At 41.3% G+C, this 124,402-nt stretch overlaps 4 protein-coding genes and 1 non-coding gene across 5 annotated transcripts; 2 read left to right on the forward strand and 3 right to left on the reverse strand.

The window, feature by feature from the left end:
- Nucleotides 1–1,006: 1,006 nt before the first annotated feature.
- Nucleotides 1,007–27,639, reverse strand: cog6 (component of oligomeric golgi complex 6). Its single transcript, XM_074640377.1, has 19 exons — nucleotides 27,416–27,639; nucleotides 26,096–26,239; nucleotides 25,488–25,559; nucleotides 25,211–25,269; nucleotides 18,034–18,145; nucleotides 17,137–17,219; nucleotides 16,845–16,915; nucleotides 15,698–15,791; nucleotides 13,115–13,243; nucleotides 11,214–11,305; nucleotides 9,218–9,282; nucleotides 9,001–9,092; nucleotides 8,583–8,700; nucleotides 7,582–7,713; nucleotides 7,230–7,397; nucleotides 5,972–6,079; nucleotides 3,851–3,904; nucleotides 3,655–3,734; nucleotides 1,007–1,545 (listed from the first exon to the last, which is right to left on the reverse strand). The coding sequence occupies exons 1-19, from the start codon at nucleotides 27,548–27,550 to the stop codon at nucleotides 1,398–1,400; spliced, it is 1,956 nt and encodes a 651-aa protein (XP_074496478.1). The 5' UTR covers nucleotides 27,551–27,639; the 3' UTR covers nucleotides 1,007–1,397.
- Nucleotides 27,640–30,590: 2,951 nt separating this feature from the next.
- Nucleotides 30,591–79,482, forward strand: LOC141770642 (LHFPL tetraspan subfamily member 6 protein). The gene is made up of 4 exons (XM_074640378.1): nucleotides 30,591–30,899; nucleotides 31,823–32,340; nucleotides 73,111–73,209; nucleotides 78,680–79,482. The coding sequence occupies exons 2-4, from the start codon at nucleotides 31,956–31,958 to the stop codon at nucleotides 78,796–78,798; spliced, it is 603 nt and encodes a 200-aa protein (XP_074496479.1). The 5' UTR covers nucleotides 30,591–30,899; nucleotides 31,823–31,955; the 3' UTR covers nucleotides 78,799–79,482.
- A 12,115-nt stretch (nucleotides 79,483–91,597) lies between these two features.
- trnak-uuu (transfer RNA lysine (anticodon UUU)) lies at nucleotides 91,598–91,670 on the reverse strand. Its single transcript has one exon. It is a non-coding gene; the product is annotated as a tRNA-Lys (tRNA).
- A 410-nt stretch (nucleotides 91,671–92,080) lies between these two features.
- Nucleotides 92,081–101,034, forward strand: nek3 (NIMA related kinase 3). The gene is made up of 13 exons (XM_074640379.1): nucleotides 92,081–92,449; nucleotides 92,807–92,900; nucleotides 92,989–93,086; nucleotides 93,185–93,268; nucleotides 93,634–93,701; nucleotides 93,827–93,913; nucleotides 97,233–97,287; nucleotides 97,516–97,716; nucleotides 98,010–98,124; nucleotides 99,272–99,439; nucleotides 99,546–99,677; nucleotides 99,766–99,883; nucleotides 100,773–101,034. Exons 1-13 carry the CDS (start codon nucleotides 92,333–92,335, stop codon nucleotides 100,837–100,839), a joined length of 1,404 nt encoding a protein of 467 aa, XP_074496480.1. The 5' UTR covers nucleotides 92,081–92,332; the 3' UTR covers nucleotides 100,840–101,034.
- A 12,542-nt stretch (nucleotides 101,035–113,576) lies between these two features.
- On the reverse strand, nucleotides 113,577–116,176 carry lpar6a (lysophosphatidic acid receptor 6a). Its single transcript, XM_074640380.1, has 2 exons — nucleotides 115,553–116,176; nucleotides 113,577–115,277 (listed from the first exon to the last, which is right to left on the reverse strand). Exons 1-2 carry the CDS (start codon nucleotides 115,555–115,557, stop codon nucleotides 114,179–114,181), a joined length of 1,104 nt encoding a protein of 367 aa, XP_074496481.1. The 5' UTR covers nucleotides 115,558–116,176; the 3' UTR covers nucleotides 113,577–114,178.
- Nucleotides 116,177–124,402: the final 8,226 nt, after the last annotated feature.

A 124,402-nucleotide genomic window follows, 5' to 3' on the forward strand; every position in this document is an offset into this window, starting at 1 on the left:
CAATGACAAATATTGTCCAGAAACCCTCACAGGTACTGCATTTAGCATAAAAAATATGCTCAAATCATAAACTGCAGCCCAACAGGCAACAACAGCTGTCAGTGTGTCAGTGTGCTGACTTGACTATGACTTGCCCCAAACTGCATGTGATTATCATAAAGTGGGCATGTCTGTAAACCCATTTACATTCACATATCTTGGGGTCAGAGGTCAAGGCGACCCCTTTGAAAATGGTCATGCCAGTTTTTCCTCGCCAAAGTTTATCGCACAATTTCTAGTTTCATATGATGCCAGTATCTTCACTCTAGCTTTAAAACTGAGCCCGCTACAACCTCCAGAAGATCGATTGCGTTAATGCGTTAAAGAAATTAGTGGCGTTAAAATGAATTTGCGTTAAAGATAATATAGCAAGTCAATCCTTTTGGATCTTAATTCACGACAGCTGGAGATGATTGTGATTGTGTCATTGACTTTTATGCATACCTTTGATTTAAAGGAGCAATAGACAATGTGATATTGGTTATTCCAATCACCACTGCATTATATAGAGAAAACTTGTCATATACTAAAATATCAATTTAATTATCAAAAAATAAAAGACTAGAATGTGTATTGGGTCCAAAAGACAGACAATTGTAAGAAAGTTAGTTCCTATGTCCATACATTCAATAATGAATGAATGAATAAAACTTTCTCCACCTGATACACCATAATGTGTTTTAAATGATTCATTTAAAAAGGTAGAATTTATGGTAAATGATAAAATAAATCCAGTGTCATTATAGTCTTCTTTATACATCTTAGTCAGCATGGTAGACATCTTTTGAAAAGTCAAACGAGATGGTATAAGACAGATTTTCCATTTCATCCCCACAACTCAAAACAGTTGAGATGAAAATAAACACGACGTTGGTGCTGAAGCTTCTGAGGTTCCTCTTAACATTGTGGCGGAATTTTTCCCGACCGCATCTTAAGTGTGGAAAAATAAGACGAGTCTCATAAATTAAGTTTATCCTTTTGTTTTATATAATCTTCAATGTTTTCAATTAAAAATACATTGTTTTGTACAATTCTTGGACATGTTAGAGTGGAGTACATGGTGTGAAAAACAGACAGAAAGAAGGAGACACGTGTTGCTTCACAGAGAGAAAAATAAGCCGACAGAGTAAATGGATCATATACATATAATGTTCTTTCCTCCTGGTACACAGGAGTGTCTCTCTCTGAGGTCAGCGACCCACGTCCCACATCTACCACAAAGAACCCCACCTTAACGACTACTCTTATATACATTTGTGTTATTATGCTGTACAAATTACACAGCTCTTTAAATATCCAACGGGCTTGTCCTTCACTGGGGCTCACCTTGTGTTTTTTTAGATCAACCTGGTGTCTTCTCAGGAAAGCAAGGTCTGAACCTGCTGAGGTGATCTGGGTACCAGGTTCTCTGGGTCTTTGTAGCTGTTAGTTGGGCTGCTCAGTGCTGTGTAAACCTCCCCGTAGGCTCTGCACACCAGCTCCGTGGACTGACGGAAAATCTGCTCCCTGCACAAACAGATAAAACTCTTATATATAATAACTCTTATTATACTCGCAAAACAAAGTAGTCTACCAGCAGTGAGTGGGCCTTTTTAAATTCAAACATCTCAAGTCTAAATCAGAGCAGCAGAGCTGTGCCGTAAGAGCTGAATACGTTAGCCATGAGTAAGAATTTGTCCTAATTACTTTTTTTTTTTTTTGTTCAGTGACCATTGTGTGCCCCCGCTGTTTCAAAACAATGCGTTGCAGTACTGCATGTGGTGCACACTGCCATCTATGGATACATATTACAGCACAAATGCACAAGCATCAGGTGTCAGCCACAATAACATATACTGATTTAGGAATGAAAAGACACTTCAAATGAGATCATTTTATTCCCTTTATTACTTCCCTTCATTTTATGCAGCCATCTTTTAATCTAAAAATGTAAAGTACAGTGTTGCGTTTCATTTCATGGATTTCTGGATCCATCACTACAGATGTTTCAAATCAAATTTGGCTATGTCACACAGATTTTTGTTTTTCTTTTAGACCTGTAACAAATAGTCAATCGAAAGAAAGTTATTCAGCAATTTTTGATTATCGATCAATCGTTTTAGAAATTTTTGTCACATTTAATTGTTCCATGTCAGACAGACGATCTGAGATCTAGTTGTGCGAAGCGTTTAGAGACTAACTTGTGAGTCTAGTTCCAAGTTCTCAACAGTGAGAATTTGCTGCTTTGCTTGGTCTTACATTATAGTAAATTTGGTCAATTGGTTGGACAAAACACAGCCTTTGAGGATGTCACTTAGTGACATTTTATAGACTAAACTATTAATCGATTAAAACAAGAAAATAATCATATTTTATTTTAGTTAAAGCGCTATTTTCTTTGTTGTTTACTTTAAGGCAAGACTGATTTATGAGTCACTTGGAGCATTTTCATAAAGACCTAATTAGAAATAATATTTTGTCCTGTGTTTTTTTTATTTTGTTTATCATTTTAGTGTGATTATTTTAAAGATAATTGGTCAATCTATTATTATTTTATTTATCATTTATCTATCTATTTTTTTTTCATTTAAATTTGTGATTATATAATTTATGACACTCATTTCTTGTTATCTACTCCTTGTATTGTTTATATTCCTATTGAACTGCTTGTATTGAAAATGACAATGAGAACCCAACGTATACCGGCAAGTGAAGGACATAATGTGACTACGTCTTGCAGTGGAGTACAAATGGAGGATGCAAGTCGGACTGAAGAGCCCAGTGAGAGGACTGAAGGACTCGGTGGGAGCTGCTCATCGGCTGTATCCAACTCAGGCTCTTGAGATCCATATTTTTTAATTGGCCCACAGAGAACACAGAACCATAGTGCTGCTGTGTATAACACCTTACTCCATACCAAGTGCACTAACACGAAATGTGAAACGATGGGAGTCTAAAAGTACACTCCCATTATGTGTGCACTCCAGGAGTGTTTTCAGAGTGCTGGCTGGGTGTTTTTGTGTATTTAGGTGAGCAGAGAAGCAGACTTGAGAGATAGCGGGAAAGAGAGAGAGAGAGAAAGACAAAGAGGAGGAATGATTTCAGGGAACGAGTGTGAGTGAGAAATGGACCAGAAGCTAATTAATGGCGTCCTGCCCATCAGTCCTCCCATGTCCATTAATAGAGAACATTAACCTGAGGTACAGAGTGCTCCTCAAGCCTGCTGCACTTCCCAGTAAACGTGACTCATAGAGAGAGCCCTCCAATGTAGCAGGTGGATTGAGCTAAAAGCATGTGCATTTTCTGATCAGTAAGACAAATACAGGCAGTCCTGCCTACCACTCTCTCAACGTGTTGGTGGCCTTAGCAATTTAGCATCCAAACTCGCTGTGCATTTAGTCGAGTGTTTTGTTTGGAATGCAGTAATGACCGTATTACATCTGGCAGACTAATGAATGTTGAACATTATTAGGCCAACGCTCCTGTTCTATTTTTATCCCTCTGAATATGCTCTTTACCCCGTCGAAACACCACGCCATGTTGTAAACATTTAACATGCAGCCTGAATATTGCATGTTTGCGATTCTTTCCCCTGAACAGAGAGAGCTGTTGTCAACAATAGGGACAGGAACTCACTTGATGGCTGCACTGAGCAGGAAGTTGAGCTGCGGCATCACAAGAGTGTCAGGCGACGACAGGTACCGATCGAACTGGACCTGTTGTTCGTGCGAGAGGGTCAAGAGCAGGTGAGGAGTCAAAGAATCAGAATCATTAAGTGAGAATGTATCGATTTGTATTAACGTGCTTCATTAATAGACACGGTGGAACTCACCATCGCTGCTTTCACAGAAGAGCTGTCCATGCTGGGGAGGAGGGATAGAGGACCCTGAGACGGAGAAGTAAACACCAGCTCAGAATCCAACTCAAGGTCACAGTGTTTGAACAGCAACAATGAACTGAACAAGGTCAGGTGAGTGAGCTCCTTCATTCATTCATTCATTCATTCATTCATTCATTCATGTTTACAGGCAGTGTTGAGATGTTTTCTTCCGTTCACGGGCACTGAGTCCCCTATACCATCCCATTTAGTCTGTGCCTCTCTACCTAGATGTCTTGTTATCCTCATAATTAGTAGTGGGTCTGTATGTCATTGTATTGCATTGCTATTCGTAATATGGTGAGTTTTGTGCATATGGCCACGCTCATAGCTCACTTTCTCACTACCTCTGCCAACAAATGGGGCTTCTAACACATGGGATTCTCTCTCCTGTTGTTACAGGTTGTGGGGCAGGGTTGGCTGGGGTTATTGTTGTTCGTAATGCCATGTAACTGCTGCAAAATTTGAATAAAAATATATCTAAAAAAAACAACAACGTTTTCTTCCTTTTTCTCATTTGCCTACACTGCCATCAGCTGCTGCTAAAAATGGATGGAGTCAATGCTGACTGAATGAATGATTTTACCTCCGACCACATGAGTGTATAATAAGGATAATTTCATTTTCTCTGGTTTAAGAGAAAGCGCACATCATCATTGTGTCTTACTCCTTCCTAACCTTGATGATTTACACTACGGCTGAACAATATGATCAGTGTCGTAATTAACTTTCACCTTTATCTCAAAGGCTATAAATAGTGCATGTGCATCAGTACAGCACAGACTGGCTTACTTTTTGAAATGGCTGATTGGTTGGTCAGACCTCTGTTTGATGTCATGGGTTGTTATAATTTAATTATATGGGATTCAGACTATTCATATATTGAAAACTTCAAACAGAGTCTATTGAAGTCGGTAAGAGATTCAGAATTTTGGTGATTTAATAACTTCAATTTATCATTTAGCCCCAATTTGAGGGGAAAATTATTTTTGAATACGATGAACTTGGATGTGGTGAATCTTGGTTTATAAACAGAGAAAACAAGAGAAATTCCCTCCCTAAATCTTGATAGGCAGAGACATGATGACTGACTTTGTGTGAAAACAACAGCCGGCACCGTTGAGGCAATTAGCTGACACTGATTATCCACAATGGCAACATTAAGTCGAGCTTAAACGCCTAAATTGACAACATTAACAGCAGCAAATAGAAGGCAGTGCAAGGGTCAAAGCTACAGTGCAGTACCTGTGAGTGATTTTATGGGATATGGGCCCATTAACAAACACACTGTCAGCCTGCAAACTCATCTGCTAAAGCTACAAGCCAGTGTTGTTTTAATAACAGTTCTCTTGGTGTATCTCAGAAAATGACAGGGATAAAACATTTAGCAGATAGTCAAAGTAAACCTGAAAAGTCTAAAATAAACTCGGGGGATTCTTTTCAGTCCTTGACATCTGGTATGCCGTCGAGTGTGGACAGCTCGACTTAATCTTTTCAAACAGAAGACTATTTAAAGTAAACCCCAAGACAGGCCACCCGAGGAGAGAGGTAGCCTGCAGAAGAATGACAGTTCTTGATTGAGCTTTTGCGTTGAGCTGCAGCAGCAACAGCAGGGTGTGGTGTGTCCTGACATGACCCAGGGTTTCAAGACTCGCATGCTAAACCACAACTATGGGTCTCAGTCAGCCCAGTGGCAAAGTGTGTTTCAAAGAGGGAGGGAGGCTCCGGGGCATCAGCTCTCTCATTTGCACAGGCCAATTCAGGAGAAGCTCTAATATTTGTAATAGAACATAATATGATCTGCCTCCCTCTGTCCCCTTTCTCATCTGAACATGTGATAGAAATGCTATTATGCCCTAATAAAGACATCAGTCATGTGGTAACCATAGCAATAGCTAGTGTAAAGCCCAAAGCGGTAGTGTAAACAATACTGTTAGGGCCTGTATAATATAAAAAAAGAGGACCATTAGGCACTCTAAGAGATGTGAAAAAAAAACTCCACAGTTCTATAACTTCATGTGTGTGTGTGTGTGTGTGTGTGTGTGTGTGTGTGTAGTGAAGTGCTCCATGCGAGACCTGTTCAGCACTGTGCTGCTGGACAACGCTGTAGATGTAACTCAGCCCGGCTCTGGTCAGCACGTAGGACGCCTGCTCGTTGATCAGGGTGTCAAGGTGAGCCTCGATCTGGAAAATGTGGGAGAGAGTTGCTTAACATCCAGTCCGAGCCCGCATTGTGAGCTGATGGTACTTATGGTTAATAGAGAACCACTGTGCTATTGATAATGAAACTTCCACAGGAGCTCTTGTGGTGCTCAATTACAAAAGCCGTGCTAAAAATAGAGGATAGATTGCGCATTTGAGCACGAACAACAATACATGACGCACACCCTTCTATCAGACAGCAAATTAAACCTTTTTAATAAAAGATCTGGGCTCTATGGGTTTTAATGAAAGAAACGAGAGTCATTTTCACACAGACAATGTTAGGACTGTACGTTGAGTCTTAATGTTGGATAACATTAGTGTTTCATGATTCAGTTTGTCTTGTCAAACTAAGGTAGGGTCCGTCATTATCAGTTTCATGCCTTTGTTTAATTGTTATGAAATATAAATAGTAGGGCTGTCAATCGGTTAAAATATTTAATCACGATTAATCGCATGACTGTCCATAGTTAATTGTGATTAATCGCATATTAATCACACATTTTTCTATCTTTTCAAAATGTACCTTAAAGGGAGATCTGTCAAGTATTTAATACTCTTATCAACATGGGAGCGGGCAAATGTATGTATATATTTATTATTGGAAATCTATTAACAACACTAACAATGACAAATATTGTCCGGAAACCCTCACAGGTACTGCATTTAGCATAAAAAATATTCTCAAATCATAACATGGCAAACTGCAGCCCAACAGACAACAACAGCTGTCAGTGTGTCAGTGTGCTGACTTCGCTACGACTTGTCAAAAAGTGCATGTGATTATCATAAAGTGGGCATGTCTGTAAAGGGGAGACTCGTGGGTACCCATAGAACCCATTTTCATTCACATATCTTGAGGTCAGAGGTCAAGGGACCCCTTTGAAAATGGCCATGACAGTTTTTCCTCACTAAAATTTATCGTATATTCTTTTCATACGATACCAATATCTTCACTCTAGATTTAAATCAAATAAGAAATTGGTGGTGTTAAAAAGACATTTGCGTTAACGTGTTATTGTCGCGTTAACTTCGACAGCCCTAGTAAATAGATACCTAAAATGTGAAATAAATAATTTCATTGTCTGAATCACTATTCATTTTTTGATAATTGTTTACGATTAGGACAGACCTGGAACTCGAGCATCTCAAGCCTCTTGTCAGTGAACTCAAACAGAGCCAGGGTTGTCTTCATGACATACAGCGAGTTGACCATGTAGGTAGCCATGTCAGCAGTGCCGAGGTTACTGGCGGACACGGTACATAACTGTAGGAGGGGATCCAAGATGCAAGAGAGCACCTGGGAAAGACAAAGTAAGACAGAGATGAGTGAAATAGCACCGGCTTTGATAAACGGTTGACAAAAACCAATATTGACACACCTACATCCGGTAAATTTATAGTTATTAGTTTAATGTGACAACGAAGGGAGACGGGTTTGACTGTTCTACCGTCCTGATCATACTGTTTAAATATGAGTTTACCTGAGCAAAGTCAGCCTGGCGGGCATCCAGAGGAACTACTGATGAGTCGTGGGAGGCCAGTACCTCCCTGAGGAGGGAGAGGGTCTGAGTGAGGGAGGATGTAGGTCCCAGGTCAGCAGGTGGAAGCTCCACCTGACCAGGTAGACAAGGTCAGAAGAAGACAAAGTATTAGTAGATAGAGCAAAAGAGTTATTCTTGCAGAGGTTAGTTGTGCGTGGGCTGTAGCCTTCACCAAGACAAGCGGTCCTCATAACATTATCGAAGCATTAAACATCCCTGATGAGCAGCATGATCGGCCGAATATACAACTGCTTCCTGCTGCTACTCGGAGCCTCAGCTTGTTCAGAGTCAGCAGAGCTTTTTTTTTTTTTAATGAAGAGGGTTTTGATTTCATTGGCTTCTGGATACACAAGACAGAACTGAGCCCAGCCACCGTTGTCCACCTAATAGAGCAAATTATGAGAAGGCTGTGTTCCTGGCATTAGCTGGAATTGACACCAAAACCCTGAGGGCCTCCAATTTGATTAACACCGAGCTACACGGATAATTCTTGTAACTGCTATTGATCAGGACACAGCCAGCATGTTATGTGGAAGAGCTCCCGCTCGTGCTGAGGTATATTTGGATGGCAATTTAACTAAAACGTTAAAAAGTTTGGTGTTTTTTGGCAGCTAGCACCATTTCGATGCTGTGGCCAGCAGGCTCAAACTGTTTACAAGCAGAAGTGCTTCAGAAATAGCCTTGTTGTCTTTGAGGGTTTTCGGCGCAGAGCTGAAATACACAATGTGTGTCCACAGGGTGCATACTGAACTTCTGCACTGTCATTTAAGTGATTTTATGAAAGAACATTGTGAACCGTCTCTATGTTTAAAAACAAGGCCTCTTCTTCTTTTTCTTCTCAGGTGAAGGCATTGTTTTCCTAGCAGTCACTTTCTCACAACTACAGAAAAAACAATATATCGTGGATTATTCAAATAGAAATCGTCCTACTCATACTGCACCTTGTCCATGAGTCTGCTTGCATGAAGGCTCAGGCTGTTGAAGAACATCTTCTTGCTGAGGATGTGCATTTCTTCTATGGTGATGAGCAAGGAGGCCACACTGGTCCCAATGATGGAGCTGGACAAGGATAAAATACATGAAGTCTATTAGGACTGTTGATTATTTACATTATATATTATTTTTGTATTTCGATTCATCAAAAAATTTCAGAATACAGCAACAAATGCTCATCGCAATCTTCAAATTGCTTATGAAAACAAAACGTTATTCAATTCACAATGATACAAAACAGAGAAAAGCAGCAAATTCCCAAATTAGCAAAACATTTACCAAAATATGTTTTGCTCCACAAATGCCTTAAATGATTAATAGATTATTAAAATTGTTGCCTTCTGTTTGCCGAGCGAGTTAACATACCTGATGGTGTGGTGGTAGAACTTGAGCAGGTTGGACAGCTTGTAGAGAAGGACAGCACCTGGCTCAGCCACAATGACCTGCTCTATCCGAACCTGAGGGACAGATCCGTAACACACCGAGTGAGGACATGAGCAGAACACGACGGAACACGGTGTGCATCCAACAGAGCTGGTCAGTGTTTCTTTTAATAGCGTCTTAAACGTATTTGGTTGCTCACTTTCAGCGGCCTGCAGACTCCCTCAGTGATGTGTCCAACCACCTCCTGCATGTTCTCCTCCACACCTGATGTGAGAGGAACACACACACAAAAAGTATAGTCAGGATTAAATGCATCAACGGTTTTGAGCAGACCTTGAATATAAACACAGTATTAATGAATACAGCATACATAACATAGGGACACAAAATTCCTAATTCATTCCTGTATTAGTCTCAGGATGCGTCCACACAATCATGTTCACTCCAACTTGTACAGTTAGTTTTTGAGTTCACAGTGTTTAAGCAGGTGACAGCAATGCCATTATTCAAACTCAGGTGGCAGCAAGATTTCAAGTCTTTATTTGTCATATGTACAACAATTACAGTGGAGCAGTCGTTGGCAACAAGATTCTTGTACTCAGTCTCCCTCCAACAATGCGCTACAAAATTAATAATAAAAAAAACCATGTGGTTGTAGTAAAAATGAATGATGATTTTATATATATAAAGTCAACGCGATAATGACACATCAACGCAAATTCCTTTTAACGCCGCTAATTTCTTTAATGCATTAACGCAATAGTTTTAAAGCTAGGGTGAAGATACTGGTATCATATGAAACTAGAAAAAACCTAAAAAATCCGTGTCATACTAGCTTGTCGCGAAGGAGGCTAAATTTTGGCGAGGAAAAACTGGCATGGCCATTTTCAAAAAGTCCCTTGACCTCTGACCTCCAGATATGTGAATGAAAATGGGTTCTATGGGTACCCACGAGTCTCCCCTTTACAGACATGCCCACTTTATGATAATAACATGCAGTTTAGGGCAAGTCATAGTCAAGTCAGCACACTGACACACTGACAGCTGTTGTTGCCTGTTGGGCTGCAGTTTGTCATGTTATGATTTGAGCATATTTTTTAATGCTAAATGCAGTACCTGTGAGGGTTTCTGGACAATATCTGTCATTATTTTGTGTTGTTAATTGATTTCCAATAATAAATATATACAAATATTTGCATAAAACAAGCATTTTTGTCCACGCCCATGTTGATAAGAGTATTAAATACTTGACAAATCTCCCTTTAAGGTACATTTTGAACAGATAAAAAATGTGCAATTAATTTGTGATTAATCACGATTAACTATTTTAATCAATTGACAGCCCTAGAAAAAACACATGTGGTAATAGTAAAAATGAAATAAACCCCCGACAGGGTGATGCGGCATTGGTTTATTTCAATGAACAACAACATCAACAAGGATCTGCTGGCTCTACATTATCCCGCTTATTACACGGCTACTTGATTAAGAAATCAATAATTTGACACAAAAATGGTCCGCTAGAGTCCAACATCAGAACTGGGCCCATAGCAACGGTCTGTTATAAAGAAATAACAGACTGTAGAATGCAGTAATTGACCAATCTGAATCGAGTATTCAACAAAGCCATGTAATAAATATATGTAAACTGCGCTGTGTGCAGGTATAAACAGGTAGTAGAAGTAATAGAAAGGTAAAAGTAAGGTGACACCATATAACCACACTGACACCTGCCTGCAGAAAACTACCCCAAAAGAGTGTAAGGAGACAAATGCTGACATGTGATAACCTGGATGTAATAGCTCAGCATAACAAAATGGGCCGAGGGCAAACCCCGGTCTCGACTGATCCCCCTTCTGAGCTGTGTTCATTCTTAACGGCTATGAGAACCCAAGAAGTTAAATTAGGGAAACAAGTACAGGATTAGTCCATCAGCTGAACAAAATGTACTGGAATTAGATTTGTTCACACTCTTGCTGTTGCCAACATCTCTAACCTTACTGAACGACTGGGTACCAAAACTCTGTCCAATAAACTTGTGAGTCTGCGTGACATTTGTTTACATACACAAATAATTAAAAGATGCAACAAAGCGAACATTTCCAATAACGGCAAGATTAAACGAAAGGGGAAAAATGAATTGGAGGTGATGGAGAACTGCAGAATTTGTAATTAGCATGCAGAAAAAATCATACCTTGCAGAGTGACTTGTTTCAGCAGAGCTTCTAGGTGCTCTTTCTCTGAGGCGGTTGCTTGGTGCAGCCAGGCCAGCATGTCCCCAACATACCTGAGAGAGCGACAAAAACAGTCTGTATTAAACAGAACGTCACTGAGGGGCCAACCAGAGGGCTAATCTTACCACGCCGAGAGAGACCACAGCTACACCGAGGCAATGGGTCATCGTGTTTCACACACAAACACACACACACACACACACACACACACACGGCTTCTGGTGTTACATAACGGTGGAAAACAGCAAGGTTAAACTTGAATTATTGTGTGTAAGCCTGTGTGTGTGTAAGCCTGTGTGTGTGTGTGTGTGTGTGTGTGTGTGTGTGTGTGTGTGTGTGTGTGTGTGTGTGTGAGAGAGAGGACATTGGGAGGTGAGAAAGAACTTGATGTTCTGAGAACTGCTGATGCCTCCTATAAAGTGGAGGTGATTTTGTGTTCCACGCATGGCTGGTATTCTGAGAAAATCTCCCATTTGGCTCCTGGGCACAGGAGGAAGAGGGAAAAGGATGTGGTACAACAGGAAACACAGACACACTCAGACACTGATAAAATAGACATTTAACATCTTGAATTGGATTGTAAATGTTTGGAACCAAATCGAATAGATTTATAGTTGAGGAATCATGCCATTTACAATCATACTATAGTTACACTATAGAATACGTATATCTTAAATATCTATTAAAAGAGATAGTTGTGCTTTTGAAGAAATGTACTATATTACTGTAATATCTTTAGTCAAACCCATTGATTCCATTTGAATGTAGTTTGACGTTCTGCTGAATTTAATATTTTGTGAGCATGAGAAAAGTTCATGCAAAATCCTAATGCAAAACAGTCTGGCACTAATAATAGGGCTGTCAAAGCTAACGCGATAATAACACGTTAATGCAAATTAGTTTTAACACCACTAATTTCTTTAACGCATTAACGCAATTTGCGATTTTTTGGTTGTCGCAGGCTCAGTTTTAAAGCTAGGGTGGCATCATATGAAACTAGAAAAACCTAAGGAATCCATTGGTACCAACCATGTCATACTAGCTTGTCGTGAAAGAGGATAAATAACACTTCAAACTTGAAAACTGGCATGGCCATTATCAAAGGGGTCCCTTGACCTCTGACCTCCAGATATGTGAATGAAAATGGGTTCTATGGGTACCCACGAGTCTCCCAGAGACAGCTGTTGTTGCCTGTTGGGCTTGAGTTTACCATGTTATGATTTGAGCACATTTGTTATGCTAAATGCAGTACTTGTGAGGGTTTCTGGACAATATTTGTCATTGTTTTGTGTTGTTAATTGATTTCTAGTAACAAATATAGACATATGTTTGCATAACGCAAGCATATTTGCCCACTCCCATGTTGATAAGAGCATTTAATACTTGACAAATCTCCCCTTAAGGTACATTTTGAACAGATAAAAAATGTGTGATTAATTTGCGATTTAATATTTTAATCGAGTGACAGCCCTGATTAATACATTAATTTTATAAAAGCTATATACAGTATTTGTATTCATCAGCTCTGGTTGTGGCTATATGTGAACGGGAACCAGTTTGATATAACCAAAAGTGAAGTTAGCAACTGTATAAATACATAAATAACAAATTGTGGTTAGGTTCCTGTAGCCATTCATCTTTGGAGTTGATAACCGTTGATGTTCCTATTTTTTAAAGGGGAGATTCTCTTTGATTTTATAGACATCCTTTAATTAAACTACACAGAACTCAACATTCAGCATACCTTCAAACTCAATGCAGAGGCATGAAAGAAAGTAGTTACGTTTCCATCAGAGCTGAAGTTTGCTTTTAGGTTTATTACAGTAAGAAATGGCAATGTTCAGGTCATACGTGAGATGTACCTCATAGGGTCATGTGAATGCATCTCTATGGGGCGGGGAGTCCCTCCAAGCCCGCCGCGGGTGAGGGCGTCAATGAAGCCTCGTACCACCGCACACCTGCGCGCAGTCCCAAACTCATCCAGAGTGTATCTGACCAAACAGAAGAGAAAGAAGGAAACATTCAACACACCAAGCCTCATGTGAAAAAAGCGGTGGTCGGTCGCAGTGTTTTGCAGGCAGCTTTTCCAAAAGGAAATACTTTGAGGTTGTTTTGATTATTCGGCGGTGGCAGGCTCTGTGACAGACTAAACAGAAGATAGTGCTGAATTAAGATTCCAGGAACGCTGGTCTCCGCTCTCTCAGCCTCAACATCGCATGACCTTGAACACTTTGTGGGCGCTGAGGCAGGTGCATTTCAGAGAATGCAGAAAGACAGACAGAAGGAGGGTTTTCCATGAAAACATATCTTGGAGTAACGTGTGAAACTTTCCTTTGTGTTGTTTTGTTCGAGGGACAAAGTTAAACTCCCAGTAAGCTTCAGGAAATGTGTGCGTCCTGTGCAATTCTTTGTTGTATATGAGCACAAATTGTTTTCCTGCACTGGAGGGAATAAATCATTTGCATGGTTGACAGGCAATGCTTTTAAAAGACTTTTTTCTTCATTATGTATTTGTGCTTGCCTTCAAATAACTGAGTAATGGGCATTAGTAATACTTACTCATATATCTTAAACATTATCAAGACCCAACGGCGCATAATGGTATATATTATGTCAGGATTCTCTGAGTGACTAAACCCTTTTTATAAAGCGGATAGTTCTGGTCCTTGATTATGATTGGCTGAGCCGCTTTCAAAGCCATTGTAAAATACTCTATAAATACACAGCTGTGGCTGCATTACTTCAGTATAAGATAAGCATAAGTGGTTGAAAGAGATGGACAGGATAGAGGAGAAAAATACAAAAGAAAGGAGACATGCTGAAATTACTGAGAGAGACATTGAAGAGCTGGAAAAGTAAAGAAACAAAGCCGGTACCATTAAACTGATTATGTGGTCCATTCACAGTTTTCACCGGCTATTTATCTTCTTCAACAGCGGACAAACTACACCAATGATCTATGGTAAGTTAATGAGCCTATTTTGCTCACTTTTCTCTAGCTATGTTGTCAATTGCTGGCAAGTGACAACAGGGGAAAGTGAGAATAATAGTTTCCGATTGTAGATCCGTGGTTATGTTGGAGCAATGTCCTTGCTTCTGGCACCGCGCAAATAAAACGCAACTGTCCAGTAAAGAAGAGGGCGAACATGATTGAACACTTCTTCTTCAAAATAAAAAAAAAAATCGCACAATTAATGGTGATATCCAGATAAATGTTAATAATCACCCCCATCACATCTTTAAGCATGCTTTCCACTGCGTCTATGTGTTGCTTGGCAACCGTTCTGCTGAATGTCGCTGAAGAACTACGTTGCTTGGCTGATTGATGATTATTTGTTATCAATAAATGATTGCATTTTTTGTTGCTGTGCGTTTATCTTATGTAACCTTGCCAGGTATATGTCGTAACTGTTTTATAAAAGCAATAAAGCCACTTGAAGCCATGATTTACAGTGATTTTACCGGCCGTTGTTAGGCACAATGCGGAAAATCACTGTAAATCACAGCCTCCCGTGGCTTATTGCTTAAGTTAATTCACTAAAAAAACTAGACTAAAAACTAGAATAAATAGACAAGGTAAACCAAGAACGAAGCTACTGTTAACAAAACTGTTTGTTTACAATAAAAATGAATCTTGTACAATGTTATGACGAAGATATAATCAGAATAATTTCTGTCTTTTTGAGCACTGTTTTATTAAACTATGAGGGAATATATTTAGATTATTCATGCAAAATATATTGTTGATATGTGTACTCCTCACACAGTATTTGAGAGAAACCTGCAGACTCAGTTTGTTACAATGCAGATTTTTTCTTTTTTGGTGGATCTGCACTTTCTTCTTCTGCTGGCTGAATGGTGGCCACATTTTCTGTTGCTTCAGGCTGTTTGTCCTGTTGTTTTCCAATCAAAATCCTCCTTGTTTCACTCACCAAGAACACAGTGACAAGAATCGCCTTGGCAATATACCTTCTCACAATTCACCTGTGAGTGTCCACATAAGACAGTAGCAGATTGAAATACAGAGCCTTATAATCAGTAGGGGAGCTGCCACTTCATTTTCAATCTAACTAGCATGTATGATGACATATGATGAGTGTCAGTGAAGTGTAGTGAAGTGTAGGGGTCTGTAGCTATCTGGCAAAGATATAGGAAACAGAAGTGGTTCAAAAACATTTGTAGGGCTACAGTTACAGCTAATTTAAATAAATGGCTGAATAAATGCATATTTCTCCTTTGATTATTTACATTTTAAAACATCCATCACTACTCAGGTCTACTTCTACTAGCTGTTAATGCTCTTAGAAGATAACACACACAGAGGAAGATAAATGAAGGAACAGGCCATATAAGATATTATATGTGTGTGTGTGTGTGTGTGTGTGTGTGTGTGTGTGTGTGTGTGTGTGTGTGTGTGTGTGCGTGTGCGTGTGTTTGTATGTTACTTGTAAAGGACAGGTCGGTCCTGTAAGGCTTCCATGGCTTGAGCCAACGCAGGGCAGATGTCACACGACTCTTGGGTCAGTCCTCTGCATTCATCTTAGTAGAAAGAAGGAACATAGGACAATAAATGCATCTATTATGAACAGCACACCATCATCCAACTAACTAAATAGTCTTTCTGGTAACTATGCTTGTGTTATGCTCCATGCATTGTTGCAAAATGTTTTAGGCCTTGGTAACCCTGTTGACAAGAAGCAAATCAAAGCACCAAGAACATTTTTTCAATCATATTTTCCCATGAGCTTGTAGGGAGAAGTCAGTCAGTTTACTTATGCTTCAGACAATACAAACAATGAACAGGCAGTGGCCAATCCTCCAGACTGTGGAGAAAATGGGTCAACACACTCCACTCTTGTCGGGTCTTACCTAATGCTGGAAATACAAGTAAATGCCCTCTTCAAGCAATGTGCAGCCATGTCTTTGTGAACATGTAGTTCTCCCTCATAAACAACAGACAGATGCATATATATAAAAGAGACCCTTCATGAAATAAACTAACTTCTACTACATGCAGAGAAATTACACACAATAACATACAGCTCTTTCATCTGACCATTACCAAACTTTCCCTAGCCGAATTTCTAGATTTGGGTCTTTTGGCAGATCTAAAGCACAGCTAAATAAGTGTCTGTAGGGCAAAACTCATAATTTAGTAGATGCTGGGTTCTGTGGTTTCTGTGATCTAAATGGTTTATTTCCATTTTAATTTCAATGACAAAACACATGGCTAAGCTGAGGAAAATTTGGGTTTCTGGCATTCTTTTGGCAAAACTCAGTCAGAGATTATGAGTCACATGTGTCCTCAAATGTGTCCTTTACACGCCATTACTCTCACTTGAAAGAACACAATTTTGTATTTAGCTCTATCCAATTATAAAAGAAAAACAACTAACAAATCAAACTTGAGACGAAAGACAAAACTTGAAACAAAAAGACGGACTCACACCCCTGATTACAGTAGTAAAAACGTTTCATTAATTTTTACAAAATGCACAAGGTCAGTATGGAGGCTTTGTACAATGAGGGTCACAGAGAGCCAGTTTTATCCGTCAGTGTGCTCCTGATATTAACTCTGTGTACTGTACTCACTCTGAGCCCAGCGGTAAAGCTGCTCATATGATGTCTCCTGTAACACGGCCATCTGCTCCATGATCTCTAAACTGGAACAAGCACACAAACCAAGACCACATATTACATACCCATAACCTGTCAGATCCCTGACACTGACATAAATACCAGACTTGGATGTTACTCATCTGTTGCACCATTCAGGTTGAAAAATGAATTTAACAACAAGAACAGAATCACTGTAAAAAACATTTCATTCTGTCAGAGGAAGTAGATCACAGAGTAACACTATGGAGTGGGACGTGGACCTTACCCTGCAGTTTGTTGGTTAGTTCGCAAGAGGATTTTCACGTCCTCGTGGATGTGCTTCACTCGGCTGAGAGCTTTGAAGAAATCCTGGGAAATTCAACAACCCGCGAATATATTAGGATTTGCAAGAAGTCAATGCACATTTTTTTGGCAAAACACAAATAATTAAAGCTTCAGTAAAAATGTTTTCTGGTGTGACCAAGGACAACGTTTATAACTGATCCTACAATGTTGATAGATGTTACCTTGATTTGAAGCTGACAGATGTGTGGTGTTATTTCACATGCTAAATTATTTATGTGCATATCATACTCATATCAAAAGTAAAAGGTTTTTAGTAGGGCTTTCAATCCATTAAAATCGCATGATTGTCCATAGTTATCTGTTCAAAATGTACTTTAAAAGGGATATTTGTGAAGTATTTAATACTCTTATCAACATGGGAGTGGGCAAATATGCTGCTTTATGTAAATGTATTTATTATTGGAAATCAATTAACACAAAACCATGACAAATAAAACAAATTTGCGTTGACAGCCCTAGTTTTTTGATAATTTTGTTTTGTTTTTAGCATGTATGTGGTATATAGTATAACGTGATGGGGAGGATGGAAGGAAAAGGTCAAAATTAATTAGTTAATGGACAATGGGATACCTTGATCACATCTCACAATTTATTAGATATTGTGGCAGCATGTTGGCAGAGTGAGACGATCACACCCTTCAACCAGAGCACACAGATAATGGGGAATCAAGAGGAAAAAAAACTGAAAGATAAAGACGGCTACAAATCAGCAAGACACTAATCTGTACCTGATATTGCATCCTCCCATCCTGTGGCTGCAGATGGGAGGAATCTTTACATGATTTAATTAATTAGTCTACATTAAAATGGAGATTACCTCAGTAATGGGTGCATCCCGAGCCCCTCGCAGTGTGGCCATCTCCTCATTAGAGAGCTGGAACTTGGCGAGGAAAGCCTGAGCGACCTGAGCTCTCACCTCCAGGCGGTGGCTGAGGGGAAACAAGATCAATGTTGTAATTTCATTCACTTGCCATTGTTGCACTTTAATATCTTTACAGGGTATTATCCTCTCCTCATAATGGTTTGTCATTTAGTTCCTGTTCCAGTTCAGTTGGGCCTTTGCTTGTCATCTTGATTTGTTTTGTCTGTCTTCAAGGCCCTTGTGGATTTTTTTCCTCGCAAAAGCGATTAGAAAGATTATTCTTTCCGTCTTTCATCATTTACTTTTATCACTGTATTTTGTCATCCCCCTTTAGTTTTCTTATTGTGCAAATAAAAAGACCTGTCAGTGTGGAAAACTGGAACAAAGTTGTGTGCTTTTATTTAACAAAAACAATGTTGTCAACAAGCTGTAATGATTGAAGGCCGACAGCAGATGGCAGTCATACTCCTCTCTCACACACACACACACACACACACACACACACACCTTTGCTCACAGTGAGCTCAGAGTGAGACAACAGGGTGGGACACACACAGATTCAAGATATCATGTGTAGAAAATAAATAACAGAGGGAGACAAGAGACACAAAAAGAACACAGAGCCAGATACAGGCCAGGTTTTGTCACTATCAATAACAGCAGAGCGATCACTATCGGTGTCACTATAAGTGTCTCAACACAATAGTGACCATGGCAACCGCCCCAGTCAAACAGGGAACTCTGTCACGGGATAGCAGAACAACAGCGAGTACTCCCTCCGTCCCCATCTTTCCATCCAAACCACCTCGTCTATATTCTCTCCACCCGTCTGCGAAAACAAGGCTGGATCAGTAAATCACCAGGTTGTTTTTGGTGGAGGAGAAGAACCCAGCATTATCTGACCATTGTCTCTCACACGGCTATTACCAGTGCTCAGCCAGCTGAAACTAAAGGGCTGTAAATCTGTTACAGGATTCTATGATTTAGTATTTCTCACACGCAGGACCGCGAGGCATCTTTGCCCTTTATGGGTTTCGTGCGTTGAGATTTTGTCGCAAAACACAAAGCAGACAGCTTGGCTGGACCACCACCTTTAATTCCATGCTCACTTAGGCTTGGGTAACATACTTTGAAAATGTACTTCATTACAGCAACCTGGCTACATCATCAGAATTATAAGTAGTGACAATAATAATAGTTTAATTTTATACAGACACAGCAGCACTCCCGGTGCTCTCACTGTGAGATTGTCAAAAGCAATCATTTAGTCTTTCATAAGTATGAATAATTACAGTCCATTGTTTAGGTAATATAACAGAAGACAGTTATATTATTTGTATTAAAGGACCAATATGTAATATATTTACTGTAATAAATCATAGAATGACCATGATATGTCATCAGAGATTAAGGAAACATGCTGAATTGAAATATTGGCTTCTCCGACAACAATGCTACAGCCAGTATGTTCTCCTTTGAAATTTCCATTGCGGACACATATGAAACAAATTGGCGTGCAAACCCAACGTTCTGCAGCCATGGAAGCAAGCTAACGAACTGGATCAACAGAGATAACGTTAACATTAGATTCTACCCGACCTGAATGATTCTACCACGATGAAGTGATTCCGACTACTGCTGGCCAGAGGCTAATGCGGTTGTGTCTAGAAGGTAACCCTCAAATTGCAAAAATGTGCGCTGCTGTTACCCATTTTAAATGCTAACTGTCATCAGTACTACATATTGTTCCTTTAAAAAGGTACCTGCCACTGCCCAACCTCGCACACGTTTAGTACAACACAATGAAGTTCAAGGCAGAGAGGAGAAAAATTGAATGTATTAACTGATACTGAGAGATAACCAATAAGCCAATCCAATCACAATTACAGTGACATATAACAAATAACAAGCTATGCTAATGAGGCCATTAATTAAACTGAGTCACGCATAAATTAGAGAAACTATTTCCATGTGAACATGCTTGTCTACACACGACACATGAGCAATATTAATATGAAATCTGTAAATTCTTGTACAGTGAGAAGCTACAGTTGTCTCATGAGAGGAGATTGTATCATAAATATGCAAATTGATGCAGCGAGCTTTTACAAAAATCTAATTGGATCATCTGTTCTATAGTAAGACACTGTGGTTGCAAACAGGGAAATTCTATCATTAAAGATTGTTGAGTTATTATCTTCACAAGATCGAGAGAATAAAAGACATTGAATCTGGAATAAAAGTTTCCACATACCAGTTTTATGGGACATAAAATGGATTGGTCATCCCATCCTAATAGTCATAAACTAAGCCTTATGTCTAAGGTCACATTTAACATGCTGTAACTTGGACTTTCATTCATAAAGCTTTGAAGCTACAAACTGCATTTCTACCAACGGTTGGTGCCTTCAGATTAGGTTGTGTTCACTGTGTTTATGAGAGGAGTTGACTTGAAAGACCCACTGATGTTGTATTCATGACATTATAATTTAACATTAAGTCCAAAAGTTACTGTATAATATCTTTTATCAATTACTTGATACTGAAAAGTCAAAAACACAAAATGACTAGCATTTTGTGATATAGGACCAAGAGAGCGTCTGTTTTTATTGTCAGTCACCTTGAAACAGTGTTCTCAGGGTTAAATTATATAACTTATTCAAGTCCTCATATCAAAAATATGACCTTATGCGTTTCATTTTAAGGTGGCAATTGTTCCCAGCCCCTTATTTATTAAGGTTTCTGTCTATGGACGTGTTGTACTTCATAGACATGGGAGCACCAGAAGAGAAAAACATTCTCACACGTCAAACTGTGCAACAGATTCACCTCAAGAAGACAATAAAAGGCCTCCAATTTCTCATGTTCATGTGCCAAGAGTGACAGACCTGTTCCTCCAGGATGTAAACACAACAAAGACACAGGCTGCACACGCCTGTACAAGGTGAGGAGGGGGATTGTGGGAAGCTGTAGCAGCAGAGCAAAGGGGAGCAAGGGAACGGCGGAGCAGCAGGATCATTTTCTACAGCGCTGTCAGGACATGACACATTCTTCTCCAGACTGCAATTACCGAATACCAGAGAGAGGAAACATACTTGAGTGAATCTGCAACGTCACAACTGGCAAATATGTAGAGACTCTGGGCTGCTGGTTCAAAGAATGAACTCAAATGAACTCAATGTGTAAGCTTTGAGAAGAGCAAAGTGAAATTACGTCCAGGTTACATAATGTTACATGATGGGATGAAAAGAAGCCGATGTTTGTCTCTTTGTGTCCGTTTTTGTGTGTGTGTGTGTGTGTGTGTGTGTGTGTGTGCTCAGAGTTCTCAACTGGGCCAATTGATTTTGTCTGTTCAAGCACAGAAATCGTTTAAGCAATATAACACGGCGCAATCTCATAAACAGCTTCATCAAACTGAAACAGTGAAATTAGCAATGCCTACTTAATAACCTCACAGAGCTGAGCCGATGGTGCAGCACCAAGTTTAGAAAAACTGAGAGCTTGATCAGTGAATAACATTTCATTTTAATTCATTTGATTTAATTCAAATTATTTGATTAAAACATTTGATTTCTATGAAAAGATTTACAAGACGATTTTTTTCATTCCGGACTGATAATCCATTCAGAATGAATGATAAGGAGATCAACTGTTCTCTCCGTAACAAGCGAATGTCCAACCCTCTCATAAACCATGTGGGTCGATTATCCATTAAAATCTATTAGGGGCCATTTGAAAGGCTTGCATGGAAATTTGGCATTCACAAAGCTGTTAGTTAGCCACGCGCCAATGATCACAGCCACATCAGACAACACAAAGGCATACCCACAGCCATACCCTCATTAACAACCAGCTGGGCCTTAATAAGGCTCAAGTGTCATTTTACACAGGTTGTCATTTTACACTTTGATGTCCCTGATGGTTCTCTCGAGGGTTTCTGAGCTCTTGATTCAGTAATGACCTACACAGAAATCATACGGAGAACATTCGCTTCATTTTCAGGAAAAATGGTCTCACTGAATCACAGGACTCCATGTCTGATAATTCATCATACGCTGTAGGAATTACTGTGGGAAATGAGTGGTTGCTTCAAGCCAAATGCAGGTACATCTTAGTTGTGGTTACTATATTTATCTACATTACTCTGTGGCATGCAGCCAAGTAGGCCTTTTGTAGCTGCCTGAGCGGCTCAGTTATAGCCAGAGAACTAAACCAACAGACCAACCCCTTCATGAGGTCACACAGTGCATAGAAACATCCGTTTGTGAGACGTCCCAACATGTTCAGCAGATAACATGTCACGCTAATGCAAAGGTCACACAGTGCAGGACAGGTGGGCAGCGTTACGTTTCATTATGGAACAACACACAACACCTATTGAGAGCTCTTGCTGACAGCGTCTTTGAACGGGACCAGCCCCAAAACAAAAGAGCAGCACGTCTGAACGCTGCCAGGCAAACACAGGTCGTCTACTCTCATTGGCCCGCCTCTACCACCTTTGCCTCTGCACACTGTAAGCAATGCGCTGCTCCTTTCCGTTTCATTAGAGCTGACAAATGACACAGTGACGGTGGCAGATAAGATAGCAAACAGTTCAGGACAGGCCTGCTCTGCCGGGTAAATACACATCAGGAGCATCTGCAGAGCTTTTGAAAACGACTGTGCTCTCTCAGCAGAGCTGCCCTATAAGCACAAAATATGAGATTAGGCTGCTAATGTAGCACCGCTATAATAAGCGTCAACAAGAGGAACATAAAAAAAAGACAGCGGCCTGGGACTGCAGAGGATTGTGTGACCTGAAATAGATCTGACCGAGAAAACTGGAGTGGTGCGGTGCAGAGGGCTGACTGGTGGGTGGCTGAAGGAGGACAGCTTGACTGCACACTTCCCCTGGCAGCTCTTCTGAGACTAAATTGCTAAAGACAAGGTCAAAGCCCAGCGTGCAGACACTATCCCATCTGGCTGTGGGGTCATTGTGGTTCTGCGAATGAAAATGTCACGCAGACGGACAGCAGGTCCCAATGGGGCCACTATAAAAGAAGGGCAGTCAGAAGGGCGTTCATGTAAAACCTCTGACCACCCACCTTCAACAACCCTCCCCCCCTTCACAAAACAATACGACATGTATTAATTCATCACCTGCACGTATTCGCTGGTGGCGTATCCCCACTGCTGTCAGATTCAGAGCCCTCCCCTCCTATGTCACCTTTCCGTCAAGGAGGTCCTGAAGCTGTGCCAGCAGAGCATGGAATTGCCTCGGTACATCAAAGCTGCAAGCGGTGTTTCTTTTGCCAGAAATCTACATTATCATTGCCCGTGCCCCCGCCTCTGTGTCGACTCACAAGGTCACTGAGCACTGAGGTCACAGCCGCCACAAAATGCTAATGAACCTCATTCCAACCCTCAACTATCAGCGAACAGGAGCGGGTGTCTTATTTTCACATCCCCATCAACACTCTGCTCGGACAAATTCATACCTAGATTCATTTTATTGGCAGGCTTTCAAAAAAAAAAATCCATCAGTATTCTAAGAGTTGCAGCTGGGTGAGAACCCAAGATGCACTGTCTGACTCCACTCATGACTCCGTGTCATGCTGAGCTCTATATATTGGATCTGCATATCTGATGGCTCTTAATATGTGTTGTCAGCAAATCTCAATGCACACGCTCAAACACAGAAACACTCTGATGGGCTGCTCTGCGGTTGTAATAGTCTGGCTTCAATGAGATAAGGGAGCGATGCGGTGTAAACAAGCACTACTTTGATGTGTATCTGAAGGCCGAACATCACAGGACACGAACGAATAAAACAAATAAAGCTTCATTAATGATGATCGCTGCCCCCCTTATGCAAATAGACAAACTGCCGGAGAAATATTCATCAAACTCATAAATCATTCATCCCTCCTCATCAAAAATAAAGATGTGCTTGCAGCTCCTCCTGCCCTACACCATATCTCTCAGAAGCTGCATTTCACAGACTCGAAATTTACTCTTTAACTTATTAGTGTTCCAACTTGGTGGGTCAAATCTTTATTTGCGCACATTTTTGAAATGATCAGTATATATTTTGAATGTAATGCTTTGGCTCCAATTAAATGGGAAAATCCCGTTCGGTTGACATCTGTCAGAAGCAACTCCTGGAGAACAAGGAAGTGCTAGCACATTATTGGTGTGTGCAGTAATAAAAGCTTATCACTTGCAAAGTGCACCGTGTTGTTCCTGCAGTGTGCTTTGATTGAAGTGCTATTTGTCTGGAAACTTGCCTGAATAGAAAAAGAGGTCATTTCTCTGCAAGGGAAATGAGACTACAGAGAGAGTGAACTGATTGGGTCTAGCTTTGGACTGATGGAGATGCCTATCTGTGACGCATGTGATAGGTTTCCAAAATGACTTGTAGCCTCAGAACAGATAAGGGGAAAAACGGCGGTATTAGATTTCTTTGAAATTTCTGCAGATATATTTTAGAATAAAGTTGCCATCTTATCTCTCTTATCTCTCACTGACATTCTGAAATGTAGTTTAAAAGTTCAGCCTTGTCGTGTGGTCTCATTTTACATTTTGGTAATTCAGCTACAATCAGATTGAGAAACAACTTGCTATGATAGAATAAGGTTGAGTCTCTCGATTAATTCCCATATAAATCGTTGTAGGAGAGAGAACAATGCCGAGTACAAAACTTGTTCAGTGTAATCCATTATAACAACTTAACTTTCTGACACACTGTCTACACACACTGTCTACCACAATCAAACAATTAAAATCCCAAAGGTAGTAATAATTACTGCATATTGGATGACATTATATGGCACAGAAATTTCTACTTTTCTCGTGTAGCCACAAGAGGCAAAAGTAAACCGGTAAACCACTAATGTAAGATATACATTTATTTTAGAGATGTCTATGAAGATTCTCAGTCAGCCAGTTAGTAGGATTTCTAGACGAGCAAAGTCAAAGGCAACTGGATTTGCTGTTTTCTCCACTGATTCCTCATGTCTATCTTAGTTCAAACATACATGTATATGTCAAGTTACAAGGTTAACTCTGGGAAGTAAGTAACACGTGCACACATGCATACCCACACATCCAAACACACACACACAATATGTTTACCCCTTTAGAATCAACTCACTTTTCTGACTGCAGCTTGTTGGTTTTTACTATGAGGTCTTGAGTTTGATCCTTCGCAGCCTGTTGAAGAAAAGTTGTGTTTTTAAAAGATGGCTTGCAAACATTATGCTCTCAAAAGAAAAGTAATAAATCCTTTATATGAAGTGATTCACTTCATGCATTTGATACACAACATACACAAATATACTACCTTCTATTGTTGTTATGAAGAGTTTAAATTTAGTCAATCATATGTACAGGAGAATCTTCAAACAACATTTGGAGATGATATACCGTACCTTTAACCTACTGGTCATTTCTTCACAACATGTGCTCATGGCCTGGACATCCTCATGAACACTTTCAAGCCCCTATGGAGAACATGAAGTCATAATTACAGCAGCACAGAGGCAGATGCAGTTCCATTCACATATGCAAAGTCAAATGGGCGGCACTACTGATGAAAAATAGATATTGTGAAGTAGCCTGCTCCAGTCACAGGTTTTCAGATTCTCCACTACAGTCTTTGGTCTCGTGGCAGTCACTGCTAATACATTCTCCAAAAACCTCACACACACCCTTGAACTTAAAACTCCATGTCACTCTCTGAACTTTAAGATGCAGTACTAAATAGGATCTGTTGTTCTCCATCACTATCACAGCTGTGTCTCTGGGATCTGAAAACGTTTCTATTAATGTAATCACAAAACCCCAGGACCAGTCGGTTTGTAAAATATATTTAACAATTTAGAGGTGAACCTACTCAACAACCTCTCCATGTGAATATTTCTCATCCCACCTCAGGTAAAAAAGAATCACTGCACAGGTGCTTTGGCTGGTTAAATGGAGTTAGACTTGAATGCTGTTTAGGGGTAATAAACTATATTGTCTTGCAACTCTATATTACCTCTTTTACGTCCTTAAATATTCGTGCAAAGTCCTCGTTGATCGAAAGGCTTCGTCTCTCTATGTCACCACGAAGATTTCTCCTGGTGCGCAGACTGTTTTCAGTGAAGAACACAGAGAGCGCCTTCAGAGCCTCCAGCATCTCCTGAAAGCACAAGAAGGACATCATAATGTTAGTCAGCCTGGGTGTTGTGACAAATGTTGAATCACTAACAATCTGTTCCCCCTTGCACACAAACCATCTTAGCCAAAACTGCACGGAACAAGCTGTATTTCTCACTTTCATAATAAGTTTGTGATGGGGATGCAAACTAGGACCCGACACCCAAGTTTATACAGTCCACACTGAATTTATTTATTTAAAAAGGATCCCCATTAGCTGATACCAATGGCACCAGCTAGTCTTCCTGGGGTCCGAAATCATGTACATTAATTTATCACATACATACTATATACAACATCACATTTGTGTTACACCAATAACACTCAAATTTCCAAACATATATAAATTTCACATTCATACACAATCTTCCACAATTTTTTTTTTTGTCTAGCCTTAAGGCCCATCATCAGGGAAAAGGAACAAAGAAAAACCATACATGACCAACACTGGACTATCGATCAGCTGCTTACGTAATGTAGTCGAAGATGGTATTTGAATGAGGATTTGTTAGAGGATTGACGGATGTAAAGTGACTGATGGCACGGTAAATGACCGTCTCTTTTAAGGCATTAGATTTTGGGTGAGGTAACATGATTTGGCCATCACCTGCTGTTCTAGTGAAATGACTGTGAACGTCTCTGCATGTGGTAATTTGACTGTATAAAAACTCGGGTTTAGTAGAATAGATGCTGTTACTAAAGAATGTGGCTGTGCTTAAGGCGAGTCTTTTCTCTACTGGTAGCCTGACAGTTTATGATGCATGCTGTCTGTGATCGTTCTCATGGGGCAGTGTAACACAAGTCTTGCAGCTCTGTTTTGGGCAATTTGTAGTTTCCGCAGTAAACTTTTCGGTGCAAAAGACCATACAGGTGAGCAATAGTCCAGGTGGTTTAAACTTAAAGACTTAACTACTTGTGCCTGAATGTGTGCACTGAATGACTGCAGCAACACGCTAACTGCTGAATGCATTCACTTATTGACGTTGTTACTGTAGTTAACCACAACCAGTGTGGAAAAACATCGTTTCTTCCAGACAACTCTCCCTGGCTGGCTGACAATATCACCTAAGAGCAGAAGTATGTCGTGTTATGACGCGACCATCCTGCAGACTGAGCTAACGTTAGCCAGCTAGCAGGAAGCTAACCTCTCTCCTCTCACCTTGTCGTTGTCCAGCCTCGTCTCCAGGATCTTGTTGAGCTTCCTCGACAGCGGGTTGTTGCTTTGAGAAGGAGCATTTGAGTTCTGTATGACAGTGGAGCTGTCAGTGGACATTTCTAGTTTAGTATCAGACATCGTGCACAAACACAAACACAAACACAGCTCCACGTCAACTCTCCCAAAGATGTTTTGGTCCGTCTGAAATTACCGTCCGGCCGGCGTGTGGCACCGCGGAGGAGAACGATACAACGTTCCGCTACGGGCTTATTTATTTTTTGCAGAAATAGTCCTACTATACGTACTTATTTGTGGAAGGGAAGAGGATAATAACGGTAATGATATCACACCATAATTAATGTTTCATAATCGGAAGAAGCTGAGTTATGTTATTAACTTGTTATTGTGTTATTATGCAAGAAGTACCGAATAATAACGTTGATTCCGTGTAACAAGATATTCTAAGTCATATGTTACATACACTGTTACATGCTGTACAGGGTAGAGAGCGGTGAGTTTGAGACTCGTATAGTCAATTTATTCGGTCGGTATCTGATTCAGGTGAACTTTTAAAAGATAAGAGGGCAGAGTTATGCTGCGTTCACGTACTTTTGGAAATATTCCATTTATTATAGATCTTTGGTTCTATGGTTCTACAGAATTAAGATAGTGGGAAGAAGTGAGGTTTTCCCAACTGCACATATCTGGGCTTAGTAACCTGTAAATAAATTTTTTAAAATACTTAAACTTCTAAAGATAGACAGATTGTTCTGTAACTCATCCCCCCTCAGCACAACACAAAGCGCCTTGGTCAGTCCTTCATGCTGGTAGCTATCAGGCTCCACAACCAAGGCTGACCCCCATATGACAACTATGAGGACTTTAAGAACTTTAAACACGCACTATCTGCAACCATCTTGGACTCTAACCACTGGTGCACTTTATATACCACTTTATATACTGCACATATGTACATATTACATTTATTTATTGTACATACTACATTTATTTATTGACGGACTGTATACACTATATTCACCCATTCTCTCTGTATCTTTTATATCTCTATTATTGTTTTTATCATTTTTGTATACCTTTACCTCTCCTGTGTTTCACTCTGTTTGCTGATGTTTGCTGATGTTGCTGCTTTGACACCTGAATTTCCCTCCGGGGATAAATAAAGGTTCATCTTATCTTATCTTATCTTGTCTTTTCTTACCTTATTTTTGACCCAACCGTCAAGTTTGACCCAACTTGAGAGTGTGATGAGTAGACCACAGGCATATAGCCTATTAGAAACATCAGTTTATAAAGGGCAAAACGAGACTTAGGCTACATCAGTTGCACTGTAACACATTAATAATAAACAGCTGATAAAATGTCCAGGTCACCTGCTACAACCCTGGTGTAAAGTAAATGAATACATATGTATTGTTTACATAGCATGTAATAATAGCATGCATACATAGCATGCTTATGTAGTGTTTAGTTATGGTTTTCAACAGGCTAAATCCTTATCTAATTATTTATCATTTTGTGAGATCTCTAATTACATGGTGTCTGCAGATATCAGAGTTATATTTTGTTCTTTTTGGTGCTCTTTCACAACAACATTGCTCTAGTAACTTCATCTCCAGAGACACTAATAGGGTCTCTAAATGAATATGTAGTGTACACAGGTATGTACAGTATATATGTTAATATATCAGACTTTTTAGACTATTAAAATATCTGATTGTGCTGCTTAGAAATCAACTAATTCTTCCAAAAATATTAATTTTGCTTTATTTATTCATCTACAGAACACATCGACTCCAAAAGGTAAAATGTTAATTAGCGAACATGTAGGCTATTTCCAACTCTGTCTCAAGATGTTACATATCAAGGCTGACTAAACATGCAAAAAATAAATAAACTAGGGCTGTTAAAGTTAACGCAATAATAACGCGTTAACGCAAATTCATTTTAATGCCACTAATTTCTTTAACACATTAACATAACTTTACGATTGTTGCGGGCTTAATTTTAAAGCTAGAGTGAAGATTCTAGCATCATATGGAACTAGAAAACCTATGGAATCCATTGGTACCAAGTATGTCATGCTAGCATGGTTACGGTTAAAATTACACAAAATTCTTAGCGAGGAAAAACTGGCATTGCCATTTTCAAAGGGGTCCCTTGACCTCTGACCTCAAGATATGTGAATGAAAATGGGTTCTATGGGTACCCACGAGTCTCCCCTTTACAGGCATGCCCACTTTATGATGATCACATGCAGTTTGGGGCAAGTCATAGTCAAGTCAGCACACTGACACACTGACAGCTGTTGTTGCCTGTTGGGCTGCAGTTTGCCATGTTATGATTGGAGCATATTGTTTTATGCTAAATGCAGTACCTGTGAGGGTTTCTGGACAATATTTGTCATTGTTTTGTGTTGTTAATTGATTTCCAATAATAAATCTCTACATACATTTGCAAAAGCAAACATATTTGCCCACTCCCATGTTGATAAGAGTATTAAATACTTGACAAATCTCCCTTTAAGGTACATTTTGAACAGATAAAAATTTTTGCAATTAATCGCGATTAATTATATGAACATTATGCGATTAATTGCGATTAAATATTTTAATTAATTAACAACCCTAAAATAAAAGAAATAGTAAATTAGCGTTATTATAACGTCATAATTATATATAAAAATGTATGCAATGTATAAGCTCTGATTTGATCTCTTAAAGTCCCTGCTTTGTTTCAAAATGACATGAAAGTACCCCCATCAATGTGAATTTGAGTCAATTTAATAACTTGTACTAAAGTATTTACTATACCAATATTTGCCATATGCTAAAACTATACTACACTAATACGTTTATAGCTTAGTGCCCCTCAGTTCCCCAACTATCATCGCTACAGAAACTCAATTGAGGTTTACTAGATTCAAGATCGTTATTTCCGAATCGAAGCAGTTAACGAGGCGTCCCTGAATGCATCAGGAGCATGTAGAGGATGATAGTAGCGGTGAGTCCAGCCCTCATGGTCCAGCCTCTGGGTGGGGATCTGTGTGATTGATGGTCACCTCCCGAGAGGGTGTTTCACGGACCCGCCTCCTTCTCTCTCTCTCTCTCTCTCTCTCTCTCTCTCTCTCTCCCTCCCTCTCCCTCTCCCTCTCCCTCTCAGAGCAGGAATGTGTTGAACGGAGTCCAGCAGTCATTCAGTCAGCGCCGCCGCACGTTTCTGCACCGCACAGGAGTGAATAATTGATCTTTGCCTCAGTTAAATATATTGATGAGGAGGAAGTGATTCGTGAACGGATTCTGCTCTCACTTTTTGGGATTTACATTCTCAGCTCGATCGCATTTCTTTTCTCTTTTTCCTCGACTGAAGAAAAGTTTGCTCGGAGAGCCAGCACACAGCTGGAGTCAGCAGATGGAAAGAAGCTCTCCGTGTCCACCGAGCGCACCTTATTCCGGAGCTCTCACAACATGTAAGCTTTCTTCTTCTTCTTCTTTTGCCTCTTCTTTGCCTTGTTTTCTTGATTCACATTCCGACAGTGTGAGCACTGCGATAATACAGCGTGTTCAGCGAGGTCACCCCTAAAGACAAATCACTATTCCTGTAGTAGCTGCTCCTGACTTCTAGTGCGTTTCATCAACTAAATGTCCAGTTCTCCACTGTTTTTTGTGGTATTTCTATGGTATTAAAGTCCCATAACATGCTGCATTGTTTGTGGCTCTGCTGTGATGTGTGTATAATACCATTATGAAGTTTATTATAGGGATCATATTGTTGTTTTATAGAAGAGTTAACATTGTTTTCAAAATAAAACTGAATTCTCAGTAGCCATACATACTAAATAATACCATTAATAATAACCTGTTGGGATATACTAGTTGTTATAATGCATATACACTGCTGTGAACAAAAAACTAGTATTTTTTTCTTTTTAACATATATGATGATAAAGGAAAAAGCTTTAAATAAATAAGTATGATGGTAATAACAGTTGCCCTCAGCTTATCACATTTGAGTTGATTATTTATTGGCCTGAGTTTGATAATTGGTGAATTGTGTTTGCTATTATATATGAATCAAATCAGAATTGTATTGAATAACTGAGCCTCTTATTAAACTATGTCAAGTTTTGTACTTATATGCATACTTCATCATTTAATAAAAGTCTCAAAGTACTTTTCAGAAGAAAAAAATGAATAAGATGTAACAATCTAATGAGTAATAATACTCTCTTACTGGATTCCTTCATATCTGTGTTCCTATCTCCACTTATAATAACTGGGTGGGACTGATTCTCAACTTATGGAGCTGTGGCTTTTCAGGTTATTCTAAATGCCAACAACTTGTTCCCACAGATAACTCTCCTGTCCTGTCTGTTCCTCTTCCTCCTGACAGGGACCGGGAGTCTCTGAGAAGGTGAAGGCTGCTAGTGTTAAATGCTCACTGCAAGGCTTCCCACGACACAGCGACTGCTCATATAACTGCTGTTAGTTCAGTGACTGTGTGAACCATTCGCAGACTGTTTACCATGGCGTCTAGTCTGACATGTACGGGTGTTATCTGGGCCCTGCTGTCCCTGCTGTGTGCCGCTGCCTCCTGCGTTGGCTTCTTCATGCCCTACTGGCTGCTGGGGACACAGATGGACAAGCCAGTGTCCTTTGGCACGTTCCGCCGCTGCTCCTACCCGGTGAGGGACGAGGAGAAGCAGGCCACGGTGATGCTGGAGCAGTGTGGGCGCTATGCCTCCTTCAACGGCATCCCGAGCCTGGAGTGGAGGATCTGCACGATTGTGACGGGCGTGGGATGCGGCCTCCTCCTGCTGGTGGCACTCACAGCTCTCATGGGCTGCTGCATCTCTGACCTCATCTCGCGTACCATCGGTCGCGTGGCCGGCGGCCTCCAGTTTGTTGGAGGTGAGTTTACATTTCTGTGTTTGTGTTTGTCCCCGCAATGGGTAGCTGTGTTCTACCTGAGGCTCTGACTGCTGTTATGAAGAGATCTGGGGCTATCAAGTTGGTTTGAACTCTCTGACAGAAGTGTTGTTCATGAAACTAGATGACGTTGGTAAGGGAACAAGGAGGCACAGAAATCTTGATAACCATGAACATTTCACCCCAGGCTCAAGTTTTCTTGGCCAACAAACCGGCTGTTGGTTCAGAAAAGCTGTTGTTTCCTCAGATACTCGGCTCCACAGGAAATGAGAAGTGTCCCAGTGAGATGCTGGTCATGTTATCCGCCGTCGGGTCGGTTTCCATTTCTTAACTCATGACTGCAGTTTAAAAACAGCACACACAATATTTCTGCACATTGCTGTATTGGATTGAGTGCATATTTGAAAGAATGTTTAACCACATTTACAAACTGGATTGTTGATTTCACATGTAGTGGGGTTGGTGCCAAAGATGTGGCTTTGGTCCCATTTAAGAAAAACTTTGGTTTTAGGCTCACATATTGTAAATAAGGTGGAACATATAATTTGATGAAGAAAGAAAACTTTTCATTTTCATAATACTTTCCTATATTTTACTATTGGCATCAATTCATATCTTTTTTTTTTAGTTTGACTGATGAAACGATGGAAAACTGAGCCCAAAATATGTCAGTGTGATTTTCGGCTCTGGTTTCGATCCCAAAAAAATTGAAAAAGAAACTCACGCCCTTTCTCTTTCTCTTTGCAAAAATAGAGCCCTGTCCACCACGCTGCTGCTCTGGCCATGGAAATGACTTTTGTTTGTTTGTTTGATTACAATAAGTGGACACGGCTCCTCCGCACGGCACCGGCTTTGTTTATGTGCGCTGTTGGTTTTGCACGTGTCCTCCCGGGACGCGAGGTTTGAGGGAAGGCTACCACTGAAGCTGCAAGTTTCTCTGGCCTAGTTTGAGAAGCTGCGGCGCTCCGACCCTCTCATTAACTCCAAAACGTTTGCTCGCAGTCTGTGGCTCACCACTCTGCTATTTTACAATCCCCATCACTTCAGTTTGGCTTTAAAAAGTGATGTGACAGGGAAGCAGGTTGCAGGCAGATTTGACGGAGCTGCCAGGTTTTTCAGAAGGATAAATCTGCCTGTGGACCACCACGACGTGCCATGTCCTACTTCTTAGCTACTTAGGAACATCAGTATTAATGATGTATAATATGGAGGATGATTAAGGTGAAGGCTGGCTGGCTTATTCAGAAATGTGCACTTTTATGTAAGGAGAGCTCCTTTTAAGCTCACAGCGACCCCATACATAGAGTATTACAGCAAGCTGCTATTTTTGGTGATAGGATTAAAAAATCCCTGTCTGTCTTTCTTGCGATTTCTCTCTTTCGTAGACTCACAAATCCAGACACGCATGAATTTCGATGGAGGGGGAGCGAAGGAAGGCGGGGTACAATACAAGGGCCGCCGCTCAGTTCTTCTTTTTAACTTGAATGCTGGGGAGCCAAAGGGCAGAGATGTCTCAGAGGGGCTAATTGGAAGTGACACAATTTGGAAGCTCAGTGGGCCGCTCCGTGTATTGTCTTCTGTCACTTACAGAGAGTGTGGAAATGTGGGGGAAGAAGAAAAAACACCTGACGATTGAAACGTTCAATGTTCACTTCTTATTAACCAAGAACCCCTATGAAATGAAGACCCGCGGGGGGGGAGCCAAAATGTGTGCCGAGAGATATGATCAAATCTCAGCGATTAGCGGAAAAAGAGAGAGGGAGTAAATGAGGCGAACAGTTGGTGAGACATTTGAATTCACCAGATGCAAAGGAGCCTCATGGTTCACTGTCTGATGCTGGTGTCTTCCTCCTTTTGTGTTTCCTCTGCTCCTATTGTAGGCCACTAATGAAGAGTGTCTTACCAGAGAGGCCGGGGCCTCTGGGCTGCCACAATAAAACACCCACTTTATACATCGCCATGTAATTTATCTCAATCCCATGAAACAGATTAGAGCTGAAAGGATTTATCAGTGCTTTATCTCATTAGCTGCAACCCCCGACTGAAAGAATACCTTTTAACAATAACTATTATTGTTGCTCGTGTTGTTGTTCGCCTCTTATAACACTGTGTTCTCCCAGTTCACAAGTTGTTCCAGAGCTGCTTAATTGCTAATGGCAAAGGCCCAGATTCCCTCTACAGGCCAGAGAGTTGGGAGTCTGAGTATGAGACTATGAGACTGTTCTGGCTCATAAATCAAAGGCCTGAGCGCTCTGCGCTGCTTACATTAAACAACTGCCTGTGCGGTAGTTTCTCGTCTTAGTTATGCAGCGGTGCGGACTCCAAACGACTGTGGCACAGACGGGAGGTGCACACATTAAAAGATTCTTGACTTGGATTTGGTTGTTAGGGATTTTGATCCCCCCCCGCGGAGCCGCGCCTTGTCGTTCGGGTTCCTCATGCAGAGCCGTGCACAGCGGGAAGAAAGCTATTTAACATTTGTTTTCCACAGGCATGATATAAGACCTCTGTGTACCTTTTTAAATACTCTGTATTTCCCCTCGGAACAATAACCCGCCTTTAATTTGGGCTTTGGTGTCCTCGTTTATTTCATCTCTTTCCTCTCTGCACCTGACGGGGTAGTTTGGTTTTGACATTTTGCTATTTGATTGCCTCATGATGACTGACACTTTGACAGTGACCATGATTGGAGAACTGCTATGCTCCATCCCCAATGAAATATTAGGGATAATGACGGCAGCGTGGGGCTTTTTGTAATACTGAGATGCTACTTTCACTTTATAATATTTCTGATTGGTTGGGGGAGTATCAAAGTGAAATGCCTGGTCTGCTTGTGGGATGGTTTGGGGTTGTTTCGATATCTTGAAGAAACAAACTTAAAATGTGACTTTCTCAAATGACTGAGTTGCAGTTGGAGTTAAGAGAAAGAATACCAGTACACACAGCAGTCGGAGTTTGTGTGAACAATAAGGGCTGGGTGCTAAATTTGTAAAAGTGATTGGGAAAAGTAGGTTGAAATGGTTGTCTGCTAGAAGTTGAAATAGATTATGCAAAATCTGATGTTATTATATATATATTTTATTATGGAGGTCAATTTATCTTTTTTATTTATTTGTTTGGCTTCTCTGATGTCCATTTAGAATTGCAAATGTAGACCCAGTTTATGTCAGCGACAACTACTCCCTGTTGTCCTTTCAAGACAGTCGATCACATAAAACTGCTGTGATCCAAAAAACAAAGGTTTATTGGCAGCATTTGAAGCCTAAATAACATCACAAGTGATAAAGCAGCATTGTTCCAAACATCCCTGAAATCTCTGAAAAAATATTGCCTTGACCTGCGGAGAATGTCAGATGGATAGAGCTCACTTTAACTCTTGATATAAATGTCAGGAGATAGAGCTGCTCAAGGCTGCAGGATAAAGGCTATATTTTTTTATGGCGAAGGTGTTGAACTGCTGCGTCTTTGAAATTTAAGGCGAAATAACAAGACAACAACATGATGCATGACAGGCTGTACTTGGCCATTTTCAAGGAGTTTGTTGGGGACAGTATGTATTGTGCAAGCAGAGGACTCCATGTGATATGCTGCTGTTTCAGAGGAGGTGCAGACCTAGGAGGTGTACTGTCCCAAAGGGATGTAAAAAAAAAAAAGTTTAAAACAGCTCAACGCAGCATATTTCACTGCCATACGGGAAGGCTGTGGTCAGCAGGGAATCTATACGGTCTAATTTCGTCTGTCATTGTTGGGAGGAGTACCGAGAGCTCTTTACTTTTCTTTTTCGGAGGAATTTCCAGTGCCATCACTCTGAGATGGGCTAAAAGCATTTATTATTGATTAGAGACATTTAATGTCTATTACATTAAATATTACCCCTGGGTTCTGACAGTCCTTTGATGAAATGAGATGAGAAAAATGTGTTTTTTTCACATGCATTCCTGCTTTGTAATGCTCCCCTGTGAGGTCTTTCAGAGCGAGATGATAAACTTGTAATTTATTTGACATGCATTTATGTTTTGACCAGCTGCAAAACTTTTGGATTGGATTTTAGTTTTTTAGTTTTTTTATTAGTTCTTCAAAGCAGAATTGCAGAAATGTCTAAAACTTCAATGAGAGTGAAAGTAGAAACAGTAGATGAAAGCGTATTAGGCGGGTTTGTCTGAACAAAAGGGCATGTTTGTGTTGGGGAAACAATGCGATGCACTGGGTCTAGCCTCCACATTGTGCACGGGCTTGTTGGCCGCGCTGGTTGAATACTTCCCCCCACCTGCCTCCAACGAAGCTGCAGTTGATCTGAACTATCAAATAATTGGCAGCGTTGCCTTCTGGGAAAGCTTCTCCATTTCGTTTTCTGGTTGATTGGCTGTGTTTACACCTCTGTGCCAGCATCTCGTTTGCCCACACTGGTGTGCAGAGTCAGGACATGAACAATATGAAGCCGCAGAGAGGATTCACACATGAAATACGTTCAACTCTGGCTCTATATCACTTAAGTTTTGAGTGTATCATTTTCCCGAGTAAGTCTATTATTCCCCCGGAGGTGACCTGTAACATGTAATACAGTATCCTGGTCATGTACTGTTAAAATTGAATTTATCACATCTGTCTGCACCACCTCTGGGGCTCAAAGTGTATGTCAAGGGCATGAGCGCGAGCGATAAATTTAAAGACATGTAAATAAATTACAGATGGGCTGCCATTTTGGCTCCCGTAATGTTGCCAAGGGCTATTTGGCACAGGAGTGTGTTGTCCTGTTTGAGAGCCATACCAACACAGCCAGGAGCTTTGTCCTTGTGTCGGCTTTGTGAGCTCCTGCCAGCTGGATCCCGCCCAGTCCCAGAATGTGTGCTTCCACTCCCCTCTCACCATCAGCACTCATTTTCAAGAGGTACAACAAAGCGAAAATCGCATCCATATGAGGAAGGCTTTGGGATGAAGAGCTCACGTTTCCGGAGGAATGTGCTGTCTCTTGACAGTCATTGTTTAATGGTGTCGGATCACCAGACATTTCCAGGGCGATGGGTAAATATTCCCTGACGCGCCGTGTGTTATCCTTTTACTTCCAAAAACCTATCAGTATTCCTTCCTCCTCAAAGGCCTGCCAGTTTGATGTGATGATGATGGACTACACTGTCTCATCTGCCATGTAGGCATTGCATAAAACTAATGAGATAGCACCGGCCCATATGTTTGAGAGGAGAAAGCCAGGTCTTCTCTCGACAGACAAGAGTCTTGTGTAATGGTTTTTAGAGCGCTATCTTGCTCTTCATTGCTTACGTTTCCGGCCACTGATGGTTATAAAGTGGACGTCTCTTCCTCTGGGTTGATTGATCACCTAAAGTGCAAAGCCCTCTTGTAACACTGTAATGCGCTCATTGAGCCCGGCAGCTTTTTTTTGCTCAACAAACCCCACCAACATCACCACAAGGGTGTTTGGAGTCAGAGCAGTGAAACGTAGCCTTTGCACCATAGGCAATATATTCTCTCCAACACTATCTTTCTCCTTCACCCTTCACTCTTTCTCAGGATCAACTCACACCTCCTTCTCTGCCCCCCCTTTTCTGACCTTTCGGGTAACAGTATTATTTCCAGTGATCTCAGGCTTGTTTCACCCTTCCCCTAATTCTGCTTTCTGTCCACCCCTCTGTGTCCTTCCTCTCTCCTTCTCCATCTCCTTCCCTCACTCTCCTCCTCCTCCTCCTCCTCCTCCTCCTCCTCCTCCTCCTCCTCCTCCTCCTTGCAGTCCACATTGCTGCAAGCAGGAGAAAAAAAAATAGATTGAGCGAATACCCAGTGACCCAAAGAGTGGACCTGGGCTCAGCCAGAAAGACAGAAAGAGAGAACGGATGAAAAAAAAATAGAGTGAGACAGAAACAGAGAGAAACAGGGCGGAAAGCCCAGCATCAACAGGGATTTAGTTTTGTCAAACAGGAAGTCTGGGCAACCAAAGGACAGACAGAAGGGTTATTTCAGCCTGCTCCTCTGTTAAGTCATTGTTTTCACTGCCATAGTAGCAGGCGTGCTGCATATCGGGTTGTTTTTGTCACTCGGAACAGAACTGTTCCAGAAAACGTGTCTGGTGTGTCTGCATTCGTGTCTGGCATTAATGCGGCTATAAAAAAGCAGAGAGCAAGGGAGCCTGAAAGTTGTGGGGAATGAATGACTTTGGGATATAAATTTGATAGTGCTAATTGTTAATTTGTAAGTAATTACCAAGCAACAATGTCAAACATTTGCCGGTTCCAGGCCAGCTACTGAAATGTGAGGATTCTCAGTTGTTTTATATCGTTGTGAGTAAAAGATCTTTTGGTTTTGGGGATGTTGGTTTGACAGAATAAGCGCTTTGACTGAGGCCTCTGGGAAATCGGAATGATTATTACAATTAGTTTTATGATCCATCAACGAGACTAAGAGTCAGCCATGCTATAGAGAGCCCCATGGGACCTTTATATATAATTTTTTTTTTTATCTTGTTTGAATTGCGCCATGAATCACACGTATGATGTATTTGTCAACTTAAAACATAATTTTGCAAGTCAAGAAAGTCTCAGTTTGTCGCAGGTTTGTTGTAGTATCATTTAGTTTTGTGTGAAACCGCTCAGTGAACTACATCTCTCGTCTCGCACAATATACGTCAGAAGCGTGTAGCTTCAGAGAGAGAGACGTCATTTACACGACTTTTGGGTGTGTAGTCTTTCTAATTACATATTTTCAGTCTTTCAGTTTTACCTACTCTGCCTCTGATTGGCTAGTACTCACTGCCTTCGTTGGTTGGGTTGGTTAGGTTTAGGCATGAGGAGATTGGTTAGGGCTCGGGTAAGAATATGGTAAGACAATCAGAGGCATAGTAGGGCGGGTCATGCCTTTGGTATAGTAGGATTTGTAATATCGCGCCCTGGAACTCAACTTAATTCATTTCCTTGTGAAGAGTTTTGTTCCTGAGATGATTACCCGGCCGGGATGTTCTTCTCTGCTTTAACAGAAAGGGCGAAGCAGACAGAGAGGTGATTGTTAACACACATCACGTCTTTGCCGCTGACACCTAAAGCAGTGAATATATGTGAATAGATGAATCACTGCTCAGACAGATGCTTGCCAGATGGTGGAGGCTCTGCTTCTCTGTATCACTGGTGACACACATAGTGGAGGGCATGTTTGGTGTCAGGGCCCTAGTCGGTACTTACAGTGAGCAATACTTTAGTCACAGGTAGGGATACAAGAATAAACCCTGTTTCAGGCAGTTTGAGCCATCTTAGTCCCTGTTTCTGTGGCAGATAAGCCCTACAGTGTGAACAGAAACACAAAGAGAGAACAAGGGAAAGGAAAATAACTGTTTTCTTGAACTTCGCCACATGTTATGTCTAATTAGAGATGAAGAAGATGGAAAGCCCACATTTGACCCGTTAGACATCTCAGAGGGAGTCTGAGGCCATGAGTCGGCTGAATAAATGAATAAGTATGGATTGGATGGATTGGGTCTGACTCCTTTGGGATAAAGTAGTTTGCTCAGTATTCATACCCTGTTTTACAGTCTCGGAGGCACCGTGCCTTTAACACTACAGTTAATTATACCCTGTTCTTCCTAGTGAGGGGGAATGTGAGGTCAATACTTCTTTTGTGCTTCGCCTTAGCAGGTCAGCGAGGAAACAGGATATGGGCTGGATGTATGGAGACAGATCTGCGAATAAAATGGCAGCATATAATAGCCGAGAGAAGAGTCTATTTTTGGTAAAAAGAATCCAACAGTAATTGCCCGTCTTTAGTTCCTTTACCCTCAAACCATAGATACATTATATTGTAAACTCCCATGTCCCAAAGAGGCACTGAGCAAGAATGAGCAATTTTTCTCCTTTTCGCCACTTTGACTCGTGGATGTCTTATTTAATTTGACTCAGCGTGTCTCTGAGTGTCTCCTGCATCTTATCCCTGAAAGGCCAAGGATAGCATTAAGAGCTGCACGGAGAGCTCTCATGGTTGGTAATGTGTGGAAAAGAGTCGCCTCTGTCTTCGGGGGAATTAGATCAGGGTCAGTGTGCAGCCCTGGGGGACAAACTCTGTCCCCTCAGTGAGTCACTTAAACACATGTGGCTGCTCCGCTCAGACGGCGAGGACAGGTGAAGGTGGCGTAAAACGGCAGCTGAAGATCAGATCAGAGGAGGATGGGGGTCACCTGTGCACATGCGTTTGTCTGTCACAAGTGGCCTGCGGTAATGGTATTTGCATGTGTGAACAACACATTCGTTTGGTCAGTGCAGACCGACACATGGGGTAGCCCTCTTGCATTTTTGGACGGATCACGGACCAATATACGCTCATTACATGCATACTGTCCTTTCAAAATAAAGGGCTAGAAAAAGGGAATAAAGGGACGGATTTAGGCACCATTACCCAAGAACGGACTCTCACACTATTAATACTACATCACTTGCTCTGACTGTTGAATAACGCCATGGGTGGGTTTACATTGGAGTAAGTTGAAAGTAGAGTTCGTCACAAACTGTCACTAAAGGGTGTCTCCGTGTGTCAGCTTCCAATGCCGAGAGGCACTGACCAACCGGCGGTACATTTGACGAGTTGGGAGTGAGAACGGGTCGGTGCTAAAGGGACACGTGCTCCTGTAAAGTGTGAATTTGTCGCTTCTTGTATCTCTGTGTGTTTGTGTGAGAGTGCCTGCAGTTTAGCCTGCATGTGGCTGAGTTTATTAATGTCCCGTGTGCTGAGACCAGGACTTGCCTTTGCTGTCTGCCTCAAGTAATGCTGGGAATTTAGGGTAAATATATTCCATTGCCCCCTCCCTCCCCCACCGCTCCTAACTTCCACATCCTCAGAACCACTACCAGTTTAATTTCAGCCTTCTAATGAGTGCGCTCGCATGTGTTGCACAAGAGAAAGTGTTAGAAATGAATAAATTCCACAGCTTTTCCTTTTGTTGTCATTTATAGCAGCGGAGTAAAATCTATATTTAGCTTGTGATTGTGCTAACAGAGTCAAGGATTTTGCCATTATGAATTCATCTTATATATACCATAAATTAGAGGCGGCGAGACCCTTGAGAGAACGAGCGTCCGTGTGTTTAGTGATCAATACAAATAAGGATTCGTTTGAAGGGATGGAATGTGCATTGTGGGCTTTTTTTTAAGCTTCGCACAAACACACCATCAAAGGCACCTTGGCGTAGTAATAAGCAAAATGTCACTCCTGTCATTATCATGAAATGACAAACCTGTAATTGTGCCGCATGGAATTATGTCTCGGGAGAAGAAAAGTGTGCATGCCTCAGTTTTTAGAGGGCTGACACAAGCTGAAGAATAATCTCCATTTTGTGGCCCACGGCCGTACTTGTGGAGGCTGGGGAGGATTTAGTGTTTGGGTGGAAGGCGACGCAGTGTGATTCCAGTTCTGCTTCGCTTCCCAGACTCTCATTCCAGCTGGTCGGCAGCAGTTGGGTGGGCTCTCCCCTTAAAGGATCTGGTTTCCACCGCAGCAGGGGGTGCAGACCCAAAGCAGACCCAAAGCAGAGAGAGAGAGGGAGGGTCAACATTTGGAGAAATCCCCTGAGTGTTGTAGCAGCCAGTCTTCTGTTGCTCAAGATAAACAAGTTAAGCTACAAGTTGCCTTTAGATTCAAGAAACAACACATCACCACCATCCTGCTGATAGTCAGTTCAGCTGCTAAAGTCTATTTTTACCCTCCGCGAGCAGATCGAGCATCAACAGTTAAACAGCACCTTGTTGACTGGCCTTCCTGTGAACCCAAACCAGAGGAAAATTCAGCAAAGACATAAACAAAACCTTGAAAGAAAGAAGACCTTGAAGTCAGCCATTATTTAGCTAGCAGACAAAGGTGGTGAAAGTGCTCTGGAATAAGAGACCCCCGAGATGGGACGCCTGAAAGACAGAGTGACTGGATGTATTTTGAGCCACTCTGTCCAAAATGCAGCCCTGAGAAAGCATAACACAAGGTCTCCGGAATGCTCAAAGAGAGCTCCATCTCTTAGAGACGAGGCTATAAACAGGACAGAAGACCCAAGGCTCTACCCATATTTGTATATGTTTATGAAGATCAGCAAGAGCTGATGACCATATATAGGATTGTTGTGAAAAACTGCTCCATGGAAGAGCTGTCTGAGGTCTGGAAACTATTATTGAATGCCATGCAGCGACAAATGTTATAATAAATATTTGAAATAAAATAATGTAAAGTCAACACAATAGTAACGCAAATTTGTTTAACACCATTAATTTCTTTAACAAATTAATTCAACTTGCGATTTTTAGGTTGTAGCGGGCTCAGTTTTAAAGCTAGAGTGAAGATATTGGTACCAACCATGTCATATAGCTTGTCGGGAAGGAGGCTAAATAACGCTCCAAATTTACGCAAAATTTTGGAAAAACTGACATGGCCATTTTCAAAGGGGTCCCTTGACCTCTGACCTCAAGATATGTGAATGAAAATGGGTTCTATGGGTACCCACGAGTCTCCCCTTTACAGACATGCCTTCTTTATGATAATCACATGCAGTTTGGGGGCAAGTCATAGTCAAGTCAGCACACTGGCATACGATAAGCATATTTGCCCACTCCCATGTTGATAAGAGTATTAAAGACGTATACAAATCTCCCTTTAAGATACATTTTGAACAGATAAAGAAATGTGTGATTAATCCCGATTAACTATGGACAATCATGCGATTAATCGCGATTAAATATTTGAATCGATCGACAGCCCTAAAAACAATCTTGGAGTTTAAATCTGAGGAACTTGCTTTGACAAGTTGTGTCAGTTTACAAATAGCTGTAAGATAGGCGGGGATAATGCTATCAGCAGTGATACCTTATCTCTTTCCTCACCTGCTATAAGAGCCGAGAACATTGGAAAGACAATCTGCCCTCCGTGCCTCTCCACCTCTTCCTCTGCCGCTTTCATGCACTTTATTACCGTTAGTCACATATTCTCTTTTTCTGGTTTCACTTATGTCTTGACTCATGTATATGAATGTTCTCTTTGCCTGAACAGAAACAAAATGTCACAGAAAACTGAAATGAAAAGTGAAAGCTGAGAGTTCTGCTGCCTTCCCAAAGGGAGCACGGGAACAAAGGTACTCTTTGATCCAGCGGAGTGACTTTGCTCTCTGCACTAATTCTGGGTCTGGACCAGTCTGAGCCCCCCGGTGTTGTGCTCCCAGGCCTGACAAGCTAACTACACCCAGTTCCTGGCCCATGGGCTCACCAGGGGTCCCCATGGCAACGGGGACCCGGCTCTGGTTGCAGTTACATCAGAATATACCAGAAAGATTTCATGGGAGTGATTTAGAGTCGTACTGTGACTGAACCCAGGGATTTTTAATCACGTATTCCAGCTATTGCTTGAGCTGGCTCACGAGTCGCTGTCTCTAGCGGGAGATGGTGCGGATGAATCGAAATGATTAAATATGACTTATTCTCTGGCTTTATAGACTCAACAAAAACATAATGAAAACACCAATCTTCAGTGTACAGCTCCAAGATAATACACTGACCACCGTCATTTGTATGCCTCGTGTTGTTTCTCTCATTTTAAATAAATTGTAGCAAGACAAAGTAATCTAAATCCATTCAAAAGCGAAAATGGGATCACATTATTTCCTGGCAGTGATTGTGCTGTTCTAGTATCCAACATCTGAAAAAAGTATTGATTTTTTTTTTTTTATGAAACCTCATTATAGTCTCCACACCCAAGTGTTATAGTATATAAGCATCATTACATGGGGAAATTGGAAGGAAACCTGAAGGCTTTTAACAGACACAACTGAAGACAGGGGTGTCACCTGTTAAGGTGAAGCAGAGAGGAGGATTTGTAATTACAGAGTGATTATATGTGGAGCCAAGCCCCTGGGAGGTGAAGCACACTGCTGCGCTGCCAATGATATCACTCACATCTACTTATCTGCCGCACCGCCAGCTAAGACTTGATCATTAGTGAATGTGTCGCTATCATGACCGTCCTGATAGTGCTACTCTAATGCTGGTCCTTTGTTGGCATTCCCCTCAGGCCGACTCCCTTTCCCTCCTTCTCCTGCCTCCTGTCTGTCTCTCTGCTAGAGCACATAAATACACGAAAACTGAAGATATGGCTTTCATTAGAAAATTGTCTTTTCAAATTGAATTTGGCTCTTTCACGAGACACGCACTTCATGTGATTACTTCAGGGCGAAATTACACAAATAAAAGGAGATTCAGCAGATTGCTTGTCATAACACAGTTTCAGTGGCCGACTGAGCCCTTCTGACATTGTGATGGCGGGTTAGAGGTCGATGTTATTTTTCCCCAACATCGCTGAATCTCTGTGAGAGCTGCTGGATCAGGAAGTGAAGTCCTTCAAAGCTGTTCTGCTCAACACGTTTCAGCCTGACCGTGATGTGCTCCACCATCTGACGTTTGAAGATAACCACAGAGTAAGTGGCTGGCCGGAGTGGGCTTCTTTTTTTTTTTTTTTTTTTAAACAGAGAGCACTCAGCCTCGCTCATGACGGATGCCGTACGGCTCGTCATGTGCAAAGAGAGAGATAATAGAAGCCGAGAAGTCAGGCACTCGGGCCTGCTGATAACAGTGTGGACAAAGCGTAGGTTGTACTGTTTTGATTGCCTGCTTGATATCTGGTTTTTGATTTGATGTTTTATATCAACGTCTTTCTCTCACACTTGACTGGCCCAGAAATGAAATGTTGCCCAATATTGTTTTTTCCGCCTCCGTGACTGCATCAGCTCTCTGGTGTGAGGTGGCTATTATAGAGGGAGGCGACATTGACATCCGTCACTCAGTAGTTACGCTGCCCATCACCCATGAACAGCAGTGACATCAAGGTTAGTCTGTAAGCCATCCGGTAAACTGACCCAGGCTGCACGCACAAAACGTCAATAAAAGCAGAGACAACTGCGTGGTGTGCTAAGACCCTGCAATACCCTTCTGGGTTTTGGCAACTAAATGTCCATTATTATCTCAGCATCTTCCCTTCCAGCCTCCACTGTGTCTGCAGCTCTGAGATCATTTAGCTCTCACTTCCTCAGGCAGTGCAGTTGAAGATGAGTTATCCATTATTTTGCCTGTCAAAAAAGATGAGAAACAGCTGAGAAGCATGTGGCCTCGCTGGCTGTTGATCCGCGGTTGGAAATGTCCTCTAGGACACGAGCAGGATTTTATTATGTATCTTGGCGGACTCATCCCATGTGATCAACTTTTGGATCAGACTGCAAAGCAAGAGCTGCGGCTCTTAATGGAAATCAAGTGGCTGCTCTGCAGTCTGCTCTGCTGGAGGAACTGGCATATCTGTCTATTCTGCAGTGGATTTCAGTCGGAATGATTGTTGCATGTTGGTGCATAATGTCCAGAAAGAAGCTCTTGATCTTACATGTTTTGGCCTGGAGACAAAACCTGATGTTTACTGTGGATGTTTACATTACTGAAGACTGTTCTACTATTAGCATAACTATAATATATATATACTGAATATACCAGGACATCAAGGGTGAAAGTAGATTCGTTAGTTCTTGCCGGTACTGCTAGGCTACCCCAACCTTCATCGCTTGACATTGTTCTCCTCCCTCCTCCCCCATCTTCATGCATCCCTGAACACATGATTCAATGTCTGTATGATGTAGGAAGGAATTAGAAACACTTGATATCATGTATAGCAAATTATTTACTTAAATGGTGAAAGTGCTGCAGAATAATTTGTAAATGTTGGCAAAACTTTTCAAGTTCTGAGTTGTTGTTCGGGCTTAAGGGGGCATTCACGTGAGTTTTACCAGACGGGAACTTGTATTTCCGGAAACAGAACCTCCTTGGCGAAGGTAACTAACTGTATGTTGAGCTGATGTTAGCAGATGTGTTTTCTTGTTGGAAATGCGATCGTGATTGATGGGTTGTATGTGGGCTTTGGCAGGCAGCTGCTGTCACTGAATCTTTTAGAGGTACCAGACCGTACCAGCCTACTTTCACTCCTGCTTGACATGTTGTTAACCTCTTATTATTACACGGCTGTGTTGAGTACTCGATTCTGATTGGTCAATCACGGCGTTCTGCGGTCTGTAATTTCTATATAACAGACCGTTGCTATGGGCGCAGCTCTGATGTCAGACTCTGGCGGGCCGTTTTTGTGTCAAAATATTGATTTCTTAGGTATGTAGCCGTGTAATAAGCAGGATAATGTACAGCTAGCGGGTCATTGTTGTGAAAGAATCCCCTTCAGGGCGATGAGAGACAAAAAGCATCGCCCTGTCGAGGATTCTTTCACAACAATGACCGGCTCGCTGTACATTATCCCTTACTTATGACACCACATAAACCAAACTGAAAATAGCCAATTTTTAGCAGACATTGTATGTGGGTGGAGTTTCCCTCTAAAGCTGCCAGCAGTCACATAACTGTAAACCATCAATATGACCATATTCACAGCCCATTTAGGATTGGAAGTATGTAGTTTAACGAGACAGGAAAAACAGCAGAGACAAACAGTCCAAAATGAAATGTCAACGGTTTCAAAGGAAATCTGACAGCTTATTATTTCAAAGGACTGCATTCCCAGTGGTTTGGAGCTTTTATGTGCTGGTGTGAATCCTTCTCACACTCTCTGCCTCTTCTTCAGGCTCTCAACCCAAAAGGAAAGCGCACGCTGAAGAAAAATGGCAAATATATGGTTGCTGGTCAATCCACAGCTTTGTTCTCTGTCCTCCAGAGACTCTTACAGTGAAAGACTTGAGAGGAGCCGAGCACTTTTTCCTGAGCAGTTGTCGACCGGCTACTGGCAACTGGCGCGTGGAGATTTCCCCGGCGACATGCATTCAGTTTGAAAAGACACATTTCTACCACACATACGCCACTCCAAACGTCAAACAAAAAAGGCACTGGTGTTTTACAATTACTTTCAGCGTAGTCACTGTGAAATAGTTTTCACTGTTGTAACGTGTGATAGAGGGATAGCAGCCCAAAGTGAAAGCCTACATGGTATGATAAGAAAACCAGATACATAAATGGAATGAAGGTGGTTCTTATAGACTTTGGGAAAGAGTTTGTGATTTCCTTTATAGAAAAAAAAAAAAGATTTTCCCTACTGAAATCTAGTCAGGAGCTCCCTTGGGTTTTCACAAACATCCTCCTTCTTGGAAAGGCACCTGAACAAAACAACATTTCAAAGCAGACAGCTTGTACAGTGGTATCACAGGGATTTAAAGGTGTGTTGTCGTCGGGCCAAAGTATTCAAACAGTCATCCTTCCCGCTGCTTATTGATGGGCCCTCAGCAGGGTGTCGCTGAGTCAGGAAGACACCTGCCCTGAGCCACAGCCATCTGTAATAATCATGATCAAAGCTCAGATCCGTCAGCTGGGAGCCCGGTAATGTCCTTGCTCGAGGAGGAGGCTTTGTTGTTTTGAGCGTGCTCTTACCCTTGGCAAGCCCTGCGGGCAGTTACACTGGAGGATGGCGGTAGTCGTGGGGGACAGTGAAGGGGTGGAGGCACCGGGCCTCGGGCTTGTGACAGGGGCATCTGCACGACTTATTGATCTGTGAAAAGAGATATACATCCTCTCCGGAGCTACCTACACACCACTGTTTGGCACTTGATGATGAATGACTTTCTGCTGTGTACTCTAGAAGTGTTTCTTCTAACACTTTTTGAAAAGATCGTGATCTACATTCTTCACATGCAGCGCTTTGTTCTTCTCTCTCTGACATAAAGCCTTCTGATTTTGTCTTCTGTCTTAAAAACCCACCAAATGATTGATCCTACGCTGTGCGTCTAGCAATTAAGTAACTCCCCCCTCACACTCCGGCTAAACATATCATCCTCTAACATCCTCCTCTATCTCGCCGCTTTGTGGTAATTACCCCCTTGTTAGACCTTGAGCTTGAGAAGTAACACCTAACCAAGGGCAACGTGTCGCGTGCAGAGCAGCATTGTGATTCATTGGCATGTATATGGCCGGCTATATATCTTCAAGAAGCAGTAATAGGTGGGGGCGGTGAGGTGGACATGGGGGAAAATGGGCTGCTGCCGCTTGAGTGGCTGCTAATGTGGTCTTTCCAGTGATAATATGAAACCACTGGAATGGCGATCTGTTATTATTATGTTCTAATGGACTAAACAATACACATGAAATGCTGTACATGGGTTCCCCATGAACAATATTAATATGTATAGGGGTGCAACTCATTTCCTTGAGCCCAAGGGGACGCTTCCAAATTGCTTATTTTGTCCAATCAGCAGTCCAGTACCAAAGGACCTTCAATTTACTATGATACGAAACAGAGAAAGGTGGCAAATTCTCACATCTAAACATCTGGAACCAGTCAATGTTTGGCATTTTTGGCTGGACCGCTGAGGGCCAGCCCTACAAATGCAAAAGTCTGTCACTGAGCGATGAAGTCACACAATTGGTCGGCCGAGTGTTGGAGTTTCCTCATTGGCCGTTGCTCTTTCAAAATGAAAAGGCGAGGAACAGTCCTTTTTATGCAAATGAGCCCGTCCAGCGCGACGCGTCCGGCTCACGACACTTGGACCGAGCCGTCAAACTAGACGATCTAGTTCTAAAATGAAACTAGATTCAGCAGTGACGTAGCCTATTTCTCACTTTAAATGTTTTCAGAAGGAGATTTTGGTGGACTGTTTTGACGGAATAACAGAAAGTTTACGAGCAGGCCGCCTTGTTGTTTCCTGTTTGAAACGGCGAGCAGAAAACCAGGGACCAATCAGGTCCGTTCCACGTCACCACTCGAACCATAGACACATAGACAGCGAATCGACCTCTAGATCGTACGTCAGTGTCGACATATGTATATATGTCTATGGCTTGAACGACCAGTTGAGTGGAGCGACGTGTCCCCTAGTGTCCTCGCCAGACCTGGTGGACATGTACCGCTGGATTTAACATATTTGTGTAACAATTTAGCCACAAATTCAAAGACTGACCATACCATATTAACCATAACGAGTCTTGTTGCTTGATGAATTACTTTTACTACTAATTTTCTGTTGATTGAATAATTGATTATTTGACTGACTGTTTCAGAAACAGATATCCTTTATATTGCTTTATAGAAAGCTTTTAAACATCTCAAACACCGCATCACATGTTGGTTGCTCTACTTTTGAAGCAGAGAGAAACACTCCACCATCTCTCTCTCTCCACCATCCCATTGCTTTCTGCTGTGGCATGTCAACTGTGATCCAGACCTAATCTACCAGCCCAATAGTGAGGTCCCTGCAGGGAGCCAGGGGGCCCCAGGCCCGGCACCATTGCCTCATCCGTCTTCAAGACAGGCTCCAGGCAGGGGCCGGTATAGTGCCCGTCTTTGCCATGCTTGCATATGCAGAGCTACAAGGGGAGGCTGAACCCTGAAGCCTTCATCTGGTCACCAGGTGGGCACCGGAGCAGTGGCCCGTCTCTTCCCCCCGCGCTCTGTCGGTGAGCGTGGAAATTAAAATCAGTGAAGACGGCCCTTTTTTCCCGGCGGGGAGCCTCCAGCCTGCTCGGAGGCAACAAGCAGGCGTGACCGAGCTCACACTCAGAGGTGACGATGAGCAAATAGCCTGGGATGTTATTTCACTGGCTGTATAGTGTGCCGTTTCCTGTTTTCACTTCGGGTTCCATTTTTGTTTCGAAAGCTGCTCACATAAATATTTGCCGAAACAACATTTAATATTTTTGTTTTCTTCCTGCTGTAAATTTCAGTCGAAGCTTTGTCACGCAGCCAGATTAGAGCAAACAATCAGTCTCGCAGTTATGCAAACACACGCGCATGATGCAGAGGCAGCCAAAGACGCTCCCCATCACTGTGTTTGTTCTCTGTTGCGCACAGATTTTAGGAAGACAAACAACTGTTTGCAAGTCATTTGTTTGCCGTTTTTTGCTTGTGTTTTGTCACACAATGCATCCATCTGACTGTAGTTCGAGGGCTCCGCGGTCTGTTTTAGCAGCATTGTGAGAATCTTTAGAAGTCAGTATTTGCTTGGCTCATTGTGCTGGCTTGTATATAGTTCAGCATTCGACATTAAAGCTCCGTCAGACAGACGGCCGGCCTTATGGTGAGTTATTTACTCTGGCACGTACGCTCAGAAAGTCTTGCGATTGTGGCAAAGTGAATGACACGTTGCCCCCGACAAAGCTGCTGCTGGCCCCAGCTCCTTGTTTGTTCCTTTTGGAGAGGAAGTCAAACACAGCTTCAGCAAACTTCAACTTAACACTGCAGTGAAAGAGACAAACAGCCTGTTTCAGCTGGAGCCAGATGCTGATTAATCATCAGATTAGAAATTACCCAATTTTAAAGTTTTTTAAGGGTTTTTTTCAGCAGAAAAATAACCCATGAAATGAGGCATTAGAGATAGCAGCTCGTCTTTAAACCGTCCCTTCCCTCATTTCACCCACTTCTCTCTGCACCAGCACACTGAGTAAAGAACACATTAGAGGGTAATGAAATAAGGGCATTTAAAGAAAGATTTGAATGGAGTGTCAGTCATGGGTAGACGATCACATTACCAGTTGTCCGTTGCAATGACTTTCCTTCCCATTAAGAGGTATTATGATCTCCTCTAAAATGTAATTATAGAGGAAATGGGCTCATGTCTGTGCTGCTGAAATGTTCAGGAATATACAGAGAATTTTATTTTGCCATTCTCCTTCCTGTTGTCAGCGCCTGGTTGCCATTTTTTTTTCGATTTCATTAGATCATAAAATCATCTTTTGGCAGCTCGGCTATCCTGCCCTACATTCCCTGTGCATTTCCATCACATGAAAGGAATTGCCACCTACACTTGCTCCATTTGTTGGTACAAATCCTCGAAAAAAAACCTACATCTTTATGTGGAGGTAAAAGGAGATTCAGACAGGGAAGTCAGAGGGTAAAGATGTTTTTTAATCAGCCTCTTCCTCCTCTGTGCCCCAAACCCCCAGCTCTGTTACCTCCACTCTCTCCCCCTCCCTTTCCGGGGCTGCTGAAGGTTGATGGCAGCCGAGGCTGGGGGAGGGTTGTGGAAAGGAAAGGGGCTCTGGAGGCCGCCCGTGGAATCTTTGCATACCACTAGAGAAAGTGGGAGGGGTTTTTCTACACCTCCGCAGGCTCCAGACCCCCCCCACACCCCCTTTCCTCCCAGTGCCTCCCAGCCAGCATCATAAACTGTGCAGCAGCAGCTGGTGTCAGAGAAGAAGACGGAGAGAGGAGAGACGCCCTGCTATCTTACTTACCATCTTCTTTAAATAAAGGCCAGTAAGCAGAGTGGTGGTGGTGGTGGTGGGGAGGGGGGATTACACAGCCAAGATGTGGCACCCATCCCTACAACGAATCACCAGATGGAGCCGATCTAAATCAAGTTCCCTCTGCTATAAATACAATGGAAAACAGGCAGACACAGGGAATAATAAGCGGCAGCATATGCTGTGGTCAACCTCTGTGGTTAGAAAGGAGTGCTATTCCTCCATGCTTCGCATTTCTCCTCTGAATTCATCCATGAAGGCGCTCAGTTTAGCACGCACCACAGCAGAGGAAGCCCGGGCAGCAGGACATACCAATCACACCAGTGGCCCTATTTTCATGTTTTCTCTGCTGAGGAAGTTGCATCCAATGAAAATTAAGTTATGTGATAAAACGCTGCATTCACCTTTATGGTCCAGCAACTGCTCGATATTACAAGACTTACAATTCTGTAATTGAATGTTGAACAAGGGGCCAGTTGGGTTAAAAGCTGCTGTGGTGGGTTTTTTTTCCCCCTCCTATCGGGTATCATAATCTCTGGATGGCTGGAGGAGGGTTTACTTTGTTGGCCCACAAGGATCAATTAAGGCATCAGGAGGGAGAGACAGTAATAAGACGTGTAATGGAAGGCTTCGCTTCCTCAGGGAACAGTGTTAGATTCATCACCGCCTCGTGTTCACACATTTATCACTGGCACATTACAACTTGTAATCAGTCACAGATGTCAGGGGTGGCGCTGACTCTCTGTCACTCCTCATGTGTTGACACCGGTATCAGTTACTGCATAATGCATTTAATGTATGTCCCTGCAGAGTTCTGTGTCAGGATCTCGTGATGGAATTAATTTGATAATCAATTATAATATTTTAACCATGGCTGTTATTCGTTTAAATATTTAATCGCGATTAATCGCAGGATTGTCCATAGTTAATCACACATTTTTTATATTTAAATGGAGATTTGTCAAGTATTTAATGCTCTTATCAACATGGGAGTGGGCAAATATTATTGCTTTATGCAAATGTATGTATATATTTATCACTAGAAATCAATTAACAACACAAAACAATGAGAAATATTGTCCAGAAACCCTCACAGGTACTGCATTTAGCATAAAACAATATGCTCAAATCATAACATGTCAAACTGCAGCCCAACAGGCAACAACAGCTGTCAGTGTGTCAGTGTGCTGACTTGACTATGACTTGCCCCAAACTGCATGTGATTATCATAAAGTGGGCATGTCTGTAAAGAGACTCGTTGGTACCCATAGAACCCATTTTCATTCACATATCTTGAGGTCAGAGGTCAAGGGACCCCTTTGAAAATGGCAATAACTAAGAATTTAGCATATGATATGTATGATACCAATGGATTCCTTACAGTTCCTTGTTTCATGTGTATCTTCACTCTAGCTTTAAACCTGAGCCCGCTACAACCCTGAAAATCGCAAGTTGCGTTAAAGAAATTTGAACGCATTATTATCACGTTAACTTCGACAGCCCTAATTTTAACACAACATTTTACAGTACATGTATGTGATTCATAGACGGAAGATTGTCTTCACAAAATGGGTCAAAGTTTAGTTTCCTTACAGCATGATGACTGTGCAGAGGAAATACAGTGGTAACACCATTCCATTTGAAAATGAGCCCACTCAACACCTGAAGTGTGATCCCGTGGTACGAATGCTTCATCTTCACATTATAACACATACTCCACACACAGTTTGATGTATCAATTTGCAGCTTTCTCTACAGATTTGGTTTCACACTTCCTTCCACACATTGGTTTCATTCTAACACTGCTGGTGCCAAAACACTATTTGTCAGAATAAACAAAATGGCTAAAAAAAGGTGCTTGATATTTGTAATCCTCCCAACCAATCGCAATACAGCCCAGCTCCCTCGCCGAGGAGCTAATGGGCGAGTTTGTGTTGCTAAGGTGAAGTGCAACAGTTTCAGTCCAGCAGTTCAGTGTGTACCAACCAAAATACTGCCGCACTGCACCTTGTAATTTCTGCGTTTTGGAATAAAATGGTTTGCTCACACAGCCAACCCACAATTGTGGTCTGGCAAGACTTTCAACCACACTGTGACTGACAGTGCTCTCCATCACTGGTGCATTATTATAAAGCCTTCCTGCACCTGACTGGATGAACACACCACACACTTGGCTGTCACCGGCTTTCCATCTGATTGCCAAATTAACTTGGGGAAAAAAATAGTTAGAAACTGTGATTGCCAAGCATTGTTAACTTAATCATGAATTATCCAGCAAAACTGGTCAGAAATGAGCCGCGCAGCTACAGAATCACACTTCATTTTACACCCACGACACCTAGTGAAAGTAGTATTTGCCAGGTTTTGGAGTGCAGAGAGTTTTGACTCATGTCATCATCAGAACTGCTCCCCATAGTTCAGTGATTGGTTTGCCAGCTGTCAGGCTCGGTCCATTCTCACTGGATGTTTTCTGAGTTTACAAGCTGTGTGGTGGAGGGAGTGACGAGGATTTCGGGGGCTATTAGTCTTCCAGGCAAACTTTTACCTCCTGAAGATTTTTAATGATGACCTCATGATGCACAAGTTGGTGCAAGTAAGAACTTTTCTTCCTCTGGCCCTCTTATCAAGTAAAGTAAAGCTGTCTCTCCTTAACTGATATTCTGTTAGTTAGATACAGTTCAGAACTAATGTTGATATGTTATCTCACACTCCAATGTCTTGTTTCAGTAGAAAACAGATATTAAGGACGTTAAGGCTACAGGAATGTATTTTTGTAGGCCAACCAGGAAGTTAGCATCTCACTGGTTCCCTCGACAAAAAGCCGACGGGATTTTTCCATCGGGTTTTGGATTATTGCAGAAAATAAGCTCTGTGGCAAACAAATGTTTATGATACTTACACGTTTTGTTCAGCAAGATCATCTTCACAAATTAACACCACTTTATGGTTTTCGAAGTGTAAAAGCAATGTATACACAACGAGGCTGTAAAGGCGGACGAGTCGGCGTGATGATGTTTAGTAGTCCTATTTAGCCACTTGTACGCAGTCACCTTTTTATAGACATGGAAAAAGCCTCAAAATTCCCAAGTGGGATATTTACAGACATATTTTATGTTGTAGAAACAAAACGTTAAAATCTCTTAAACTTGTGTTAACCACGGACCTTATTTCAAGCATCTATCGAAACGGAAGTGCTGAAATGCTAACTCATTTACGGGTTTTAGGACTCGTTCCTGCAGCACTCTATTTCATGAGTCTTACACAAGATACTTGTTTTTATTTTTGATGGCGGTATGTCTATTTTCTATAGCTTACTCCTATCATTTTAGGAGAACGAGGAGTCTAAGTAGACAGACTTATCTCAAAGCAGACGTGTGTTTACTGTACCACCTGTTATCCAGGGAGTCGGTATACATCGAGGTCTGTTCTACTAATTGCTCCGCTGCCTTGGTGTGCTCCGATTGTATACGAGTTGGTTTGTATGTGTATTTTATACAGTAATAATAACCCTCTGTGCGTGGTTTATCAGATCCCTCAAATAAAACACGGATAACGGAGGTGCTATGAGAGTGTTGCGGGGCGCTGCCTGCCTAGTTGGCCTTGCCATATGGTGTTGGTGGAGGAGCCAGCGCCTGGGGAGGATGGAGCCGTATGGTGGCAGGAAATACACAGACACAGCAGTATGGCAAAACAAGACAGAAGAGGAATGCAAGTCTCCTTTGCTGCAATGCAAAAAAAAACACAACAATAGAGCTAACATGAGTACATGCAGTAGGACAGAGATTAATGAATGAGAGGAGAGAAATGGAAAGGGTCAACAATGACCTTTAGACTAAATTACAAGGTGCAAAGCGATTCATTTGTTCCCTGCACGGCCATAAAGTCTAATGTCTTTTAATACATCACTCTGCATCTCTTCCCTCTCGCTTCCTGTCCCCATTAAACATCGTAACAAAAGAGCTGTGATAAAAATCTGTTTTGCTCTAAATCGCCACAAGCTTCTTATTGAATTCAGCCATCTTGTCAATGACAGTGTGAGTCGGGCCTGCTGCCAGCTGACATTTTAAAGGCATTTCTGCCCCGCTCTCTGTTACACACTTGAAAAGAAGGATTGTGGCGCATTCAGAGGATTGATGAGGGACTAAAAGCCCGGCCCGAAACCAGCCCGAGGAATCTGTTAGCAGCAGTCAATGGGTGGCCCTCCTGTATTTTGTGTGACCTTTTCAGAACGACTCTGAGGATTTCGGTGCCATCTGTGCCCTCCGGGTACCACTAATCCCATTGCTGCTACACTCAGCAGTAATGGGTACCTTAAACCTTTTGCAACATGCCCCCGATCTTAGTCACACACACACGCTCCCGTACACAGGAACTCTTTGTTGCTGTTTTACACTGGAGTACATCTCATATATCTCCCTTTGCATTTTTTACTTCTTCTTGCATTAGTGTCATTGTGTTTTAGTGTGATTTATAGTTAATGCTTACCCTCTGCTTTTCTGTGGACATTTTGTCAAAACAAAACAGTTTTTTTTTATGAGGGGATTTGCTACAAATAATAAACTGTATATCACTTTGCTATTCTGTAATGTTTCCTCTTCAAATACCCAAACTAACACTAACTTACACATAGATGCAAGATTTAGATCATTCAAAAACATCAAATAGGTTTTCCCTTCTTTTCACTTGAACTTGAATGCACTACAGATGTATTTATTGTTGCTGCCGTATCAGTTTCTGTCCATCTCAAAAATGCATTTTCAGCCAGCGCAGATTCCTCTCTATTCGTTTGTATTTTCTCTTAACCCCCGTCGACTGCATTTTGAAGCACTCCCACCTTCCTAAATGAAAGTGCGCTGCCTGGCTGTGTTTATCGACTCACTCGTGCTGTCACGTTCATGCTTATGTGCCTGCCTTGCCTGGGCTCCAAAAGAAAATCTTTTTGAGACAGAATACTTTGGTTCCTGCTGAGAGGAAGCCTATTTTAGCTTTGGCTCCATGACAAAAACTAAACTGGTGCAAAGGATTTCCAATCCTTGTGTTGGGCAAAGGAACCACAACTAACCGAGGATTTATGAATTAATTCTCAGATGTGAATTGATACCTCGTGAGCGCACTCATACACACACACCTCACCACCACCACCACCACCACCACCAAAGTCAGCATTCTTCATGATGTTGGTGATCTATCCTTGGCGGTCTCCATCTCAACTTAATATCCACTCTTGTTGTGACAATCCGGAGGCCGCGCTGTGTGTCAGAAAAGGTTTAGCAATTTGTTTTGTTTGACACTTGCTTCAGCGGCTTGGTTTGCTGTCAAGTGTGTTGCAGATGCTGGAGGTTTTCTGCTTTTTCTTTTCATGACAGTTCACCTCATTTTCCTCTGCTCTGCATTCCCCCTCTGTGGAAAACCCAACTCTATTTGCCCCGACTCTGTTTTCCTCTTCTCCTGTTGAGTGAGATCCAGTTTAGTGGATGATCAAAGTCTTTCTTCCTCATTGTGGTGGAGGAAAAACAGAAATAAGCTTCAGGATATGGCACAGATTTCTCTCTGGGATGTAAGCTGTGGACTGCCAGAGCTGCTTTTCGTATTATTCTCCTTTTGTTTTGTTTTTTTAATGGTAATTAGTTTTATTGCGAACACCTTAAAACCTGTGCGGGCAAAAGATCTTTCCTCAGCCATCAAGAGACCATTTGAAACGAAACAGGGAAGCCTAAATGGTGATATTAAACCCTGAGGAAGTGTTTTTGCCTCTGTTTGATTCTCTCATAATTTGAAATAATTTTCAGAGGTAAGAAGTGATGACAAAAAGATTTGTATTTGGAGCTGCGGGTCAAGTAACACGCAAGCATGACAGTCCAGTAGCGAGAGGAGAGTTAAGCCAAACTCTATTGGATTTGTGCACTGTGGCCGTATGCAATATTTTCTCCTCGCCAGTGATTTATTATTGTGACGCTTTCATGCAGGACAGGTTTTTTGGTGTTTTTCATTAAACTGGCTGAAGTGTGTAAGTGCTTCCCTGAGGAATGATTCATCACCGGTTTGCCGGGACGCAACCAAAGCTCGCCTCCCTAACGCATGAACCACTGGAGCAGCCGGAAGAGTTTTCTACCTGGTGTCCCCCCCCTGTTCATTCATCTCAACATTGATTTTAATAGTTGGGGAGGTGGAGGTGGGGGTGGGGTGGCAACCTTTGAGGGATGGATGGTCTGCAGGCTACAAAGTCTGATCTCATTTATAGTTTTTATAGCTTACAAGGAGAAACACTATATTATAACGCAACGCAACAACACTCCCTCCTGGGTGATGAATTGTGGGGGATTGCCTTTGGGGACAATCGAGCCAAAAGTCAGATTCACATTTACCTTTTTTTCTCAGGCACAGTGCAGATCTTTGCAACAACACAGCGTGTGCAAATAAAGATCTTAACACCGAGCCACACAAGCGCTGTTTGCCTGTGATCATCAGATCAGTAGCTGAGTAAGGACATGGTGACCTTCAGGTTTGGGGGGATGGGGCGGGTTTTTTTTCTGTAGGGACTTACCCAGTGGGCTGAACTCAACCTCTCCTCCATCAAGAGTTCCCATGTTCCCAGACACCAGCGATTGTGTCTTAATGAATTCACTGAATACTAATCAGGCAGCCTAAGTCCAGGGGGTGGGGCAGGGTTTAACACAGACGAGGTCCTGTATAAATATGCAGAGGAATTTCTTTTTTTTCTCCCGCCGTCATCACATTCCTTTTGATTTAGGGAACAGCAACAATGAAATCGGGGTTCTTGCCTTTAAGATACGTCTGTCTTGTGTTGCTGTCCTGCTTCATCTGTCAGTTTAATACGCTTGTTTGCCTCATTATGGAGTTGTGACAATTCTGTTTTGGTTCAGCTCGTGCCCAAGGGGAGACCCTGTGATTGTTTCGTCCTCGCTGACTTCAAATCGCTCCAGTTCAGCATGCGTCTATTTCGCCGCCGAGACCCTGTTTATATAAATCTTTCAGCACCACTGGCCAGAGGTTATATCCTATAACATTAATCAAGACTCAAGCGACTCCTAATCTTTTATCCGAGTCCTGTTAGCCCCACGGACAAACTCTTTATGGCTCAATCAATCAGGCTGACTAGCTCTGAAATGTCCAGTGGTACACTCTCACCAGCGCTGGTCAGGCTGTTCAGTCACTGTGAGGCTATAGTAACGCTGCGACAGTAGTCAACAAGAAAAAAAGAGATGCATCCCTGAAAAAAAAAGTGTTTGCACATGCAGTGACCTATGATCTTGGACAATTCAGTTGTAGCAGGAACAAGTCGCTCTCACAGCCCCGCATGCACTCAAACTGATTCAATCAGGAGACGTATTGTGGTGGACGAGCTCTTTTGACATTGAATGGGAGCCTTTGTGGAAACATGACATTACGCGGGTGAACTTTTCTGCCTCATCACTGAGAACTCCGCCACAAAGTTAATTTCGCTGTGAAGTTTCACAGTTTCAAAGTTGATCTCTAATCACCGTCAGTGCAGCAGACCCAAGTTTTATCTCTCCTTTTAAGCTTCTGAAGAGAGTCGCTCATGTTCATGAATACTGATGGCACTTTATAAAGCTCTATTTGCACGAAACTAATATAACCTGAGGATGGGAAGTGATTTGTATAATTGAGGGAGATCGTTGATGATTTTAATCCTGACGCGAGTCTGCCATGTTGTAATTTAAGCGAAAAATCACCTGCCACATCTCGGTGAAGCCAGAGGTCCCCCTGTAATACTTACTAATCCCATGCAAATTGAATTTGTTTTTGGCATCCAGTGGTTTTCTTTTAGATGCAACATTTTGCACTAATAAAACTGGAGGCAATAGTGGAAACTGTAGAGGAAGCTATAAATTGTTTCACTTTACAGTATCCAACGTACTGGATTTAATTTTCTGGTCCTAATGCTTTGATGTAAGGAGCTAATTGATGAATTACATGAACATACTGTGCTATTAGTCCCGTGTGAATTGAGCGTAAGGCTATAAGAGTGAAAATGCACTCTAACCACCCGAGCTGCAGGATGAAAACACTGGTGCTTAAATAGCGTTGTTCCTTTTCTGCAGATTTTTTTTTCCCCCTTTGAAACGTCTCAGTGAGAGGCACTTTTGCAAGGACTCAGAGAACTATTGATTTTCATTCGTCCTTGCTCCCATGCTATAATCTCTGGACTCATGCCATCCACTGACTCTTATGACATGAATGGCTGCAGCCTGATTGAAGCCATGTGTTCGTGGGAGGCAGTAGTGTAATAGAGGTGTTAAGTCTGGAGCCGAGTAAAAAGAAACCAGGGCACCGTCCTGTTCTAAAAGTTCTCCTTTTATTAGAAACACATCATGCTGGATAACGACCGCATTGTTCACTCTGCATTACGTCATGGTTTTTCCACATTTTCCTAAGTGGTCACAGGAGTACACAAAGAAAAGACGTGGATTTATTTCAAATAATTATGGGTCTGTATTCTCTGTAATTACACATATAAACTGCTTAATTTTCAGCCCACCTGCTATTGCTCTACCCTTTGGGTTTACATTTGTCTGTGTTCATAATATACCGATCCAGCTGTTTTTATTTCTTTGCCTTGAATGTATTTGATTTAGTTCGCCTCTGGGCTTAACTGACAAAAATACAAACTGCTAATCAAGATGAAGATTTAATGAATGTGCCTGTCAAAAACACGTAGCAAGTCATCACATTTAACCAGGGCTCTGACCAAGAAGGAAAAATAATCTCTGGTTTGGGAAAAACCCTCAGGCGTTCTGCATATTTCATAATGTTTTAACACACCAGCAGACATTTATAACACCAAGGCAAAATAAACAAGTGTCACTGTCATGTATCCTTTCCACACAATCAGCGTTGAGGAACTGCACTTTTATTCTATTTTATTACCCATGGGTTCAAAGGACTCCATAGCAGCATTGTTAAGAGGACAAGGCTTCCCCATCACTAACATTTATCTCAACATAACAGCATCCAGCTTCAATTTACCTCAGTACTGTTCACTACCCTGTCAGAGACGGCATGGCAAGATAATGGTAAATCTTCATATGAAATGGAATTGGTAGCCTTTTCTTGTTTATTTTCAATCTGTTGAATCGACGGGGCAGAAATAGCTTTTCATCCTTGAGCGGACAGGATAAACCAGATATTATATGATTATGTAGGATCACAATACCAATCCAATATCATACAAAATGTCAAGAGCACACACAGCCCCGCGCAACCTGATCTCTGCCTCTCCATTGTATTGCTCACAGATTACTTGACATGTCACATAATGTGTTCTCATTTGGACCATTCCCCTCTTCCTCACAGGCTCTCAAATGTCACAATAAAAGCTTGTGATGAAAGAGGCGCCACTTGTCTTCTTGAGCTCCACCAAATAATCATTATCTATCTATACAAAAGTAAGAAACACTTTAAAAAGGTAACTTTCCATCGGCTTTGACATTTTTAGAAGCGTCAACGTTGCAGTTAATGAACTCAGAAGTGTCAGAGAATTTCCACTTAAAAGAATAGTTTGACATTTTAGGAAATACTCTTATTCTCTTTCTTGCAGAGAGTTGGATGAAAAGATTTACACCGTCAGGTCTAAATGCTACCGTACAGACATCCAGTTAGCTTAGCTTAGAATAAAGACTGGACACAGGTAGCCTGACTGTGTCCAGAGGTAACAAAATCCATGAGTCGTTACACTTTGGTTTTTGTATGGATTAAAGGTGCAGTGTGTATGATGAGGTGGCATCTAGCGTTGAGGTTGCAGATTGCAACCAACTGAAACTTTACATGTGCCAAAGCTGTTGGAGAACTACGGTGGCCGACTTAAATGTGAAAACGTGAATGGCCCTATATAGAGCCAGTGTTTGGTTTATCCCATCTGGGCTACTGGGCCCGCTCCATATGGAGATATAAACGGCTCATTCTAACGATTCTTATTTTCATGTGATTAAACACTAAAGAAAACATACTACTTAATATTATATTCCATTTCTGCCAATATATCCCCCTAAATGCTACACACTGGACCTTTAAACAAACAAGGTATAACATGTTAATTTGTGAGTTTCAGAGGTGTTGGAAGGTAGGTTTTGTTACCTTTGGACCGAGCCAGGCTACCTGTTTAATCCTGTTTTCCAGTCTTTGTGCTACACTAAGCTAACTGGCTGCTGGTGCTAACTTCATATTTACAGTACAGACATGAGACTGGTATTGATTTTCTCATCTAACTCTCAGCATGAAAGCAAAAAAAAAGCACATTTCCCAAAATGACAGTTCAATCATGAAACTAGAATGAAATAGTATTTTCTCAATGGAGAAAGTTATTTACTTCTAAAATTGGTAAAATCATCAGTTTTGTGTTTTTTTTCCGTATATAAGTGCGTATCACGTTATATTCTGGTGTTTTTACAACCTTTCCAGGGCTTTAGAATGAAGCCTCTTAGCCTACTGAGATTTCCACTCTTACTGAATGGTTTTCACATCACGCCCACACAACGAAATGCTGGGAGCAAAACAAGAGTGACCTGTTAGTTATAGGGAATGATTGATTCTGGGGAGTTTGGGAAGGCTGCTTAAACTCAATCCCCAAGGGTAATAAGCTCGCCTGGTGTGTGTCCCAGAAGACGGCGTGAATGCATTGGGCCGGCACTTTAAACACATGCTATGGAGTACTTTGTACACTTGGCAGTGGGAGTCAGTTTTTCCTCGATCCCTGAAGCGTTGCATTGTCTTTTGAAAGGAGGCTCTTTGTGTTTGCAGTATGGAGCCGCTCACATGATGAGCCCCAGTACTGTCAGAGAGGCATTTTGATGTCTGCCAGTGTCTGTGTGGAAGATACTGAAACATTCATTGCATATTTGGATGCTATTAAGATGAATATTAGAATGTAGATTGCGGTACCTTTGATATCTCCTCTCGTCCCAGAAGGCCTTGCGTTAGCATGTTTACTGCTCATTGTAAAGGCTAATTAAGGCAGGGGTGCATTGCTGTAGGTACATGCTGACTTTTGGACGCGTGGCCTACCGTCACGCTTTTCTGTCAGCGGGAGGAGGAGGAGGGTGCTGCTCGACACATCAGACGTGACCCAGTTAGAAGAGCTACACTTGTAGGACCATATAAAGTGGATCCTACCCCCTGAGGAGGATTTCCATACCCTTTGGTTTTGTTCTCCTCATACAGTTTCTTCACTCGACTCGCCTCTCCGTTGGATTGAGCAGCCATCACTTTTTAAATTGAAATCCCAGACTAGCATGCTGATTTGTATAACATATGCTCCTATTTCCTTTTTCGCATGTTTTCCCTACTTACTTTGATTTTTTTAAATTACTGAAATTTCCATTAAATGAGGCTTAAAAAACTGTTGGCCAGAATCTACTGTAAGTTGGCTTTGACTCTATCTTTGTCATGTGCAAGTAAAGTAGCTTATTGCCACCACCCTGCCACCCAGCCTCACAATGATAATAAGTCATTAAAATATTGCAAGATATTGCAAAAGCTAATCTTCCCTTTGACTTGCAGCAAATTAAGACCAGTGCAGCATGGTAGCAGTCAGGTGATCTCGACATGTCAGGTTTTCTCGGACAGCCTACCAACACTCTACTGTTCTTTATGCATGCCAACACTAGTTTAGCACAGGAGTGACTCAATTTACAAGAGAAAGGTCAAATTGTGCAACATTTTGGAAAAGCTAGAGGAGGAATTTCTCTCAGTTGCTGCTGAATTCTTTCCCTTGTTTCTTTTTTTTTTTTTTGCCTGCCTCTTATTTGACTTCCCCTCTTAACTGAGAGGAGGGGGAAGAATGTCCAATTTGCAAGATCAGAGGAGACATGGTTGAGGTCGCAGAGAGGCGTGGGTTTGTAGCTGGAAAGAGTGAGACATACAGAAAATATCTGCGCCCTCGTGTGAGAAGCTCATTCTCCCCACACATCCAGAAGACGTCGTCCTCTGAAAGTTATTTGCTACGCATTTAGTTTCAGCTTTATGCACTGTGTTGTGCTCCCGAGCTGCAGCCCTAATGCCAGCCCACTGCTTAATGAACCAGAAGTTCATTTTGCTCTGGTAATTGGTGTGTTTATTAATTACCGGTTGTAGCCAGGAAACTATGTGACAAATGAACGGTGTGATTAGATAAGACCAGCTCCTGACAGAATGCCTGTTGCCAAAGCACTGAAAGAGATCAATATAACACAAGCTGCTCTTTCCGCCCCGGAGCCGGTGATGGTGACTGATGGGTGGACATGGAATGAAATGAGACAGTGTTACGGTAGAGTGGCACAAGCCAACAAACCAGCACATACTGTACATCACTTTGGGCTTATTTTGGGCCTGTTCTTTATGAATAATATATAATCAAAGTAACATTTAACACATCACTTTTGACAGTTTGCCATAACTTTTCCACAACCTGAACTTTTAAGTACTTGTTATGCTTTGACGCTAGGTTCTTCTTTGCATTTCCATTGTGTTTTGGGATGGTGGCCCAAAACAGCATCCAATGCGTTGCATCAGGTAATTTTTTCTCAGTTTGCACAGATGCACACTTAACCTTTCTCCTGTACTGTTTTGCTGTGTTGAACACCCCAACCCTTTGGTACACCTTTTTTGCATTCACATTTGCTTGACCAATAACATTCTGAACGCACCTGGATTTAGCATCACCTCAGCTAGTTAGTTCTAGGAAGTAGAGGTAGACTGATTGGCCAACTAATCATCACCAATAGTACGTTTTACAAGTTATTGTTATCGGCGGAACTGAGCTCCGACCGGGTGCGCAGCCGCCATTAGTCACGTGGGGACGTACATCACTGTTTTATATGGAGGCTCCATATACACAAAGTCAAGGAAGAGGGGGTGAAAAAAAGTAATATCTTGAATATATAACGCAACACTATCAGCTCTTTGTCCCAGATACAAGACAGGCAAACAGGGAGGAAAATAAATCATTCATTGTTACTTTAACTTGCTTACTGTACCAATTTGGCGTTCTCTCTTCTAAATAATCCAGCCACGTAACCATCCATCCATGAAATGAAATAAATCGCACACTTAAGGATCCTCCTTATCACGGGAATACTTCAGGATATTCTCTTATAGATTATGATGATTATAGATGATTTATTAAAAACTGCGAATGCAAAACTACCCGACTACGCTGCTAATCAGCTATCTGCTTCAAACTATCGTCATTATATCGGCCTTTAAAAATCCACCATCGGTCGACCTCCACTAGGAAGCTCTCTCCAAAAACATGCACTACTGTTCCTGTAGTGAAAGAGGTAACTAGGCTACCAGATACGTGTAGTAAGAAAGATGCTTTGCAGAAGTGATTTACATTTTAAGATAGGTAAAATATCTTGGGGGTGTTTCAAATTCTTGAATTTAACCCTAAACCTGATTTAGAAAAACTACTGTAAGATCAAGGCATCTTAATCTGAGACCAAGTCAAATTACATGCAAAACCAAGACATGACTGAGATCACAAAAATGTGAAGTGGATGGACCACAACACTACTCCTAGTATGGCTGTGTATTGGCAAGAATCTGGCGATACGATACACATCATGATACAGGGGTTACGATTCAATATATTGTGATATATTGCGATTTTTTTAAAATCTAATTTTCGGACAACTGTCATAGTATAAAGAACACACCACCATATGCATAAAATCTGAGTAAAAAACTTAATTTTTTTTATGCAATCAGAACAGTGGGATCTGCATTTGCATTTATCACGGTCCATGTCACATCATATCACTACCCTTTGTGCAATATGAGCCGCTGTCTGCCACAAATCTTTGCATGTAAACTATTCATTCAAACAGTGTTTCTGAGAATCGATACGGTATCACAAAACATGATATGATACCCAAGTGTATCATTATTTTCTTACAACCCAAACTGCTAGTGTGCTGATGGCCGTTTATTATCACTTAGTCCCAGAGGGAAACTGATACACAGCAGATGAAACAAGAAGCAACACATAACAAAACGGCAAGTGAAAGACACATAAAAATAATGGCCTGTCTGCTGGGTGACATGAAAATATGACCATGTAGACCTCACATGAACACGCCCTAACAATGAGTCTTGTTAAGCCCTTTGATGGCTGCTGGGATAAAGGACTGTTTGTAGCGGTTTGACCTTTACTTGGGCCGGCGGTAGCAGATACCAGAAGGAAGAGGGAGAGATTGGTCATGGAGAGGATGGTCACACTCTGAATGAATGAATAGTCAGAGCCTTGTTTGTCACAGAGCTTTGTTCTTTACTGTGGCCGGTCAGGAATACACTCTCCTGTGTTTGATATTCAGGTTGTAAAGCCACAAAAACATGGAGAAGTATAAAACAGTCTCAGCAGAAGACTGCAGACTGGAAGATTGTATGTGTAGTCAGTCACCCATCACACAGTAGGAAATATGTATTACAGTTGGTAGGAAATATCGTTCAACCAGTTAAAACATCTTCACCATGAACACACCTTTTGTCCAACTGGATGATTGAGGTGTAATCTTTGGGAACAGTTTAGCAAAGTAATATTAATAAAAAACAAGTAGATGCTTGAATGCCAGCCACTGGCAGCAGCACATATTTATATTCATCGCTTTTACACACACACGCACACTCTTCACATACTCTCTGTAAATCCCTGCCTTCTCTGCATCCCCCTCATCCTCCTTCTCTCACAGCTCCAGAATCTAACGTTTCAACTGAATCTCCAGATCCCCGCCTCGCTCACATAAAAACACCAGCTTCGCCGGCAAAAACGCTCACACAGGAGTAAGCCCTTCTGAAAACGACTGCGTTGATCCAACTTGAATGAAAAGCAGGAATGCGAGCTCCACATGCTGATGTGTGCCTTGTGTTTCAAGTGAAGGAAAAAAAAAACATGCCTCGACATGCAGGGATGGTACTGTTGACAGATCAGTCACATGGGCGCTTTCGGCTCAAGTGGCACTGTGGGACTCAGAACCTGTCGCTTTCTCTGATCAAAGCTCAGAATAACATAAACATGTTTACAATATCATATTAATTACACCAAATGATCTATTTATTGATTAATTACATGCAAGGAACCATGTAATGTGTGACAATTGTGCATACATTAAGACCACTGAGAGGTGAAGTGAATAACATTGATTATCTCGTTACCATGGCACCTGGCAGTGGAGGGGGGATATATTGGACAGCAAGTGGACATTTTGAACTTTGAACTTTGTGTTGGAAGCAGAAAAAATGGGCAAGCGTAAGGATGTGAGCGACTTTGACAACAAGGACCAAATAGTGCTGGCTAGACGACTGGGTCAGAGCATCTCCAGAACTGCAGCTCTTGTGGGATGTTCCCGGTCTGCAGTGGTCAGGACTTACCAACAGAGGTCCAAGGAAGGAAAACCGGTGAACCGGCGACAGAGTCAGACCCAAGGGAGCGAAGGCTGGCCCGTGTTGTCCGATCCAATAGAAGAGCTACTGGAGCTCAAACTGCTGAAAAAGTTAATGCTGGCTCCAATAGAAAGGTGTCAGAACACACAGTGCATCTCAGTTTGTTGCGTATGGAGCTGCGTAGCCGCAGACTGGTCAGGGTGCCCATGCTGACCTAATGTTATGGTTGATCGGTGTACATTTACCAGCTATCTTAAAGGCAATACTGCACAAAATTTCTTTATTTTGAATTTGCAATCCTTAAGATTTCAGTCCTGGTTGATTTGGTGACACCCTTGGTAACCACGGTATCATCATGTGTGATTTAATACTACAGCAAACACTCCTTGAGAGCAGCTACTCTGCCAGAAATACCACAGAAGAGCACCTGGTACACTTGTTTACAGCATAGCACAATAGAAGTCAGTGTGAAATAATTGCAATTAGCCTACAGCAGTGAAGTTGGTTACCTTGCTGAAAAGTTGTAGCCCGTCAGCTGCAGCTCTTAAGGTTCTGACACACCAAACCGACGGTCGGACAGTTTGGGGCTGTCGGTGAGCGTCTGTCGACCTAGTTTTTTTCGGTGTGTCCCACGTCGGCTCTAGTCTGAATGTGTCGGAGGTTTTTCGGCCGATTCAGCATGTTGAATTGGCGGCGGAAAACAAGCCAACGAGTAAAGTCAAGAGGAAAAACACAGAAGACTCTTCTCATTTTTCATCTTGATCTCATCTGATCATTCCAATACACAGATATTTTCACAACGAAATGGCCATCTGGAACGAAGCTTTGTTTCATGTACGTATCATAATAACGGCGTGTATATCCGCCGTCCTCGCTCTTCAGGTTTCCCTTTTTGAATGATGATACAGACTACCGCGACCTGCTGGTGTGGAGAGTTATTTCGTCTCACGCAGGCGCAGAACGTACGAGCTAACTGTCCGTCGGCTGTAGTCTTTGCTGTGTGTTCAAATGCAACTTGTCGGGCCAAGACAAAGGAGACGTGAGGCGACGCAACAGTCGGCCTTCATCGCCGCTAGTTCTTTGATGTCGGCTTGGTGTGTCAGGGTCTTTAATCTAACAGCTCACTGTGGCTGCTCCCTCTTCTTCCATTACTCCCTTCTTTGTGATATTTAAAGCTGATTGTTGGCTGAAAATGGCCGTTGTCTTGTTTTTTTTGTTTTTTTTATGAACGATCATTGTCAGCATCAATGTCAGTGATAAAATCTTTGTGTTTCCTGTAGCTGCTTCTCAACAAAAGTCCCCTTGTGTTCATTAGCATTTACTTAATCCAGCTGTGGCTGTATAGGTGAGTGAGCATTAAGCAATAAGGCTGATATCAATGAGACGGAATTAAAAACAGTAACGCCGCCTGGATTACCTGCTGCATTACTGAATTCGTCAAAGGCAATTTGTATCCAGCGTGGGGAATGGCGGACTCCACCAATGAAAATGACTGTATAGAGAGATAATTACTGAATGTAAATATGTCGAACGGCTACTGCTGAAAAATGGGTTTGATTCCACGAAAATTAAAATGAAGGATTATAATTTAAACTACCCATTCAGTGTTCAACCTCTTCCTTGTGCTGTTGTCGTGAGATAGCTGCCCTTTTTCCAACTGGTTTGCTAAACGTATTGAGGCATTTCATTAATCCTATACCGGACGGCCTTATTCTGTCTTCTCTTCATGTATTAACACGTTTCTGCCTGGATAGATGAACAGCACTGAAAATAACTGGAGTTATTATTTTAAAGACCAAAGGACATGTAAAGGTGCATACTATTTTGGCAGTGCACACTTCCCAGGTGTGGTTGCTCTTACATTTCCTCCCCTCTTTCGGACGATCCTCCAAGCCCAAAAGGGAATGTCTTACATTAAGCCAGCCCATTCAGGCACATCCCCAATTCCCTGGCCACCAAAATTCTCTCCAGCTTAGCGGCAGCCTTTTCTCCCCCGTCCTCTTTGGCCTTTTGAATGATAACCTTGAATGGTATTGTCTCGGGCCATGGAGGAGGGTAAAGAAATTCCTTGCTTCTTGACAGAGAGCAGGAAAGCTTGACAAAAGGCATCAGCACTCCCTAAATCAGAGAATGTGGGGGATATGAAAAGGGGGCAGTTTTTCATTCAGGTAAAAAGCGTCGACAGAAAAAGGATGGGGAACAATAGAGCGGCTCTGATGGAACAAAGCACTTCTCTGTGTGCTTTTTAAAGCGATTTCAGAAGTGAGCTCAGCTACGATGATGAAATCTGAGGCAACGATATGAAAGTTCACTGTATTAGAGCAGATTTCATGGATTGAACACTGATTTGTGGGACTGATTGTATTTAGTCCATTTATCTGAACTATTTCCCAGTTCATAGAAGAGCCTTTCAGAGAAGCCATTAGGCCGAGATAGTCATTGTGATAACGGCCTCATGGAGATCAATTGAAACTCAATCCGTGAATAAGTTGTCTGGCCTCTTAGATTCTGCGCCGGGCGCTCTCTCTCTGACCCTTTCCTCTTCCCCCTCACCTCCTCCGCCAGAGAAGACCATCAGCGTCAGATGGCTGCCATAGCAACCGAAATAAGACTCCCAAAACAGCCTACGGTTTTACAAACAGTGGTTGTTGGCAAAAAGCAGCAGAGTAAACAAACACACCTCCCAGGCGTGTGTCGATAGAGCGCCACTTGAACCTCTCCCGATCTCCCAGAAAGCTCAGGGCATCTTTAATGTTTGACCAAAGGGAAACTATAGTCGTAACATCTGTAGGTCTGTGGATGCAGGGGATGGCAGATTTCTCACATTTATGATCTCGTCTGTTGTGGTTGTCGTGTAGTTGCTGTGTACTAGCTGCAGTAACATCCTTGTAGTGACTTCCACTACAACCCTCATGGCAGCTTAGTGGAGTTCTGCAATGATTTCATCATGAGACAGCCATCTGCTCTCGGGAAAAACGAGCCGCTTGTTGAAAGTTGATCATGTTGTCTGAAAGAGAAGAGAGGGACGCAATGAAATTCACAAAAGACATTTTGTTGAAGCCAATATGGCTGTTTTTAATTTTGGGTGAAGTTTTCTTATTTGACTCACGTTTCTTCTGTCTCTGTTTTGTGCTACAGCGAACCGATTTTCCCCGAGGTTATCATTAAGTTTGATCTTATCTTATGAAGTCTAGCATGAGGTTGAGTTTTAGCTTGGATTGTAGCATGTCCACTAGCTCCGTGGTTATCAAGCCGGGGGCCAGGACACCAGATTCAGGTCAAGAAATGTTGGGGGAAAAAACACATGTTACAGGATGAGGTCAGGAGAAGGCGTTGCCTCAGTTTTAAGAGGTCACAAGCCACAAAGGTTGAGAAGCACTGCTGTAGCTGACAACCACATGCTAAATGACGCAAAACCCCAACTGTGTGTTTGTGCAGATCGGGGGTGCATCTGTGTCGGCTTAGGAAATAAGAAGGACAGGAAGTATCAGCCTCCAGCAGCACGCATGGAGAATCAAAGCCTGAGGTTGCTGCCTCTCACAAGTCCACACTTCTCTCTCTCGAGCAGCTTGCCTCATAAACGTTATGTGAAAGAACATTTTCCATTCTTGGTAATCTGTCTCCCACATCCCAGTCAGCAGCCTCCCCACCTCTGCTTCTCAATAACCCACATAGTGAGTGTGGAGGATGGGATTTGATGGAATTAACTATAGCGGGCAAAATATAAATTAATCAAATAAATAAAAGCCAAAAGAGAAATGTGGGATCACATATGATACGGAATTGAATTACACCTTGGTGATGTGTTTGATCTTCTCCCACAGTGGTTTTGTGTTTTGCAGTATCTGTCTCCATAGTGTCATGGTAACATGTGAGTGCTCACATTGATTTCACCCACTGCAGTGTTGCAGGCTCACTGAGTTTATCCCAAAAAACAACAGAAAACACTGGCGCTTCACCCACAAACCTTTGATTTTGTTGTGGTTACACAAAGGAACTGAGCTGTTCTCTTTGTTGTGGTAATAATTTCCCTCCTGCCTGTAGACTTAGATTTCCAGCTTTCCATGTCATCCTCATCATCTGACCTGATGTGGAAACTATGCACTGAAGTCTTTCTTTCCCCATTCTTCTCTCTGAGGTGCCTGCTGCAGAGCAGCGCCTCTTTATGGTTTTCATCATTATAACAAATGCGTTAATCAAAGAATGACTGAGAATCCCCATGAATCTTGATTTTTCAAATGGAAATATTACAGTTTGCAGGACAGAATGATAATATATTTGGGAAACAAAAGCCACATTCTGCCCCGGCTGTGTTATTTCTTTCCCACCTCCCTTGTGCTGCAAGGAAATTCAATTTGATTGCATGCTGCTGTATCTCTCCGCATAACACTTGAAAGAGAATTTTAGATTTTGTTAAATATTAATCGTGAATACATTATCATGCTTGCATGCTTTACAGTCTTTACTGTTACAAATGTGAATCAAAACACGTTCGATAACATTATATAACCGCGTGCTCACTTGCCCCTGAATGCATTTTTGTACCTTGTAGAATAGTGGGTTTTCATGTTCATCAGAGGTCCACCGTGGCTGCTTGTACAGGGATTTACTTCAAATGGCCCGGCATGTGTTACTTTTGCTGTACTTCTCAGCTGAAGGTAGTAATTTTGGGTCCAAAGCGGAAACTCGTCTGAAGTTTTCTTAAGGGGCTGAAGAAGAAACGGCCGAGTTGTTACGTACTACAATCCCTGGATCCCCTCTGATCCTGAGCTGTAATGACACAGACTTGGTCCGAGCCTTTTTATATCCCTTCATTCTCATCAACATGCCAGAGTTTCGCTGAATTGATTTTCTACCACAGGTGCCATAATCAGCCGGCGTATTTTCTCCCAGAAGCGGGCCGATGACATTCGCCGTCCTTTTGGCCGCTACTGGGAGAAACACAGATGTCTTTTTCACTTTTCCTGCTCCACCGCTGATGTTAGCCGGTTTGCCTATAGCCCATCTGCATTAGCATGTGGATTAATTCCTGCTTGTTATCTGGGCCTAGATGTAATAAGGCAGTCCTGGATGGCAGGGGTAATCAGGTTGGAAGGCAGAGCTTTCTTGCCTTCTCTTCCTCCGCTGCCATCCTCACATCCCAAAACTGATAGCAGGGTAGACACATCGGAGGGGATTAGGCTAATGTGATGGCAGAGCCACCTACAGGGTAATTTCAAGAGACAGGCCTTGGCATCCAGGGAATAACTTGTCAAGACCTGGCTGTAGGATAATATTGAGGATATTAATCCTTAATGTAAATGGCCTTGACTTGATTTTACTCTTGTCTCTGCGTGCAGCTTTAAGCGCAGTCATAAGTCTCTTTAATCACTGACATAAAGCAGTCCCTCAAGGATTTTCCGGAGTTTTACAGTAATTATTGCGTACCCAAAAAAAATGCTTGGCTTTTTTTTCGCTGTTGCCTCTGTGAGAAATTGCCAAGCTATTTGCATAATGTTCGTTGTTCATTTGCAGCGGTTTTATGAGCTGCTGGCAGAGGAGTGCTTTGTTTTGTCGCTGTAAAAAAAACGTGATGAAGTGTTAAAATCACAATCCGTGTCATTTTACAAAGGGATTTGAGGCTTGTTAGGTAAAACTGTTGGAACAGGTCAGAGCTGCCTCCCCCCCATCAGTATCTGCTGGAAACAGGTGATAAGATGGGGAAAAAAACAAAAATCAGAGAGGTGAGGTCACATGCATCACTCTATTGGGGAGCAGCAGCTCATTGTTTTGTTGTTTTTATCATTTTAATTAAAACATTAAACCATAGAATGAGAGAGAATCCGCACAAAACCAGAGTTTTAATTAAAGAACAACACACTGCTTTGCATTTTTCTTCCTCATTAATGAAAATAGCCTTAAATTATGAAAACCCTCGTAGGCGAGGTCTCGCTATAAACAAAGCAGACCTTCCTCAAGGAGCTGAGTGAGCGAACACCTTGATGGTGAGAGTTAGTCAGTTTTCACCTCACAAACGGTGTCTTGTCAGCCTCTAGTCATGTTTTGTGATGTTTTTTTGAACCCCCAGTGATCAGTCAGGTTTTACTGTGATTCCTTCATCACTGACAGACTCTCTTTTTTCTCTTGTTCTCAGGTCTGCTCATAGGATCTGGCTGTGCGCTCTATCCATTGGGATGGGACAGTGAGGAAGTACAACAGACCTGCAACAACAGCTCAGACCAGTTTCAACTAGGTAAGATCCAATACGCACACACACATGCAGCCTACACACAGCGCCTGAACACACACTGATGCTTCAACCATGACTGTGTACATTTGTCTGTCCCATAGCAGATAAATGTATGAAAAAGTTGGAAACTGAGAACCGACTTTTCTATCTGGCCCTTGACATTTTGCCGTTTTTAGAAACCGAGCAGATACAACTCTGTGGTACTGTCATATACTGAGGATACACGATCCCTTGGTATTTAAAATGTACGATAAAAAGTCAACAGAGCCTCCAGTTGAAATGTTTTCTAGCTATAAATATGTGCCGAGAATAAGCAGGAGCCAGCTCTGTATTCAGCTGGCATTCTCTGGACTATCTCATAGACAACAGTATGCTACTGTATGAGACACTGGGCAGGTGGAGGGGCCATTCATTCTGCAGCTGCTCTTTTTATTTGATGCTAATCAAACAGCGTTTTGATCTTCTACTTAATGTACACGGAGAAATTCATTTTGGTGTGATTGTAATATTTTAATTAAATGTCAAAGGTTCATTTTTGATGAAGCTGTTGAGCCCATAACTTATGTAATCATGTACACTTAGATTTGCTCTCGCTTTCAATTTACATCAGTGTCCACCATGCTGGAGTTTCTGCCACTCTCATTTTTTTTCTACTTTCTTCCTCACACATTACGATACGCAGAGCTTCTGTGTGTTCATTGAACCGGATTACTATCATATCTATAACTGCTGAGCCAAAAGGTGCAGCTTGTTACAAGGCAGCTAGTTAACCCTTAGAGACCCACATGGACCTGTTTTTGTCTTTAGGGGGGGATAGCAGGTCAACGGTACACAGTGTGCATCATCTGAAAGCTGGGAACCTGAAGATTAATTTGAGATTATAATGCATTATTATAGAAGTATATGATGCCATTCCCATGCTCACTTATGTCTCATACTTGGAGGAATCTCTGGGTTGATACCATTCGTTGCACAGATTTGGGGCTAAATTTAAGCACTTAACCACTCGAGAATCGATAAAAAAAATAATCAATAATCCCTCCAAAATACCACATTAAGTCACCAAGACCTTGAGGACCACCATAGAAAAAGCCATGCTGTGATTTGGTATCAAAAACTTAAGACATTTGGAGATTTCTGCAACAATTGCATTTTTCGGCAACTGGATGGCGAGCACTTCTGTTCTGGAAACTGCACAGAATCCCCCTTTTTGTCAATAGAAAGCCATACATCCTCCTAAAACTGCATGTGATTATCATTAAGTGGGCATGTCTGTAAAGGGGAGACTCGTGGGTACCCATAGACTCCATTTTCATTCACATATCTTGAGGTCAGAGGTCAAGGGACCCCTTTTGAAAATGGCCATGACCGTTTTTCCCTCGCTCAAATTTGGCCTAACTTCGTAGCGTTATTTAGGCTCCTTCCTGACAAGCTAACTCAACACGGTTGGTACCGATGGTATTTAGTGTCATATGATACCAGTATCTTTCCTCTAGCTTTAAGACTGAGCCCACTTCAGCCTCTTAAAGACAATGATGTCAAAGGGTTAAGTCTCACAAGTGTCTCCTGTAGAGTGTGAAATCCAACCATTACTTTTTGCCATCAATCAATGTTACTCAAGGGCAAGTTTTGACCTGACAGTGACACCAGAGCACCACTAGTCAATGGATATTTGTTTCCTGACAATCCGGTCAGTAGTTATTGAGATATTACTCTCCCAGATGGACGAACAAACTCACTGAAAGACCAACCAAACATCATCATTCTTCAAAACCATCACCAACAAAGCAAATGTAATGATCAGGTTAGTTATATTATTATTAAGTTAAGAAATACAGATTACAGCAGCCAAAATGTCGGCAGATAGACGTGAGCTGCATTTAAATTGAACCCATGTCAATATAATTCTGACTGATTTAAATTCCTAAACATATCTTCATTAATTACTGAAATTTCCGACCATGTCATCACAAGTAATTATGTTGGATATCAGGTTTTCCTCTGTGAAAGAACAGGCTCCTCTTGGTACATATAAATTATTGTTAACAAGTGTGTTTGAATCAGTGTGCTGCTCAGTTGAAGACGACTGCAGCATCGTTATTTCAGTTTCACCTCTTTCTTGGTAGTTTCATGACAAGGCTGTGATGTTCTCCCACGAGGACAGCAGATTTCACACAAGTGATGCCACAACGAGGACTTTGAATCTCTGACTCATTCATTAATCATGAGAGCGAGCAGGCAGTATTTTAGTAATTCAAAGACAACTTGGGAGTGTCGCTGCTGCAGACAGGACACGTTAATTGCATGCATGTTCAGTATGAAAAAGTTGGGGAAATTATCCCACTTATGTCTACAGAATGATTGCAGGAAAAAAAACATGTCATTGCTTTGACCTGACGTGTTATTCCAAATGGAATATTCCCACGTCGTGTTAACAGATAAACTACAGCCACGTTTTAAATTGAGAGGAAGCTCATTTTCAGTCAGCGTGATGCCGACACGGAGAGAAATCTGCAACAGAAAATGAGACTGGGAGAAATCAGTATTTTCAGTTTTGTCTGTTGAATGAGGTTTCCACTGCAGTGAGAAGACGGCTGATATGATTTGTTAATGAGACGCCTCCTCCTCCTCCCACCCGCCTGCTAATCACATAACTACATCCAATCAGACATTCTCCCAAAACGTGATGTTTATAATGAGAAGCCTTAATGGTCATCACAACAATTTTCCAAATTTAGATTCAGATGTAGGTCGCATCCCTGTTTAATAATGCACATAATTTCCTTTGAGGATTATAGAGGATGCGTCTTAAGGAGGCCCTTTATGTTTTAATTTGTGCCTGCTTTTGGCTTTTGGCTCAGTTTCAGCCTTTTGCCTCTGGTGTGCTTTCCAAATGTCTGTATTGTGAGAGCTCATTTGGCACATACCAGACTGGTCTGTTTACAAATGAAGTTTAACTATGTCCAGTGCATTTGTTTCAACAATGCTAACTCTTTTTCACAAGAGGAAGGGAAATGTTGTGGCTCGAAACAAAAATGTTAAGCAGTTCACAACATTTTGGGCAGTTTTTCCTTATCCGAAGCGATGGTGGAAAAGGACAGAGGGTGTCGTACGCTGAACAGATTGTAAAGCAGGCAAATGTGTGATTTGTGATATTGGGCTATTTGAATAAAATTTACTTGACACTAGCACTAGCAATGTTGGATCAAAGACAAGAATAGAGGTATAGTGTAGTATTCTTATGATACAGTACAAACAAATAACTTACCGGTATGTATTTCAAATGAATCGCCATTGACATATCCGTTATGTTATCAGTAGGCTGTGACCTTCACAATCCTGACTCCATTCCATTCATTCTCACTGATACGTAGTAAACATACAACTAGAAGATAGTGGAAACACCCACGAGCACTGAATAGTTCTACAACAGGCTGTTATGTCCAGAAACATTGTTCCTAGCACAGTTTCCAAATGAAATGGATTCTGTAACTCTGCAAACAAACCACGAACATGGTGGATATTCCACAACTGGCTCATCATTCATTATTCATTCATACACCATTGTCCAGTGAAAGTTGTTAACTCTTTTGGAAGAGCACTATGTGAATACATGACAATAAAAGTAGAGATATTAATAAAACAAAGTAAGAAAAACATAGTTGTAACATAAGTTATAACCTAAATCAGAAACAGCAAAAAGAGTATAGGCCTTGCTAAAACTAAAATGTCTCTAATCCCTTTAGATCAGGGGTCTGCAACCTGCGGCTCCGGAGCCACATGCAGCTCTTTAGCTCCTCTCCAGTGGCTCCCTGTGGATTTATAAAAATGGAAATGAATAACTGTTTTTTTGTTTACATTTTCAATTTTATTTATCATTGTATATGGTATGGTATGACGGTACGACTGAGTATTAGGGCCACATTGAGGGGAAAAAATCAATCTGAGATTTCGAGAATAAAGTCATAATATTACGAGAATAAAGTCATGATATTACGAGAATAAAGTCATGATATTACGAGAATAAAGTCGTAATATTACGAGAATAAAGTCATAATATCACGAGAATAAAGTCATGATATCACGAGAATAAAGTCGTAATATTACGAGAATAAAGTCATGATATTACGAGAATAAAGTCATGATATTACGAGAATAAAGTCGTAATATTACGAGAATAAAGTCATAATATTACGAGAATAAAGTCATGATATCACGAGAATAAAGTCGTAATATTACGAGAATAAAGTCATAAGTTTAAGAGAAAAAAGTCGCAGTATTATGAGAATAAAGTCATAAGTTTAAGAGAAAAAAGTCGCAGTATTATGAGAATAAAGTCATAAGTTTAAGAGAAAAAAGTCGTAGTATTATGAGAATAAAGTCATAATATTATAAAGTAGTGAGTTTTACGTGTTTTTTTCTTTTTTTCTCGTAAACTTCTGACTTTTTTTCTCGTAATAGTATAATTTTCTTCTCATAATGACTTTATTCTCATAATATTACGACTTTATTCTCGTAATATCATGACTTTATTCTCATAATATTATGACTTTATTCTGTAAATCTCTGATTTTTTTCCCTCAATGTGGCCCTAATACTCCGTAGTATATTTACACTTTGGCCCTCCCTGCATTAGACTTATATACTATATACTTAAACTATAAACTGTGTTAACTTCCTCACAATGCTCAAATGTTTTGCGGCTCCAGACAGATTTTTTTATTTTTTTTTGTTGCCTAAAATGGCTCTTTTGATAGTAAAGTTTGCTGACCCCTGCTTTAGAGAGATAGAGATAGAGATAGAGATAGAGAGAGAGATAGAAACTTTATTGATCCCGAGGGAAATTCAAGAACAGGTGCTTGATACGATATCCAGAGCATTAATATAGCATGAGACAGCTATTTGCTTTTTACATAGCGAATAGCAGGAAACAGCTATTTGCTATGTCAAAATATAGAGTAATTTCTGTCCGGACAGATGGCATCGTTGCTGGAAGCGTAGCACCCATCTGGTTCCCCCTCAGGTAAACACTGCTAGCGCTGTTAACACCGTTGGCTGCGAGCCGGCGGCCTAGCCGTCGCCATGTTGAGAGCCATGTGGAGGCAATAGAAATGCCCAATCCCTCATTAAGCACCTTTAAATTTTATATCCCGCCTGCAGAGCATTTATTTATCTCTATGGAGTATACAGTTTTAAACTTTTTTTTCCCATTTTTTTGTAAAAGTGATGTGAGATTTATGAGCAGTGTTCCCCAAAGAGGCTGTAGAGTGATGTTGAGTAAACAGTGCAGAACTCTTCCAACATTCTGGTTAAACCAAAATGGAATCAGTTGTTCCCTGGCCAAACGCTTATCTGTCCAAAAGTCATTGAAATCCAGTCATGGGTTTTTGGAGATATCCAGCTGGCAGACAGACAGATAAAATAAACAGTGAAAAGATATCACCCTGAATCCTCTGCTTTTCCTCCGCTGCAGGTTCCTGCCAGATCGGCTGGGCGTATTACTGCACGGGGGCCGGGGCGGCAGCCGCCATGCTGCTGTGCACCTGGCTGTCTTGCTTCGCGGGGAAGAAGCAGAAGCAGTACCCGTACTGAAGGGAGCGCCAGAGAGATGGGGACAGGCGGAGACCTCAGGCGGTACCACGAAAGGGAGGGGACTCTGACTATGTGTGCTCGCACCAGTACACAGCACATCGGGCACCAAAGACGCCAAGTCGTTGGGGTGCTCTGGACATCATGGGACACAACTCATCTGACAACTGCAGGGACTGTTTCATAATGCAACACACACACACATGGCTTTGAAAGCTCGTTCTTCTCTTAAAAGCTGTTCTTAAATGAAAAATGTATGGACCAATCCTATTTGTAAAATTGTTACATTTCTTTAACGAAGAGAGTATTCTCTTTCTTTTTTTGTCCTCCTCCTCTTCAGCCATTGATGTTTATGTGATAGTGTGCCCTGTGATGAAGAGAAAAGTAATATTGCTTCATTGTTACGTGAAGTGTTTTCTGTCTCCTCTTCATGCCTCATCCTTGCCTTAAACTCAAACTGAAATGCAATAATCCCTATAATGTAAAGCAATCCAACACTGGCTGCCTGCTTCCTCAACTCAACCTTTTCAGATCCCAAAAATCTAAAGCATAGTTTATTTAACACATTCATAAGATATATACGTTGTGTATGATAATGTATTTTATCATATTAGCACATGTTTTGTATTCACTCTTCAAATTATTCTTTGTCATTATTTTCGTTTTGTAAATAAATGTTTATTGAAATGTTGTATTTAAAGTTATTTCAGTGACACGATACGCCCCGAGGTAAACTGAACAGGCCTCCTCTCACATTCCTAAAAAGCTTTTCCCATGACCTCTTGATCTCCGTAGTGTTCACTACATGTGGGAGTCTTTTTTTTCTCCCCCCAATCGATAAAGAGGATAAGGATGGGCAGTGCTGTGAATTTACTTTTCCCTATTATTGATGAGGTAAATCCTGTGACCTCCAGACAGATTATTTGCCTTTTGATTGGGTTACTTGACTTCAAAGCGTCCGAGTCTCCCAGACAAAGCCTGAGGTGCGATCATACCCTGGGACGTAAAGTAGCCGTGCATCCATCAGCTTAATGTCAAGGGGTGTCTCATAGTCCCTGAACCTGCCTTCACACTGTGAATAACAATAATGGTAACCTTTTCATAGCAATTACCACAGCTGCATGTGTGTCACCAGAGGTGTGAGCTGCAGCTTTTCTCTTACTATTTTTAGTCATTTGTTCCTCTCCGTTTTTCCTCCTTTGATTAACAAACAGCACTTCAGCGGTTCATCCGAGCTCCGGTGTACAAAGTCAGCTCATTTAACAATATGCAGCTGTTCTCCGAGTGTTTGGCCCTCATTATTAGCATGCCCGTTTTCTCACAATGCTCGGCATCCCCCAGATGATATAGCAGCCCTCCCCCTCCCCCTCCTCTCCATGCTCACTTGAGAAATCTCTCCTTCAGTACTTGCTCTGTTTAATATGTTAGCGTGGCTCCTCTGCATTCTGCTCTCTCTCTCTCTGATGTGCCGTGCTGATTGATAACACCAGTGATTGTTACAGAGTGTCAACCAGATGCCTCATCAGCAGAGGCTGACACATTGGGGTTAAGCTGGAGCGTTCCCTCCTTTATATCAGTGCCCGTACCTCAGACTGACAGGGTGCACGATGCAATCTGAGGGCTTGTTACTGGTAGGCGGATGATTGTCTTAAAACACGCAAAATGTGTGCTAACTGGGAAGTACAGCTGCTGAGTAAAGGGGATATTACAACTGCTGGAGCTGATTTAAGTTGACCGGAGCTGCTGACCGCTTTTAAAGGAACAGTGTGTGTAACATTTTGGGAGATCTATATAGCAGAAATGGAATCTAATATTCAGAACTATGTTTTTATTAGTGTATGAGCCCTTCATATCTACCTAGGGAGCCGGTCCTCTCTACGGACAGCGTCATGTTGCACCGCCGTGTTTCTACAGTAGCCCAGAACGGACAAACCAAACACTGTTAACTTTTCCATTGCCGCTGCTCTCTCTCTCTCTCTCTCTCTCTCTCTCTCTCTCTCTCTCTCTCTCTCTCTCTCTCTCTCTCTCTCTCTCTCTCTCTCTCTCTCCCCTGCCTCACCACTCACTTCCAACATATGTTTAGAAGGGAACCCGCAAATTGAGAAGTCTTATCTGAGATCTACAAAATCTTTCGAAAAACTCTCGCAAGAACCTCTGCCCGACGACCTATCCAAACCTTAACTATTCAAGATCAATGCCTAGCCTTAACAATCTCATGAGAGTTTTCCCAGTTTGCCGGTCTGCCTTCTAGACACTACCTTTTCACGGAGTCCGCCATGTTGCTGCGCCATGTTTCTACAGTAGCCCAGAACTGACAAACCAAACGCTGGCTCTAGAAAGAGCCTTTCAAATTTTATGTTACCTGAAGGCCACCGTAGTTCTCCAACACACTTGTGAAACTGCTGTAACGTGAGCCACAGAGTGCTAAACCATGGTACCGCCAGCCGCCATCTGACTTCCGTTGCTCCTAAAGTGGTGTTATGGTAAGGATGGCGTTATCATGGTTTTGCACTCGGTGGCTCACATTATGGCAGTCTTTAGAAAGGGAGGAGCAAGTGGACAGGTACTCAGTTGGTTGGAGTCTGCAACTTCCCCACTAGATGCCACCTAATCTTTCACACTGTCCCTTTAAAGGGAAACTACACCCATGTTCAAAACTCATACATGTTATTTATATGGTCTAAGACAGTCCAAAAACTATTAGTAGACATGAACAACTCTCTCCCAAATCCAAAAACTGGAGTGCTAAAACTCAAACTTGTGATGTCATAGGGTATAAAGTCTGGAGATGCTCCATAGACAATGAATGGGAGACTGATTTGGTGGACCCACAGAATGTTTGTTTTCTTGTGCTTTATTCTATTGTAGTGCATCCCCCTGGGTGCTTTCAGTGTCATCTACAACATTTCTCCCCATTGAGGACCACACACTGATTTATACTCACCACCTCTGTATTGAGGTAGAGTCAGAAATCTCTGACAGATAACCTGTCAAACCTGGAAAAATAAAACCAAAACTATCTGCGTTTTTTTGTAATTTGGGTGAACTGAACCTTTAAGAGGACCTACAGGATCAACTTAGCCAAAATTTGAAATACATAGTCAGAATAACAATCTATCTAATCTATTTGATAAATGACATGGATTACCCATTTTCATAACATTTATGATTTGGAAAGACCAGCAGGATCATTTTCTTGATTAGCTCTTGAGGCTGCAAATTAGCAGCTGGATTCAAAAAGTAGCCTGTACAAAAATGTTCTTTTCCTAATTATCCTAATTAATTTTCTTTAACCTTGAATAAAAATGACACAAGAGGACGAAAACATTAGGAGAAATCAGCAAAGAAAATCATACCACAAAGTGAATGCTGTTGAAGTTACAGGCAACACAACCGCATGGCGTCATCTGAGAACACCTACATTGTGCTGCTAATTTTTTAATATTGTCGGAGTGGGGATTATTTAAGGGAGAATTCACTGAATCACCTTTAAAGAGTTCAACCTCGGCAGCCAGTTAAATACTTCAACATCAATTAATTCTTTCTAATTAAATTTTTTTTTTCCCCGACAGTACCCCGGCGAGATAATTACTGCCCTTAAGAGCAACTCTACTTAAAAAAGGTTTTGTGCTACTATAACACCAATCTCCATAAAGATATTGCATAATTGATAGCGCTGCAGGACAGCAAGATAGTGAACCATGGCTGCAGTCATAAAGGGCCTGTATAGCAAAATAGTGGTCGTCATCCCTCAGCAGCAGTTATTTTGTTATGTAATATACTGCATGTGGATGTGCTGGCAGGGGAGAAAATCATTGTATGAAAAAGAAGAACTTCATGGACTAAAGTATCTGCAGCACAACAGACAGTTCCGCAGGTGTTTCACATTATCTAGAATCAGTGTGCCCAGGAAGTGGAGTGGTTTAGACTCAATGTTATTGATTTAAAATAAAACTCCACCCACATATTGTGTTATTTGTTTCCCACTGTGCTTTGCAAGTCCCCTCTGTAATTAGGAACTGCCAATTAGCCGTATGCCAATTATCATGTTTATATGGACAGGGAAATAAAGTGAATTCATGATAACATGCACCAGACAAACTGCATCAACAAAGAGGATCAGAGGCTGTTACTCCTCGCTCACAGAGGGGGGGTATATATATACGGATTACAGCTCACGGTTCACTGGTCCACCTACAGGGATGCAGAGAGGCTGCAGTTAGTACAGCTTCTAAATTAGCAGTTTGTTTGAACTCAGAAAAGGTAATCCTCGTACTGGGAGGGCGTATTTTAATAAGACAAAATGTCAAGTCTCCTCAATATTAATAGTGCCACCCTGTTTACCTTTTAAAGGCCATGCACACACACACACAGGTGTTTCCAATTCGGGCTCATTACACCTCTGCTCAGGGTTCAAAGAAGGCTGAGTTATGCTGGGAATTTTTCATAGCAGACATTTTGATATTTCATAATAGGAAAAGCACAGGTGATCGTAATAACATTAATGATGGCTTAGTTCTATTCAGGTGTCCCAGTAAGTCGTGACATTGTGCATTCCAATACCCATACTACCATACTATTTAGTAAGCCATAAAAAAAATGTGTACGTCCCAATACATAGTATGTCAAAGGCAGTATGTCAAAAATACCAAGATGTCCTTCCGGATGCGTTTTGCAGCAGGCCTAAGCAAGCCAGCATGCTTTCTTGACTATTCTGACCCACAATTCTGTGCTCTGCGGATAATGCTGCGCTCCATTTACCTCGGAAATCAGAGGTCGGAGCTGGGAATGACGTCACACCCGAGTTGACCGTGTTCCACTACAACACGTCGTAAAACTCAATGGGGTTTACTCCAGCCAGAGCAATACCAGTAGATAACAATGCATACAAACACCGTAGCAACATGTCCACAGATAGAAGTTGGACACTACTGTGTGTACGACTGACACAATAAGACAGAATTGCTTATAAACAGTATATCATCACTCAGGGTTGGTGAGGTTTGTCTGACTTTCCGAGTCGGAAATCCGTCTTCAGGGGGCGTACCAGTTGAAATCTCTAGACTGGGAACTCGGGAATTCTAACTTCCCAGTTCAACGCAGTATATGAGCAAGAGGGTCAAAGTTCAAGGCATAATGTTATGACGAAGTAGTATGCCCTAATTGTATGCATACTGCATGCAACAGTATGTACTTTGTAAGGGCAGCTGCAGTACTAAAAGTCAAAAGAAAAAGTATGTGATTTGGAACGTAGCCATGTCTGTCCACCTGTCCCATCTGTGACAAGTCAAAATGTCTTCTGTGGAAAAGCTCTATGATAAAGGTGTAATTTGTCCCACCCTAGCATGTGCAACAGAGCTAACAAGAGTCAGAGAGATGTCAATAAAGCTGACTGTCTATGCATGCTCATGAGAAGACGTCTAATCAGCCAGAGTAATTAAAAGCACCTGTGTGGGCTTAACGTGGGTTTGCAGAGCCTAAAAAAGTAAATTATTTTTTTAACATTAAAGCATGTAAACATGTTCTAGTACAGACCTAAAATACAATTACTGAAGATAATCATAATAGGTCCTCTTTAAAATGGACATAAAATCACAGAGGACAGAAGACTACTTCTGTGTTGCCCTCTCATGTTGCACCTCCGACTACATCTAAAATTGGATGTCTGAGTAGCTGTTTCCTATTTGCTTCCAAAAGCAAATTGACCTCCCTTCTCAGACATCAGTAATAAAGTAAACCTATGGGCTATACGTCTGGACCTCTTCATCAATAACACATGTCGATTTTTCATGATAGAGAAGTAATAAACATCCAAATCCCAAATGACCTCCACGTTTTCTTTCTCCTCCTCTTCACCACTTAATCCTATTATCTCCTCCAAGTTATTTTTTCTGGTAAGAGAAGAACGCTGGGGGATGAAAAACTTTTGGTATCCTCCCACTGATGTTTTCCCCTAGTAGCTAGCATCAATGAGAAACTGCAGGATGCAGGCTGGCATTGCCTTTCAAGCTACTTCAGTTAAAGTTCAAGCTGAGGCAGTGGCATTATTTCCAAGCCTGGGTGAGACCTGGCTACAGCAACGTTATACTTCCTAAAGACCAAAAGTAACGCAGCGCACATTTCCAGAGAACTGAAATCAAACCTCTGGGCACAGTCTCAAAGAAAAAAAAACACTGAGCTTCTCAAAGCTTTGCAGAGATAGCACAGTTTCCATTCAGTGCTGAATGGAGTCCCTGAATGGAGCTCTGTTGCACTATTTAAAGTAAAAAAAAAAAAAATCCAGCTTCACATTCTTCTCTATACTCTGGGAACATAAACCCCTATAGATACTGAACCTAACAGAGTGCAAATATTTCAGGACCCTATGGAAGAAGTCCTACTGTAATGTGAGAGATATGCAGAGAAGATGCGAGAGCAGCATTCTCCGAGTTACTATCTAATAATTGTCACAACACTGAGGTAGCGTTCGGTGTAATCAACTCTGCTGTACAGCATCCTCCCAGGAGAAACATGCTGAATCTTTTATCCTTCATCAAAAGCTCGCGAGCAGTGGATTCCATATCTGCTGCTGTTTTAACGCCGTTTTAAATTGTCTCAACTCTTTTTTTCCTGTCATGATTTTAAAGAGGTGTTGGTCTAAGTGTTGTCCCAGCTGAGCTCTTCCAGGAGGTCTTTGATCAAGTTAATCCCAGCATCTTCTTAGTCATGAACAGCTCTTTGGCCTCTAGCATTTATTATTCAGTTTCAAGCAGACAGTAGCTCAGCTCCTGTTTAAGAATCCAGCCATGATCCCTTAATCCTCAGTAACTATAGGCCTAACTTTAAACTGCTGTTTTTGTCAAGTTAACTTTGAGCCAACTGATATAATTATTGATAAATTATATATTTTAGAGAGCTATTAAACTAAGACAGCCCATCACAAAGTAAGTCCATCTTTGTTGAACTGCAGATGAAGATCACTCCACAACCTTTTCTGTCAAACTTCTATTTGTAATTGAAGGGTTTGAAGCTGCAGTTTCATAATAACATTGAATTAGGGTTGTCAATTCATTAACATAGTTAATCGCAATTAATCGCATGATTGTCCATAGTTAATCGGGATTAATCGCAAATTGATCACACACTTTTAATCTGTTCAAAATGTACCATAAAGGGAGATTTGTCAAGTATTTAATACACTTATCAACATGGCAGTGGACAAACATGCTCCTTTGTGCAAATGTATGTATATATGTAGTATTGGAAATCAATTAACAACACAAAACAATGACAGATATTGTCCAGAAACCCTCACAGGTACTGCATTTAGCATTAAACAATATGCTCAAATCATAACATGGCAAACTGCAACCCAACAGGCAACAACAGCTGTCAGTGTGTCAGTGTGCTGACTTGACTATGACTTGCCCCAAACTGCATGTGATTATCATAAAGTGGGCATGTCTGTAAAGGGGAGACAAGTGGGTACCCATTTAACCCATTTTCAGTCACATATCTTGAGGTCAGAGGTCAAGGGACCCCTTTGTTATTAACGTGTTAACTTTGGCAGCCCTACATTGAATCAAATGTGCGATGTTAAAATGATTGCCCAAAGTGACAAACTCACAGAAAATTATCCCAAACTCTGCAAACAAGCTCTGATAAAGCCACTGCATGCTACATGTCCAGCACTAAATAACATAGCATGGCATTTAAAGGTCCCATATTATGCTCATTTTCAGGTTCATACTTGTATTTGGTGTTTCTATTAGAACATGTTTACATGCCGTAATGTTAAAAATAACCTTTGTTTTCCTCATACTTCCAGCCTCAATATGCCTGTATTTACCCTCTGTCTGAAACGCTCCGTTTTAGCGCATTTTGACAGAATTGCAACAGAATTGCGTTGCTAGGCAACAGGTGGATCCATGTGTACTTCCTGTCAGCTGATGACATTCACATACACTGCAACCAGGAATAAACTGGGACACATTTAGAATGTGTACGTTTAAAATTGTGTCAAGGGTCTAAATATTATATATTTGTTACATCACAAATAGGCCGAAATCCTGACAGCTTGTTTCAAATGCAGAGTTTCTGAATACGGTGCTGTGTGCATTTCCCTGTGGATTGAGTGTTTTGTTACTTTCACAGTATTTATATAGGACTTAAGCCTGCTTTATAATAAAAAAAACATGAAAATCTCACTTTTTTATAATATGGGACCTTTAAAGGAACAGTGTGTGGCATTTCAGGGAATCTATTGGCAGAAATGGAATATAATATTAATAAGTATGTTTTCTTTAGTGTATAATCACCTGAAAATAAGAATTGTTGTGTTTTTGTTACCTTAGAATGAGCGGTTTATATCTACAGTACATAGGGAGCGGGTCCTCTTCACAGAGCTGGCCGCCACATTCCTACAGTAGCCCAGAACGGACAAACCAAACACTGGCTCTAGAGAAGGCCACCGTAGTTCTTCTACATGCTTGGCACACAGGAAAACGTTTAATTAATTGCAATCGGCAACCTCACAGCTATATGCCACTAAATCCTACACACTGCACCTTTAAAGAGCTAAATATTTTTCTGAAGAACAAGTGAAGACAAAACACAACATTCCCAGTTGTAAAATATAATTTGTTCTGCTGTCCTGGTACCCCGAGTTTTTGAGGTAACTTCCTCTGGTACTTTTTATGTTCCTGTGACATGTTCCTCTGGTATTTCTGTGGTACTCAGAGACTTGTGTGGAATTTTGGGACATTTACCACAGGAATGTAGCTCAGGCTCTGGAGTAATTTACCACATGTTCTGCATGTGTTACTGGCCTGTGGTAAATGTATCAGAATACCTCACAAGTCTCCGAGTACTGGAATAGTACCCCTGGAAAACATCACATGAACACATAGCAAATATAGGAACTGTGGTAGATGGGTTACCAGCGTATGGTATTTTATCACAAGGAGTGTTGTAACTCTTGTTACACACTGTCAAAAGTGAATGTATTTAGGATTTGTTCACATTATGCTTATTCTTCCAATCTTATGTCTCTTTTGTAAACTTTTAGAGAAGCAGTACATATTCTGTGCATTCCAATACCCATACTACCATACTATTTAGTATGCCAGAAAAATAATTAGCTTGTCCCAATACATAGTGTGTCAAATGCAGGATGCCAAAAATACCAGGATGTCATACTACATCTGGTACCATTTTGCAGTATGCAAGCCAGCATGCTTTTCTGGCTATTCTGACCCACAATCCTCTGTGCAGCAGATATACTGTATGAGCAAGAGGGTCAAAGGTCAAGCCGCAATTTTATGACGAAGTAGTATGTCCCAATTGCATGTATACTACATGCAACAGCATGTACTTTGTAAGGGCAGCTGCAGTATGTACTAAAAGTATGTGATTTGGAACGTAGCCATAATGTTCACTTCATCATCCCTCAAATAATCAGAGGCTTTTATTGTTGTAGAGCAGTCCAATATGCAACCAAACACAGGTCCAGACTTTGATGCATTCCAGTAAGGATTAAAGCTGTTTGACTAGAACATTATTAGGTAACTGATAATCATAATGTTAGGTTATTTTTTCCACTTCCTGTAGAGTAGGTCTGATATGTGCTCACTGAAACTGCTGTTGAAGCTGTAAGCCGCTAACATCTGGGATGGTGATGTCATCCTATTTGTGAGCACTTAATAAAACTGTCATGTGTCCTCTCTATTAGTAAACTGTAACTGTTGTCTCTAAATGAAAAAGGAAAAAAGGCAGCCTGATCCTTCCCTAAAGCCTGTGAAGGATAATAAACCGATTAACAGCACTGAAGACAGTGAACTGAAACAAAGGGACAAGGTGACAGAATCCATGATAATTATCTGGGGATCAACATATGCTCTCGGGTTAAGAACGGTGATCAAACCTCTGTTATGTAATGGACCTTAAAGTTTAGATAAACTTTACAAAGTGACTTTCACCATCCACAAAGCAGCTCCACTGACACGGCACAACAGATGATAGTTTAGTTTCTCTGATGTCCATCTTTAATAAACTGATAATCAAACTGAATTGCCATTTCGTTTCAGCTCATTCATTCACTCTATTTGAATCACTGAACAATTTTAAGATGAGGTTTGGAATCAGTCTGCATCTTTAATGTTACCTATGAGCTGGTTATTATATCAAAGGCATAACTGAACACAAATTCTTGCTCTTTATCATTTTCATTAACTCATTTCTCACAGTGCATATATTTTCACATTTAACACTGCCGTCTTAATTTTCCTTATACACTAAAATGCATCACCTGGGCAACGAGACATTATATATATTGGAACAGTATACCATAACCTACATATATATTTTTTATATTTAACCACTAAGTATTTTATCTTTCTCTGGTTTTTAATGGGCCTCTGATGGACTTATGTATTCTCCTTCTCAGGCAGTGGATTTCCACCCGTCCCCATGAAGGACCATCTGATAGCTTTCTCTGCCTTTTTTGGCCCTGGACTCAGTTTTTTGGTCCAAACTTCTCATGGCCCCAGGAGTTTGAGAGTTATTATCAAGCTGCCATGTGAATAATAGATACTTTAATATTCTCTTTCATATCAACAAAATAAGTCTTAGAAATTGTTCCGTGCGTCAAGGAGGCCCACATGGGGGACCGATCCAAGGATTGAAAAAACTTGTCACTAGAGAGGTTCTTAATGTCATTCAGTTTTAATGTTTTATTGCCCCACAGCTGCTTCATGCCAGTCATCTGTCAGCACAAACTAAGAGAAGTGTCACAGCGTCTGACAGACACCATATGTTATGAATCTGCATTTAAATGCTCTGTCAGCACCACAAACACCAACAGAAATGTCCGTTGCTGGAAAAACATGATCTTCATCTCACAGGTATCACCTCACTAATTGAATAGTTTCAAATGTGTGGTAAAAACTCTCACTCACACACACATGCACAGCTTGGTCATTTGGTTTCCATCTTTAATATCCAGTAATGAATGATTAGATTGTAGACCATGTGAAAGTTCCTCAGTTATGAGCAGAGTAAACTCAAACTAACAGCCGGACAGTATAAGCTATTGTATTCTATCTAGCCACTAATAAACAAGCAGCCAGGCTGCAATTTTGGCTTAAATCAAGATTTAGACCATGAATGAAAGACACAGAACATGCCTTCACTCTCAGTTTATTCAGGTTTTTTTAAAACATATTTTACAGATCTTTAAATAACTACTGGAATAAGTCAAATCAAGCCGTATGAAGCTTTGTATGAAGATCTTCCCATTACAGTCACAAAGTGTGTGTTTTTAAAATGTGTTTAGTTTAGCCTTTTTTCTGAAAATACAATTATTGATCTCTGTACTTGTGGTTCTACTTTACTTTCCAGCTGGAGGGTGTGGGCTGGTTCAGTGGTTTTCAAAATAGGGTCTGGGGACCTGCAGGGGTCCTTGAGGGTGTAGTAGGGGGTCCCCAGTAAAAGGGGATTAATTTATTGTCACGTTAATTCCATTCATAAATAACACAATGACAGAATGTATGACTATTTTGGTCATTGGTTCCACATGCTTTCTGTAATAAAACATCTAAAACCAAATATAGTCCAGAGTCTAATTTGTGTCAGTTTAGGGGTCGTTGACATGGAAAAGTTTGGGAACCACTGGGCTAGTTGGCCCACTTTCTGATTTACCTCAACACTGGTAGGCTATTACATTTTATAATGCCAAGTGAAGAGCTCATTGCTGGCTTGTCTTAAGGAATAGTTCACCCAATCTGTATGAAAATACACTCATCATCCATCTGTCAGCAGAAGCTCAATTTTTATTCCCAAACTAAGCAAACCAAATCTTGTTTTACAGCAGGTGTCTGGGTGATGCAGATGTTAGCCGGCGGGCTGTGGGTTCGAATCCCCCTGTCCGGCCCTTCAGGAGCAGAGTTTGCATGTTCTCCCCGTGTCAGCGTGGGTTTCCTGTGGGTCCTCTGGCCTCATCCAAGTCATGCAAGTTAGATTAATTCACAACTTTAAAATTGCTGTGAATGGTTGTCAGCCTGGATGTGCTCCATCCCTCCAGCCCTGCAGCCCCCCGGTGACCGCTTATAGATAATGGATGGATCTTGTTCAGCTCCAGGAAAAGCAGCAAATGCCCATCACGCTTCCCCAGACAGCTTGTGCAGCATAATCCAGGAGCTGTAGACAAACTGTTGCACCATGTAAGCCCAATATTTACCTCATTACTGACTTTATTTTCCTACAGAGAAGATTACCGGCTGATAGGACTAGAGCACTGCCAGAGAGCCAAACGGAGGAGCTAATGAGGCAAATATTAGACATTTGGAGCCGCTATGCAACCGTTTGGCTATGGAGCACTTGGTTTGTGCTGCACAATACGTTAGGGGAATTCTGATGCATAGTAGGATATATAGGCCTATAGGCTACCAGTGTGTTTTCAAGTTTCAGCTCCTTAACTACAAAACACATAGATAGGCTACACTTTATATTAGTGCTGACCTTTTACAAATGCATTGCATATGTTTTTGGTGGTCTCCATATTGTGTGAAAGTTGCTTAAATTGTGTTATCCGTCACAGTTATATCAAGTTTGCATTACTTTTTAATCGGTTTTCCGTGATCGTTGTGATCATGTGATTTTCATATCGGATGCATCAGATCAGGAAGCAGTGTTTTATCAGCTCCACCCGCAGATTGTCATCTGTTACTCCAGCAATTTTACTTGTGTAACAGTAGCTGTAAATGCAAGTTACACTTGGACCAGTTCGGTCCAGTCCACACCGTTTAAAACTGATCAAAAAGTTGTTCGCCCGAACAGGGACTTGAACCCTGGACCCTCAGATTAAAAGTCTGATGCTCTACCGACTGAGCTATCCGGGCTCTGACACCGCAGTGACGTATGTTCTTTAAGAATTTTCTCTCCAAACGCTTACTGCTATAGATATGATTTAGTCTTTTGATCCGGTTAGTGGACAAGGAAGGGCAAACATGGCAGCAAAAGAGTCGCATCATTATAAACAGAACCTACAGTGTAGCCCTAATAACATTACGTCATGGATTGGAACAACTCATGCATAAAATAAAAGAGGAAACATATACATTATATAAGCACTTGAAAAACAGAATACTCTAATGCAAAACTAGACTATTACAATACTACGACAAATTGTTATAACATTATTATGGTTTCATTTCTATGAGTCTTGAGCTAAACTGTAGAGATTAGACTATAATCTATAATCTATAATGTACCGCTCTCTAGCGGCCACGTGGCGCAGTACAGATGTGTATCGCCTACGTCATACAATAATAAGGAAGTAGCGGCCAAACAGCCATAACAGCACCAGTCAGATTTTTGTTGGTACATTAGTCTTTTATTACGCGTTGTAAATATAAAATAAGTCTCAAAGTGAGAACTGAAGACCAAAACAAGAGCATCTTCTCTCCTCCATCCTCCCAGTCTGCTCTCAGCCTGCTGCAGCTATATTAGTGGTTGTTTTTATGCTTTGTTGTGGTGTCTCTGTGGTTCATGAAGGAGCTCTATGGAGAGATACTCACTCCAGAGAGTCATTGGTGAGGGCTCTTTCGGTCGGGCTTTGTTAGTCTGCTGTAAAAGCAGTCATGAGAAGTATGTGGTCAAGGAAATCCAGCTGCCAAAGGTATGTGCAAACAAAGATATATCCAACTACTACTGCTTTACCCTCACCTGTGTGCTGGAACAGGTAACTAGACTTGAACTGGATTCTCTCCCCCCCAACACAGCAAGCCTCTCTTGCAAAAAGAAAATCCCATTAGTAATAAGTAAAATAAAAGAGATGTTGTATTTGCCACCCTGTGAACTACACTGCTGCAGACTATATTTTAATTCAGACTGTTCTGTTACAGCCTGGGGTTGGATATGGAAATGTTATTTGCTCTGTGCTGATAAACTACCAGATTGTTGCCTACAGAGACGTGGAGGCTGTTTGTTTTGCATAATAGTGAATGCATTCATGGTTGTATTTGCATTTTTATAGAATCATTCCAAATTGGAGAATTCGAGGAGAGAAGCCGTCCTGCTGTCCAGAATGAAACATCCTAATATCGTGGCTTTCAGGGAGGCATTCGAAGGTATTCATAAACCTAACTCTCTTATTACAAGACATACAGTTATTATGGTTTGGAATGCGGAATAGGCAGTGTGACTGTGTTTGTTCAGCTGATGACCTCCTGTGTATTGTGATGGAGTACTGCAGTGGAGGAGACCTGCTCCAGAGGATCCGGCAACAGAAAACTACGCAGTTCTGTGTTGATGATGTAGGCCTCCACTTCCTGCAACTATTCCCACTATTTGATCTTACTTTCCCCCCCCCCCCTTTTTTACATTTTGTTTCATTGAAATCTTTTATTTCCAGATCTTGAGGTGGTTTGCTCAAATGTGTGTTGCAGCACAGCATATCCACAATAAACGGGTTTTGCACAGAGATCTGAAGTCCAAGGTACAGTAGTCTCTAGACATTATAGTTTATAATTATTATACATGTTAGTAGAATTCATGTTGAACATACATAGATACATAGGACCGACATTATGAACTCATGAGGAAGATCATATTTTCTTTATACTATTTGTTCTCTGAATCAGAGCAAGAAGTCGATAATTTAGTTTATTGGTTGGATGCATGTTGATAAAATCTCATCAGTGTGAGCGCTGTGGAGTGAAATGAACAATGATGAAATTGCTGATTGAGATAAGATCACACGTTATCTCCCACTCATGCATAATATCATCATTTTGCCACGGTTGGCTGCTCTTATTTTTGCTTCGTGTTAAGTCATCACTTCTCTTTCATTTCCTCCCCCAGAACATTTTCCTTACAGATAATGGGACAATCAAGCTCGGGGACTTTGGCTCGGCGTGTATTCTGAACAGGTACGGCAGGAAGAGAACGGCAGCCATTTATAGTTTACCTTTTTTTTAAAGTCAATGCTCGGTGCTTGATTTGCTGCTGTTACATTTCAGCTCTGACTATTGTTTTTTGTAATTGTTTATTGCAGCTCAAAGGCATACGCTCATACGTATGTTGGGACACCATATTATGTGGCTCCAGAAATCTGGGACAACAAGCCATACAACAACAAGAGGTATGTTACCATGAGCTTGTTTGGCTGGTTCCTCCATTTTATATGGCACGAGATCAAATGAAAATAAGGTTAATGCCTTTGGATCAATTCCCATGTGGGGAAATTGGAACAGGAAGTATTAATTGGGTAAAGCAAAGACTATATACCCTCAAACATAGGAGAACATAAAAAAGCTGATATATGAATATAATAGTTCATAAAATGTGTTACAGAGGGCCATATATATATATAGAGACAGTAACCAGGCTTCTGTTGGTGCATTGAGGAAGACTATTATATATAGTACACTATATAAACATTAATACTTGTGTCTATAAGTCCACATAATGTTATTTACATAAATCCTTGAATGGATAGACCATTATGTACAGAAAAATTACAATGTTAATCCCCATGAGGGAAATTAAGCTTACAAGAAACAGACGAGAGGGAAACAGGAACAGGACCCAAATAACACAAATTTGTTTTAACGGCACTAATTTCTTTAACACATTAATGCAACTGGCGATTTTAAGGTTGTAGCGGACTCAGTTTTTAAAGCTAGAGTGAAGTTATTGCATCATCCCTTGACCTCTGACCTCAAGATATGTGAATGAAAATGGTTTCTATGGGTACCCACGAATCTCCCCTTTACCGACATGCCCACTTTATGATAATCACATGCAGTTTGGGTGAAGTCATAGTCAAGTCAGCACACTGACACACTGACAGCTGTTGTTGCCTGCTAGGCTGCAGTTTGCCATGTTATGATTTGAGCATATTTGCATATAAATGCAGTACCTGTGAGGGTTTCTGGACAATATTTGTCATTGATTTTTGTTGTTAATTGATTTCCAATAATAATTATATACATACATTTACATAAAGCAGCATATTTGTCCACTCCCATGTTGATAAGAGTATGAAATACTTGACAAATCTCCCTTTAAGGTACATTATGAACAGATAAAATGTGTGATTAATTTGCGATTAATCACGATTAACTATGGGCAATCATGCGATTAATCATGATTAAATATTTTAATTGATTGACTGCCCTAGAAAAAATCTATACAAATAACACATGAATCAAAGCTAGACATCTGTATACAGTACATTACCCAGTGTAAAGTTTGTAATTTTTCTGATATTCCAGTGTATGCAGTGTATTTTTTTTTTTTTTTTAAAGTTCTTTTTTAGGGGGCATTTTCCATTTTTATGACAGGACAGTGGATAGAGTCTTGAAAGGGGGGAGAGAGAGAGTGGATGCGGAAAGGGCCACAGGCCGGATTCGAACCCGGGCCGCCGCGGTCAGGACCAAGCCTTAATACATGGACGCCCGCTCTACCAACTCTGAATAGGCGGTGAATAGTTCAAAAGTCCCTCCTCCGCATCGCGTCCGCTGGGACGGCTGTGATTGGCTATTCAAAAATGGATGACGTGGCGGAGATCAGCCACACGATTCGTTGCCTGAAAATGGAATCCAGAGCTCCGATTGGCTGTATCCGCGGTGAAAATGGATGACGTCGGTATTGAAAATGGAAAGCCGCCACATGATTTGTCGAGAGAAAATGGAAATCCTGGAAGCTGATTCGTCGGCAGACCCACTCTATCCCTCTCCCGCTGCCGCAAACCCAGGCGCCCGTGTATTTATTTTTAATAATACTGGAGGTAGAGCTCATGCAGACAATGTATCACATTGTTCAAGTGTATAAAACATATTGTGGCAATTCTGTTACAATTATTTTCAGTAAAATCTGGTCAGCAATCGCCAAAATTGATCCAGTCGCAACGCACTGCAACTGCAGTTCCAATCCACGTACTTCCAGAAGTACACTTCAATGTAGTGCACTTTGTGCACTCTGTACTCACTTGAGTAGTGCGTACATTTCAACAGGGTAGGACTCTGCGGCGCACTGACCGGAAATGACGATCGCAACATTTGACCGCGGCTCGCTACCCGCTAAAATATCTTCTGAAAAAAATGAAACCAGAGTGGAAATTACGTTTCCAACGTCGTCGCCTACGACGTGTCCTCCTGTTGGCTGAAAATGCACTGGTATGTTTACGTATTGTATTGTTTTATTCTGTTATCTACGTATGTATGAATAGTGGTGGTGGCTCCGCCCCTTCCGCCACGTAGCCAAGATGGCGACAGTTCAGTGTGGAAAGTGTCCAGCGTTCCACACTCAACAATCTGACCGTTTTGAGTACAACATCCGGGTACTTTGAGTGCACTGCATTTTGCCGTACTTCCCAGTGTGAACGCACTTATGCACTCAAAATAGTAAGTGTAAGTACAAAAGTATGCGGATTGGAACACACTGACCCGTGTCCCAGCCTCCTTCAATAGGCCTTGACTGAGGTTGGAGTGCTACAGCTGGTTCTCCCCATGATTGTAGCATGTGGCGGGGGAGGTACTGATTCCTTATTGCGATCCCCAGCTGGTTTCTGTTCCTATAGGGCCTCTGCCCCTTGCTCTGGCTCCATCTCCTGGTGTTTGTTGACCCAAAGTGTGATAAAACATCTCAACACAGAAATATTGTGTATGCTCTGTTTTCTTTACATTATGATTAAGATAAGATAAGATAAGATATTCCTTTATTAGTTTCGCAGTGGGGAAATGTTCAGTGTACAGCAGCAAAGGGGATAGTGCAAAAAACAAGATGCATCAGCTAACACAGTAAAAAAAGAGCTAAACAAAGTGTAACAAAATATGAACCATTTAAATAGAAGGAAGTATAAAAATAGGAGCAGTATATACAGTAATGACAATAAACAGACTATTAACAAAATTGCACAAGTGGAAAATGATATTGCACAGTGAGAATGAAATGAAATTCCAACTGAAAATATTGCACAGTATGAATTACACCTGAGTAGTAATAATGATAATGATATTGCACATGTCATTATACAGTAAAGTGCAGTTATTGTCAGTATTTGGTGTGTAACTGGTGGTCTACTGGGAGCAGTTTTGCATGGTTATGAGCACAAAGCTCCCATCATTTGTACTTTAAAGGGACACTTTAATATCTGAGACAGACATTTTAACTTTTTAAAATCCCATAATCTTTCCTCAATTTCCATATTTGCTTACAGTTTCCTTTCCAGGCTGGGTTTCAACATAGCTTGTGAACACAATGCTTTTCATTATCCAGTCTTGGCTGTTGGAGTGTCAATAAATGCACCAACAATGAGGAGTTTTCAAAACAGCCTGTGTTCTCAGCTCAGCAGTGATTATGTAACTCACGCGTGGGTTAACCGTCCGTGTATCTTTTTGACATGACGAATGTCTGGTGTGAATGAATGACCATCTCTCTGTTTATGTGTTCTGCAGTGATGTGTGGTCTCTGGGCTGCGTTCTCTACGAGCTGTGCACCCTGCGACACCCGGTACTTCCCCTCCCTCCTCTCTCCGCATGTTCCACGGGTTTGACTGTGGGGCCTCAATGAATCTTTATATAAAATATTCTTATTGCACAGTGAGATACTGCTGAGCATTGTTGTGGAATGATGGAGGCCCAGTATCTTCAGCTGAATCACATTATCTGCTGTGTATTTTTTTTTGTTGCGGTGTGTTTCGTTGTCCCGGAGATCCTCACACCTCACTCTTGTGTGCAGTTCCAGGCACCCAGCTGGAAGAGCTTGATCCTTAAGGTGTGTCGGGGTGCGTACCCTCCCCTCCCCGGTCACCTGCCCTACGAGCTGCAGTATCTGCTCAAGCAGATGTTCAAGACAAACCCAAAAGACCGGCCGTCCCTGCGCAGCATCCTGACCTCTCACCGGGTTGCCAGACTCCTGCGTACCCATCTGCCCCCCCAGGTACACACACACAGTCAACACCTGTGCACTCAAAAGTGCAGTGCAGTTGAGCCTCCCGCGTGGTGACAGTCACTCAAACAGTTGAACCTGAAGTGATTTCATGGCTGCTCATCCATCAGCACGACACGTTGTCACAACAGGGTGTCAAAGTCAGAATTTAAACTCTCACACCATTTCCCCAGCTGCGGTGACCCTATGTGGAATCTGACCTTTGACAAGCTGCTGTTGGTTCAGATGGCCACGGAGCTCATGTTATGTGTTTGATTTACAGCGGTGCTTTGAATCTTTTACAGGCGCTGGAGACGCAGGAACAGGGGAGACGGACGGGTCGATGGGACAGAGAAGAGGGAAAGAAGGTGGCTAATCTTCTGGGAGAGAAGAGTTTAATAAAAACGTCAACATTTGAAGGTAGAGTCCAAGTCAAGGTTAACTACGTAATCATGAAAAAAAGCATATGCTGCTGCGATTCTGGGAGAACCACATCACAGAAATGTTTGTGAAGACTGGCAGGAACATAGATGGGGTTGTCAGTGAAAAAACAAGCACTGTCATATATGTTAGATGATTTTATTCTGTTCCTTCAAACTATATAAAACACAATGAAAAATGATGTTTTGATCATCCTGACAGGAGCCACCAATACCTACTCAACACAGCCATTCCCAAAACATAGGAAAAGTATCATTGGAGTTGTTTCTATGATACTTACAGATACGTTATTTTATGAAAACCTGAGAAAGGTAAAGGAAGGAGGAATTAGCGCTAAGAGCAAAAGTAAAAAATTAACTAGAATGTCACTCGGAGAGCGCAGACCTCCGCCAAGGCGCCTGACATTAAAAACAGATCACAGCTCACAGCTGGCGGTACCATGAGGTAGTCGGCTTATTATTAACATGGTGTGTTTCCGTGTAACGTATCGGCGAATGCCTTTATCATTAAGCAGCCTTGTTATGTCTGTATAACGTTACACTACGTTGTCTCTCATCCCGTCATCTACCGATTTGCTCTTTCTCACCGCGGACGGCCAGCAGCTCCCGCACCTCGGAGTCTCGACACACATCCACGCACGTATCTCTCTGCTCTCTGAAGGAGGCGGGGTCACGTGTCATCAACGCGTCATCAGCTACACTGCGCATGTGTTATACCCTGTGGTCTTAATGCTCAGGCTGATCGGAGTCCTTGAAAATATTCCTGAATCCGTCCAAACAATTTGTCCAAACAAACAAACCAACAAACATGACTGTGAAAACATAATCTCCTTCCTAGGCCTTTGGCCTTGGCGGAGGTAATAATCCATTCTTGTTGCAACTGAAACAAATCATCACAAAAAATCATGAGCACCTCTTCATTGCTCTCTGCTAGAACATCGCTTGTAGCAAGAGAGGTTCCTGACTCTTTTACATTTCCCTTTGTTTAGTGTTTGATGCTTTTTTTACCTCCTTGCTCTTTGTGTTTTTATGCATGCAGCGTCGACAGAATAGAAACCTTATTTCTTGTCAGGACCCTCTTGATAACAAGAACAAAAAAATGTATCCTAAGTACCCCTTTACCTCAGGAGTGGCGTTACCTGAAGCCCACTGCGAAAGCAGAGAGCCGGTTCCTCGAAGGCAGTGGGCCGCTGAGCCATCAGACACTGTGCTGCAGATGTTGGCCAACGCCAGCCTCGTCTCATTTGACAGCACGGCATCAACGAACCAGACCCTCGCAGGTTCTACTCATGGAAGTATGACAACAGTAGCAGTGTTTTCACTTCTTCATTTGTACAAAATTCAAGTTTGGAGAATGAATTACAGCATCAGAGTGCATCAGCTGTATCCCTGTTTCTCCAGGTGCGTCAGAGGAGCTAGAGGACAGGAGACAGAGGAGACGATGGGACAGGGATCCTCCTGAGAGGCTGCTGAGTCTGCTGGAGAAAGCCCCGCTGAGCAGAGCCTTCAGCACCTTTTTAGTAAACACAGGAGGTCTGTGTTGTTTTAAGTCACTTTGCTGTAGCACACAGTTAACCTATTGTGAATCACATAATCAGTCCTCTGTGGTTTCCATGTTCAGGTGAGGACCCTCTGGTGGGACCCCTCTCCCAGCCGCAGGGGGACAACACTGACGGTCCGGAGCCTGACGTGGCCGTAGATGAGGACCGGCTGCAGCCTCGCTCTGATGATGAGGACACGTAAGTGACCCTGACTTATTACAGTATTTAACATGATATTACCAAGCAGGAGCATATTTATCTAATCTAACTGGTACAGTACATCAGCATGACAAAAAAGGCTTCTTTCTGTTTCATTCAGAAGTCCTGATGATTGACTTCCCTAATGAGTCATTAGCACTGGTTTTGCATGGTTTAGCACTTCATGTACAAATCATGTAAAGACACAAATGGCTAATGTGTATATGGGCTGAGAAAGATATGATACTCATGGGTCCTTTTTTTCAAAATAAAGATATGTTGCCAAAAAAAAGAATAATAATAAAAAGTATGACTCCCTTTTTGAGCTTCCAAAGTAAAGATTATATGTAAAGCAAATTATAAAAAAACAACGTAACATTACTAACGTTAAATATGAATGTATGAAGAGAGGGATGTGTGAATCTATGTTGGATATCTGTTGAATATATGGAATGTACTGCAGGGCTGCACAATTAGTCAACATTTTATTGATCGCAATATGATTTACTTAACTTTATTTTAAGAGGCACAATATTTGTTAAATGTGTGTCAAAATACCATTTTAAATGACATATTGTGGTGCTGCAGAGATGTCCTGGCCTACACATCATATTCTACACTTAAGAAAACATCTTTGTTTGGTACAGATCCCTTCAAAAAATCACACCATAATCATTTTAATATGTTTTGCAATGAAAATGAGATTAATGTTATAAAAAACATCATTCCCTCTAATATTGCAAATCATATCGCAATTGCAATATCAGTCAAAATAATCGCAATTTGATATTTTTTTCAAAACCGTGCAGGCCTAATGTACTGTTTCTTTATGACCTTTAATATGAAAACAAAGTTCAAATGTATAGTACTGTTTGTCTTCTCTTCACAGAGACTTTGAGGAAGAATCTCCATGTGACTGGATGGATGAAGTTGAGAAAATGTTCTTGGAACACTAAAGCCTCATTTCTTCTGAGCCTACACACTCACAAGGCTGTCATTGATGTTTACAGTCACTAAAGACACTAAATCATTTCACTTCATGTATATAAGACCAGGTCTTGATCTTATAAATGAGGACCAATTTTTATAGCAGCTTATATCCAAGTTTTCAAAAACCCAGTTAAGCTCAGACAGTAACAGTGAGACAGTACGTTTATTATATTGTGTATTTCAGGCTCTGTACAGATTTTTGTGAACTTGATCACACTGCTGCAGAAAACACAAAAATTTGAAATATTGTTCAACTTGTTGCCATAAAAACCTCTTTTACATAAAGATGTTTGAGATGTGTGTGTGTGTGTGTGTGTGTGTGTGTGTGTGTGTGTGTGTGTGTGTGTGTGTGTGTGTGTGTGTGTGTGTGTTCTGCCTCTCATCTGCTGTGTACTGTTCAGGGTTCCCAGTGATAACATTCCCAGTAGATTGAGGCCGTCTGGAAGCTCCTGTTTGGCTTGTCGGGGGAAGCAGGAAATATTAGACTCAGAGCAGCTGGGTCTCCATCAGGTCACACCATTTAGAGTCCTTTTCATGTCCATTTCCTCTGCAATATCAGACTAAACATGTTCAGTCATTGGTATTCTTTGTCTTTTATCCTCCTGGCGAGACACTAACAAACACAGGCCTACATCTGGACTCTTTAGCTGTTGTGTTATTTTTAATTTGCTGTGTGCACAATGGTGCAGACACACAGAGAGATGACTGCTGGTCTTTCCCACAGTGAGTGTTAATTATGTACCACTAGGTGGAGTTGAAATCACTGATGTGAACCTATTGTAGTGGGGGTAGGAGGGAGATATAATTAAACCTTTGTTGAAATCCTTTTTTGATATTATGAATCAGATATAGTCAGATAAATGTGGGAGTGCTCGCCCTGCTTATGTGTGATTTTTAAGGGACTGTGTTCTTGGTTATTGGCACCCTGAAGAGCAAAGACGTTTAATATGAGGGAACAGGCAGGGCCTGTTACTCTCTTTGTTTCGCTAAATTAGAAGCTCTACTTACAATATGGAGTAAAAGCGGACAACAGCTTAACCACATGCTTGGCAAAAGTAAAAGAGAAACAAAGCCTCGCCCATGACCGTTTGGGCTCAACAGGATATAGATACAACAGACCCTTGAGTCAACAAAACCATAATGGTGCTGATTCACCAACAGTCACACCAGGGATGGATTATCCTGCTGCCAACGTTCCTCCAGTGACTGGAGCCTCCCATTGGCTGACAGGAGGACTCTATGAGAGTCTTTCTCCAGATATCTGCCCTCCATGTGTTTTATTGAGGAAGCCTGGGGCTGCAGCTCGCCCCTTATCTTGAAGACACACTGAATCCCCCCCTCCAGGGCTCACACCACAGCCCCCGGCTTTTTTATTATTACTATATGTCCCCTTGAACCTCCAAAGATGTCCATGTTTAGCAAGGATACAGATAAAGTGGTGTAGTATAGCTGAGCTGTGTGTCCTGCAGATAGGAGGGTCAAACTAGACGGCATCTTTATAGCTCAGCCATCTAATGTAAACCGAGGAGTCTATGATGTACTAAGGATTGTATTATTAAGGGCGGTAATAACTTTTTTTTAAATAAAAACATTTTTCGACTTGATTCATATTAAAATGAGATAATCCTGTATTAGTCCCTCAGCAGGGACATTTGCAATATTATTGACCATTAATACCACTTCTATATCTTTAAACAGGATAATTTTATTCAAATTGCATTTAGACTCAACTTGACAGCATTTATAGCCTCCATTTCAAGTAATTGATCTTAAAAAGCTTTCAGAAAATGAACAGTAAGGAAGATTGGAATAGCCCTAATAAAGTCAGACTTACTGACTGACTTCCAGTAAGTGCTTCAACTTTAGAATAATGAACTTATTGCTGTGTGTCACAATCATATCAGAGTTTCTATTGGCCCAAAGCTAACGTGTGTGGGAGTAATCTGTAGTCTGTAGATATGCACTTTTTTAATGATACAGCACATTTTTTATAATTCATGGCAAATTATTTTGCCCCCTAGCAGAGTGCCACGGACCCCACTTTGAGAATCACTGGCCTAGAGAATCAAAAAATGTCCCATTTTGTAAGTTGTAATTTTGTAATTTATGAACAAAATCAGGAATCTTTTCTATCTTTAGACTGTATTTTAATTAGGTAAAGTTCTTTATTAGACACAAATGCTTTGAATTATTTGGCATATTGTGTTGAATTAAAAATGAAACTTGTAGCTGATATCATATCAGCACCAATGTAAACATTTTAAAACCCAGTCCTGATTCCTGGTTTTCTGTTACAAAATGTAATATTGGCTTTAATAGACATAATACTTTTTGTCCTACAATGAATAACCCTGGTGTACAGGGGGTGGTACAAGAAACAGAACATTATAGTATATACAGTATACATGTGCTATACTCCAATTTCCTTATTTATTCTTCACTTTTTTCTATTTTTTGTAAAGAAAGAAAATATGGCCACCTTGAGTCACAGCGTGGTCCTAAATTCCTTTTTTGTTTCTTTGTTTTCTTTTGTCATTGGAAACCATACATGGACAGAGTATGTCATTAATACATAACAGCATCTCACACTATATAGCTGTTTAATAAAACAACACCATAAAGTCTCAGAAATGAGCCTCAACAAAAATTAAACAAAAGAAACATGACAAACTTAACGTTATATCAGACGATATATAGATGATAGGCCCTTTTCACAGCAGCCATGTTGACATGTCATTGCAGGGTAAACACAGGTGTAATCAATATCAGTAATTATGGCCCTGTTCCATTGAGGTTGGCCAGGACCCTGGTAATGTGCATGCTGGCTCATTGGAATGGCTGTGACATACTAAATAGAATGAGACCATAAATAATTGTATCAGTTATACCTGTGTTTACCCTGCTATGACATGTCAAAATGGCTGTGTGAAAAGGGCTTATTGGCTTGCATGAAATTGTGCAGGTGTTCCTGTTATTTAGTTATTTAGTGTCGGGTCATGGGTGCCAAAAAATCCTGACTGAACAATTTTCTGAAGTTGTACTTCAGAAAATATAGAGCACAACGAGCAGATGAACGGGGGCTTCCTCTTGCAGGAAGGATGAGAAGTGGTGTCTGTTGTAACTCAATGGCTATAAATGGGTCAAAAAATACATTTCTCTTTGGATGAATTGCTCCTCTGTGCAGCGCTCCTACACTAAGTGTTAACAGTAGGGCTGGGAGGTCAAAGTGGGGTCAGTTTGATGGTACAACTCATTGCACTGAGAGGAACGGACACTGAGGAGCTAATGTGCTGCAATGTCATGGTGTCACTTTCAGGGGTGATAAAACCTCACGGGTGATAAAACCTCAGTGTTTTGTTGACAAGCAAAGAGAAAAAAAAAAAGTACAACCACAATGCCCTGGTTTTGTACATCGCGTGCGAGCTGAGCAGCTCAGGAGTGAAAAATCAGCAAACCTGAGGCACAGGGTGAAAGCATTTCCTCTCTCTCTCTTTCTCTGTTCGCCTTTCTTCCAAGTCATACTCGTTTTGAAAACGTGCTACATCCTGTGTTTCAGTATCAGAGTCACAGCGAGGTTGAAGCTCTGGCTACTGGTTAGACATCTAATCTGAAGATCTTCATTGATTTTCTTCCTGCTACATCCTCGTGACCTGATAGCATACAATCAAGTAGCTTCCCCTCTTATCAAACGATGCTCAAAACACCTCTTATTCTGTCTTTTTTTGGGAGATTGTCTGCACACCTCGACCTGCAGCTTCTGTCATCGTCCTTGATGAAATGTTGACGCTTGTTATCTGCAACAATCTCTGTTCCCCTTTTGTCTGCCTGTCACGGTGCCTGTTTTTGTGGCCCGCTTTCTGAGCGCCCCCAGCCTCACGCAGGAAGAGCGCTGCAGATGCACGATGACCCAATGATCTCTGCCTGTCTACCGAGGCTTAGAAAGGCATTTTCTACTAAAGTCCTCTTACACTTTTCTTATTCAGAGCAAACTGAGGGAACCTTAGCGTTCACATTTATACTTTTAGATGTTCAGCTACATTAGATTCTGTACTGTATTCACGTTTTTAGTAGACATTTATAGCCTCAGTGGTATCAAGCACTCAGTGAGGGAAACAATGAAACCTGCTACCATGACTCACCCAGTAAAGAGGAGTGCTGTTTATTCTTCACGGGGAGCAGTTCTTCCTGTTAATAACAAAGCACTTAGGCACTACAGTTGGGAGTCTCTTTGCAACTATAAATATGAGAGCTGTCATTGTTATGATTATTTCAAGCCCTCTGCATTGACCTGCCATTGTCTCCCGCCAGTGTTTTGTTGCTCTGTATCAGACAATAGACAAGCAGGGTTTGTCGTGGAGCTCCACAATCCTTCGTCCGCTCAGAGTAAAAAGGTCAGGAACAGTTAAATCTGGATATGTGAAATGGGACAGGGCCGGCTCAGTGCAGGTTATCGGGCCGTTTGCAGTTTTAAACGCTGCTATTGTTTGGTGACTCCTGGTGGGCTGGTCCACCTTGAGGCAGGGTCACAGGCTCTGCTGGCCTGTCCCTTTGCCATCCTTCCTTTGAGCTGATAATACACCAATAGCAGACTTTAAAAGATATCCTCTTGTACCTTACATGCAGTTTACTGAAATCAGATTTTTTTGAATGAAGTAAGAAGTACATTGTTCCATTTAAACTTGCAGTAGGCAGAATATTTTTGTCATCATTGGGCAAAAATCCCATAATAACCTTTCAGCATATTGTAATTCAAGTGTTCTGAGAGAAAACTAGACTTCTGCTCCTCCTCTTGGCTCTGTTTTCAGGCTTTAAAACATCTAGCCTGTGACGGGAGACTTTGACCAATCACAGGTCATTTCAGAGAGAGAGAGCGTTCCTATTTGCTGTTCTTTCACCGGAGGCAGCTGTCAATCACTCGCAAACTCCGATGAAATGGTCAAACTAGGCAGCGCTGATCAAATATGTGTATGTATGATCAAATGTGTACCGTTTAGCTGTAAAATGAGAAAGTTTGCTCGGACTGGTGGGCGGTGCGTGGTATTACCTCAACTGATCTCAACATGGCTGCCGGGTCTCAAACGTTCTCATTTTACAGCTAAACAGTACACTACGAGATGATTCTGAAAACATTTGAGGAGACAAATAGGCATTACAGTAACAGAATATTGATTCATATTTGATCAGCGCTGCCTAGTTTGACCGTTTGATCGGCGTTCGCGAGTGATTGACAGCTGCTCAGAGACGGCAAGGCTCCAGCTTGGCTCTGATTGGTTGTTTTCCTCCGGTCTGTGAAATTTTGCAGATGCCATGAGGAGGACACCGGAGGACACAGAGGACACATGATTTTTTTCAGATTACCTGTCTCATGCACTACTGTCAGGATATAGTGACTGTTTTATAAAAAATAACTTTTTAAAATCATATTTGCTCCAGTTCTACCCACTGCTGCTTATTAAGTGTATTTAAACATTATGTGGTTGTATCTTCTCATGTTTAAGTTTATCTCATCCTTCCTGAGAAATGCTATAAAAACAGTTTTCCCTTTAGTAGCTCCTACAGAGGAGAATTGTGTGACGCTGGCAGCAGCAAATTTTCAGATTTTAACAAATACAACAACTAAACAAATTGTGAGTATCTCATGGTTCAAAAGTTCAGTATATTTCTCATAAAGCACAGCAATCCAGCTCGAACTCTTGAACTAATCTTTTCTCTTTTCATGTCAGAGCAGAAATTGAAACAGCGCCTGCTTTCTAATCACTTCACAGATCTACACACTGATCTAAACTAAACATGAATCTTGTGTCACACATAGTCCTCCCCCACCTTCCACTTCAGCTTTTTCAGTGAAACATCTCACCCCCGCCATTTCTATTCATATCCTGTGAAAAGTAACACTGGTTTTGAAATGAGTCTGATTTGCCGCACTGCCTGCACTAATTTGATGCAGAGAAACTCCCGCAATGAACACATCCACGGTGAAATAGGTCTGGGTATCATCGGATAATCCGTAAAGTTTTACTTTTAAATAACCCAGTATGTTATGTTTGTTTATCAACGAAGCACATATTCATTTATTCAAACTGCTGGACATGCAACACATGAAAAAGGATCCTGCAGCGGTCCAGGCCCCAGCATCAATCAAATCATCCAGTCTTGTGACTCCGTGTAGAGGCACAGTTAGCAGTTATCTCCTTGATCTAAAACAGGAAAGAGTGACGAGATAATGATTAATATCTTTGTCAGTCCCGCCACTTGGATTTTCTAAACACGCATAATGCCGCCTGTTTACATCACTGGAAATGTTCCACACAGTGATGATCAGAGTCTTTTTACTGTTTTGTGTTGGTGTTTGAGATATGATCTGTTTTTACAGCAGCTTTTAATATTAAATCATAACATGAAGAAATGAATGGAGAGAAAAGGATGGAAGGTAGGGGAAAATATATAAAAACAACCTGAAACTCCAGAGGATGGTTAGCAAAAGGGTTTATAGTGATAAAAAATACATGATTTTTTTTTGTTAAGGAGCTAAAACTTGTCCCTTTAATGTGGTATTAATGGAAAACAAGTGGAATACAATCAATATAAGATGATTAAATATCACATGTCTCTCTTGCTTGATGGTACCTCTGTGGAATTATCTTGGTCTTATCTTGGTCTGTTACATTTGGGCTAATTGTGTGTGTTTTTGGAGCAATGCAGATAACCTTGGGGGTGTCAATGAGCCATGTCATTCCCACCCCCAGGCCACAGTGTCAGTAAATTAGGTATCTCTCCGGGGGCCTCGTTCAAAAGGATGTGGAGGTCATATTTTAAGCATGTCATCTTTAAATTTGAACCAGCAATGTTCTTTTGGTTGTGATATTTAAAAACAGGAACTTAGAGAGAAAAATATAATCATGATTCAGTCTTAGTAAGCGCTGTGGCTTTCAGACAACAGCGAGTTGATAAGATGAGGACATCGACTCATTGGGGAATTAAAGAGTGATTTTCTGTGGTTAAAGGAGACAGAGTTCTGCTGAGGAAGAGAGGGAAAGTATTGTGTGGTCTGAGAGGCTCTGTAGAAATTCCTCATGAGGAACACGCTGACCTCAAGGCTGACCTGTAAGCGTCAGCTTTTATGTGGGGTTGTGCTGCGGAGTGTGCTATGGGCATTTGTTTATGGGTCTGTGCTGTAGCGTTAGCGAGGCCCGGGTATCACTAATCCTGCCATGTGCTTAGTGGAGCCGCTATGTTAAACAACTACAAGTTTTGCTGATCAGCCCTTTAGTTACTGTACAGTTCAGTTTAAATTTGAGGTATTTCTTTTACACTTATCCACAGCTACGTATAGAGTGAACACGCAGATAAGGATTCAGTATTGCTCAAGAGCTGCAGTCACAGCCAGCAGGTCATAAAAAAGGTAGTAACTTTTTAAAATGTGACAATGTGTCCCTCTAAATTACAAAAAAAAAAACTGTTAATGTAATACACTAAACCAAATCATTACATTAATTGGATAATTTCTTCTTCAAAGGAGGTTTATTAACTAATTTATCCTCAAGGTTCAAGGTTATTTAATTGCCATTTGTCAATTTGAGCAAAGCAGTCATTGGCAATGACGAATTTTTGGTCTCAGGTTCCTTCAACAATGCTCATAAAATATGTATATATATATAAAAGGGGAAATTACACAAGTAAAAGTAAAAACAAAATGATAATGTAAGGCATAAAATAAATTCAATATAAAATAGTAATGCAAATGTAAATTTGTAAATTTGTAATTTTGCTAAAGACAGTATTTCAGATGGGAAAACTGAATGTAAACAGGATGTAGTATGTACAGGTATATGTATGATGAGAAGTAATATGTGTACACAGAGGGGTAAACAGGCATGTAGTATAGAGAAGTAGTAAATATGAATATATATGTGTATACACAGAGGTGTAACAGTTTGTAAAACACTATGTAAAGTATATAAAGGTAAATAATAAAATACTGTCTTATAAAGTGCAACTCAACTTATCAGAATTATATAAGTTGTCTCGGTAATATAAATTTCCATGATTATTAAAGTGTTTATAATACAAACACTTTTGAATGTAATAATTTGATGTTATATGTAGCAGTGCATAAACATATTACATTTTCTAAAAGTACATTTTATGGCTTGTCAGTTTTTATGTTTTCATGTGGTATATGGGCACTTTGACTGGCCATGTATAGGACATGTGGCAGTTTGGGGTTTGACCCCGTGACCTTTCCTCTCTCCCATGAGAGTGTCATTTGCACCAGTGGGCTGTCCTCTCTGGTTAGAAGCTGTAGCTACTGGGGGAGGATTAATGTGTCCACACTGGCTGGTCAGACATTGTTTAAATCCCCAGGAGCTTCCAGAGGAAGGACTCTCGGCTAAGGAAAGCCCAACCTGTCCCATCAAGCAGAACACACCTCATCATAATGTTTTTTTTTTTACTCCAACAGACTGTAACACCATTTTCAGTCAGGCTGAAACACTCAGACTGAAACAAAGGCGTGAAGATTGGATGTACTGTTGTATCTGTATGCACTGGGGACAGAGATAACCTGCAGTGTGTAGCGCTTTAATAGATAGGGGTGTTTCCCGGATATGCAGGGCGTGTCAGTGTGTATAAGTGTGTGATAGAGTGTGTATGGGAATTCCCACAGAATGGATTTAGTCAGAACTGTTACCTCCTCTTCCCACAAGTCCCATTTCATGCTGAGACGTGTGGGTGCTCTGTTTAAGACGAAACAGCAGATACTTCTGAGGTGTTTCTACATTTTTAAGGATGTCCTCATGCCAGCATTTTGATTACAATCAAAACGCTCCGAGCATGACTTTACACAGAGCAGTCTATTTCCATGAATCATCTTACTTTGCAAGTTCACAGGAAGTCTTTGGCTCCAATACAAATGTCACACATGGCACAAACAGGCTCTGAGTTCTTGCCTTAAGGTAAAGACTCATCCGGTCGATGAGGAGAAGAACAATGACGGGCATTGTGCACACACTGTTTGTCAAAAGTGGTTGAAATGTCCCAATTTCATTTCCTGGCTCCATTGCTGAAACATATATGAGACCAGCATGAGCTTTCCTGTTCTTACAGTTTTTTTCTCATTCGCTTTGACTCAATTCTTGGATGAGAATTATTTAAGCTCAAATCTCTGAACAATTAGTTTGTTGTTCATTCGAATCTTCCATTCATTCAAGCAAATTGCATAGTTTTGGCACACTTGTGCAAAGAGTCAGTAAAATTGTCTACAGCTTGCACAATAACCACTTGCACCACTTGCTGACTTGTTGACCTATACTGTTGAAATAGGAATCTAAAAAGCTCAGTGCGATACACAACAGCATTCAGCTAGACAGAACTGACATTCTGGTGTAGTAAACGGTAAGCAGTCACTGTCAATAAAAAAAGTAGAACAAAACAGAGATTTGCATATAAGAAATATTTCCAAGGTTGACTGCCGTTGTGAGAAAACATGTAAACATTTTGGTGCCGTTGGCCAATTTACTGACACAATAACTAGGTTTTGAAGCATGCATGAAGTGTTTTGGGTCATTGCAGACATGCAATAGAGTTGTGATGTCCCATCAAACAGTTTTGACACTTGCACTTACAGTTTAGAGAAAGTTAAGACTGTTTCAAAAAATTAGCTAAAGCGATTGAGAAAAACTGTAACAGGCCGGACTCTTGCATGTTGCATGCGTGTTTTTGTAAACACCGCCGTACCCAGATGAAGGGAGGGTTTTATCAACATTGTTTATGCTTTCTGTTTCATTCCTAAGATGTTATGCAACTAAGAGCTGGTCAAATAACTCCTCCAGGGATTGATAAGGCCTGTTTATGGTCCAAGGCGACAGGGAGTTAGGGAGGATTACATGTGACTGGTTGGTGCACTTATTTAGCCTACCTCCCTCCTCGCAGACACTGAGTCCATTCCACCGCTGGTTATTAGTTCAGTGCTGCCTCTGATTTTACACTGAGTGAGGCTGTGTGCTAGCACAAGCACAACAACCTGCTTTTTTTTTTTTTTCTTTGTGTAAACCACATCCTGACAAATGGTTATTTAATGCAATGTTCTGTCTCCCGCATTGTGTGTTTTTATTACCTTCTCCTTCCCAGTCTGGAAAGTTGTCTGCCCCCCCCCAGAGGGTGGCAAACTTTTTATAGAGGGATAATAATACCTGTTTACCCCCAAACCAAGGTGGGACTGTAAATACCAGAGATGTGGAATGAGATTCTAGTGTAATTGTGGGAAAATGTTGCAGATATCTAAATGGGCACTGGCCGTATCAGGGTAATAACAGCCATTTCCTCCTTAAATTTATCCTGTGAGCCATGCTGGGAAAATGGGTGATTATCCTTTGCAGAGACCCCTTTCCCCCCCTAGATCCATTTAGTGGGACAGGCGCTTCCCTTGTCATGTGATCCGGAGCTGTGGAGTGAATCCAAGGACCTCACCCCGATCTCACCCCCCCTACACAGCCCAACCTCGCTTTCCCCGAAAGTGCACTCACACACACTGAGGTCCCCGTTACAGAAATTACTCCTGACACGAGTTCTCAACACGCCAGAGGATCTCCGGTCAGTTGGGACTGACAGAACTTCAAAGCAGCCATTAAGAGGTTCATTGGAGGAAACATGCTGGGTTTGCCACTGGGGAATAGGAACCTAAAGCTTTAAGTTAAAGGCTGGATCCAGACTTGTTTTTGTCTCCACTAAGACCTCGAGGACGGCACTGATTATGATGACCCTGCATCTACTCAGCCAAAACATTGTGATCTATTTGATGTCAAACCTTCTCTGAATGTCATAATCTTTGAAATATAAATGTTTACAAGTGTGATTTTTTTTTGTACTGTACAAGAACGCTTTGATGTACGCTCCAATCTCAGATCACCAGAGCAACGCAGGACAGAGTGTATGTGATGACAAGCAGTGTGGCGTCTGTGTTTTCTCACCCTGCAGCCTGCTGGGAAGGAGAGGTCAGGCTGATTAGATAACTGTTGTGTATGCAGAGCAGCCTGCTGGGCTCACGTGGGGGGGTCCGATCCATGACACGGAGAGCTTATACAACCATAAGCTTTAGTGTATACACAACTTCATATCCTTTAAGCAACACGGTTGTGTGTGAAATGGGAACAATTAAGAAATATCCAGAAGTTACATCAGTCATCGTTTATGAGGAAGGTTCATTTTCTGAGGATATGTGGAAATAGTTTGTAAAAACTGTTTTTACTTCCTTTATTTCGTTTAGATAATCAATGTATTCACAAATCTTAACTGAAATGAAACTGCTATTTCCTCTGTTTGTCCCTCTCTGTCTCTGCCCTGACCTTTGGCCCAGATGTCAACAGCCATGAACACCTGGTGTTCAGATAACGGTTGTATCTGCTGAATACACACCGTCCGACTCATTCAGGAAGTTTAACATAGTGATTAAACAATGAAAGATGAACAACTTTGTGATGCTCAGTAATCATGTAGCCAGGTTGCAGCCACTCACATGAGGATGCCGCTTTAAGACGGCCTCCTGTTGCAGATGACGTGAACTGCCTCAGAGTCAAATTGTACTTGTTTGTTTTTATAACAGCCCGGGTCTTTAAACCCTGACCTTGACTCGCTCACATGGCTTCAGAACCAGAGTTATAGGTGGGGTATGAATAAAGTGCCGCTGACTGACCTTCAGGCTATGTCAATAACGTTAGAGCACCATGTTGCTTTCTGTTATTCACTCTCACGCTGTGCTCGCTCCTCACTGATGCCATATCACTCGTAAAATTTGTCCACAGCAGGACAAATATTTCATACATCTGTTTTTTCATCAAACTGCAAACAGGACTGACTTATGAATAGTTTGTTTTCATTTCAATTCGTTTTTTTATACACATAAGGCGGTTAAATTATGTCGCATGACTGTTAGAATTGTAATTCTCTGTTGATCAAAGGAGCAGCCTTGTCAGTGACGATATTAAAAAACACCACGTCCTTGCAGAGAAGGAAAACAAAATGTTACAGGATGATAAAATGGAATTCCTATCTAGGTTAAGTTCAACATTAAAAAGACACTAAGCTGCTTTCACTCCTTTCTAATACCAACTGATCTGCTCACTATGTTTAAGCACACATCATTATGGCATACAGTCCAATTATGCTGTTTTTGACCTGGTGCTTCTTACACCACAACCCCCGTATATATATATATAATAGTGTATACTATTCACATGTTCAGGCAAACATGAAATACACACATGTGTGTATTTCATGTTTGCCTGAACATGTGAATAGTCGTTTTTTGTCAGTTGGCAGTAATAAAGACTTCCTCTCCCTCACCAATGGTTGCCTCACAGGAAGCTGGCACTCCCCAGTGGGAGTCAGACATACTCCATCAGACTTTCTACTTCCACTTCTTTACCTCCTCATTTGCATGGAAGAAAAGCATTAAAGAAGAATTTTTGCATTTAAATGGTGTGAAGTCAAACCTGTTTGCTGATGCTACAATTTTCTCTTTACTTGTGTAAAACTGGAAGTCTTATGAGGTTTAATGTTGTAAATAAAGAGGTATTGTAGCGACATTTAATTTTGAGTTTTGGTCCATTAGGTTATGTCCAAGTCCAACATTTAAAACCATTCCTATTAAAGCATCGAAATATAGCATTTCCTTCATTGAAATGAAAAAAGGTTTCAGGTGCAATCATTTGATTTGAACAGTACATGACTTTTATTCATTACTGTGGCACGAGTGCAGTATGTGGAAATCTGTGTCAGTGCATTTAATGGACAATAAAGACTACAATGAAATGGTGCCAGAACAAAAAAAGGCACTTCTGTGACCTATTTGTAATTCACAATAAAAAAAAAAGCCCTGTACAATCTATAGCTTGATATAACTTTATGTTAATTTAATACTATTCTAAAGTTAGCACCACATCTAACCATGGAAATGTACAAATACACAGGCACATTTAGCATTCAGTATCATCAGCTGTGCTGCTGCACAGTGATCACATTACCCTCCAGGTCACTTGCAGAGTAATTGTGCTTAACACAATTACAAATTATTCCACAGGAAACGGAAAGTAGCAAGCAGTAATAAGCAATCCACAGATGAGAACAAAGAGTAATACTGCAGGGCCGAGGCTGTTGATGACAAGTCCAAACATATGCCCTGAGATGAAGATAATACCTCTTTGGCAGGTGCTTCATAAAGCACTCCAAAAAGATCCATTCCCATTGTCTCAAGGAGGTTTATTTTTCTATGGAAGGGTGGATTTCATGGTGAGTGTAGCAACCCCATCATCACACTGAAGACTCATTGTGGAAGACTTTAGCTTTGAGGTTCCTCAGGCTGAACTGCAGGTTGGAGCCGCTTTCTGACTGCAGGGCCTCGGAGAACTTGACCTCATACGAGCGGCTGCCCTGAGACTTGGACCTCTTTATGGAGTTCTGGATGGTCTCCGAGGTGAAATAGTAAACGATGGGATCAAAGCAGCAGTTGGACACAGCGATGCAGAGGGCTATTGGGTAGATCGTCCGGACCACCGACTCCACAAAGCAGCCTTTTAAAGTTTTAGTGCGGACCAGAGCATAGAAAACCAAGTTGACATTGTAGGGGATGAAGCAGAAACAAAAAATAAGCAGGTGCACAACTATCATGCGCAGGATCTTTGTTTTGTTCAGCTTCCCCCCGCGACTGATGGTTTGGGGCTGACGCAGGGTCTGCAGCACCATGATGGAGCAACACACGTTGAGTAGAAGCGGGATGACAAAGCCCACTGTCTCTATGAAGATCACCATCTTGGACAGGTGAGATTTCCACTGCTTGGAGGAGAAGTTCTCGAAGCAGAAAATGGAGTTGTTGTTCTCACGTGAGGTGGTCTGCAACATGAACCCCGTGGGGAGACTCCCTGACAGCACCAGCACCCATACGGCAATGCACACTATCTTAGCATTGCGCTTGGTCCTCAGCGTCCTTGAGCGAAAAGGGTGCACGATGGCTAGGAAACGATCCACGCTAATGCAGGTGAGGAAGAGCATGCTGCCGTACATGTTGGTGTAGAACAGCGAGACGGAGACCTTGCAGAGCATGCCTCCGAAAGGCCAGTTCTGGTTGATGAAGTAGAAGACCCTCAGAGGCAGCGTGAAGACAAACAGCAGGTCAGACACCACCAGGTTCATCATGTAGGTCGTGGTCTCGTTCCTCAGCTTCAGTGAGCAGGTGAATATGTACATAGCCACGACATTGGTGATCAGTCCCACCACGAACACAATGCTGAAGACGGTGCTGTACAGCGGGTATTTGAAGCCATCGTTCTTGTCGCAGGTGGAGCTGTTTGTGGAGCTATTTCCAGGCCATGGCTGGGTGAAACTGTCAGTCGGGAGGGTACTGTTGTACATTCTGAGAGACAAAGAGTGGAGGGATGAGGGGTGTCTGTTATGTAATAGCTATATAATGAAGGGGCTGCTCTACACAATGAATTCACCATGAATGGAGAGTAAAGCACAGCACAGTCCTAAACCAGGATACATGTAAAGACACTCATCTGATAATATAGGCCATTGGTACAAAGGTTTCCTTCCAACACAACTGTCCATGTAAGAGAGGACTGCAGCACATGGTCAACATGACTCTCTTCCCCCTATCTTGATGTAGTTATCTTGTGGGGGGGTTACCTCATATTGAAAAGACCCCTCCCAGAGGACAGAGATCCAGGCCGGAGCGTCCTCCCCTCCCCCTGCCCTGTCTCTCGACCAGGCTGCACCCCACAAGTAGCAGGCTGAGCTTCACTGATAAATCAGTCACACAAACGTGTCTCCTTTTCACTCAAGAAGTCCTCAGTTACCACGAGCTGCTGAGTGCCACGAAAGAAATGATGGCATATCCACAGTCAGGTCCGTTACAGAGATGTCCTCATGGCAAAATCCTTTGTCTTTGTCAAAACCCCAGTCCTGTGTTTTTGTCCTTTTTCAGCTCCAAAGCAGCAAAGTTGTCATTTAGCTTTCCACCTCTCACAAGGTCCTCACCACAAACCACCAGGCTCATTCAAAGGAGCACTGGAGCTTGAGTTGAGCTCCTGCTCTCCGTCTGTGTGTCACAATGTGAGTGTTTCACAGTTTGTCCTCAGGGTCTGTTTCCTGTCCCCCCTCTTTCTTTCTCCTTCTCTTCCTAACTGACTGAGTCACTCAGTCAGTCTACTATTCTCTCTCTCTCTTTTTCCTCAGTCTCTCTCTCTGACAGCCTCACGAGCCTTTGCTCAGCACGCATCACACTCAGACAGAGCTCTACTTCTCCTTTGTGCCGGTATCACACACAGGCAGTTTTTGTACTTTGGAAGGGAGAGCAGCTGTGGTTACTCCTCCCACTGCCTCCCATCTAACTCCTCCTTCTCCTTTGTCTGCTTCACAGAATCAACCAAAACAGCTCAGCATTGTGAGGGAATTCATCAAAAGTTGACAACACATGCTCATAATCAGCTACTAACACACATTGATGAATGGATAAACATTTAAAATGCATGTTTTGAGGTATTCTTACTGGAGCAGTGAGAGATCACAAGTTAAAAAAGGCAATATTAAGTGTAATACCACCAATATTGAGCTTATTATAAAGCAACTTTCCATATCAACTAGAGTCTAAAAATGTGAACTTATAAGGGCAAGAATCTCTGGTTAAATCATTTGTTTACTACGAATATATTTTTAGATATGAAAGCATAATAAGTACTTCGAGCTGCATTATGAATTGAAACTAGGGATGTCAATCGATTCAAATATTTTATCGTGATTAATCGAAGGATTGTCCATAGTTAATCACTATTAATTGCAAATTGATCACACATTTTTTATCTGTTCAAAATGTACCATAAAGGGAGATTTGTCAAGTATTTAGTACTCTTATCAACAAGGGAGTGGGCAAATATGCTGCTTTATGCAAATTAATGCATATATTTATTATTAGAAATCAATTAACAACACAAAACAATGACAAATATTGTCCAGAAACCCTCACAGGTACTGCATTTAGCATAAAAAAATATGCTCAAATCATAACATGGCAAACTGCAGCCCAACAGGCAACAACAGCTGTCAGTGTGTCAGTGTGCTGACTTGACTATGACTTGCCCAAAACTGCATGTGATTATCATAAAGTGGGCATGTCTGTAAAGGGGAGACTCGTGGGTACCCATAGAACCCATTTACATTCACATATCTTGAGGTCAGAGGTCAAAGGACCAATTTGAAAATGGCCATGACAGTTTTTCCTCGCCAAAATTTAGCGCAAGTTTGGAGCTTTATTTATTCCACTAACAAGCTAGTATGATACGGTTGGTACCAATTGATTCCTTAAGTTTTTCTAGTTTCATATGATACCAGTATCTTCACTCTAGCTTTAAAGCCCGCTACAACCTTAAAATCGCAAGTTATGTTCATGCGTTAAAGAAATTAAAACAAATTTATGTTATTATCACGTTAACTTTAAGCTCTTCCTGACTAAATGTTGGCTAATGTGTGAAGATCAAAGGCCTCTCAGTGTATCTTTTGTGTTTTTGTGACATCTTAAATCCTATACAACCCCTTACATCATCTGTGGTGGAATGCAACTAAGTACATTTACTCAAATACTGCACTTATGCTACTTTATACTTCGCTACATCTCAGTGGGAAATATTATTCTTATTTTTACTTTATTACATTTATTTAATTACTAGTTACTTTGCAGATCAAATTATTGTTTACATAACCTGTGATGATATTATATATATAATACATTGCAATAGATTAATTTGCCCAACAGCATATAAATTAAATTAGCTCCATCTCGAACATGCTGCATTACAAAATGCTGTTTACATATTTGTGTATGAGTATAATAGTCCAATAATATGATACTTGGTAAAAATATAAAACTGACAGGAGCTATTCTTCTGCATAACAAGTACTTTTACTTTTTGACAAGTCTGTTTTACTGCCTTTACTTCTGTATTTCCACTTCCAGTACCATCCTGAATGCAGGACTTGTAATGGAGTACATTGTGGTATTGCTACTTTGACATAAGTACAGACTCTGAATATTTCTTCCACCACTGTATAGCATGACATGAATGAAAAATATCAGAAAAAAATCTAGCTAATAAAGTTCTTGGATTGCGGTTTGACTTGTTTTTTTCCTCATCAGTCAAGCTGTTAATGAAGACAGGATGTCAAAAGTGCCTGAGAAGTTCACTAAAACCCTGCAATTGCCGGAGGTGACTGCCTCCACAGGTCTGATGGGCGGTGCACCAAAAATCGAACCGTCTCCTTGTTGTTTTTGACAGCCTGTGTGGGCGGCAGCCCTGCTTAAAGAAGAACTGTTTTATTCTGCAAGGGACACAGAACAGAAAGCTTTCTCTATTCAGTGGTTTTCAGCTGCCCTTGTCAGTCCATGCCCACAGCTTTCTCTTCTCAGCGCTGTGAAATAGCATTCAAGTTCTCCTGTAGTAGAAAGTCCCCACTTGGCAGTCAGTAAAAACATTGAGGCCTTTGTTGTGAGCGAAGTAGCTTAGCAGGGAGGAATGTGAAGTTTATAAATAATTAGTCTCAGACAACTTGAAAGTGCTCTCAGCTTCTTGATCGGCAGTGTGGTCACTGAATACTGTAAACCGTTTGAGTGTATTTGTGTTGGGTGGCTGTAACTGTGTCAAATAGGAAGTGTACTACCTGCTTGGGCTTTCCTGTCAGTAAACGAATGCTTGTCTGGCAGGTAAAACAAGTGTCGTTCTGCCAAATCTACACTTTGTAGTTCACATCTGAATAAAATCATGCAGAGAGAGCTTATTCAGATTGGTTATAATAATATTTCCCCATTTGGAAGTGACTCCACAGTGATACAAACTTATGTGTTGTAGTTTAGTAATGTGACACTAATCCAAAGATGGTTCATTTGGACTTCACAGAGTAACCATCAATAGCCAAACAAATGAGGGATCAAAGAGACAGTGGGTGTTTTATGGCCACTGTGCCTCTCTTTGTCAGTCCGCCGCAAAATAAACATCATCAAGGCTAGAATGAAATGTTCAAGAAAATAGAAAAACCTGAACTATTGTCTTCCACTCGCAAAATAGTTCCATCCAGCACATAAAAACAAGCTCTTCACATGCGAGTATGTGGTCGCTAAACAAAAACATGTGCCTGAAATCCCTCGACTGTTAAATTTCTCACAATGCCAGGAAACTGTCTGGCACCCCCCAAGGCCAAGACTGAAGGCTTCAAATAGAAGAGAAAAATGCATGAGAAAGATGGCAGGTGACATAATAGAGTTGTGTAACGATCATCGGTGGCAGTCAGAAGTGTAGTCAGACATGGGTTAAAATTTGATGATGACCAAATCTAAAAGAAAAGAATGCAACCGGAATGTGACTTAAACCTACTTAAAGGTACAGTGTGTAGGATTTGGTGACATCTAGTGGTGTGGTTGCAGATTGCAACCAACTGAGTACCGCTCACTCCTCCCTTTCTAGGAATACGGTAACGTGAGCCACCAAGTGCAAAACCGCGATAACGCCGTTTGCCTCACTCAGAGGTCATCCTTACCATAATAACACTACCTTACGAGCAACGGAAGTCAGACGGCGGCTGACAGTACCACGGTTTTGCAATCTGCGGCTCATGTTACCACAGTTTCACAAGTGTGTCAGAGAGCTACAGTGGCCTTCAGGTAACGTAAAATCGTGAAACCCTCTCTCTAGAGCCAGTGTTTGGTTTGTCCGTTCGGGGCTACTGTAGAAACATGGCGGAGCAACATGACGGACTCCGTGAAGAGGACCCGCTCACTATGTAGATATGAAGGGCACATTTTAAGCTAACAAAACACAATGATTCTTAGTTTCAGGCAATTAAACACTAATGAAAACATAGTTTTGAATATCATATTCCATTTCTGCTAATAGATCCTTCGAATATGTTACACACTTTTCCTTTAATGTTTCTTCTGAATTGATGTGTTAGACTAGGCCAGAAAATGAAACAATTGTCCTCTCGGGGTTTGTCACTGGGTAACCCCCTTTGATACACATACAGTCATCCGGCATGTAAAAATGCATGCTATTGTTTTATGCAGCTAGTAGTTAATTAGTTAATTAAGTGTTAATTAGTGAGCTTCAGAGGTGCTGGTAGGGGGGGGTTTGGTTACCTTTGGACAGAGCCAGGCTAACAGTTTCCCCCTGTTTCCAGTCTTTGTGCTAAGCTAAGCTAACTGTGTCCCAGCGGTAGCTTCATATTGAACATACAAACATGAGAGCGGTGTTTCATGTAACTCTCAGCAAGAAAGGGAATGACAGCACTTCCCAAAATGCTTAACTATTCCTTTAAATAGAAAGCAGGTAGTTACTTCACTTCACTTTAATGGTCACGCAACGAGAATTTGTTTTTGGTATAGCATGGAAAAAACCTCAGTAGGTATACAGTGGCAGCAGCACAACATATATCAAACACTCACAATATTCCTATTTGCTCAATACTATGAGGTTGGTGTATCACATTTTAAAATGTCATTAAATTTGATGAGGTAAATTGATTTGTTTAGGACTCTAAAGCAGAAAAAGCGTGGACTTTTAAACTTGAGAGTTAAGACTTGCGACTCCCATGTGACTTTCAAAACAAGGATTTAATCCAACCTCTTGAAGACGTATCTACAATAACACATCCTTCAGCGCCAAAACTCATTGTGTTTGATCTCAGCCCAAATGAAAACTGCTGAACAAATGTCTAACTTGGCAAAAGGGCACTCTGGACCACGCACAGCTTCAACGGGCTTTCTGCTCATTCCCTCATGTTCACCTTGGAAACAGAGACTGGACAAATGTTGTGCTGGCGTCCACAAATAAACACATGACAAGTGAAACCGACACAACCAAACGAGAACTGCAGTCCACACACGAACCACTGAGGCCAAGGAAGTGTTCCAGGACTGCCACAGCAACAACAAAGTCTCAGTGAGTGTATAGACCAAAGCTCTGACACAAATCTCACACATTTTGTAAGAATATAAAATACATGAAATATATGTTTCACCAAATAGATTACAAATTAAAAAAAAAAAAACAGTTGAGAGAGAAGACACAAAAAGGGAAGAGATTCTCCCATCAGTGAGGCTGTATTATCCTTCTCCAGATTTTAACACACTAAACAAACCTTCCCAGGCCTGCATGAGCTATGAGCAATACAAAGATAGTGAGAATCCTAACTTCATTATCTTATCTCCATCTTCTGTTGGAAAAAGTGTGGCAAAATGAAAACTAAATCATAGTCCTGACATTTTAAAAAACAGAAGAAAAGAGTGTGCTGCTGGTCTTTGAGGGGCCGTGCTCCCCCACACTGCCTTATCAACTTCAAGCTTTTCACTGCTTTGTAAAACAAATACTCCCCACCCACTAATACTGACCCCTCCCCCACTGCAACCACTGACTGCATGTACAGTAAAAGCTCTTTTACCACAAACTCAGTGTCAACTTGTCTTCACAACTTTTGTTTTACTTGTCAGTCTTTGTAGCGCCAAAGCTCCAACAACTCAACCATCAGCTATCAACAACACTAAACTACCAATGAATGACTAATGAACACATCTGGACAGCTAATTACTGACTGAATAACAAACAGTGAACAACTCTGAATCAGGGACTATATAGTAGATAATAAATTACTTGAGACCAGATCGTTTGTGATGCAGTAACTAGGGATGCACCGATACCAATGTTTGAAATAATAATTTGGCCGATACTGATACCGATGTTTTTGTTTATTTTGTTTTTACTGTTATTTATTCCCCTTTTGTGCCAAACAAAGAAACAAAGACCTCTGCATTATAAAAAAAATAACTGAGCTGTTTTAAAGTCATTGAGCATTTAATTACACTGTCTTAAGCTCAAATTCAATTATACAAATTAATGAAACGACCTTTAATATAACCTTCTTTCACATGATAAATATATATATTTTAAATAACTGCTTCTAAAACCTTTTCAGCTACTATATAATACTACTTCTACTTCCTTTGATATATTTAATTTAGATTAATTTTGTTATGCTAGTTGTAGTAGTCGGGTATATTTGTAGTGTATTCAATATGCTTTATATTTTGTATTCTATGGATGTATTTCTCTAGTGTTGACATGTACATTTTAAGTACTGTTCCTGTGCATTGTTTGGATAACCTGCTGCTGCAACACCATCATTTCCCAATTTGGGATCAATAAAGTACATCTATCTATCTATCTGTCTATCTATCTATCTATATATCTATCTATCTATCTATGTTTCAGTACTTACATAATCCAAGAAAGTATTTGTTTTGTGAAAAATAAATTAGATGTATAAAAGCGATTGGAATCATAATAAGTGTTTCTGCCAGTAACTAATGATTTTGGATGCTGGGTAGCTTATTGTAAAGTGTTACCTACAGTATTTGTGTCCTCCATTCAGCATATAATGTTGCATGTAAGTAAATGGTATGTGACTTAAACCAAAAGTCTTAAGTTAAGCTCTGCTTCACTAAAAACAAACATGAACGGGGTTGTGCGGCCTCCTGGCACCGCTGGCCCGAACACCATGTTTGGAATTCAAAGACCTCGGCTGATGTTTCATTCCATTTTCTGGATGAAGCTTGAACTGAACAATTCTTCATGCAGGTGGTTTTCACCATTCATTTACATGTTTACCGTCATCCTGAGTGACTGTTTGACCTCTGATTTTAATTTTGTCTCGAGGGTAAAACAGGCTGTACTGCATGCTTGAATAGCGATGCAGTGTGGTATTCGAGTTATTTCAGAGGGAAGCCGGCCGATGTTTGTTTACAGGTTTCACAGATACTGGTGCATGAAACTCTAAAAAGGGAACTAACCCAGTATTTGCAACCAGAAATTTGATGTGGTGTTAACTTTGTACCGATCTAAGAGCGAGAGTAGAGGGAGCCAGCCACACAGGACACGCAAGCGGGTGTTTAGAAAAGCCAAAGTTACCAATAGGTTGAGCAGATTACAGCTCTCTTCTATCAACAACAACTTCCTGTCAGCACAGAGACTGATGCTTTATTTTAGGGCTGACTAAACTACCCCTTAGAATAGAAGTACTATAGGTGACTCTTTATCTCGAATTACAGAAATAACGCTGGTGGAAAGTATAGAAAGCACTTAATTGTAAGCATGGTTGTACTTAAGCACAATTTTGAGGTATTTCAGTACAGCCATTTTATGTTACTATATTTTTACATTTTTAGAGGGAGATATTGGACTTTTTTCTCCACTACAGTTTTCTGATGGCTCTAGGATCTTTGCATATTATGATTTTACTTACATTATGTATGATCATCTTATAAGATACTATAAAAATTACCTCAACTCGACCAGGTTTCTTACACATTAATTCATGTTGCTGTGTGAATATTTCTCAACTTCCACTCAAGTTTTGAATGCAGAACTACTTGCAACTATTTTTACATCTTCATAATGCCGTTCTTAAATAAGAGATCAGAATACTTCTTGCACCACATCTCTTTTAGGAAAATCAAAGGGCTTTTGTTGGGATCAAATGAATCCATCATTTAGATCACATTATTGTCTCAGTGTAGGGGGTTTTGTATGTGGCAGAGTGCCAGTTACCGTTGGCAGCCGTGTGCGTTTCCTCATTTTCTGTGTAAGACCGTTTAACTTGCGTGTCAGCTGTGTTGAGTCATTTCGTGTGACAGTGTACATATGTTTAGTCTGAGGCTTTATTCATGGAATAACATATTAACTTGACTGACAGCCTAATTCTGCATACTATACTATTAAAAGGCCCCTTATATGAGAAACGCAATAGGGTATAATGTGATTTCTGGCAACTGTAATGCAAAATGAAAGGAAATAAAAAGCTCAAATCACCAGAGAAGCTTACACCAAATAGTCTTCTATGCTGTGTATCACAGTGAGTGTTATCCTCAAAGCCATGTGCACATAAATTCAACATCATTTATTTTGGGAGTAGCCATTAGCTGGAACCAAGTAACTGAATTATCGTCTGTGAGCTGCTGATCTGGCTTTCATCACAATATGCCCAAACATACTGTCTGTTAGGGCTCAGCTCAGCATACTGTGAGGCTTAAGTTTCATTTTTGTCGAGACTTTATGAAAGTAGAATCAACACATTATTTTGCCGTTCTGAAAAAAAGGTTTTTAAAAACAATGTTAAACTTCCAAAATTTTATATTTACTACACACCAATTATATTGGATTGCATTATCTTGTTCTTATGGCCACACCCTGAATCTTCCTGGTAGGTATTTGGAATCTGTAAGAAGTCTGACAGGATGATGTAATACTGTGAAGTTGCATATGTGGAGAATAACAGGAGCTTCTCATTGTGCAAACATGAGTCAGATTGTATTACATCTTACCTGTTCAAATCATTGTCCCCACGTCCTGTATAAATGACATAACACCGGCAATATTACGAGTTGCGTATTAAGTATTACATGCCTTTTGAATGTTGCAAGTTTCATTTGCTTGCATTTCA

This window comes from Sebastes fasciatus, chromosome 7 (genome assembly GCF_043250625.1).
Source record: "Sebastes fasciatus isolate fSebFas1 chromosome 7, fSebFas1.pri, whole genome shotgun sequence".
Classification (NCBI taxonomy): domain Eukaryota; kingdom Metazoa; phylum Chordata; class Actinopteri; order Perciformes; family Sebastidae; genus Sebastes; species Sebastes fasciatus.

Coding starts and splice junctions, on each gene's coding strand:
- cog6 (XM_074640377.1), bottom strand. CDS start 27,550: ATGTCTGATACTAAACTAGAAATGTCCACTGACAGCTCCACTGTCATA. Junction 7,714..8,582: donor CAAGCAGACTCATGGACAAG/GTGCAGTATGAG, acceptor CTACCTGGTCAG/GTGGAGCTTCCACCTGCTGA. Junction 6,080..7,229: donor TTGAGATGCTCGAGTTCCAG/GTCTGTCCTAAT, acceptor CACATTTTCCAG/ATCGAGGCTCACCTTGACAC.
- LOC141770642 (XM_074640378.1), top strand. CDS start 31,956: ATGGCGTCTAGTCTGACATGTACGGGTGTTATCTGGGCCCTGCTGTCC. Junction 32,341..73,110: donor CGGCCTCCAGTTTGTTGGAG/GTGAGTTTACAT, acceptor TCTTGTTCTCAG/GTCTGCTCATAGGATCTGGC. Junction 73,210..78,679: donor CTCAGACCAGTTTCAACTAG/GTAAGATCCAAT, acceptor CCTCCGCTGCAG/GTTCCTGCCAGATCGGCTGG.
- nek3 (XM_074640379.1), top strand. CDS start 92,333: ATGGAGAGATACTCACTCCAGAGAGTCATTGGTGAGGGCTCTTTCGGT. Junction 93,914..97,232: donor AAGCCATACAACAACAAGAG/GTATGTTACCAT, acceptor TGTGTTCTGCAG/TGATGTGTGGTCTCTGGGCT. Junction 99,440..99,545: donor CGCAGGTTCTACTCATGGAA/GTATGACAACAG, acceptor CTGTTTCTCCAG/GTGCGTCAGAGGAGCTAGAG.